This window comes from Misgurnus anguillicaudatus, chromosome 3 (assembly GCF_027580225.2).
Source record: "Misgurnus anguillicaudatus chromosome 3, ASM2758022v2, whole genome shotgun sequence".
In the NCBI taxonomy this organism is placed as follows: Eukaryota; Metazoa; Chordata; class Actinopteri; order Cypriniformes; family Cobitidae; genus Misgurnus; species Misgurnus anguillicaudatus.
The window spans coordinates 24,053,063-24,197,241 of NC_073339.2; the positions used below are offsets into that span (position 1 = coordinate 24,053,063).

The following is a 144,179-nucleotide window of genomic DNA, read 5'->3' on the forward strand; positions in this document are numbered from 1 at the left end:
GACCACCGATGGAGAGCCACGATAACAGAAATCGCAACGATAGTTTCACGATGGCAATCTTTCGTCTGGGACAGCCAATTATCGTGCAGTGTATCCCGGGCTTTACTGGTAAAAAGACGGAACGTCACTGCATGTGTGAACAGCACATTTTTGTATTTACTGGTAAATTCATTCTGGTAAATTCATGGTAATTTACCAGAATTACTGTGTGAAAGAGGCTAGTGTGGAATAGGCTAGAAAGACAGCATCCCCCAGCACTGTAAAGAATCAAAGCTAAGCTGCTGTTGAATCACAACACACTAAGAAAACTACACAATCGGAACTCATTATGTATTTCTGTGGACTTCATATGTAGAACAAAGAAGTATAAGCCGTATTTAGGACAGTGAAAACAGCGGTATAGAGATATGTAAATTGTGTCAAAAATACTTTGTATTTTCACACAGGAAACATAAACAGATGTTATATTGTACACCTTAAATGCAATGATAGCTTCAAAAACACAAGAAAAACTGGACCTTTAATCTTTGTACACCACGTCGTGAATGTGTTAGCATGTAGCCCATTTATTCAATTTATTCAGCTCCTGTCGCCTTATCATCATCATCATCTTTGTTTCATCTCATCTCCTGCTCTTCCATCTGTTTTTGTGTCATCTCTCATATACAATATAATAACTTCTGTGTCAAACTATAAGCTTTATGTTGGCTTTTTTTGTAAAACAGACACACAACAATAAATCAGCCAGTGACGTTTTGTATAACGGGTACAGTATACAAGGATAAGGTTTGCAACATTCATATAACAGTTAAATTAATCTCCAAAACACCAGAAAGCATGGCAAAGACTACTACAGTTTTACTATAATAAAACCATGGTTACTTTTTTAAAGGGCTGACTAAAACACTGCACAGAGATAACAATATAACACAAACAAAATAAACAAGCACGAAAGACGCTTATGCACTAATTTGAAGAAAAAGTATGTGAACCCTTAGGAACGAACTGGTTTTCTACAGTGATTTGCCATGAAATGGGATCTGATCCTCATCTAGGTCACAACAAACACAATGTGCATAAGCTGAAAACGCACAAATAATTCTACAACCCCAAATCAGAAAAAGTTGGGACACTGTAGAAATTGTGAGTAAAAAAGTAATGGAATAATTTACAAATCTCATAAACTTATATTTTATTCACAATAGAATATAGATAACATATCAAATGTTGAAAGTGAAAAATTTTGAAATGTCATGCCAAATATTGGCTTATTTTGGATTTCATGAGAGCTACACATTCCAAAAAAAGTTGGGACAGGTAGCAATAAGAGGCCAGAAAAGTTAAATGTACATATAAGGAACAGCTGGAGGAGGACCAATGTTTAGAAATAGGAATGTTGTCCTATTCTTGTCTAACACAGACTTCTAGTTGCTCAACTGTCTTAGGTCTTCTTTGTCGCATCTTCCTCTTTATGATGCACCAAATGTTTTCTATGGGTGAAAGATCTGGACTGCAGGCTGGCCATTTCTTCTTCTACACAGCCATGATGTTGTAATTGATGCAGTATGTGGTCTGGCATTGTCATGTTGGAAAATGCAAGGTCTTCCCTGAAAGAGACGACGTCTGAATGGGATCATATGTATCTAGAACTTGGATAAACCTTTCAGCATTGATGGTGCCTTTCCAGATGTGTAAGCTGCCCATGCCACACGCACTCATGCAACCTCATACCATCAGAGATGCAGGTTTCTGAACTGAGCGCTAACAACAACTTGGGTTTTCATTGACCTCTTTAGTCCGGATGAAATGGCGTCCCAGTTTTCCAAAAAGAACTTCAAATTTTGATACGTCTGACCACAGAACAGTTTTCCACTTTGCCAAAGTCCATTTTAAATGAGCCTTGCCCAGAGAAAACGCCTGTGCTTCTGGATCATGTTTAGATATGGCTTCTTTTTTGACCTATAGAGTGGATTGTGGCACGGTGGATTGTGTTCACTGACAATGTTTTCTGGAAGTATTCCTGAGCCCATGTTGTGATTTCCATTACAGTAGCATTCCTGTATGCGATGCAGTGCCGTCTAAGAGCCCGAAAATCACGGGCATCCAGTATGGTTTGACCCTTACACACAGAGATTGTTCCAGATTCTCTAAACCTTTGAATGATATTATGCACTTTATATGATGATAACTTCAATCTCTTTGCAATTTTTCACTGAGAAACTTAGAAAACTATTTTTCGCTGCAGCATTGGGGGAATCGGCGATTCTCTGCCCATCTTGACCTCTGAGAGACACTGCCACTCTGACAGGCTCTTTTTATACCCAATCATGTTGCCAATTGACCTAATAAGTTGCAAATTGGTCTTTCAACTGTTCCTTATATGTGCATTTAAATTTTCTGGCCTCTTATTTCTACCTGTCCCAACTGTTTTTGGAATGTGTAGCTCTCATGAAATCCAAAATGAGCCAAGATTTGGCATGACATTTCAAAATATCTCAATATGTTATCTATAGTCTACTTTGAATAAAATATAAGTTTATGAGATTTGTAAATTATTCCATTACTTTTTTACTCACAATTTCTACAGTGTCCCAACTTTTTCTGATTTGGGGTTGTAGTTTCTTATGTCTTTTTTGAAAACACTCATTAAACATTCACAGTGCTGGAGGAAAGTGTGGAAGGTGCTCTTTTGCAAACTTTAGGCTCAAAACAATGTTTGTGTGTTGTCACCCTGCTGAAAAAAACAATAAAACAATAAAACCATTAACCATTAAAAATTCTAATGGTTTTATTGGGAATTTTATTGGTTCTAATGGAATATGGCCCTAAACACACTACAGTGTATTGGTTTTTGTTGGTCTCTAATGGTATGTATTGGTTCTAATTAGGGGTCAAGCCCAGAATGGGCGAGACACCTATTGGGATTGTTAGTTTTCTTATTATTATTATTATTCTGCTTCTTCCGCCATTGCGTCTATGGCAGCCCATAGAACCGGCAAACTTGAGTTTAAAATTATGGATTTGAGGCTATATCTTCGCAAAAGTTTTGCACATTAATGTGTTTATTGCCTGTGGTTTAGTGGTTAGTGTAGGATGTCTACAAATCGGAAGGTTGGTGGTTCAAACCCCATCGCCACCTGACCAAGTGTTGAGGTGTCCATGCGCGAGACATCTTACCCCACTTGTTATATGTCATAACAGTCATGAACTGAGCGTGCATGGAACAGTTTGTCACGAGATTTGAAAATTGAGTCTCATGAAAGTTTTATTGTTAGATTCCTTGAGGTATGCCGAGTCAAACAATACCAAAACGTTTTCGGTCGGCCATTGGCTTGGATTTGCTACACACAATCTAGACTCTAGACAAAAAGTTATAAAAAGATTTTGCTAGACCAATCAGTTTATTTTACAGCGCATCAACCATCACTGGTTAGTGTAGGTTGTCTACAAATCGGAAGGATGGTGGTTCAAACCTCAGCTCCATCTGACCAAGTGTTAAGGTGTCCATGAGCGAGACATCTACACCCCAACTGCTTTGATGAGCTGGATGGCTCTTGCATTGGTGACACTGAATATCAGTGTAGGTGAATGTTTCACAACTTGTTAATGGCATGAACTGAGGGTGCATGGAATGTTTTGTTACAGCGCCACCAAGTTCATCAGCAACATTTTTTGAAAGCCCTTGTAAACTTTTCAGTGCCCCCTAGTGCTTAAGAGTTTTGAGGCTTTATCTGCAGATCGCTTTTTCGTATGTACACCAAATTTGTCATCACAAACATGACCTGAGGCAAAATCCATTGTTTCTGCACAGCGCCACCTAGTGGTGTCAAGATTTTTTTTGCCTTAATCTACTGAAAATTTCAATCTAAAATCATGACAGTCATCACCGCTACTTCATTCTGTGCCCTTTTTGGCTTGACCCCGGCAACGCTGCTTTGCAGCTATATTGGAATATGTATTGGTTCTAATGGAATATGGTCCAAAACACACTACAGTGTAGTGGTTTTAATGGTAAAAGCTAATGGTTCCTATTGGTATTTTAATGGAAACCATTAGAATTTTCTGTAATGGTTTTATAGTTTTTTTTCAGCAGGGCAGCTTATTCACATTGTGTTTGTCTATTGTGACCTGAAGGCTATTTCATAAAACTCGCTTGGAAAAGCGAGGATTAAAGTTACAATCCCGACTTGAATTAACCTAACAAAAAAGGCGAGGCTAAAGCGGTTTCAAAAAAGCTAAATGAAGTTTACGCAATCCAAATAATTTGATCCAGATTTCCCTAGTCAAGATAATTGGGTGTGCACGCTGTTCTTGAGCAGCCCCAGAGGTTGAGCGTAGATAAAATCGAAGTTAAAGAGAGAGTGGTGATTTGTGATAAAAATGTATAAAGAATTTAGTACAGAATGAAAATTATAATACTGCTGCAATAAACAAACCCGTAAAATTGCTGGAAAGTCCTTATGGATTAAAAAACAATATGTAATAAATATTTAGCAGATTAATTATTTTATTACATTTAACTTTAAATGTAACTTAAATTTAAAGTTTTTTATTTGGGGGTTCATTTCAAAAGCAGAAACTTGAATGGACAAGAACGTAACAGGTGAAAATAAAACATAAATATATTGTTCATAAGAAGTGTAGTTGATTTAAGCATTTAAGCATAATCATATGCAAGAAGTGTCTAATCTCATAATGTTAGCTGCCAAAGGTGTTGACTGACAGTGAGGAGAGTACTGGCATCTATCAGCAGCACATCTTTACTCCTGCAGATGAACTGTTCTTAAAAGAAAAAAATTGGATCACTGAGAGCATGGTGGGTGGACAGCATCTGCATTTCTGAATTTACAGTAGTACAAGGAATGATTGTATAAAATGATATATTATATGTTACACATATTCTTGACCAATAATTATTACATGACATGTTACTCAAAACATTTTTGGTGGCAAAAATTATGTGTGTGTTATAGAGCCACCAGTCATCATGTTAAACCCTGGGAGTATGAGAAATTTTAAACTACTGGTTTATTATCACACTGTTAAAAAAATAGCTGTAGTTATGCAGCTGTTTGCCAATAACTTGTGTAGATTTAAATGTTATTTACTGGGAACAGTTTGTTCAAAGTTAAAGTAACATTAAACATTAACAAGTCTTTGTTTTTACAGAATAAAACTATGCAAACCTCATGCAAAGCATTTTGGGATCCAGAAATCCTCATCAACCTTTTTCTGTTGTTTCCTTCATATTTTGGTATTTCCTTCATATTTCACGGGCAAAAAAGTGCATGAGTTTTAACTCATTACAACAAAATGCCAAGAGCATACCATCACATAATTATATTGTGTTCCTTCAGACATGCAGACACCATGAAGAATTTTGTCATCAAAACACTGCAATTATATGGATTTAGATACATCTTAATTTAAGATACAAATTTTACTGCTGTGGCTATTGTTCTTAAATTTGGGTAGTGAAGATTATCATTTATATTCAACATTTGATAGACCTATAAACACATGTCTATATTGTATTCATTATTATTATTATTACAAAAGTTATCAAATTTAATATATAAGTTGATTTTCTTAAATTGTTAGATTGATAGTGATTAATAAAGTCAAATAAAATGTCAAAGAGTCAGCTGTAATATCATTGCATTTACAGTTCAGTGTTAGTGTAGAAAACCAGTTCATTCCTAGGGGTTCAAATACTTCTTGCCACTGTAAATGTTATGCAGCACAGATAGCAAACAAGTTAACTCACTGACTGTATACCATCGTGATCTGAGTGATCTCTCGTGTTGGGTTGCATAAAGGGACATACAACACACAATCTATCATTTCTCAGCACTGTTGCACTTTAACACTTTGTACTGTGCCCGCAATGTTTTAAACTTCACCCGAACCTCCTTAGCATGGGGAGTAATTTCCTTCTCACGTGACATGCTTGCTTAATTGTTTTGCCCCACACTTGTACACAATTTTAAGGTATCATAAATGCAATATTTTTTCAGGAAACAAACCAGCGCTTTCTCAGTCAATTTTAGAAAATTAGCTATGAATAAAAGGCAAAATGGGACAATATTAAATGCTTTGTTACATTTTTAAAATACAATGTTATACAAAATAATTTACTTTTTTTCAATTTAGATGAACAATCGAGTTAATTTTTGTTGTGTCAAAATCAGCGTTAAATATTTGTATCTGAATTTCAAAGGATGGGTGGTTCCTTTTTGTAGTTTAAGGGATGCATAATTTCCGGAACACATGGCAACACAGACCATCGCGCAAACCAGGCTGCAGCCATAGCAGCCAGATTCAGCTGGGTAAACAAAGCGTAGTGCTAGCGAGCTACCCAGTAACGTTAGCCAAATAGCGATTCTGCAAAATGGGATTAATATAGAGAACAGCACCGTACATTATACGTTTTGAAATAGTTATATATAGTTTTCTTTATCCATTTCTAGTTATGATGACAATACGTGATTGAATAGTTTGTGGGTCGTATGTAGTAACGTTAGCTAAACCGTTAGCTAGTTAGATTTTAGTGAAGCTGCATTGATTCGCATAGGGAGCTAAATTGATCTTTAAGGGACGTTTAAAGTTTTAAATGACACATCAGTAATTAATTGCAATGCTTTTAATCTTTAGTTTGTTTCCCTCATTGGCTCTTAGCAAAACCTAAAACAATGTCTGTACTCAAATGTTTACACGTTGTACAGATAGGCAGATAACCTTTTGATTAAAAAGCCAAAACGGCTGTCATGAAATTATAACCCCACTTTTAATAATTTGGGGTGAAATGTTCAATCTGATGGCGAACTGCTGCAACTGGTTGAAACGATGGAGAGAACCTGCAAGGTGAGTGACTCCAACTTTCATATTGACTGTCTGTGGGCTTATCATTATAGAATTGTTTTTGTTTTATGTAATATATTATCTTACGTATGAAAGTGACCCCCAGAAGTATTTAGAAACGTTAGTCACACTTGAAATGCATTATTAAATCATTCGCTACCAGCCATTTATTGAAAAGTTGCCTGACAGCATTTTTTGTGATTTTCACAAAATGCTTTCCAGGAAAAAATATTCTAAAAATATATACAAAATAAACATACAAATATATAAAATATAAGAGCAGACCCCATGCTTTCAAACAAACAATAAACAAACAAACAAAACGGGAAAAAAACTTTCATCCTTTCTTTATTTTTTCCCTCTGCTTATAAACTGCTTATATGGATATTGTCTTTATTTTTTTAGCAAAAAGTTGAAAATTGTATTTTTGAGAAGGAACTTTGTAAGAGATCAGGGGGGTATTGCACAAAAGTAGAATTAAGAAAGTCAGGATAACAGAAAAGACCTTAGCTTGACCTAGTTTAATCAGCCCATCCTGGCTTAGTCCGTTGCACGATTGCTGGGCCAGGATGAGAACGTGTAGCTATGTCAAGCTAGGTGTAGCTAGCTAGGATAAATGCTCGTTCACAGCATTCTAAAACAGACCACGCGATCAATCACAGAATCACTGATGCAAAAATAGATAAAACTCATAAAAATTTGTCCTGAAACTGCAAACACTTAACTGCTACTATGTGCATCTACATTTTATCTATTTAGTTTATTTCATCTGTATCTACTTCATCTATGCACTCTTATCTACACTGTGTTCCAAATTATTATGCATGTCACTACATTATTATATCAGTAACATTTCAGTAAAAAAAACATTCAGGTTTTAAAGAACTACAATTTCCCATATCTTACCAGCTAACTGTATCAATTTCAGACAGGTTGATTCATTAGTGTGCAGGGTAATCTTAATTAAAGGGAAACCTACTTGAAAAATTAAGCAAGTTGTAGTTCTTATACAATATAGGTATGAAAAAACAGATCTTAAGACAAAAAAGTGTGCATTAATCTTAAAAAAGCTATTTATTTCCTATAACAATTTATATTTGGTAGAACTAAACAGAAATAATTGATTTATTTTTATATTAAGTAAGGAAAATATTAGGAAAAGGCAACAATAAAAATGCCACTACTAAGAACATGCTGGTGTCTCAAGAACTCACTATGAGATCCTTCAGTTCATAAAGCTATATTTCAACCCCGCCCCAAACTAAAGTTTCCAAAAATACAACATTAGCTGTTAGCTACTTGAAGTTACAAACAGTTTTATTTATTGACATTCCGTAAAACAATGAGTAGTATACAGGGAGTGCAGAATTATTAGCCAAGTTGTATTTTTGAGGATTACTTTTGTTATTGTACAACTACAGTGCTCTTGGTCAATTCAAAATGTAAACAAACCCTCAAACCTGAACATTTAAGTAGTAAAAGTAAAAAGTTGGCTTTCTTAAGAGAATATTTCTATGTACACCATTATTAGGCAACTATTAGTGTGCAGAATTATTAGGCAACTAAATGAAAAACAAAGATTTTACCATCTCACTTGGTTTTTTTTCATCTGTTAAAGTGAGAATAATAAACAAACTCTAAATTTACAAAAAATAAAAAAATATATAAACTCAGTGACCAATATAGCCACCCTTCTTTTCGATAACAGTCACAAGTTTTCCATTCACGGATTCAGTCAGTTTCTTGATCTGATCTGAACCAACATTTTGTGCAGACGCAACCACAGCCTCCCAGCCTTCACTGTAAATGTCCTTAAGAAGGGATCAAAAGGTCTCAATAGGGTTTAAGTCAGGTGAAGAAGGGGGCCATGTCATTAGTTTTTCATCTCTAAGGCCTTTACTGGCCAGCCATGCAGTGGAGTACTTTGATGTATGTGATGGAGCGTAAGTCAAGATTAAGAACATTTTGCACGCTGGTGACTTGATTGCAGAAAAAAACCTACACATTAGGTAATGTCTGCTGACATATTTTATTGTCTTTACTGATTTTTTAACATTTAAAAAGTCTAATTTATCTGGCACGGGGTGGGTGCAATCCACTCCATCTAATGACAATAGAGTAAGCTGTAACACAAAATGACTGTTCTATTGTGACTGCGCTAATGTAATACTTTATGTAGTAATCTGTTCGTGTTACTTGCAGTCTTGTGGAAATCCTCCTTAATTAATCTTCTGTGGCCATTGAATGTGATAATTATGTCAGCAAGTGATTTCAGTGCTAGACTGACATTTCTTACATCACCTGAGAATCTGTACCTCTCAAGTCAGATATTTCTCATGCCTTAATGCTCGTCTTTATATTGACCTTGTTACGTACCTAATTGAAACCAATTCACTATTGAAGTAAATTACCCTTTTTTATATTGATTATATTGTATATAGTTTATTAATTTTTAAATAATTGATGGGCATATATTTATATTTTTATTTCTTTTTTATTTCTTTTTTATAATTGTAACACGAAAGCTATTAATAAAGGGATAAAGTTAAAAATAAAGTTAAAATAAATTAATAAAGTTCTTTGAATTGAATTAATAATAACTAGAATTCATCTTAGCCTGGTTGTTAGCCTGCTCTGGAGCAGGCTAGCTGCAAAGAGTAAATCTCCATAGTAACTTAAAGGTGCAGTGTGTAATTTTAAGAAGGATCTCTTGACAGAAATGCAAAATAATATATAAAACTAAATTATCAGGGGTGTATAAAGACCTTTCATAATGAACCGTTATGTGTTTATTGCCTTGGAATGAGACGTTTTATCTACATACACAGAGGGTCCCCTTACATGGAAGCCGCCATTTTGTGCAGCCATGCTTCTACAGAAGCCCTTAACAAACAAACTTTTTTACTAAGTTCTCTCTAACGATGACATGTTTGTCCAGTGGCGGCTACCGTAGCTTCTCCATGTGTTTCAAAAGCAAGACGTGAGCAGTGGACTGAGCTGATGGTTGTAATTCACAACCTCACCACTAGATGCCGCTAAAATTTACACACTGCACCTTTAAATTTCCAAAACAGCAAATTTCCAAAGTGGAGGAAGTGGAGGATAGGATGCTATTCTTAAGGATCTGTAAGGAATTGATTTTTTGCAGCCACTACAGATATATGATCCAGTACTAATATAACCTTTAGGATTGGCTACTTTTTAAGGCGTGTTTTGGTATAGTCAGTTTATATTGATAGCATTTTTATTTTTTTATTTTGTTTATTTGATCATTTAAATTAAATTCTTATGAAGAATTAAATTTAAATGATCACAACAATGTGTGAAAATGATTTTATGAACAAACAAACAAATATGTATGAGAATTAAATTCATACATATATATATATATGTATGTATGTATGTATGTATGTATGGTAATTTGATTTACACCGATCGGATCGCGCAGTTCGGCATGAAGTAAAACACACCAAATGAATGGCCGCATACTGTATGAGGTTCAACCCGCCAAAGTAGCAAGTGTAGCATGGTTATGGTCAGTGCTTCACATCTAAATGTATGAATGAATGTGTGAAATGTGTCACAAAACGAAACTGCTTCCGCTTCTCCGACATCTCATTGCTTTAGGAGCTTTCAGTTGTCATGCCAATCATTTTTCAGATAGTTGTTGTGCGTGTCATGCTAAGCGTGTATGTGCGACTTGCGTCTTAAAGAACAAGTACTTTCATAATGTTATAAAAGATTTTTTATTGCTGGGTTCAGTTGGTGCCCCTAAGACCTTGGTGCCCCTGGGCACACGCCCAGTTTGCCCATATGGTTAATCCGCCCCTGCCTGCAGCACTCATGTAAGCCCACAGAACAACACTGCCACCACCATGCTTTACTGTTGGTACCATGCATTTTTCATTGTACTCCTCACCCTTGCCACATCATACAGTTTGGAACAACTCAGAACCACAAAGATTAATCTTTATCTTATTACTCCAAAGTATAGAGAGTTAGACACCCAATAGTCTTTAACTTTCTCAATATGAGCTCTAGCAAAAGGATTTTTGTGCATTGTCTTTACCAGTGGCTTCCCCTTTGTATGACAGCCATGCATGCCTCTCCTTTGCACTGTACGTACATCGTATGGTGCCACGGGAAACACCCCAGCTTAACTTAACTTTCTAATGTGCCAACTGTGCTGAACTTGCATGATGATTTTTTAAACATCTCTCATCACAAAACGCTCTTGACGAGGTGTTAACTTCTGTGGATGCCCTGGACATCACAGAGAGCTTCCCACAAGTCCATCCTTTTTTAATTTTTGGATTCCTTTCGTGACAGTATTCAAACTAATAAGCATGGCTTAACTAATTATCTTGAAACCTTGGCCATTTTTTGCAAATAAATTATTTTATTTCTCATGTCTTGAGACATTTCTTTACCATGTGGTGCTATAATGTTACCATTACATGGGAGTGGATTTTCTCTCTTAAATAGCACTCTCAATTACCAGTTATCCTGTGGCCACCTGTGTGATGATTAGTTATATTTATCATTAGGGCCCAAGCACTGAGGAGCAGGCCAGAATGGCCTGCTCTGAAAGGTGCGCAGCCCTATTGTTTTTGCTCTAATTTATTATTAGGGCCCGAGCACCGGGGAGCAGGCAAGAATGGCCTGCACCGAATGGTGCGAAGCCCTATTCTTTTTGCTCTATGGTGGGAACGTAGAACTTCTTGACAGTTGATGTACGCCACCGTTGCCATGTTGTAAGAACGAACTTACACATGCCTGTCCTGAACTAGAGGAAGGAACCTTCTCAAGGCAATTAACACTGCAAATAGGTTGAGGCAGTTAATGTGCCATCGTCGAAATTGCCTGCCCGTTGCACACAGCACCCCAGCTCATGTTCGAAGTGTCGATGGTCACCACAACGCGTCGGCAGACCTGGCCCAAGGGCACCCCGGCCCTTAGGAAGCTGAGGTCTGACCATGGACTGAAAAGGTGGTGACACACTGGAGGAACAGGAGCCATGGTGCCATGCTCACTGTGGGACTCGGTCGCAAAGCCAATGCTGAAATGGTCTCACATGCAACAGCCCAACAACTGCGGTCGAGGATGCCATATGACCCAGGAGCCTCTGAAAGAGTTTCAGCTGAGCTGACAACTGGCCCTCAAAAAGACAAAGACAGCTGTGCATGGCTTGGACATGCATGCCGTCATAGCGACGAATCCAATTCCATCCAGAGAAAAGAAATGCTATGCACTGGGGAGAGCTTGCTCTTCTCTCGGTTGACCCAAAACCCTAGCGGTGATTGTGCTGAAGCACCAAGTCCCTGTGTGAGCTAGAATTAGCCAGTCGTTGAGAGAGTTGAGAATCCGAGTGCAGCTCTCCATTAAAGGGGAGAGGGCGGCCTCGGCCACCTTTGTGAACACACGAGGTGACAGACCAAAGGGGAGGACCTTGTACTGGTAAGCCCATCCCTCAAAAGCAAACCGCAGGGAAGGTCTTTGTCGAGGAAGAATGGATACATGGAAATACGCCGTTTTCAGGTCTATTTCCACAAACCAATTCTGAGACTGAACACATGTGAGCATGTGTTTCTGTGTCAGCATCCTGAATGCAAGTCTGTGAAGAGCTTGATTCAGAACACACAAGTTGAGGATCGGTGACAAACCCCCTCTCTTCTTGGGAACAATGAAGTATGGGCTGTAAAATCCACTCTTCATTTTGGTCGCGGGCACAGACTCGATCGCACCCTTCCAAAGAAGGACGTTGATCTCCGCACGAAGCACCACTGCCCGTACGACGAAACTTTGTGTGTCTGAACACTGAAAGAATGGTCAAGAGAAAAAGGAAACTGCTCTTTTATTGACATTTTGGTAGCCCGTATCGAAGTGCAGGCCAGATGTAGTGCCCTCACCCTGCCCTGGGTCAAGGAGGCCAACAATGGCAGTCTAGTCTCCTCTGGGTCCATCTCCCTAGGGCCACTTGGAAGCCCATGGGGGGTTCTTAGTGGCCTGGCGGGGCGTTCTCCTGCAAGACAACCTCCGCTGTGGCTCTGGTTTAGGAGGAGCCGGTGCAGCAGGGGCAGGTGAAGTCTCCGCAGGGTGTGCAGTTTGGTGGGGAGCAGGCTGAGAATGTTTTTCAAGATGGGGCCCCGGTGGAGGGGAGCGGAGAATGCCTGCCTAGCAGCAGTATAAGATTTCAACACCAAAGATGCCGAAAACCTACACACCTTAGAGGGAAGCTTAGGTTAATGTCCCTAGGAGACAGCACCCTGCGGGCATAAATGCACAGCAATAGTACGCTCGACTGAAGGGATCTGAACATAGCCCTTGACTGGTGAGGATGGACAAGCTGACAAAATTGGTTCGCGCTGTAACAAGCGACTTCCAAGATTTTGTCAGCTCATCGTGCACTTCCAGAAAGAAAGGCACTGCTGGCTGGCATGCCTGAATGTCAAAACCCGACCCCAGAAACCAATCATTGAGCCTCGAGCGTTCTGGGGAGGGCGGAGGGTTCCACTCCAGCCAAATGCTCTTAGCTGCCCATGAAAGCAGGGCCACCATCTCTGTGTCCTCAGACAGTGCCGACCCACCAGTTGGGGGAGGGGCTGCAGAGTCATCAGCTTCAGAAGGCAAAAACACATCCTCTGATGCTGCGATCAATAACTTATCCTCCTCACAAGCTCTCTCTTAAATACCACTCTCAATTACCAGTTATCCTGTGGCCACCTGTGTGATGATTAGTTATATTTATCATTAGGGCCCAAGCACCGGGGAGCAGGCAAGAATGACCTGCACCGAATGGTGCGAAGCCCTATTCTTTTTGCTCTACAATGGGAACGTAGAACTCCTTGACAGTTGATGTACGCCACCGTAGCCATGTTGTAAGAACGAACTTAAACATGCCTGTCCTGAACTAGAGGAAAGGAACCTTCTCAAGGCAATTAACACTGCAAATAGGTTGAGGCAGTTAATGTGCCATCGTCGACGGGGGGGCCAACCAGGACCCCGAAATTGCCTGCCCGTTGCACACAGCACCCCAGCTCATGTTCAAAGCGTCGGTGGTCACCACAATGCATCGGCAGACCTGGCCCAAGGGCACCCTGGCCCTTAGAAAGCTGAGGTCTGACCATGGACTGAAAAGGTGGTGACACACTGGAGGAACAGGAGCCATGGTGCCATGCTCACTGTGGGACTCGGTCGCAAAGCCAACGCTGAAATGGTCTCACATGCACAGGCTCCAAAGTTAACAGAAATGTCACCATCACTTCTGGAAACTCAACAGGCTGCAACGAGCGTGCTGAGCAATGAGCGTCCTGTGGGATTTTATCCGATAGGAAACACTTACTGTAGATCTCAAATCACCCTCATTGCCTACAACAACATCCCTATGTGCTGAAGCAGCAAAGGGCACAGTTGAGGAGGTAGCAGAGCAAGTCTTGCACTGCTTGTAGAAGAATGAGACACGCGATCGCAACGTTGCCATGGACATGTCCTCAGAAAGAGAACACAAGCCCTCTACAAACGCCGCTTTGGAGTGGCCAAGACCCAAACAGCAAAGACAGCGATTGTGCCTGTCAGAGGGAGGGGCCAGTCCCACCAAAAGTGTTTATGGCAGTTGCAGGTGCCTTTTTTGAATTATATTCTATGGGCAGGGCGCGTTTGCGCACTGTTTATGCGCGCCGAGCGCCTTGCGGTTTTTTGCCGCCTGCCACGCATGCGTTTTTGAAGGAGCGCTGAGAGCGGAGATGCGCCCGACGTCATTCGCGTCTTTCCGTTGTCCAATCGAATGAGGGGAAAGGCGGGCCTTACGGTGTGGTGAGGGAAGTTTACAGTTGCTTTGAAGAACCAGACTCCACTCGCTCACTCTCTCCTGCGTGTTTGTGCACCTCTCACCCTCAAACAAGGTCAGAGCAAGTGTTCTCTTTTTAAAGTTTCTGCTAATATGACAGTTAACAGCAAAAGACCACTCACGCTTCAATATTTGATTGACAAGACAGCTGACTCGGTGGTTGCTTAGCAATATGAAAAGCCGCGTCGCACTGCTCTTTTTTTTAAAAAGGCAGTGCGTCGCGCCTTGCGTTTGCAAGCGTTTAAAGGACAAGTTCGGTATTTTACACTTATAGCCCTGTTTTCAGATTGTTTATGGTGAAGTAGAACGGTTTTGACTGAAATTTCGACATATGTGGCTGCCCTGAGAATTTTCGGATGTTTGTGTTTCACCTCACATCTCTACAATGGGTTTAATAGTGCACTAGAACAATCCTTCCTAAAATGCATTAAACTTTCGTTTACAAAGACTTGAAACTCACCGAGTGGTCAGGGGTGTTCACTGATATGCTCACACAAAAATCGCTGCAAAAGATGCTTTCCAACAGCTGTTTTAGCATTCGTTGTCAACTTGTGGACCTATTTTTCCAAACGCCTCAGACCCGTACATTCTTCCGCTTAGAGCTTGAATAATAGACACTCCAGCACAGGTGGTGGTGCTAATCCAATTGCAAGAATAGAAACAAAGTTCCCGGCGTGGAGTAATACCGTACCTCACAGCACATCTAATGCAAGTCAATGGAGTTGACAAAAACTACGATAAAACCTGTTGGAATGAATATCTTGACTAGATTTTTGCGCGAGCACACCAGTGAACACCCCCGACCAATCGGTGAGTTTCACGTCTTTGTAAACGAAAGTTTAATGCATTTTAGGAAGGATTGTTCCAGTGCACCTTTAAACCCATTGTAAAGGTGGGAGCTGAAACACAAACACCCAAAAATTCTCGGGGCAGCCGCATATGTCCAAATTTCAGTCAAAACCGTTCTATTTCATCATAAACAATCTGAAAACAGGGCTTTAAGTGTAAAATACCAAACTTGTCCTTTAAAGCGCTTTTGGTGTGACTGGCCCCGGAGAGAGGTTTCAACCGCACCCAGTAGAACATACACAAAAAGCATTGCAGCCATATCACCCTGTAGCCCAAAACAGCTTGCCCACTGAAGCTAAGCAGGGCTGAGCCTGGTCAGTACTTGGATGGGAGACCACCTGAGAAAAACAGGGGTAAAAAGAGGTGTTAGTGAGACCAGCAGGGGGTGTTCACCCTGTGGTCTGTGTGGGTCCTAACACCCCAGTATAGTGAAGGGGGACACTATACTGTCAAAAAGCACCGTCCTTCGGATGAGACGTTTAGGGCTGCACGATATATCGAAAATGTATCGCCATCGCGATAACTGTGTATGCGATATGCATATCGCAGGGAGCTGCGGTAAAATGCATTTATTTTACGTGTCTATTATTTGTGTGTTGCATGCTTAGATCATCCAAATTACACCGATCAGAAGGTGGTTCCCCCACACTTACTTTACTTGGGCGGCTCTCTCAAGTATATTAACAACTGCCCACGTATATTTAGCATAAAATATTGTCATTTTTTGTCCGTGATAATGACATTATGCGTGCGAGCACGTCGTGTCTTTTCTGATGAGTTCGCTGTGCGTTCGCGTGCTTTCTGTTTCTCGATGAATTAGGTGCAACGCAAAGCTCAGTGTCACATTGTATCCTTCCATGTTTTTGAACTTGATCGTGTTGTATCCATTAGAGGTCTTCATGGAAGGACACGAGTCTATATTTTGAAAGGTCAGTCGGGTCCGAGTCGGTCCCATTTTAATTACTTCAGGTTCCGGGTCTGTTTAAACCCAAGTCGATCAGAGAACAGCCGTGAAGAGTCAGTTAGCGCTAACGCGCTACAGCGCATGTGCAGTCTCAAGCGTGCCTCCGGTTTCTATGGCGATGAAAACTGACTCTTGTTTATATAAAGTCAAGGCCACGCGCTGCACTTTCTTTCTCCCATGTTTATAGTATTATTATCAATGAACCGTCTTTTTATATCTAAAATGTTTGCTACAAAGATGGTAGCAAATAACCAATGTTAATGCCAAGCCCATTGTACTGAACGAGCAGCTCAAACTGTCAAACAGTCATTATGTAAGCTGAATCTATATACTTTATATAGGGTATACTTTTGAATCTAAAATAATGACGGATTAAGCTCTTTTAATCTGCAACAGAGGAATAGAAAGAGAGGCACTTTTACTGCTTCTACACAAACCTATCAACTTTTTAATCTTTAGACCTATTTATAATCCATAGACCTGCATTGTTTATCATTAATATACTATACATTTTATTGTATAAAGTTAGTCTTTCTACACCTCTCACAATGTTAATAAATCCCTTAAAAGGGGGTCATATTCACAAGTTCATTCAGCTTTGTTCATGTCAAAGAGAAAGGAAAGAGAGTTGTTTGGAGTGGTTGAATTTATGAAATTAATACAAATATTCAATAAATAAAAGTACTGCGTTATGGTCACACATTACTAGTTTTTTGTCACATGTATAGCATAGTTTAATTACATCTTTAGAATATGCATTACCTCTTTATTTCATTACATATCTAAATGCTAAAATAAAAGCAAATAAAAATATAATTTCTCTAAGTAAGACATATCGCAAGGCATATCGCCATCGCACCCACCAACAGAACTATCGCATATTTTCTCATTATCGTGCAGCCCTAAAGACGTTAATCCGAGGTCCTGACTCACTGTGGTCATTAAAAATCCCAGGATGTCTTTCGAAAAAGAGTAGGGGTGTGCCCCGGCATCCTGGCTAAACTTGCCCGTTGGTCAACTAATCAACCCCTCATACTAATTGGCTATATCACTCTGTCTCCTCTCCACTAATAAGCTGGTGTGTGGTGGGCGTTCTGGCGCAATATGGCTGCCGTCGCATATTCCAGGTGGATGCTGGTGGTGGTTGAGGAGAATCCCCCTTTCATATGTAAAGCGCTTTGAGTGCTGCAGAAAAGTGCTATAAATGTAACAAATTATAATTTAAATTATTGTGAATGTTAGGAAATTCACTTATTTAGACTTGTTGAAAGGCCAAGGGGACTCTTCAAATGCACGTAAGCAGAAGAGAACAGACTGTTTTATGCGTTTCCTGTGAGCTGAGGCAAACTATCCCTTTTATTAAAAATATTACTCGCTGCATCTTGGCGCATCTTGGCGCATCTCTCGTGCACGTGCAGAGAGCTGTGCTCTGTCCGAAGTCAGAGCACTAGATAGTGATCCTGCTTATGATATGCATTTCAAGGAGTTGTAACAATACATCCCTTGTGTTTAAAATATAAATCTCTGAGAGTTTTTTTCCCCCGCTTTGTCAACCGGACGTGACATGGGGGCGTGGCAGCATCGACGATCCCATTTTTAAATTCGAAGTTCAAGGTTGTGACATAATTTCGATCGCTTTCAATTTAAAATCTAAATCGTGACACCCTTAGAAATACGCAACAAGTTCTGATTGTTAGTTTGTTTAGTGTGTTGTTATTGGACAGCAGGTTAGCTTAGCCTTAGTTGTTTTAGCTGACTGACGTATTCCTGTGGGCAGAGTTTAGTCAAACACTCTTGCTTTGACGTCATTTAACCGGGAAGTAGAGGGCTGTGGTCCAACCCGGCCTTTTGCTGTAGGCTTTGAAAGGGGAATTCTGTTAAAGAAAATATATTGCCTGGCAGTGAACTTTAAACTTTTTCATTTTGCAAGTATTATTTATGCCATTACAGCAACATTACACACTAACTAAAGTTTGAAAAATGGGATAAGGAAGAAAATGACCTTTAACCAAACAAGCACAGATATTTAGGTGGAAGTTGCACACAATATTGAGTTGTAATTTATATAAATAATATGCTATTATCCACATTAAAATGTCAGGACAACTCTTATGTTTGCCACTTCAAAAGTTTAAGTAAATCATTGCAATCAAATTTTTAACTTGCATCGAGGCATTAAATTAAGTAGTGGTAACAGATCACATGAATTATTTTATAGAGTGAAGAACACCATTCATTAATGAACTGATTTCAACCTCAGTGCAAATACTTGACACTTTTAAGGTTTTACAGTAAGCCACCATTTTTCATTAGAATAATCATCTTGACCTACAGGACGGCTGTGGGTGACAGATAATGAACGTAATTTGGGTCTGTGTTTTTCCAGGAAGGTGACACTTGTTATGGTCGGACTGGACAATGTCGGAAAAACAGCTACAGTCAGAGGTATCCAGGGAGGTATGGCTTTCATCTACTTATGTGTAATATTGCTATGTTTTTTAATATTAGTAATCATTCAGGATCATTCATACAGTGTATATATTTCTGCAATAGAAAGCCCTTTAGATGTAGCACCTACAGTGGGCTTCTCAAAGGTGGATCTGAAGCAAGGAAAGTTTGAGGTCACAATCTTTGACCTAGGTGGTGGGAAGCGTATTCGTGGGATTTGGAAAAACTACTACTCGGAGTCTTATGGAGTGGTGTTTGTTGTGGACTCCAGCGATGTTCAGAGGATCCAAGAGACCAGAGACACAATAGCAGAGGTCCTTCGTCACCCTCGTATTGCAGGAAAACCTGTATTAGTGTAAGTTTCCTAAGCTTGAATTTTCCTTTTGTTGAACTTAAATGTGCCGTGAGTAATATAGCACAGTGATAACTGATGCTATGGTAAAGATTCAGTATCACCAGAATGCAAGAATATCAATCCACAGAGACCCGTAAATGTACAAGACTGAACCGACCCGGGCCCGTCTGTTATTTTGAAAGCTGGACCCGGAACTGACACGGACCAGTTTATTGTTTAAAAGCTGGACCCGACCAGCAAATATTCTTTAGCTAAATGTTATTAATAAGTCAATAAACAAGTAGCAAAAATTAAACTTTTTTGTCTTACCCATAGAAGTTAGCATTCTCCCTCGTATCCTGACTGTGATGCCAAGAAAGTTCCATCCATGTTATTCCTTTCTTGACGATTGAAATGTTTAATGCTTATTCCAGCTTTAAAAGTCCACTTTACAGTCGGTGATGAATAACGCAGTTTTACATGTGTTGTTTATTGGGTCAACTTGCATAATAATTTAGACTGTTTGCCCATTTGGATTATAATAACGATTGCTCGTTCGGTGTCATGGCTGCTTTCGTTAGCTTTACTTTGCTATCATCTCTGTGTTTTTTGAGCAGAGTCTGCACGAAAACCTTAGATATAATAGCAAGACGGTCAATTTATAATATTATTATAAAAATTAGAGAAGTCAGTGCAAAACACGCGGTATGGCGGAACAAGTCCCGCCTTTTAAATAAAAGAGCCAATTGTCAAAGGTAAAGTTATGCGTCTCATTGCAGAAGCTCCTGACTGGTAGCCAGAGAAACATTACAAGAGCACATGTGCGTTAGCTGCCTGGAGCAACCAAATATAAACTTTTTAACGCAGTTTGAGCGTCAAAATGCATGCGAGAGTTCATCTAAGTTTTTGTTGCTGATTTTGAAATATTTTATTTAAATGTGTGTTTGTTCTCCGAGTCCGATCGACTCGGGTATTACTCACAACGTGAAACAGATCCGGGACCCGAAGTAATAGATTGAGACCCGACCCGGACCCGGCTGATCATTTAAAATATAGACCTGAATCCGTACGGGTCTCGGGTCTTCCGTGAAGTCCTCTACTATAGACAATAAGCCTGGCCAAACCACAATTACTAAAAGCAGGAGCTATTCGGGACACTTTTTTGCTAAATTAAATAAATAGGACACAACCAAATGGTTGACCTTTTTCAAAGTTTCAACTGTGTTTATCTTGGCATGCTGTTAAAAATACTGCAGAAAGAATGAGACATCCTGTGTGAACGGCCCCTAATTTAACCTGAAACAGATGAACAAGCCTGTAGGCCAGTGGATAGCCTTAAGTTGAATGACATGGCTTTGTAATGTCTGTTTACTCATTTTTCTGTAACCAACAATTTTATTTCTAAAATAAACCCCTACCTTAAGTTGCTTTTACTTTACAAATATTTACAACACCATTACATACTTTTCAATTATAAAGTTAAAAAGGAAATGTGTGCAAATGTGTTGTTAAGCATTCATTGGTAAAACATGGTTAGTTTCTCATGTCACAGTTTAAGATCTGTGTACACCAGGACAACATGAAATTAGTATTTTTGTTAAAGTAACTGCACTGCAAAAAATGATGTGTTCATTTTTTACACATTGTGTGTCATGCCATTTAATGCGTTATTTCATGTTAAAATAAATGAAAGGGACAACACAAGTTGTGTTAAAAACAGTGATGGGAATAACGCGTTACAATTAATTCTGTTACTGTAATTCCACTACTTTTAGCAGTAATAAACATGTAACGAAATATTTTTTTTAAAATCAAGTAATGCAGTTACAATTAGTGAAATTTAAATAAATAATAACACAGAAGGTGTGTTAGTATAGGGACGACACATTTAATATGTTGTCCCTGAACTAACATAATAACACAGAAGGTGTGTTAGTATAGGGACGACACGTTTAATGTGTTGTCCCTGAACTAACACACCTTCTGTGTTATTATTTATTGTGCCGCCCACCACGGTCCTACGATGTTAGATCAGAAATGTCTTGTCTGCAAGTGTTCATTTATCACAAAATAGAGTAACGTGAGTAACCAACTCATTTAAATTTCAGTACCGTAATTGTAACTGCGTTACTTGATTAAAAAAAAATACTTTGTTGCATGCTCGTTACCGCTAAAGGTAGTGGAATTACAGTAACTGAATTAATTGTAACGCGTTACTCCCCACTGTTTTTAACACAACTTGTGTTGTCCCTTTAATTTATTGTAACATGAAATAACGCCTTAAATGGCATGACACACACAATGTGTAAAAAATTAACACATAATTTTTTGCAGTGTGGGGTTTTAAAAAAAAAAAAAAAAAATAAATAAATAAAAAAGCTTACCACATCACTCTGCCCATGTCTTCGCAATTTTGTGATGCAGCTCCCCTACCAGGCAATAATATTACTAGACAGAATGATTTCAATGGTACACCTGTAAAAAGATCTTAGCACCTGGGAGCCCATTCTCATTTTCCCCTGATGCCTGAGACAATGAAGGTATTTCCATGGCTGCCTAAACAAGCTGTCAGTTTGTGCAGTTCAGGTAAAGTCTATAATAGGCTCCTAGTTCATACTGGTATGCGATAAGAGAGAACAATCACTGTCTGCAAACCTTATGAAGCAGTTGGAGCTGTGTTAAACTGCATGTATGCTTTTGTAAAAGAGAGTGTAGTAAGAAGTTGACTCAGAACACAGCCTTGGGAAGCCCCTATTTTGAGAATGGCAGTTGGTAATCTTCTACACTTTTACATTCACTGCTAGCATTTTGGATTCAAGACCCTGAACTTGCCAATACGTCTAAAGGTTTAATGAATGTCAGGCTGTAATCAGCTAAAAGCTTCCGCACGTATATCCTATGCCTCTAGTGGAATGGAGCAGAATGCCATACATGTACAATGTATCATCTGTATATCTGTTGGTGTTTTAGACAAGCTGCTAGGTTTTTACTAGGGGACTGAGGAGCAGATGAGGTCCTTGACTACATTTAGCTTATTAAGTGTGGTAAAAGTCTACCTGAAGATCATTAGATAATTTTTTGTGACAGCTTACTCAGTAGCCTGAGCTTTTGACCAACCTCTCTTTCTTCTGATTGGCGTTCAGACTGGCTAATAAACAGGACCAAGACGGTGCATTGGCTGAAGCAGATATCATCGAGAGCCTATCATTGGAGAAGCTTGTCAACGAGAATAAATGCCTCTGTCAGATTGTGAGTTAATAATGTACAGGTTATATTAACAAGAAATTATAACAAATGCAGTTTTCATCTGGATTCCGTAATTAAAGAGTAAGAAGATATGTGAAATTTTCTTTATTTTGACAAGCAAATTTATTTTTACTCACCAAAAAAAACAAAATATCTGAAAAAGTCGATTTTAGAAAAGGTTTTTTTTAAATCATATAATAAAAAATAAATATTGTATTCTCTACCTGCAGGAGCCATGTTCCGCAGTGCTGGGTTACGGTAAGAAGGTGGACAAATCCATCAAAAATGGCCTTAACTGGCTCCTGAACAATATTGCCAAGGACTATGAGGCAATTTCAGAGCGAGTGCAAAAAGATACAGCAGATCAGAAGGCTCAGGAAGAACAGGACAAGAAGGAAAGAGCAGAGAGAGTTCGAAAGATCAGAGAGGAGAGGTCAGTGAGCTAGGGGACTCTCCCTGTCACTGGTATAATGGTGTCAGACAGCTTCCTTTCACAAATATGTAATGAAGTCATCAGTAACACTGGCACTGAGAAGAGATACAGTATTGATACAGTTAAATTCTGGAAAATAGCAAGAGTGCTATTTCACCTTCGGCGAAAGTAACTACGGTTACGCCCACTGAGTGGCAAAAGACAGAGCGGCAGAATTTGTGTACAGTGTGAAAATCAGCGTAAACACAGGGAAAACACATCTAAATGGTAAAAAAGCTGTTGTGCGATAAACTGTACTAACATATTTAACAAAAATTCAGAGCTATCGTTTTACAGACTGCCAAAAAACACCAAAACAAGTAAATTGATTGTTTTTACTCTATTACATTTCATAAATACAAGTTTTTGTTTTACATTTAATATTTAAAGGAACAGTATGTAGGATTGTGGCCAAAACTGGTATTGCAATCACAAAACGTGTGGCTAAAACTGGTACTGCAATCACACAGCTGGTGGCCAATATACCAAACGACAACATAAACATCAGTTGAGGGCTGCAACTCCACTCTTTAAATGACAATATCCTGGCCGGACTGCTGTTGTCAGTGATATAAGTATTTGAAATTAAAATGATTTCTTAATGTCTAGTGACATTTCAGGGCCATTTAATGATTAATTGATATAAATTTCTTACATACTGTTCCTTTAAGTACATTAACATACTTTTACTCAAATAAAAGTACACAACTTTTAATGTAATTATGTATTAAATACATTTTAATATGAAATATTAAAAATACACAGTTTGATTCTATGCTTTAGTTTAGAATGTAGTGAAGTAAACATTTTCCCAAGACAAAAACCTTATAAAGCACAGATGCTTGGAAAATGTAACTAATGTAACTAAGTATTGTCCACCTCTGCTATCAAGTCCAACTAAATTCAATTTCAAAGCTGATAATAGTTTTACTGGCATTTTTTGCAGCAACCGATATGAAAGGCAGCCATTTTGTTGAAGGTTTGCCACTTAACAGGGCGTGCTCCGGCGTGGTCATGTGGAAAAGTGACATCAATGCATACCTTTTATACAGACTAGGGATGTGCATCTCCATAACCGAGTCCGATGCGATACGTATCTTGATGCATAGCCTACAATGCAATACATTAAAGATACATATGAAGCACTTGATTTCAATCAATGAGTTGATTAAACAAAAAATTAAGGCAGCAAAGAATTTTTACAGTGTAATGATATTGGACCCACTCACCTTTTCTCTAATTTAGTGCATTTGTCTGTTCACTTTTCAGTGTGCCGTCATTCAAATCCATTTCACGAGAAAAATGCCCTAATAAATTAAACTCCATTCCGCATTTTAGCTATAGCCTTGATTTTCCCGCTGCTGCTTGCCTGCTTCTCAAATCCATGTAATTGAATCTCCATTTCTTGTTTTCACTACCTTTTTTCGAAAAGAAAATGTCATCTACTACCAGGACCCACCCACCTTTTTATTTGCTTCCGACGCCCATGGATTTGTAACACTTAGTGGAGGATAGCTCCGTGTTACCTTGGTTTCCGTGGTGTTGTGATATGACAACAGGAGATAAATAATCTTAAAATATTTGTCACGTAATAATAAAAGTATAGAGCATCTACTAATAAATATACATAAAAAATCCGAAAACTTAAATTTTTACCGATGCAAAATATGTTAGAAAAGATGCATCGCGATGCAAATATTTATCCGATGCACAGGTTTTAAACTGATGCATCGCATCGTTAACCTTTTATGCCGATGCACCGAGCGAATTGGGGAATCTTCCCATCACTAATACAGACAGAATACAGAAGTACAGTGGCAGGGAGGGGGTGTGTGGGCCCCTGGGAATGAACTGGTTTTCTGCGGTGATTTGCCATGGAGTCTTATCTGATCCTCATCTAGGTCACAACAATAAAAAAACACGATGTGCATAAGCTCACAAGACATAAATAATTCCAGTTTCTTGTGTCTTTTTTGGAAACACCCATTAAACATTCACAGTGCTGGAGAAAAATGTAAGTGAGCCCATGGACTAATTACTTTATTGAAAGCTTTTTTGTCAGAAGCTGGCAAACTGGAGTCCAATTAATAAAATGAGTTTAAATGTGTGGTTTAGTGCAACTTTGATTGATATAAAGACACACATTTTAAGATTGCTGTCCTTAAGAAGCATCAGCTCTTCTGAACTATGCTCTTATAAAGATATCTGATCAAGAGATGTTGCACTCCATAAGGCTGAAAAGGGATACAAAACAATATCAAAATGTTTAGACCTCCATCAGTCTACACTTAGACAAATTGTCTATAAATGGAGACAGTTAAATACTGTAGCTACCTTTCCTAGAAGTGGGCGCACAGTCAAGATGACTCCTAAAACACCATGCAGAATACTCAATGAAGTAAAGAAGAACCCACGAATAACAGCTAAAGGCTTGAAGACATCATTGGAACGGGCACACAGCTCTGTTCCTGAGTCTACCATACGCAAGTCTTTGGACAGGCACGGTGTCTATGACAGTACACCACGGAGGAAGCCGCTGCTCTCCCGAAAAACATTGCTGTGAGCCTGAAGTTTGCAAAAGAGCACCTTGGCAAACCCCAGTGCTAATGGGAAAATATTTTATGGATTGATGAAACAAAAGTTGAATTTTTTGGGAAAAATGTTATGGCGCAAAATGGGCACAGCTTACCAACATCAAAACAACATCCCAACAGTGAAGTATGGTGGAGGGAACATCATGATTTGGGCTTGCTTTGCTGCCTCATGGCCTGGACCACTTGCCATCATCGAGGGTAAAATGAATAATTAAGTTAAAAAAAATCCTAAAAGATAATGTCAGGGTGGCTGTCCACCAGTTGAAGCTCAGTAGAAGTTAGTTGATGCAACAGGACAATGACCTTAAGCATTGTAGTAAATCCACTACAGACTGGCTTGGAGGACAAGTTCGGTATTTTGCACTTGGAGCCCTGTTTTCGGATTGTTTGTGATGAGGTAGAGCGGTTTTGACTGAAATTTCGACATGTGCGGCTGCCCTGAGAATTTTTGGGTGTTTGTGTTTCAGCTCCTACCTTTACAGTGGGTTTAGTGGTGCACTGGAGCAATCCTTCCTGAAGTGCATTGAACTTTCGTTTGCAGGGACGTGGGGCTCGGCGAGTGGTCAGGGGTGTTCACTGGTATGCTCACACAAAAATCGCTGCAAAATACGCATTCCAACAGGTTTTATCGTAGTTTTTGCCAACTCCATTGACTTGTATTAGTTGTGCTGTGAGGTAGTGTTGTCACGATACCAAAATTATTGGTTCGATACCGATACTATGTCAATGGTTTCGATTCCGATACTTTTTCGATACTTTTTCTGAAAAGGGAGAAACACTCTCAAATCTCATTGCTGTGCTTTATATTAAAAACAGGACAACATTCTAATCATATAACACACTAATAAATTAACATATATGAACAGCAGATATATTAAACATTTAAGCAAAATATTAAAATAAATTAGAGCAATGGCATTCAAGGTAAAAAAAAGAATAATTTTAGCAGCATTATCTGAGTTTTTCTCTAGTGAGCATTAGCATAGTAAAAAAGATAAACAAGTACTTAAACAAATGCATTGCTTTTTGTTTGTTAATGTTAATACATTAACATTTATATGATAAACAGATTATAGTGTAAATATGAAAATATACCTCACTGAACGACATGAGGGTTAATAAATTACGTGTTTTTGTGAACTTAAAGCACAACAGTATCTGGGTTCATTTACTTTTTACCACAGTAAAAGTATTTTCTTGTCAGCTAAAATGCTGTCTAATTTCCTAAGTCTGATAACTGTGAGGCGATTGTATTAACTTGGATCATTAAAGGCAAAACGTGACCACACGCATATCAACAACAATTTGGAAAGTCTAGAATTAATAGTTTGGGATGATTATCAATCTCTCGTCGGCGTGTCGGTCCTTCAGTGCTTTGCTAGCGCCGTTAGCATGCGGCTCTGTAGCAACGCATATTTGGCTTACTTCACTTGTGTCCTTCGGGTTCGCATGTTTATTTGACTCACATCCGAAAAAACCTCCACACAGCAACACTGCTTGGCTTTCTTGTACTACTGTTAAACCAGAGCGAACGAGACGAGGAGAGGAGGCGGAGCACTGTATTCACGTGCACTGTGTGTGCGGCGCCGTTTTAAAGAAAGAGAGAGAGAGCGAGAGCGTGCAGCTGGTGTTTGCAGAGTTACATAAAAAACAACTCGCAGCTCGTCTCGGAGTATCGATTCCGCGGGACACAAGTATTGGAATCGTTTTATAATTTCAGTATCGATATCTATCGAAATATCGATAATTTTGACAACACTACTGTGAGGTACGGTATTACTCCGCGCCGGGAACTTTGTTTCTATTCTTGCAATTGGCAATGGCGGATTAGCGCCACCAACTGGGCTGGAGTGTCTATTATTCAAGCTCTAAGCGGAAGAATGTACGGGTGTGGGGCGTTTGGAAAAATAGGTCCACAAGTTAACAACGAATGCTACAACAGCTGTTGGAAGGCGTCTTTTGACACGATTTTTGTGTGGGCATATCATTGAGCACCCCTGGCCAATCGATAAGTTTCACGTCTTTGTAAACGAAAGTTTAATGCATTTTAGAAAGGATTGTTCCAGTGCACCATTAAACCCATTGTAAAGGTAGGAGCTGAAACACAAACACCCAAAAATTCTCGGGGCAGCCGCAAATGTCGAAATTTCAGTCAAAACCGTTCTATTTCATCATAAACAATCTGAAAACAGGGCTTTAAGTGTAAAATACCGAACTTGTCCTTTAAGAAAAACAAAATGTGCCATTTGGAGTGGCCTTGTCAAGCCCAGACCTTAACCTGTGGAATGACCTCAAGAGAGCGGTTCACACCAGACATCCTACAAATGTATCTGAGTTAAAGCAGTTTTGTAAAGGAGAATGAGCAAAAATTGCTTCTGAACGATGCGCAGGTCTGATTCAGAACTACTGAAAGCGCTTGCTTGAAGTATTTGCTGCCAAATGAGGCTCAAGAAGCTGTTAAATCCAAGGGTTCACTTACATTTTCCTCCAGCACTATGAATGTTTAATGGGGGTTCTCAAAAAAGACACAAGAAACTAGAATAATTTGTGTTTTGCACCTTATGCACATTGGGCCCTATTTTAACGATCTGAAACGCAAGTGCGAAGCGCATAGCGCAAGTGACTTTGTGGGCGGATCTTGGGCGCTGTTGCTATTTTCCCGGGGGGGAGAAATAACTCTTGCGCTGGGCGCAAATCAATAAGGGGTTGGTCTGACGTAGGTTCATTATTCATAGGTGTGGTTTGAGCGTAACGTCAAATAAACCAATCAGAACGTCATCCAACATTCCCTTTAAACGCAAGGGCGCAAGTTCCATGGCGGGTTGCTATTATTATGACGGATTTACCAGGCTCACGCCAGGAGCGGTTAACAGCTGAGGAGACCAACGTTCTTGTAAGAGCAGTCAAAGACAGAGAAGTTGTTTTGTATGGGGATGGGAGAAACCCGCCCAAATCAGCGTCGGTTAAACAGGCGTAAGAGGAAATAGCCACAATTGTCTCATCAGCTGCGCCAAGCACTTCAATAATGTCAGGAGACGGGGGGATCCCAAGCTTGCCAGCATAAATCGGGCATGCCGGGCACACAGGAGGACATCGCTGCGTCCACCCACACCGCTGAAATCGGACCCAAGAAACGCAAGCAAGGTCCAACCCCAAAGTACACTTACAAATCAAGTTCATATACATTAAGGTTTCTTATGAAAACAATTTAATTATTATTTAGATAAAATAAACGTAATACAGCCACACAACAAACGTATGAAAATATTTTAATTGTTATTTGCATGATAATTGTTTAACGCTGCCACACAAAATAAATAAAAACTATCACCACAATGCTCACCACAATGATTTCCCCCTATCTCATGTATTAATATTTTATTGTAACAATTTATGATTTGCAAAAATAACTGTTGCATCTGTGTAGATTAGATAAACAATGCGCGTTGTGCACACTATACATTATGGTCAAGCATGCGCCCTTAAAATAGCATAATGAACTACGCGCAACGCGCCACTGACTTTAGACTAGTTTTTTTTGTTAGTAGCGCAATTGTTTTTTGAAACTGCAAAATAGCATAAGAGATGGTTTGCGCCAGAACATCATTTTTTGCGCTGAACCGCCCAGGGAGCGCAAGTTCATTCCCTAGTTTGCCGACGTGCGTCTGTGGAGGGAAAACCCCGCTGTGCGCCGGTGCAAAATACAAAATGATACATGCGTCACTGACAAAGTCAATTGCACAGGGTGCAAGATAGGGCCCATAGTGTTTTTCTATTGTTGTGACCTAGATGAGGATCAGATCACATTTTATGGCAAATTACAGTAGAAAACCAGTTTATTTCTAGGGGTTCACATACTTTTTCTTGCCACTGTAATTTGTGTAATTTAGTTTTTTTTTTTTCTTAAAACAATAAGAAAAAAGAGATGTATTGCTCTCTCTCAGAGACAGGCAGGAACGAGAGGAGGTGGAGCAAGAAGGAATTGTGTTGAAAGACGAGGTGCTAGATGATATTAATATGACCAACCCATTCCAGCCAATAAACAATGTTGTCACAGAGGTTGGTCATTTCTTCTATTCCTAATTTAGACTGAATTATTAAGATGTGTTAAGATGATGCCCAATATGCATGAAATACCACAGGATGACAGCAGACTGAAAAAGAAAAAAGACATGCAGAGACAGAAAGACGTGAGCCACCAGGGCAACTCTCAAGATCAGACAGTCCTTCAAGATGAAGCGGAAGAGCAGGAAGAGGAAGAGAGTGAGAGGCAGACCCCAGAGAGCACTGAATCAGGTAAAAACAGCCTATAATGAAATGTTTGTCTACGCCAAACTGAAAATAACTTGGTTAGTTTCTGATATAAGCTTTCACTATTAAGCACATGGGAGCATCATGAACAACCTGTGGGATACAGGCACACAAATCTATATTGTTTTATAGTAGCTTTTCAGAAAATATTTTTCTTAAATTTGACTAGCAAGGATAAAACCTATTTGATGCAGATATTTAAAATATTATGAAGTTATCATGTATAAAGAAACTCATGTGATTTGTTTGTTCCTAAATAAAATATCATAATAGAGTTTAAAGGGCCGTTCACACTTTAACGATAACTATAGCGATAACTATATTAGCAGCGGATGATAACTATAATTCAGTAATGTATGCGGTATTCACGCAAATCAATTAAGTGCACAAGTAATATTCCTGTAATAAAAACTTTTTCAATTGTTTACATGTCAATGAATGTGTAAATATGCTGTTATTGCAGATACAACCAGCAGATGTCCTCAACACGCTGTGTTTTGCGTAACTCTAAACAGTGAATCTAGTGATTTTGTGTAATCTAATGTCTTATCTTTTGGCATAGTCGTAGTTTGGCAAAGTCAAATGCAGTAGAATTAAAAGCATTTCGTACTTAATTTCACACCAACTGCGCTGGATACCTGAGGTAATTAATGTTATAGGCCTCGTCAATAAACTTCTCTCCACAGTGTCATCTGTCATTTCAAATGCACCTGCCCTTAAAGTTCAAATAGATTTTATTGGCTGTCAATGGTTTATTGTTCATCAATTTGGAAAAAGGCTCAGAAAGTAATCCTAACAGTATCGTTACTTGTCTTTATCGTTATAGTTGTGGTGTGAACTCTGCTATTCTCTTTAATATAAAACTATATATTTTTTATAGTTATCGTTATCATAAAAATGTGAACGCCCCTTTAGTCTCGTGTAATATCAGATTTTTCCAGGTCAGGGTGATTCATGATTTTGCATTAAAGGGACAATATGTCATTTTTTAAAGTATTTTATTTGTCAAAATCAATGTCTTTATTTATAAATATGTCCTCATTGGTGTCAAATGACCTCTGGCAATGATCTGACTTTTTTGGTAAGCTTAGAATTTCTTCTTTTTACTTGCATTGAATGGGTAAGTCCATGTTGTTCCACCATATTAAAAAACTATAATAGCAGAGATGAACAAAAGGCGTAACTCGTTTCCACAACGCGTTTTCGTTCAGAACACGTGAACCATCTGAAACGGACAATGAGATCAGTGAGTACATAACGGCTACCGTAGTTGCAACATGCATTTGGAAAAGCGAGGCGCTAGAGAGCACTATTCGTTTGAATGCAAAATACAATTTCACCACTAGATTGGGGAAAATCCTACTTACTGTCCCTTTAATATGTCGTTTTATAGTTTTGGATCTATTCTTTGACCGAGGCAGTCTATTCTGTGGTCAGTAAAGAGTCTGGATGGTGTGTCTAAAGTTAATTAGATTTATTTTACCTTTAATCAGGAGCAGTGGATCAGGCCAAGAAGAAAACTAAGAAATTACGACTGAAACGCAAGCACAGGGTTGACCCACTTAGAGTGGAGGATGCAGCACCTATAAGCCCTACCCCTCCTCCCCTACCAGGTGATAATATTTCTTCTTTAGATCAGTTGGATAGGATTAAGCATATGTAATTAAAATGCAGCATATATGATACAAGTCTTAGGGGCGGTTTCCCGGACAGGGATTAGACTAGTCCTAGACTAAAATAAATGTATGAGCTGTCCAAACTGACAAGAACTTGGACTGATTGATCTTAAAATACATCAGTGCCTTTTTTGCCTCAAAATGCACACAAGTAATGTTTTAGTAAGGATTTTTTGTTAAAACTAGTTCCTAATTAAACTAAGGTCTAGTCGTGGCTTAAGCTAATCACTGTCTGGGAAACCACCCCATAATGTTTTATGTTCATGTTCATATAACAATTCATTAAAAAAACTCTATAACAGAAGAGGTTTAAAGGACAGAATGTCCCTGCAGAACACTATATCTTTTACCTTTTGTTTTTCTTTACTATCATTTTACTTCGATTATTTAGACTGTTTGCTTTCAAACTGAGAACAGTGAAGAAGCCTGAATCCCAGTGCAGGCCAAAATATTTTACTCTGGTGCAGCAGTTGTTTTCTAGCTTTAATGTAATGTTGTGAACATAATTTGTCTCATTTTAACCACCCATTGATCATGGTTCTCCCTGTTGCTTTAAAAAACAACTTTAACAGTTAATCCTTATACATTTTTTGTTTTAGTTGGATGGGCAACCCCTAAAGTTTCTAGGCTCCCCAAACTTGGGCCTCTTGGAGATGCAAGGCATTCTGGTAATTGTTGGTTTATAGTGTCCGTTTCTCGTCCGGCATGTTGACCAGCATGCACAACACTAACATTCCTTTTTCCCATTCTGTTTTCTGATTCTGACCATATAAAACTTCTCCATCATTTTGAGACAAAAGATTTGTTTTCTCTTCATCCACATAGCAACCCTAAACCACATCTGCAAACCTGCCAACCTTTACGCATTTTGCGTAACAGATACGCATTTAGACACCAAACTATGCTGCTACGATTTGTCACTTCAAAATACGCAAAAAGCCATTGATGGCTTTGAGTTCAACTGTCAGTGCATTCGCGCACTAGGCAACTTGTCTATTGCCGTAAACGCATTAGGCAGCAACCTGTTGGGAAAAGACGACATCGACCAATCATAGCGCTAGTTTTAAACTCTTCAAAGCTTAGCGGAGAGCAGGGAGCCGTCAAAATGAATAAAGAAAATAACGAACTTTTTTATCTCGGTCCATCTTTATACTGTCACTTGTTTTACAAGGGAGGATGGTACTAAACACCGTTTTAAAGGTAAATGGGCAGGGTATGGGAATTGTGAATTGCATTGATTTTAATAAGCCTGCCAACCAGGGGCGTCTAGACCCCTTTTACTGTTGCACGTGCTTCAGTGTAAATCTGATGTACCCAGTGTCCTATGTTGTGCTCCAAGTTTAAGTTTTTACTTTATTTGCCAGCATATTAATTTACATTGCTAATCGCGGCAAAAAAACTGAGCTATATGAAAAGTAATTCACGCTTGTAAACGCAATGCAGTCCCACATTAACGGAAAAGACAAACTGGCGTGAGGACACGGAAATTGATGTATGCGAGCGGTGCGCCTGCTTTTACTTTTTGTAGCACTCAGTCGTCGCTCACTCAGAAGAGCATGTGATGGCACGCCAGAAAACATAACAAAACAAAAGTAAGTTTCTAAATAATATAAATCTTATTATTACTAGATTGTTACTGGCTCTTGTCGATTTACATCAGATTTTTTTGTGCAGAGCAGGGAAATAGAAGCAGAAAGTATAGATTATGATGGAGGTAAAACAAACTATATGCTCAACCATTCAAAACCAAGTATTGAGAGTGAGGAGCTGTCGTCATGGTACAGAGCCCCTCCCCCTTTCCGCAATGTTGGCAGGATTCCGGCGGCGGACGTGATTGTTTACGTGTGTTCTTAGCTCGGTAGTAGAGTAGTTTTTCGCAATTCTACACTGTTTTACAATGCCTCGCATTTACTGCTGTGTTAAAAACTGCTCCAGTAACTCAACACGATACATATGGAAAACATACGAACAATGGAATACAGTTTTTTTTGGTTACAAAAGTGGAGACACCATTATGCATAACAAAGACATCTCAAACAATGGCATATTTGCATTAAAAATGTCATAATTGAACGAATGACACTTACAATTGTCATAAACATGCATAAAACCTCCTTTATATTCATGACATGTGTCATGTCATAAATAATTATTGAGGTTTTATGTCAGTCTTATGCACACCCCTTCAAGTAAAGTGTTACCCACACTGTTAATGGCTTTAATCTTTAATCATTTACATCTTGCAATCACAGATTTAACTACCATAGCCAACCCAGAACTGGTTTGTCCACTTTGCAGCCCCCAACACAAAAACCTGGTACAACAGTGTTATTGGGCTAAAATCAAATTACAACTAAGTTAAATAACGTTACTTAAATATTCTACATCAAAACATGTTGGAAACGTTTTTGTACATTGAACATCTCGTTACAATCTAGTGTTTAGAAACCGTCGCAGTTAATTACTTTGTCATTTTGGTAGGGGTGTAACAGTACGCGTATTTGTACCGGACCGTTTCGGTACAGGGCTTTCGGCACATGTGCACCGAATGGCCGAATGCAATCTTTTGTGTGCGGAACATAGGTGGAACATAATATGTTGTGTGTGTTTCCACACGGACATATTAAGTGGCGGAAGTCTCCACGTTCAGCATAACATAATTCGGCTCGCAGAAAGATTTTTATTTACTTAGTTGTATATTCTTTTGATTATTGATGTAAACGTTTACGGGGCCGCTTATGTGTCGCGCCTAAAAGCGCGTGTTAAACGCGTGTCAACGCGCTGTTTTGTTCTTTCAAAAGTGCGTGAGAGGTTGCGCGTCTTCCGTTGCTACGCAATCATGAGACGCGCTTGCTGTGACAGCGAGAATAAGGAATGCGTGATCAGATTTTCCATCTGCACCTCACGTCAATTATATCATTGTCACAATGCGATCAGTTAATCTGGTCGGGACAGAGAAGAGCTGTAACCCGGGTTTACTCAGCTGTTACTCAGTTCGTTAGTTTAAGTCACAGTTTACATTGACGACATAAGCAAAGATTAGGAGATATGTGCAAAAGATAAAAGATGGCTATGTATGAAACTTAATCATCTCAATATGAGTGTATAATAAGTATATCATCATGTTGCTTGCTATGCAGTTACACATAGAGCAGTAATATTATTTTTATGCAGAGATGGTATATAACCAATTCAATACTGTGACTTAAAAAAATCCTAAATAAATCAAAACAGAAACATTTTTGGTGACAAAAATCTAGGCTAATAGTTCATAAATGTATTCAGAAATTGAATTTGTTAGTTTTAGTACAAAAAGTTTAAGAGAAGGTTAAGAAAAGAGTTACCTACTCTTATAAAATAATGTAAAAAAGTATGTTATTTAGTGGAGAACTTTGCAGTAGTATTTTATTTATTCTTTTTTTATTTGATATATATTTTATATATTATATTTTAATTAAGTGTTTAAAAAAGTGTAAACAAATTGTAAAAAAAGTTTATAGTAATAAACAACCTGCAGTTTAATGTTTGAATTTTTTCCTTTCTTATACCGAAAATGAACCGAACCGTGGCTTCAAAACCGAGGTTCGCACCGAACCGTGATTTTTGCGTACCGTTACACCCCTACATTTTGGTCAAGAAGTGTCTGCTAAATGCAATGTAATTACAATACACAAAAACGCATGTGAAGAAACTGAAGTTACCTTTGCCAGTACAACGCTGTTTGTGAGCATGTTCCTGTAAGGTCCCTTTCTTTTCGCCTATCTTTTTGCATTGCTTTATTCCTTTTCTTTATCGTATTTGTAGATCGTCTCTGTCCTGCCGAAATAATAAATTAAAGAGCTCTGGAAGTCGCGCCTCTGTGAAGTTGCCCCTGGCAACCGATAGTGTCTCCTACCGACCGGCTCAGACCCCGCCCAAATTGGCACGTGACTCCTCACTCTCAATAGAGGTTTGCATTATTGCTGAGAAAATCAACACATGTTTGTGTACTGTTCTGTATTGTCAGATATGAAATTACTGTTTAGTTCACTAGATCTACTTTAGGACACTACATAAATAGTTGGCATCACTGCTGAAAAAAACACTATACCAGCAAACCAGCATATGTTTGTTTTGGTGCTGGTTTGCTGGTGACCATCAGCATAGACCAGCTTAATTCTCATGCTGGTTTGTTGCTGGTTTAGCTGGTGTTCATCAGCATACCAGCACCAGCAAGACCAGCATATGTTGTGTTTTGGTGCTGTATGCTGGTGACCACCAGCTAAACCAGCATGGGAATTATGCTGGTTGTATTGAAGACTGTGTTATGCACTGATTACTATTACGGATCTAAATCACCTTAGAGGATTATTTACCCAATTAATGTCCAGGGACTAGGAGAGGAGTAACGACACCAGAGTCAGGGATCAGATTTTCTGAATGTATTGATTGTTCAAATGATAAAATAAACAACTTATTCACAATGTTAATAAAACAGGAATACTTCTCAAATAAAACAGCGTAGGCCTACGCAAAATAAACAATCAGTATAACAATAAACTTTGATTCAAAATATACAATTATGTGATTGCAAATCAGGCAATGAGGTGGTGAAAATGAGAGTACTCAGTCTTTGCAAGTCTGAAGTCCACTTAACGCAAGGAGGGTACCGATTTGGTCAAATGTTAATCCTCATACGCGATGTCATCACATTGAAACTCAAACAGGTGGTTACATCCTCAGTCTGCATCCTTATTTGGTCCTGAGAGGCTTAATGTGAGGTGATATTAACAATGATGAATGTATTATCGTGTGCTGCGGTGTTCCATAGGCGTGATGGGTGTGTGTAATATACACACTCAGCTGGATAAACGTGGATGAACGTGGTTCTGCAAATATACAAATTAACTCAATAAGTTTTCCAGCACGATTTGTACAATAAAGTGCTGTACCATTATCGTTTCACTTGAGTGAACACGCGAGTCATTACAAATGTGATAAATGAAAATATAGCAACTAATCTTTACAACTGAACAGTTATCTTGTTAATGTATTTAACAACATGTCAAGACAATGATTATTAAACTAAATAAAGTAAAACAAACACTTACAATCTGCAATGACGCACGTGATGGTATTCACCATACAAATCCACATATCTCTGGAGCGATCACACAACATCGGCCGCCCATCACATCTGAGAATGCCAAACTGCACACGATATGAATGCTCTATGGTTGTTCTATAACCGGATGGCTATAATTCACATTGAATCATGAATTTACAATAACAACACACACCGCATTTCTTCCTTCTCCTCCATTGCTGCGTATCTGATCTCGCTCTATTATCTGTCGAACTCGCGAGACTTAGGATTAAACTCCGCCTACTCAGCAGACGCAATACTCGAACAGAGCACTGTACAACTATTATAATAATACGAACATAACTTGAACATAGTCTTTTGCACAGCCGCCCCCAAATTTGGTATGCAAATTTGTCCTTAGTAAGGTCTATGATGAACTGTCTGTGTCTGGGGGTAAAGCTGGCAACTCAATAAGCTTAACTACTGGTCTTGTGTATGTTTGATCTTTAACCTTGACAACCGCTGTTCTGATTCTACCATCTGAGCTGGGAATGACAGAAGAAACAGTGCCAACTTTCCATTGTGCTCTCGGAAGCTGTTCATCAACAATGAGTACTACAGTACCAACTGCAATGTTCTGTCTCTCACGGTGCCATTTCTGCCGTGATTGCAAAGTGGGCAGGAAGTCATGGACGAAATGCTTCCAAAAATGGTCACTAAGAACTTGACTATGTCTCCACCTTTTCTTGCTGAGTAATTCAGAATCTGAATAAACAACCTGAGGCAGAGAGGAGTCAGGCCGCCCCATCAGCAGGGAATTTGGCGTTACTGGATCGGGATCTGCTACGTCGCTAGAGACATAACCCAGAGGTCTGGAATTGAGAATATTTTCGACCTCAACCAAGACTGTTCTCAATACCTCCTCAGTAACGGTCTGAGCACCTAGGGTGGTTCTTAAGGCCGTCTTCACCGACCTCACCTCTCTTTCCCAAGATCCACCAAAATGAGGTGCACTGGGAGGATTGAACTGGAATCTGATTTGCTCCTTTGCTAGCTGATCTCTGAGGCTTGGCTGGATCTGGTGAAAGGTTTGCTCTAGCTCCTTAGCTCCACCCTTGAAATTGGTTCCCTGATTGGAGAGGAGCTCGTATGGCTTTCCCCTTCGAGCAACAAAATGTCTGAGAGACATCAAGAATGAATCGCCATCCATGTGATACAGCAAATGGTAAATGGTAAATGGACTGCATTTATATAGCGCTTTTAACAGACCTATGGCCATCCAAAGCGCTTTACAATTTAGCCTCACATTCACCCATTCACGCGCACATTCATACACCGACGGCGGTGTCAGCCATGCAAGGCGCCAGCCAGCTCGTCGGGAGCAACTGGGGTTAAGTGTCTTGCTCAAGGACACTTCGACACTTGGTCCGGTGGAGCCGGGGATTGAACCACCAACCTTCCGGTTTGTAGACAACCTACATGAACCACTGAGCCACTGCCACCCCACAGCAGATCAAGATGTACAGCTCGAGTTGTGAGGCATTTGTATACAATTCCCCATCTCTTCTCCGTGCGACGGCCTACCTTTACCATCAGTGGCCCAAAACAGTCCATCCCTGTTGAATAAAAGGGGGGTTTGAATAATCTCAAACTTGACGAAGGTAGGTCTGCCATTCTCGGAACCATCGGCTTGCCTCTCCACTTTTTACAATCAAGACAACTGTGTTGATGCCTTTTGATCGCCTCTCTTCCTCGCAGTATCCAAAACTTGCGCCAGCGAATACTCGTTCAGCTCCTGGGTGGTGCAGTTGTGCATCATAGTGCTTGATTAGGAGCTTCACTACAGGATGGTTTGGAGACAGAACTATAGGGTGTAAGATTTCTTCACTCAAGCCATGACACCTACGGAGTCGTCCTCCTACTCTAATCAAATCCAACTCTTTGTCATATTCAGGAGCAAGCTTAATTAGTCGGCTAAGTGCAGGAATGGCCTTTCCATCTTTGAGCAGAGCAAATTCCTCTGGGAAATCGTGCATTTGGCATTGTCTCAGGATAGAAAACTCTGCTTTCTGAAACTCGTCTGCACTCAGTGAAACAGCCGCCCTGTGAAGGGATCGAGCTGTAGCCTCCAAAAATTCAGAATAGCTACTGAACTCCTGGACGTCAGGCTCAGATTGCGATTCAGCCTCCTTCAATGATCCACAAAACACAGATTTCTTGAGTTCCTGATTTTCTTCAGGGACCTGACCTTCTGGTACCTTTGGCCAACAGCTACTAGGCTTTGTCAAAAAATCTGGATCTCGTTTCCATCGTGTTTCTTCGGCTAGCTGAACCAGAGACAACCCACGTGTGATATCATCCGCAGGATTGGATGCTGAATCAACATAGCGCCAAGCTCCCAGGTCGGACAACTCCTGAATTTCGGTGACTCTAACTCCAACGAAGACTCTGTATCTGCACGAATCAGACTGTAGCCAGGTAAGAACCGTAGTCGAATCAGACCAGTATACATATTGGTGGATATCTTGAGTCAGCTCTTTCTTTAAGACATCTCCCAGCTGTGCCACGGTCAATGCAGCGCAAAGCTCCAAACGAGTGATGGAGATCTGTTTCCTTGGAGCGACTCCTGACCTTGCAGCCAGGAAGGAAACCTGCATGTTATCGTGTTTGTCTTCAGAGCACAAGTATGCCACAGAGCCATACGCTTTTTCAGAAGCATCACAAAACACATGGACACTGCGGCTCTTAACTGGATGCTGAAGGCTGGCACTGTAATCTTGGTAGGTGAATTTCCGGCAAATGTGGTAGCTCGCTCTCCCACTGATGCCAAATGTCTAGTAGACTCATCGGTAAATTAGGGTCATCCCATTCGCGTCGTTTGTCCCACAACAACTGCACGACACTCTTGTGGTATACGGAATGAGATGCCCAAGGGGGTCATAAAGCTTGGCTAGGGTGCGATAGATGTTCCGCATGGTAGTTTCACCCTTTTCCTTTTGGTAAGGTTTGTATACCAGTGTGTCAGATCTGCACTGCCATATCAATCCAAGGGCATTCTCTTGAGGGTTGGTCATTTCTTGACGGAGCCAGATATCACTACTACTTGACTTTAACTCAGCAGGAAGGTGACCAATAACCTCAGGGATGTTACTGGCCCATTGCCTCAGTTCAAATCCACCCTCATTAAGATGACACTGCAATCGGTTTACCATCTGTACAGCTTGAGCTTCAGTTGTTACACTCTTGAGACAATTGTCAACATAGAAGTTGCGCTCCACAGTTTGACGAACTTCATCAGTAGCCTCAAGATCCACCTTTGCATGAGACTGAAGTGAATAAGTAGCACAACAAGGGCTACACGCAGTTCCGAATGGCAGGACTTGCCACTGATACACCACGGCAGGTTCTGATGTCCTCCCATGCCGCCACAGTAATCGAAGGAATGGTTTATCCTCATCAAGTAGGCGGACTTGATGGAACATGCCCTTCACATCACTGGAGATGGCCACGGGATGTTCCCGAAAGCGGAGGAGTACCCACAACAAGCTAGAACTTAACGTAGGACCGGGCAAAAGATGGTCATTCAGAGATTTACCCTGGTATTCGAAAGAACAATTGAAAACAATACAGTTCTTTGCATTGTGCTGAACCATATGATGTGGTATGTACCACGACTTGTAGCTCAGATCGTACTCTGCAGATGTCAATGGGGTGACGTAACCCGCGACCAGCAATTTCTGAATCTCCGATTCATAAGCCTCAGCCATACTAGGATCTCTAGCTAGTTTCCTCTCTGTACTGCGTAACAGGGCCATGACTGCTTCCTTAGGTGAGTTCAAAGGAGGCGGCGACTCTTTCCAGAGTAGAGGTGTGGCGTACCTTTTGACACCATCCACATCAATCCTGATGGTTTTCTCCTCTAGGAGGTGAATAGCTTCTGCATCCTGTCGAGATCGACTAACCACTTTCTCAGATCGATATGGAAGAGTGTCTAACTTCCAAAGATTTTCAACCTGACGGAAAAGCTCATCCTTAGGAGAAAGACAGGAAATGAACAAACATTCTTGAGAATGCAAAGAAGGATTAAGGAGACTTGATGGGCCCTGTAAAGTCCAGCCAAGCTTTGTATGAACCGCTGCAGGGCCTCCAGGGGGACCAAGTCTCACGGGCTCCACAGGGGTTATCAAGTGAGGATAATCTGAACCAATAAGCAGCAAAGGCTGTGCTTCATGGATGTCATTCAAAGGTAAATCACGGAGATGACGATATCTACTTTGCAAATCAGCAATGGGGTAAGTATGTTGAACCAGAGCAAGCTCTTTTGCTGTGAATGCACCTTTGATAGAGTAAGATCTGTCAGGATTTGAGACAGGCGATATAGAGAAGGATACAGCTCTTCCATGAATAGTATGAACTTCCTGTCTCACCGTGCGCAGAGCCGAGTTCTCGACTTCACCGTGGAGGCCTAGACGTTGAGCAGCTTCATACAACAAGATAGTTCGCTCAGATCCGTCGTCTAGCACAGCGTAAGTTTCAAGCGATTTATCACCATTTTGAAGGATCACTCGGCTTAACTTAAGCAACACCTGCTTACTACTTGCAGGTCGATCTAAGTACAAGGTCTGAATAGAAGGCTCCATTGAATTTGCATCTTTCTGAGACGTCTTGATACTGCTTTTCTCATTGCTTCTGAGCTGGAATTGACATCATGAAGGACATCAAGATGCCTTCAGTCACATCGCTTGCACTTTGCCTTCAGTGTACATTTGGCTGACAAATGGCCTCGACCGCAGCGCCAACACCTATTGCCTGTTCTAATCCAACTTTCGATCTGCTTATTAGAGAGAAGTTTGAAATTAGAGCACTGGTTCATGTAGTGCTGAACTGTGTCACAGAATGGACAATACTTCTTAGGCTTGTCCTGTAGCCTGTCTGGATCTGTGGCCGTGGTCTTTGGATTCTCTACTGGTGCTACTTTCTGCTCTCCTCCATGTAGAACAGTAGTCATCTTACGGGGCACAAAGCTAGTTCGCTTGTCTTTACGAGAGCTGTGTTTCTCCTGATCAGGATAGGTCCCATATTGAGTTCCCTCTACCTGGACACGTACTTCGTATTCTAACCAGTCAGCGAAGTCGAGTAGCGTTGGAACCGATGTCTGTAGTGGGTTAATGAATCTCTTAAAGTTAGCTCTTAGGTCGTACGGCAACCTAGCTAAGAGACGAGAAACGTGTGATCCACATTTCAGTTCAGTGCAACCTGTGCTACCTAACTGGTTCAACATCCCAACCAGTGCACGGACACGAAGGGCGAATGCCTTGAAAGACTTCACATCACCGCTCCTGATACTGGGCCCGTCCATTAGATTATCAATCCTTTGCAAAGCCAACTGATGCGGCTGGCCATACATATCAGTGAGCGCTCTCATTGTGTCGCTGAAGGGCATACGGCTGTGACTATATGAGTCAGCGACAAGCAAAGCATCTTCCAACTTCAGATGGTCCATAAGTATTTGGAATTTAAAAGACTCAGAAGCATCGTCAGGTAGGATGTTGGTTAATGCCAACTTAAGACGCGTGAACTCCCGGGGATCATCCCGACAGAAATCAGGGATTTTAGGAGTGGGTCCCCGATATTGCATGGATGAAGGACATAAGGCAGATGGAAGACCAGACCGTCCCTGTGAATAGTAAGTATGGTTAGGTGGCAACGGTCTACTTTCTCGAATGCACTCTTGCCTCCAATCAAACGGAGAATGATCAAAATGATCCCTCTGAGTATAGTCTGGTAAGTGTCTTTCACTCGAACAGCGATGGTAAGGATCACTTGCCGTCCGATGAACATCACGAGTTGACATGCGAGACTGTACAAAAGGAGAATCATCTGTATGACGATTATAATGATCAGACAGACTATGTTGCCTCAACGGAACGTTAGCATCATTCCCGTATCGTGGTGAATCACTTTTGCTGTTAAGAGGGTCATTATAAGAAGGAGTCGACATACCTGAACCAGACTGACTATCATTAAACCGACCAACTTTCTTCAAACTTTCTGTCAGCTCTTCAATGAGATCTCGGCCACCACGGTCATGACCTGTGTGGAGCGATTCATCTCTAGATGGCACCAAAGGAGTGTGTTCAGGTTGGTTAGGATTACTGGTAGACTTTGGTGTGGATGACAACCCAACATCATCATTCAAAGGTCGCTGCACAGACAATGAACCCTGGGAAGCTAACACAGGAGAATTAGCAATCAGTTCCGATATGCGTTTCACATCTTGTCTCAAGCGCATATTTTCCTCCCTCATTTCACGCATACAAGATAGCATTTCAGACTGCTCATCTGCAAACGCTAAACGGTTTTGAGAATAACTGACATCATAATCACATAGATACGATGGTGGTCTAGTTATTCTACGTGGACGTACAACCTCTGGCTCTAAAGGCTCTTCCCTAGGCCTGGACATCATTGCTAAAGTGGTTATAGGTATCCGGCTCGAAGGACCATCAAATGTATTGAAGACTGTGTTATGCACTGATTCAAAATATACAATTATGTGATTGCAAATCAGGCAATGAGGTGGTGAAAATGAGAGTACTCAGTCTTTGCAAGTCTGAAGTGTTCAAAAAAATCCACTTAACGCAAGGAGGGTACCGATTCAAATGTTAATCCTCATACGCGATGTCATCACATTGAAACTCAAACAGGTGGTTACATCCTCAGTCTGCATCCTTATTTGGTCCTGAGAGGCTTAATGTGAGGTGATATTAACAATGATGAATGTATTATCGTGTGCTGCGGTGTTCCATAGGCGTGATGGGTGTGTGTAATATACACACTCAGCTGGATAAACGTGGATGAATGTGGTTCTGCAAATATACAAATTAACTCAATAAGTTTTCCAGCACGATTTGTACAATAAAGTGCTGTACCATTATCGTTTCACTTGAGTGAACACGCGAGTCATTACAAATGTGATAAATGAATAATATAGCAACTAATCTTTACAACTGAACAGTTATCTTGTTAATGTATTTAACAACATGTCAAGACAATGATTATTAAACTAAATAAAGTAAAACAAACACTTACAATCTGCAATGACGCACGTGATGGTATTCACCATACAAATCCACATATCTCTGGAGCGATCACACAACATCGGCCGCCCATCACATCTGAGAATGCCAAACTGCACACGATATGAATGCTCTATGGTTGTACTATAACCGGATGGCTATAATTCACGTTGAATCATGAATTTACAATAACAACACACACCGCATTTCTTTCTTCTCCTCCATTGCTGCGTATCTGATCTCGCTCTATTATCTGTCGAACTCGCGAGACTTAGGATTAAACTCCGCCTACTTAGCAGACGCAATACTCAAACAGAGCACTGTACAACTATTATAATAATATGAACGTAACTTGAACATAGTCTTTTGCACACTGGTCTATGCGTTTTTTTTTCAGCAGGTTTAGACACTATGCAGATAATATACACAAACGATCATGCACACATATCCTCTTTATTGTAGTAGCAGCTAAGAATGTTATTGTACATTTTTGTAAAGACTCATTATCATCAGTACTGTAGAATGCAAATCTGCTAACATGGCATTTATGCCTTAAAACATATTAATAGTGTTCATGTATGTTAAAGAAAAAGTAGTGGGAGGCCTGTGCAGTGGCGGAACTAGAATTTTTTTAATGGGGTGGCCAGGGGGTGGCCAAAGCTACTTTAGGGGGTCCATAGTCCATAAAAGAAAATGACATGTAACCATGTATCAAGAAAGCATAAATGAATGTTTTGATCGCATTAGATGTAAACATAATATGGGTGAATTTTAAATCTTTCTACTGTATTTCTTACATCTGATTTACTGTCTGTTAAAGGGATTCACCCATAAATGAAAGTTCTGTCATCATTTACTCACCCTTATGTTGTTCTAAACCTGTATTTTATTTTAATAAACACAAAAGAAGATATTTTGATAAATGATGGTAAGCACACAATTAATGGTATATCCATTGAATTCCATTATGTTGTTTTTATTCCTACTATGGAAGTCAATGGTTAACAGCTGTGTGCATACCATCATTTATCAAAATATCCTACTTTGTGTTCACAAGAAAAAAGAAATTCGTACAGGTTTAAAACAACATAAGGATGTAAAAATGATGACAGAACCCCCATTTTGTGAACTATCCCTTTAATGAAGCAAAAGATCAGGAAATCTAAACTCCATGATAAACCTTAAACTTACTTCAAATAGCAGAGCTCAACACAAAGGATGTTTCGATTAATCTTTATTAACGAAGATACAGAAGATGCAAAAGTTTTCTTTTTTCTTTTGATATTTAATTAACATTAATGACAGAGAGACTTCAACAGGTTAGGCTAAGACCGAATGCAATAAAATGTTTATTTGTTTAAGACGTACAGTAACCAAATGTTTAGTATGAAAATCACCAAGACAGCTATTTTGACATATGAGCATTTGTCCGTTTAAGCCAAAAAGACGAGAATATGAAGTTGTTTAAGCTCTGGCTGTGCACGCGTCGCGCTTTCAAGTTCAATGTGGCAATCCAGTCGAATTAACAATCATACAGAAGCCTATAAAGATCACGTCAAGAATGAAAACATGGTGCTGGGTTTTGTTGTAAAAAGAATTGGCAATCTTAGACTTTATTCAGTCCACAAGACAATTACCACACTTCCAGCATATACGGTGAAAATAAATCATGTAGTATTAGCAAAATGTACGACTTCACTTACATCATTTTAAAGATTCCAATCATTATGTAGACATGACATTTATCTTTTGATGGTATGACAAGTATTCGTTAAGTTACAGTAATTTTTCTGACGCGTTTTTGAAAAGACGTCACTGATGGAGAGATAACAGAACGCGCATAATGTATATTTTCTTAATTTTGTGAAAAGCACAACATTCAGTTTTATAGACACACAAAAAATGACACTTGAACGTTTTAAATGATGTATAAATCATATCTGTATGTCCAAAATCAGCAGAGTAATCCAAGTCTCTTTGCGCAGTGATTGAAAAATAAAGAGTTTGCACCGCGACCGCAGGGAGGGTTAATATTCATAATGTTTGTTTTTAACAATGTACTGTGCTGCCGCACGTCGAAAATAAACATAGCTTAGATTAAGTGAAAGTAGCGCATTAAATTTGGGGTGGCACACGGGGTGGCCACCCTGGACACCCCTCGGGCTCCGCCACTGGGCCTGTGCCAGTAGAGCTTCATGTCAACAGGCCTGCTGGAAAATAAAGCAAGGATATAGCATGCTCTTTGTTGATTCTTTGTTTTTTTATAATGTCCCATGTATTTAAGACATATGCCATAGGCCAGAACAATTTTCAATTATGTTTAAGTTTTGTTTAAGAGGCATATTTTTTGGGATTGAGGCATGTTTTTGGGCACAGAGGTGAGCTCGAGCGCGCCGGACAGCTGAACATGCGACAGATCAACTAAAGCTGGGTACACACCACAAGATATTCAGGCTGAATTTGGGCTGATTTTCCTTGTTAAATGGGTCATTCTACAAAAAAGGTGGAATTCGGGTGATGGAAATCTGCTTAAATGAAGTTTTTCAACATACCCAAAACTCCTATAATAGCATTAATTAATTTGTCAAATCTATGAATCCGTAAAATGGGGAGCTTAATCTACACTGTAAAAAAAATTTGCCTCCCTAACTCAAAATTTTCTAGTGACTGGTAACATTGACATTTTTAACTTGGGCCAATAGATTTTCTGTGAATGGAATTTTATCAATTGTGGCAACGATCTTTAAACATTAGCTCAATGGAAAAATAACAGGTTGAGCCAATTGAAAATAAGAAACCATGTTTTTTGCCCAATTAACTTTTTAAAATTGTGGTAGCATTCTTTTTTTAATTTACCCAATCTGAAAATGTATTTTGGTAAAATTATATTGGTAAGGAACCATGCTGAATTGTTTATTTCCGTTGTCCTAATAGAAAAAAAAACACTCAAACAATTTTGTAACATTTTATTCATTTTTTATTTATTTGTAATACCTTAAAATTGTAAACATACAGAAATGGTCTGCATACAATTGCACAGTAGACATTAGAAAATAATTATTTTTAATAAAAAGTTTAGAAAATATATTTTATCTCCAAAAACACCAATATAAAAGCGGGGAGAGTTCCCAATGTTAATCACAATTTCACTTGAATTTAACATTCTCACACGAAGTAAGAGCTTATGAAACTACTTTAAACACTTAAACATTTAAACAATGCCTCATAATGATTTAAACACCTAAAGCATTCTACAAATTCAAGGCATAAAGTCTCACAAATTGTCCAGCACAACCGGCTCACTGGAAATTAATCTTGACATGGATCAGCAACTGCTCAGTGTTTCACGAATTCCCATTTTCATGTCACGTGTGTAAATCACCAAAGCCTTGGTATGCTGTAAGAAGTAAAAAAGTCTCACTGAGTGTACATGTACCAAATGAAGCCAATGTAATAAATAAAACCAGATCAATATGGAATATCCTCAAAGTTTACACTTCTGAACATAGAAAAACGTCTGCTGTTAGCTATATTGCTGTTCAACATTATGAAAATAAAACAGTTTTAATATAGAAGTACAGCTATTTTGGTATTGGAAATTTTTCATTACTATAGTTTCAGTTAAAATATCCTTAATTGAGACTATGGTAAATGTGTGGTTATATGGTTATCCAACACAAACGATAGTAAAACTATGGTTAATTTTTTAAGGGCGAATTGTTCAAGCAAACCTATACTAATGTTAAGTGCTACTTTGTGTTGGTTTTATATTCGATTACTTACAGTACAGTTAACGCGCTGATTATTTAAACATCTCGTCTGTTTTGGGCGGTGTTCGTGCACTTATTTGAGACTTGCGCGTTAAGTATAAACAGCAGCTTTACAACACCAGCTGAGATAGAGCCTCCTTTTCATATCTACCCCTCGTGGATTTCCTGATGCAAGATGACGACGGCAGCATGCACGGGGCGCAGATCGATTGGCACATGAGATCAATGTAACGCGAGATATAAGCTTTTGAATGGCTCTCGCGGAACTTTGATGTCATAGGTTGGTTTGTCTGCCCGTTTGGTGAAGTCCAGGCCAAATACAGAAGCCCCCACACTCGTAATAAATTAATTTATTTAAAAAACACGACAATTTCTCTCTAGAAAGGCGCAGTTTGCAAGCAGCCTTTCATGTCTATGTGTGCACGTGCGTGGGCGCGGCGCAGCGGCTCTTAATAAAAAAAAACGTACCTAAATCTCGAAAAAGCTAACAGTTTGCATACAAATATGTTATATAAGAAATACAAATATAATATTTAAGTACTTACCATAACTTTATTGTAGAAAATGTCGATCATCAACTCCACACTCCACACTGAAGCCAATTAAATTCAGGTGCATTCCCATACGCTTTTCTGGCTGAACTATGTTCAGTCAACTTAGATTTTTCATTTGACACGATAAATTGGCTGAGCAGAGTTTAATATGTTCTGTGAATATACATTTTTGTTTTAAGCCAATTCTTTATGTTTTAATTACCACAATGCATATTTTTGTTTGGGGAGAATTTTTTTAAAGCAATATGTTGAGTCAATACTTAACTTTCAGTTTCCACAATTTTTTAAAATATTTTTTTACAGTGTATGTTTAACTTTTTTAATACATTTTAATAAAAAAATCCCTGACGTTGTATCTTCAAAACCTGACAAAATGAGAATATAATAATAGATAACGAATATGATAAAATTATAAACTTAAACATTTTTCCATCTTGTTTTTTTATGCTTTTATGTTGGTCAGTTAAAGGAATAGTGCTTTGGAAGTACTCGTTAGAGAAGTAACACCAATGATGGTAGGGATGGCTGACGCGAAACAGTCGTTTCGAAGCTTTGCGAGATCCCGAAGTGCAAATGTGTCGAAACACTGATCCGAAGCGTGATTCAAACACCCATGTCACGTGACTATGACCAAACGAAGCCTCGAAGTGTTTCACTAAGTGTTTCATCAGGTGTGGTCTGCCGAATCAGTGTTTGATTGGCACGGTCGGGAACGGACAACACAATCGCACATCTGTATAAAAGTGAAGTAAACGCATATTGACCTTGTGGGTTTTGTGAGAGGGGTTTTTCAAAGGCTGGAGAAATTATCTGTAAAAAAAGAAGTAGGCTAAGTCCTTCCACATACAGCAGATATTTATATGTGACATGGTGGCTTGATATATTTTATTAATTTCTTATTGTTTATGTGGTATTTATCTCTATTCAATTTATTTATTAAATAGACCAGCTTATAGTTATTGACAATGATGAGCCTAAAAGCTCATGTAGTTGTCAAACAGATGTTAAAACAACAACAAAAAAAATTTAACTTCATTGTGACGACGGTAATAGTAATGCGTTTCCCGGGGTTCGATCCAAAGGGTTATTGTATGAGAGTCGACGACACTATCCACTCTCCCATCCGATCACTTGTGTCAATCAATCAACATGTGGAATACAATTTGTCAGTGATCGTCTAAAACCTTGTCAAGGCTGCACTATGGCTAAACGTGCAAATGACCACTAGGTGTCACTGTGGAGGCGGTTTCGAACTATGTTTCAAAGCCTTGACACAATTGATTCAATGTTTCACGAACCCTTGCTCTGCCCATCACCAAATGATGGTAACACCAATGAAAGTAACACCAATGACGATAACACCAATAACAATTTACGGAAAAAACGAACATTTTAACAAAATGGCTGCCATTAGCCATGTGCTATTTCATCAGAGATGTAACAATCACAAGTATACTTATTCAGTATAATGTATTTTTATGTAAAGATCTTAACACTCCCAGCTATAAAAAAGAGTAACACTAATGACATCCAAAAAAATCTCTCAAAATTCTTAGATATATCATGATATTTTAGACAAATAAGGTAAGAGATCTCACAAACCTTTTGCCTTCCTCCACTGCACTTCTTCCATTGACCTCTTGCCCCAATAAAAACTTCAAAGAGCTAATGCATTGGTTTCAAAATAAAGATGCTTTGGGTAGGGTAACACCAATGACATAAAATTGAGGGACAAATAATTATTTGATATTATTCATATTAATAGTGTATTTTTTCCCATTTCAGTGTTGTAGTAAATTCATACAGGGTTAAAGGTAAATGTAAATTAGATTTGTTTTATAAAAAACATGGTTTTAAATAAGAAGTACACAGTTCAACTTCCATGTATGATCAAAGGGACATGGCAATTTTCAGGACCAGACATTTTAAAAAAAGTTTTAAAAAAGGAAAATTAAATTAATAAACTCTCTCATCATTTTAAGGACAGTCTATATTTGTTAAAAATATATAATTATGGGATTATTGGGTCAAATTAAACGATTAAGGGGTCAGCAAAAGCAAGGGACAAGCATTTCCACCTTTTTTGTAGAATGACCCAAATGCTAAATATTTACGAGCAGAAATCTTGTTGTGTGGTGGAAGCCTGAGGACAAACACATACACACGCTGTAGATTGTAAAACGAAACGATTAGAAAGCGAGCAAATGAAAGATAAAACCACAATAACTTAATGGTGCAGCATGCACAGTCCAAAAAAAGCAGTCCATTGTATTAATGACATTTATTTATGCCCGTTGTTTGCCATGTTTGTGTACTGTGATGTTTGGAAGTCATGTTTGGACACGAGAAATATCGTGAGATCTTCTCAGGATTTCCTGTGTTCTCAGCTGAGACTCGCATTGTTTGTGAAGTTAATCTGATGGTGTGCTGTCATGACCACATAGCGGCAGTCTACACACTAGGAACAAACATGTTAAATTGACGATTTTTTCATCATGTTTGTGGTCTCTCACATAGTATAGGGAGTGTTTGTATTTGGAAGCGACGTCACTCACAGTCAACCACACTTCAGCTGCTAAACGGCCACAAGGGGGAGCACAAGAAAAGCTAAAATGATAATGCAGAAAAAACTTTATGTATATTAAATGATTATTTCAATTTTTGATTATTGCAGAATTTCAGCAATTATTAACCAAATAAGCTAAAGCACTGTTTCAAAAGTATGAGTTTTGTGAATTAAGGGAACGTGCCTTTATCAATTGATTATTGATATTCAATTGATTTTGACAGTAATAATATGGCAACAATTTGACATCTTTTCATGTCAAACTATATAAGTGTATTATTAGAAGTGTATCATTTGAGTCACCAGAGGAAGTGACAGTGTTTCCTCTAGGATTTTTTCCAGCTGTGGCGGCAAGGGGCGCCCATGATGATTATAAATGTACATTATTTTTTATGTAGAATATAGGCTACAGTAAACTAACATGTATTTTTTATCATTTTCATGCTGTCATTTACGTTTCCTTATATTTATAGCATACTGCTTTTCTATGTTTGATCTAAACTGTATTTTCTTAAAAAATACGTACGTTTTATAGCGTCATACGGATCTTTCATTGTAGTTTTAATGTAGTGTGCAAGTTCGTGCTCATGTTTAGCGTTACAGAGCTGTTGCAAAGTCACGCATAGTCCTATTTGATAATCCGCACCGCTGTGATTGACAGAACACCTGACCCGACATCAGCAGCAATTTATTCCAGCATTCCACACCCGGCCTGTTTGACATAAAGAGCCCGACCCGGTCACACCGCAAATCGCGCAGCTAAATATAAACCTTTAACGTTCTTCAGACAGAGCTTAAACACAAATAAGCCATTTAAAAACTGCTACCTATCGGAATCGAGTCGAATTTTGGGCTTGGGTTTTAGACCTGCAGTTTAGCCTACTCTTGCTTATTGAGTCCCGACCTGCATCTACAACGCATATGACACGTTAATATTATTACACCCGTTACATCAAAAATTATGCGGTTGACCCGCGGGTACCCTGATCCCGCTGTCTGAAAACATATAAACCGTCTCACCGTCTGCCTCAAGTTTTTATTACCAACGTCCGTCTCTTCCACGGGAATAATGTAAGTTTCCTTCCAAACAGATTCGACTATTAATGTCTTGCAGTCGCATTTAAGTAGTATTCAGTGCTTAGCCTTTTGTTTTTGAACAAACATCTTATCATTTAATGTGAAACTTTGTGAGGGTCGATCTAAAGCACAGAAGACGCGCTGCGTTTATAGCAGGCCCGGCTGCAGGATGAAATGACTGAGGGGGCATGTGAAATTGTTGAGGGGGCTTAACTTTATACCATCAATGATACACTGAGATCTCGCTTTGAAAAGACATTTTTAAATGCAGCGGTCCATAAAACACTCCATATGCAACTGCACAGGTAACCACATGGCCGCAGCACCCCCTGTTGGCGAGAAAGGGAGATTTTTTAAGTAAAAATATTTTGCACAATTTATATATTACTTATGAATATTTTGGGAAATTATTTTTTACACAAGTAGGTTATTAAGTGTATTTTGGATTTTAATTTCATTACTGTCTGTGCCTACCCATCTCCGTGGCCTCATCCGAGCGCACTTTCTCCACCTTGCGTCTTTTGAAGACATGGGTACGCAGCACCATGACCCAGAAAAGACTCACACACCTTTGGCTGATGCATGCCCACACAGAAATTCTGAACTCCCTGGGCATTCGTCCCCTAGCTCATGAGAGACTTTGGACTTTATTATACAACCGGGGCAATGCGCGACGCGAGTGTCTTTTGCTAGAGTAAAAAGCGCGTTGATAATATGCGCAGTATTAACGGGATGACAACGCGGGTTTGCATACATGGATGCGAAGCAGCACAAAAACGCGTTTTAATATGAAAAATTAAAGGATTAAAATGTAAAAGATTATTATTGAGTCTCTTGGACATAATTGATGACCGATTATGAGACGTTAGAAGGCGCAAAGAGCTGCTTCATCTGTAGCTAAGTAAAATAAATGCTTTGCTTTAAACAAATGCATCTATTTTTAAATGTTTTTTTTTTAAATGCAACCCCACGAATTTATTGTATATAATGACTCTGTACCTGTGGATATGGTGAGATGAGAACGTTTGTAAGTTCTTTATCTCTTGTTTGTAACAAATAAAGTATTTTTAGAGTACAAACGTTATATAAAGCCTAATATATTATAAAAATGTAATTATACACCATATTTCTTTATACAATATCAGAACTAAACCCATTGTTGTTTATGTTCAATTTATGAATTATTTATAAGTTTAAAAAAAGATGGTAATAGTACTATTTAGTAAAAAAAGAGCTATATAAAAATATACAGGTATGTTACTGTGAGAATATTTTACCACTGTTAATCGACGTGTGATCCTAACTTAAAAACCAAAGTAAAATATGTTCGTCCGCATGGACATTGAAAATACGTTGTTATAATATTATATGTTGTATGTATATCTGAAGTTGTAATGAAAGTAATTTCCCCTGGGATTTTTAAAAGTATTTCTGCTTCTGATTAATAGCGCATACATTCATCTGAGAACTGTCTGTGTGTTTCAGACCCTGCTGTGTGCACTGACTGAAGTGTATATGACAATTAAGTAGTGAAACTCAATGCATTTATTTAAAAAAAAAACTATTTTCAAAGGAACTGTATTCTGACAGTTATTCAAAGATGCACACATTATTCCGCTAATTATTTGAATATTAAACGAGAGAATGTATATACGGCAATGGACGTCTCATATGGCAATAAATATCCACATAGGCTATAACTTAACATAACAGCATAATGAAATGAATAAACAAACAAGGAAGCAGGATTGATGTGTAAATTGTATCATTATTACCGGAAAAACAGCAATATTACTGAAATAAACTCTGAGGTAGGCTAAATGCGCAAACACGCTGTTAACCGCAAGTTAATAAGCAATAAAAGTGGATAAAACATTATCTCTTGACAAAATGATTTTAAAGGAAATGTATTCTTACAGTTATTCAAAGATGCACAAATTATTCCATATATTATTTCCTGTTTAAGAGCGCGTTCGTCTTGGTCTCGCTCTGTTATAATAGCTGATTGACAGATGCACATCTCCGTCTTTCAAACAAGTATCATTATAACCTTTATAACAGTAGAGTAAACTTTATAGTTGCTTCCACTGTGTTTGTCTGATATGAATAACACACGTCGGCAAATTATTATTATTTGAAAATAATTTGTATGTATTATTTGCAAATTATTATCTTATTTTAATAGATTTGTATTGCGGCTCTGGCTAAATGAGATAAAAATACATCCTACAATCCTGTGAAATTTTGTGTTTAGAGTTGGGTTTGGGTGAAGGATTAGGATAAAACAGTGCTCATCAGGCGAGATTTCGTTTGCTGTATCCCTTCCATACACAACCGCAGGCGTGGCGGGGATGTTTTAGGCGTGGTGGCCCGCCACGGTTGAATGTATATAGCGGAAACACTGAGTGAAATAGCAAAAGACTAATTGCAATTGAGATTGAAATACGGCAGGGTGATAACTCGAAAGGCATAGGAAATTCATTTGCAAATTAACTATTTGAAAATTTGGCATATATTGTATGTTTGCGTAAACGGAAATGCAAAAGGTTTGCATTTGCGTTTGAATTAAAGGGATAATCAATTTAATTCAATTTTATTTATAAAGCCCTTTTCACAACTGTTTAATTGTTTCAAAGCAGCTTTACATTAATATATGCAGGAAAAAAATACGGATAAATCATAAAAACATAAACAGCAGAATACAGCGGTTAAGATTAACCATACTAGCCAGCGTAGTAAAAATATTACCTATGTAAGAGGGTGCTACGTTAAGCCAATTTCAGCAGACTCCCCAGGGGTTGAAAAAACCTCCTAGGAGAAAAAACCTGTGGGTAAAAAGTCCTAGGAGGGAAAAAAAAACCTTGGGAGACAGCCAGACATAGCTCATTCTTAAGAGGATATTAAGAGTTTGGTTCCAAAACGCAATAAATCCATTTTGACAAATTTCGGTAAAAACGTGTTTTCTATACCAATAAAGTGACAAGATGAAAACCACTATTTTCTGTTAAAAACTTTCACATAATATCTTTAGGTTATAAAAGCATAAAAAAATTCAAATCCATGAATTGATTTTCAAAGATTTATTATAAAAACGAATTAATTTTTCCACAAAATACAATAAATCCAATAAGTTTTATACAAAAATACAATAAGTTTTTTTTATCAAAATGCTATAAATCTATTCAATCAGTGTATAAATGTGCATTCATCTTTGCCATTTTATATTCTTTTAGTTGACTTGTGGTATACACTGATTAAAAAAATAAACATTAATGGCAATAATCAAAACACTTACTTTGTCATATTAAGATCACTGTCATTGCTGCGGTTATACTTGACGTCGTTGCTTAACATTTTTCACAACGATCAGCTGTAAAATGTTTTGGTCCTGCTCGATTTTCATTGACCTTGTGTAAAATAATGTAAAGTTTTTCATAAGATCCCCTGGGGTCAATGTGTTAGCATCACAGAAACTTGATGCTGTCAGGAAAACAAGCACCCGTCTCCCGAGTGCCTCTCGCGTAAATTATATGTTGACGGCTTACATTTCTTTCCAGTCACAGAAAACCATCACAGGTTTATCAATGCCATTTAAGTATTATTTTGCTTTTGTTTGTTTGTTGATCACGAAGTACAAAGTTAGATGAGGAAAACTAGAATTATGTGTACTCAACGCGCCGCCATTGTTTGTTTACATTGCGTGGAATGGTGCGCTGTAATTTGTGGAGCGGATTTATTGCATTCTGTAGAAAAGGAGGAGTGGGGTTTATAGCGTTTTGGGAAAAAAGGGAGAAAAGATGACAGAGTAACACAGCGGATATTGGATTTTGCGTAAAATTAAGAATTTACTTTTAAATATTGACCTGATACAATACTGATTTTGGCAGTAACTCATTTTTTTTTCAAAAATGGCGTTTATCGTGTTTTGGAACCAAACTCTTCATATATTATATAATATGTACGATTTTATATAACATATAAGTAGATTAGAGGAGGGCAGCTGGTGGTCGTTGGTCTGACATCAGCTGGGCATCATGTTGAAGGAAGGCCAGTAGATCAGTGGCGTGATAACCTCCATGGCAGCCGGAGCTGGGTCTGTTAGTCCCATTGTCCTCGGGAATGAGGACGAGACAGGGAAAGGGAAACAAAATCCTATTAACGTAGGGGCCGTTCACATGTAATGCAAGTGTCACACAGTATTGTGGTTTAATATCCGCTCAGTTCCAGACAGGCTAACTATAGCGGCATAAATATATTACCCAGACGAGTTATGTGAATGCTTTTTTCTGGACACGCTAACTATTGCAGGATAGGTAAATTTACTAGACAAATTATGTGAATGCTTTGTTTAAGAGAAATGTCTTTAGTTTAGACTTAAATTGATTGACTGTGTCAGATTCTCAAATTTTTTTTGGCAAATCATTCCAGAGCTTAAGGGCTAAGTAGGAAAAGGATTGACCACCTTTATTAGATACTTTTGAAACTATAGGGATAATTAAGTAACCAGAATTTTGCAACCGCAGTGTACGTGATGGATTGTATTCTGATAGTAATTCTGTAAGATTACGAGGGTTTTAGGCCCTTTAAGGCTTTATAGGTATTATAAAGATACATAGATTAGCAATATTTTAAAATCTATGCGATATTTAACTGGTAACCAATGTAAAGATGACAAAATTGGGCTTATGTGGTCATACTTCTTAGATCAAGTGAGCACTTTTGCGACAGCGTTTTGAACCAGCTGAAACTTATTTATTTGATTTGCGTGATAATCGAAGGATAGGTTGCTGTTAAACATCACAACTAGGTTCTTGACTGTGGAAGATGGCACCACACTGCAGCCATCTATGGGCAACTTGTAATTGGACATATTTTGTTTGGGGCGATTTGGTTCAATAATAATAATCTCTGTCTTATTAGAGTTTAGCATAAGGAAATCTCGCTAATACAGTCAGTTAGCTTAGAAAACTGGTTTTGCTAGAATGTGAGGAGATGTAAAGCTGGGTATCATCTACATAGCAGTGAAAACTTATGTTGTGTTTCCTGATGATGTCTTCTAGATATAACATGCATAACGAGAATAGGATAAGACCTAAAACTGATCTCTGCGGTTGATAGTGATAGCGGTTTGTTAGAAATAGTTTTGTTTTTGGCAGCCTGTTTAAATTTTAGTTTTAGTCTAGTCTTTGTGTCAAGCTGTCATTTTAATTTTATTAGTTTTAGAGTTCATACTCTTTTTAGTCTAGTCAAGTTTTAGTCGACTAAAAGTTTGGGCATTTTAGTCTTATTTTAGTCAGACTTATCAAGACTATTTTTGACTAGTTTTAGTCGACGAAAACTGATGACATTTTACTCTAGTTTTAGTCAGTGAAATTGTATTTTAGTCTCTTAAGTAATGCAATTCTATTTAACCCACATAGTATAATGACCTAGTAGTAGTATAGACAAAACAATATTTTCTTTTAGCTAAACCAATTTCAAACAAAAGTTATCTTGTAATATTATTGTTACCTTATTGTTATAGACTCAAGAATACATCCATTCCAGACATGGAAGATGCTGAAATTTGAATTTACAAGATATTTATTTTACTCTGAGTGAGTGACTTGAATGTTCGTAAGAGTCTACATAAATTCTACATCAGGGGTTTTCGGGCGTGTCCTGGAGGACCGCTAGTGCTGCACAGTTTGCATGTCTCCCTCATTAGACACACCTGGTTTAAATCTTCAGCTCATTAGTAGAGACTGCAAGACCTGAGTCGTTCCTCAATACCAAGTACGCCAAACTCGGACTTGTGTCCTTCGTAGTTCGAACTTGCAAGTTCAGACTCGGAAGAACGAACTCCTGATGCGAAATGCATTCTGGGAACCTTCGCTGTCATATATCCACACAAGTCTCCTCTGATGCATCCTCAAGAACACATCCGGGGATTTTATGTGAACTTGGGCTTGATGCGAACTTTGATTTGGAAAAATACTTGGTCCGCGATGATAACGTTTCACAAGTCCACAAGAACACAAGTACAGACAAGAACACATATTGAGAAACGGCCCTGAACTGGGTGTGTAAGGTAACTGAATGAGGTGTGTCACAAAAGGGAGACATGCAAGATGTGCAGTGCTGGTGGTCCTCCAGGACAGGTTTGAAAACCCCTGGTCTACATAATCAAAACAGAAGTAGCCTACGCCAAAACCACACACAGCCAGTGGTGGATTTAGCAAATTGGGGGCCTAAGGCGAAGGTATGTATGGGGCCCACCATCCAGTTTATAAAAGAGAACAAAAACATTTTTTTACTCCAAAATGAAGATGGAAAGCAGAGAACACACAAAGTGTAGCACTACACAATCCAATAGAGAATAAGTAAATGGGGGAAAACAGCCACGAACAGTCAATGAGGGAGAAACAATTTTAATCTGATGCTGCACAAAAACTAGCAATGCATCAAAGCCAATGTTGTTACTAAGGTAAAAAAATCCAGTTTACAGTCACCTTTTATATTAAAGCAACACTATGTAGTTTTTTTACCTTTAAATAATGTCTTTAAAATTATTTCAGTGATAGGACAACCTTTAACTGGACAAATTGTACTGTTGCTGCCACCTGAGCAGCCTCCTAGCTGCTACAAGCACACTCTGAAAGTGGCGGTGGAGGGTAGGAAACACAGCCCCGTCCCTCCCCCTGCCTGCAGAAGAGTGTCTGATACAAGGCACTGTTGCGCTTTTCAACCATATGGGGGAGCTAAAAGTCATTTTTACATGGAAACTACATAGTGTTGCTTTAAAAATATGTTTTCTTGGACGTTTTCTTCATGAACATAGCGAAAGGGTTGTGAATTTGACCACAGTGTATTGTTGAGTTTTTGAAAAAAATTCAAAGCATTTTCCCAAAATATGTGTCAAAATAAGATTTGTCACCAAAAATCATTCCATTTGCTGAAACAGAGAGAAAGTTGTGGCCATATTAAGACTCAACAGCACCCCATAGTGGACGAAAACATCCCCAACATCTCCAGACTAACATTTGAGAGAGGTTGCACTGGCGCCATCAAGTTGTACAGCTGGTGGTGCTGGCCCTCAATTTTGTGGCACCAGTTACTGGGTGGTGTAAAAACAAAAAAATAAACACTAAAACAAAAAAGTCCAAACATGTTTAATGCATTAATAAATTAATACCAAATACAAATAATTTTATTCTTTATATACATAAATAATGTTTTTTAGCTTTACCATACTCTTATCATATATTTGCCTTACTGTAAACCATTAAACTTACAATCAACTTTTTATTACTTTGTCGTAAAAGCTTTAGGCTACTTTAACACAGACTTGAGTAAAGAAAATCTACTGCGTAAATATGCAGTGTACAGCAATATCTTTAGGCTTTCATTGATAAAACTAAAGCGGCTGATCTCCGCGTCTTTTATTATTTTCATTTTGCAAGCGTGTGGAAGTTGCGTGAGATTATTTCATCAACTGCGCTAAAATATCAGAGAAAGCTCTTACATAGACATATAAAAAACACTGTGCAGCATGTTTACTGACAATACAAGCTGCGGACTTTGACATAATATTAGTTTGCATCATTTTAAACCCGTCATTTCTCCCGCTCGCGTTTAAACGAAACCACCCCTCAAGGTAGTCAGGGCAGAAGCGGTCGAAAGTGGACAAGAGATAAGGATTTAGAGAGGTAATATGCACCTGAGATATGATAGAAAGGCGGGGGAGGGCCAGCAACAGGAAGAGTGACTGGATGCTTGTAGACGTAATCGCCTGCACATTATATTAATTTAATTATTTAAATTTGACCTTTAATAAAAAATAATCGCACAGAACTAGGCAGTTGACTCACCAAAGCCCCATTTTCCCCCATTATATTTGTCTTGATTCGTCTCTGTTCATGTACTTTTGAAGTGTTCATGATGATAAGGGTTTTATTATTTTTTTATTAGGTTGGTTGAGGGCCCCCTAATATGACCGCTGGTATGGGGCCCCAAGCAGCTGCCTACATATGCCTCTATGTTGAGACACCCTCCGCATACGGCCGCTGCTGGTCAAATGGGTCACACACAACTATAGTATGTGTGAGAATAGAAATATGCTATTGTTATCATTTATAATTGTACTTTGACAGCAGCACAAACTACAATCATACAAATATGCAATTATATATTATAGTTTATATTTCTGCATCTGTACCTGTGTAGTTAATGGACTTTGGCTTGAGGGGCAGGTTCGGTGTTTTGCACTTGAAGCCCTGTTTTCGGATTGTTTATGGTGAAATAGAACGGTTTTGACTGGAGTTTCGACATGTGTGGCTGCCCTGAGGGTTTTCGGGTGTTTGTGTTTCGCCTCCCACCTCTGCGGTGGGTTTATAGGTGCACTGGAACAATCCTTTCCAAAATGCACCAAACCTCCGTTTACAAAGACGTGAAACTCACAGAGTGGTCGGGGGTGTTCACTGGTGTGCTCACACGGAAATCGCTGCAGAAGATGCTTTCCAACAGGTGTTTTACATTCGTTGTTAACTTGTGGACCTATTTTTCCAAACGCCTCACACCCGTACATTCTTCCGCTGAGAGCTTGAATAATAGACACTTCAGCCCAGGTGGTGGCGCTAATCCGCCATTGCCAATTGCAAGAATCGAAACAAAGTTCCTGTTGGGAGTAATACCGTACCTCACAGCACATCTAACACAAGTCAATGGAGTTGGCAAAAACTACGATAAAACCTGTTGGAGTGCGTATTTTGCAGCGATTTTTGTGTGGGCGTGCCGGTGGGCGCCCCTGACCACTCGGTGGGTTTCGCGTCTTTGTAAACGAAAGTTTAATGCATTTTAGGAAGGATTGTTCCAGTGCACCTATACACCCATTGTAGAGGTGGGAGGTGAAACACAAACACCCGAAAATTCTCGGGGCAGCCGCATATGTCGAAATTTCAGTCAAAAACCTTATGATTTCATCATAAACAATCTAAAAACAGGGCTTTGAGTGTAGAATACTGAACTTGTCCTTTAATCTAATGTGACAAAGCTAATCTTACATGTCAGTATAAATCTAAGCAATTCTGGAGAATTACTAAATGTCTTTCTTAAATTTAAAGTTGGTATGTATGGTTATGTTCTCAATGAGGTCTTTAATTGATTTAACTAAGTAGGTTTTGTTAATTTAAATAATAAATAAGTGTAGTTATTAGCATATACAAAACAACTAATTTATTAAGCATAGATATCTTTACCATGTTTCAAAACGCAACGCAGCACAATGTCATTTAAACAACTGGTACATGAAATGAATGTAAACATTGTTATACTATTTAAATCACGCAGATGATTTGGTGGTGTCAGCAATCAAAGCTATACATTTTAACAGAATTGTGAACTGACCTGGAAGTGATGCACCGGCTTTATTTTGGACTTTTCCATTTGGAGAGAGAATGCTGCGTCTTCCCGGTCGTAGCAGTCCATCAATTGTGAATGGCCGTTTCAAGCGGCAAGCGATCCCATGTGCATTACCCTTACCACTAGGCGCATCCAAAACGGTGTTTGTAACATTAACATTAGCAGTCTTACTGTCCTCAACTAGCGTTCGGATGCGCTTCTAGTTTTGCAACCTTCTCTGTCAGCCTTCCTCCTACTTTGTTACACTTAGCGCATGTAAGGCCCTCTTTAAGCTAAACTCAACTTTTTTTGAAAATATGCTCATTTTCCAGCTCCCCTATAAGTTAAATTCAATTCAATTTCAATTCAATTTTATTTATATAGCGCTTTTCACAATAGTTAATTGTTTCAAAGCAGCTTTACATTAATAGAAGCAGTGAAAAGCACAGAAAAACGACAGATAGCACAACATAATACACGATAGCATAAGAAGTTAAATTTGCTGCGGCTATGACCAGGGGCGCCGTAAAGGGGGGAAAAGTTAGGACGATTCTAAGGGCCCATGAACTTTTGAGGGCCCCAGCCAAGGACTGTGCCGCAAACGCAACCCCATTAAGCTGAGCCCTCTTAGCTCCGCCCCCGTCTTTACTCTGCGTGTTAGCGCCGTCTTCAATCCACGGTCTCACAGTGCGCGTGAACTTCACAAGAGAGCAAGGTGTGTGTATTTACTGCTATATAAAACTGAAATGCAACTAAGGCTAAACTAGTCCAGTTATGTTTATTAAAGCTTCTCACCTTGCAACAGGTTTAAGAAATCAATGGAAATCTATGTTGTAATCTGCTATAGTTGTCATTCGTTTCATTTTAGAGTCCCGTTGATTAAAAAACAGTCTGAAGAATCATTTAATAACAGTATAGCTGTTTTCTCAAGTTCACAGTTTCAATGATCTGTCGTTATTTTTGCTTTACTGAAGCTGCTGGTGTGTGAAACTTGTTCTTTACCTTATAAATAATGCTAATAATTATAATACAGGCTTTGGTCAAGCATTGTTGACACAGTCTTATTTGAGGCATAAGGTATAAAAAAGATGCATTGTTGTTGTTCGCCATTTTTAAATGTTACAATGTTGTGTGTGTAACAGCTAAAGTATTTCATTGACACTGCATGTGAAAATCAGACTAAAGTCTTAAATCTTATTGTGAAATAAAAAGCATCACAGTTTAATTTCAAGCATTAATTTCACTATGATTTCAATCGCTGACATGACATTACAGATATCAAGTTTATACTTTCACAAAATGTTCTTTACATTATACAGGATGAGTTTATGTGGAAAACAGAAAATCACAAATAAATACTTCAGCTGGGTTTTCACAGGCATGGTCACATTTATCTTTAATCTTTAAGAACGTTGCATTTTCTCTGAATATTTGGTTTAATGTACTGTATTTTTCAATTAAATTTACATTGCACAATAAATTATCTTAGCTGCAGACATTGTAGGTGTCTATAAATACTGATAATTGTGGTCATAACAATAGCAAAATAAATAGTTCTGTATTATTAAATTACAGACAAAGATTTTGAATAGCTACAGTAGGTTGGATTGTATGTTTGGTGAAAAATGGGTATGGTGGGGGCCTGACCCCCTATTCTTTCATAGGGCCCAAAATTGCTAGCGGCGCCCCTGGCTATGACTCAACATTATAAGTGAGCGTATTACTAATGTAACGTGTAGAAGAGGAAGCTAAGTTAAGCCCAAGCTTAAACATTTGACTTGGATTCCAAAACGTACCGTTTGGAATCCATTCAGCTGATCTCCGGCGGTCTGTTCTTCGTACTTCGCTTAATACATCCGAGATAAAATGAGACATCCGAGATGTTTACATCTCGCTAATTATGATCTCGCTTATTTGGTTCTTTGAACACCACTGCTGTTGATGATTAGTATGGCAGGATTGAATTATCTGAGATCACTGCGCGTTCGTGCACTGCAAGAAAAGGCAAAACATATCGATAGTAGAAACACGGATCAACAACGCTGTGATTGGCCAGTTGTTACAATGGCCAAGAACACGCCCATTTTAACCCATGCAGTCTGAGAGCTATTGATGAAAGTTTGTGAACTTTTTATAAAACTGAATTTAAAAACCCAGTTAAAGGTGCAGTGTGTAATTTTTAGAAGGATTTCTTGACAGAAGTGCAAAATAATATACAAAACTATATTAGACCTGTTTATAATGAACCGTTATGTTTTTATTACCTTAGAATGAGACGTTTTTATCTACATACACAGAGGGTCCCCTTACGTGGAAGTCGCCATTTTGTGACGCCATGTTTCTACAGAAGCCCTTAACGGACAAACTTTTTTACTAAGTTGTCTCCGACGATGACATGTTTTTCCAGTGGCGGCTACTGTAGCTTCTCTATGTATTTCAAAAGCAAGGGATGAGCAGTGGACTGAGCTGTTGGTTGCAATTCGCAACCTCACCACTAGATGCTGCTAAAATTTACACACTGCACCTTTAAAGCTACTTTTGTACATAAATCACCATAAATCACCATAAATAATGTAACCACTAATCGTTTGCAGAATACAAGTTTTTGTTTACATAATATATGTGGGTGTACTGTGTATAATAATTATGTATAAACACACACACACACACGCGCGCGGAAACATTTGCATGTGTATATGAAGAGTTTGGTTCCAAAACGCAATAAATCCATTTTGACGAATTACGGTAAAAACGTGTTTTCTATACCAAGAAAGTGATAAAATGAAATCACAATTTTCTGTTACAAACTTTTACAAAGCATCTTTAGGTTATAAAAAACATAAAAAATTCAAATCCATAACTTGAGTTTCAAAGATTTATTATGAAAACAAATTATTTTTTCCACAAAATGCAATAAATCCATAACATGTTTTTTTTTCAAAATGCTATAAATCTATTTAATCATGTATAAATGTTCATCTTTGCCATTTTATATTCAGTTAGTTGGCTAGTGGTATACATTGATTAAAAAATAAACATTAATGGCATTAATCAAAACACGTACTTTGTCATATTAAGAACACTGTCATTGCTGTGGTTATACTTGACGTTGTCACTTAACATTTTTCACAGCGATCAGCAGTAAAATGTTTTGGTCCTGCTTGATTTTGGTTGACTTTGAGTGTGTATCTATTAGGTTTAACAGTAATTTTAAGGTATGGATGCAGTGATTTTGTTTTTGAAACTTCAAAAATGTCTAAAAAATTGACTTTGGCTCTGTCATTTTTTTGTCGGATTAAATCATACATCGTTTTGATTTTTTTTTTTTTTAAGATTTGCGAGCAGGGGTCACATATATAAACTGTGGGCCAAATTACGCTTCAAAGGCGAAAATAATAAAATAACTTTTAATACTACATGTTTGAACTCACCTTTACATCCCCTGGGGTACTGGTTAAAGATCATAACAAATTACTTTATCTTTGTTTTTTTTCCTAAGTCTAAACTACGAAACTGCATAAAAAAGTGGAAACTTTATATATTTAACAAAATTATGATTTGATAGAAGTATGTCATATGACATTTATTTGTAGAGTTATTATTTATTGTTGTTGTTGAATTACTTGAAAATGGCTTTTTGGTTGGGTGGGCCACAAATCAAAGTCCGGCCACCCGTAACTACGCCTCTGAATACACTCTTGCGTTACATAGAGTTGGGGGCTCGTTATAGTTGTGCGTAGGTCCTACGATGTAGCTCTGACGGCGTAGGTTACATGTCGGTTTTCATTTATACTTTTGCGTTGTCGTCGCGTCAACATGCAAACACACATGCAGACCGCTGGTAGGCAGTATCCACGTGTGTAACCACAGTAGCAGCGCGACCGTCAATGAAGAAGCAGTTTGGCAAGTTTAAACCACAAGCAAAGAAGTAACAGCAGCTTGTTGTGTATGTTTTGCGATCAGTAGTGATGGAAGTAAATAAACAGAGACTTTTGGTGCAGTTTCAGCTAAATCACTCATCAACTTGGCCCATCTTTGTTCGCACCGTCGGGAGATTTTTTACCTGACGGAAGGGGTTCTAGTGGACCAATCACAGCGCTTGCGGTCTGTGTAGAACTGACACGCTAAAAATGTGGTGAGGTCAGCTACGCAGAGGCTACAAATAACGTACGGCATAGACCTTACGCACGAATATAAATTGGAATTTACAACTGCAGAACGCGTGTGCGCTCATTCCGCCTCATAGGGAGAGAGAAAGCTTACACACAAGCACACAGAGATCCGGTGTGTGTGGGAAAACACTGCTAACCTTTCGTTAAGTCATGATAAGCTTGATTAGCCGTCTTCTCTGTCAGAAACGTTTGTTGACATTTATGTGAAAAGGCAAGTACACAAAAAACGCACAATGAAAACACTGGCAACTTTTAATTCATGTGAGAGAGGCGCTGTCGAGGTGCTGTACGCAGCAAGAGAGGGAGAGTGACAGCGCGTGCGCATGAGAGAGGCGCGCCACAGATAAATCAATGTATGGGAAACACTGGATCATCAATGATGCACACTGAAGGACTCGTTGTAGGTGTGCGTGGGTCCTGCGGCGTAGCTGCGACGGCGTAGGTTATACGTCGGTTTTCATTTATACTTTTGCGTCGCTCAGATAACCTATGGCGTAGATACGGCGTAGACCTTACACATGACTATAAATTGAACTTAAAGAAGCATTTCACCTGTTGAAACATTAATCTTTATTGAAATTGTGTCATATTTGTAGTCGAAATGTAACATACATTTCGAATTTGGTGCCTATTTGACCGAGAAAAAGGGTGTTTGTAGTCTAACCCCCTCAACAAAGATACTGTACTTCCTGCTTTCAATGATGCAAAATGATGATTTTTGCATCATTGAAAGAAGGAAGTGCAACACTGAAATCTGAATTTCTCCTGTTTCAGCGGCAACTGAGGAAATGATGCATGACCATTCAAAAACATGGGGTTCTAACTATACAAAGCTTTATGCAAATGGGTGAAGTGTCCCTTTAATGAGGACCGACACGTATTCTGTGCCGTCGCAGCTGCGGTTGTGGGACCTACGCACAACTATAACAAGCCCTTAATAATGATCACGTTAAAATATCAAACAAATGACTGGTTATAACACCCATCCGCTGCCATTCGGTAGAGCATCACAGAATCTGCCACTTTATGGGAAGGTTAAATGTGTTGCATAGATTTCTGTTGGATTAATACGCTTCGTTTCTATATAAGTTACGGAGACAGTGTCAATACGGCAAACTTTGCGGTCTGCCATTGCAAGTTGAAGCCACTTCTCCTGCTGCTATTGTGCAATCTAAGTTTAAACCATGCCCGACTCAATGCTAGACTGACCTCAGTACAGACTTTGCAATAAAGAAGGATAACTAAACAGTCTTTTTAAACTTTTAAAACTATGTTTTATTTATTTTTACAGTTCTTACAGGTTAGACATTTTGAACGCTCCATGTGTTTTGTGTCCATTTCTGATTTTCAAAGCAATGCCACTTTGAGTAGTTGAGCCATACAGTCATAATGGACATTTGTTTATCCTTGTTTATTGTTGCAGATTCATATTTGGACATTGCTAACTTAAATTTCTTTTCCCTTGACTCTCTAATTGGCAGATTTCTATGGCAAACCTCTCCCACCGGTAGCAATTAGACAGAGGCCGAACAGCGATACTCATGATGTAATTTCCTAACACTCCCTCTGCTTTCCCCTCACTGGTTTACAATTCTTAAGGGTCTCAACCAATCAAAGTCTTGTTTTGTTCTTATCTTCAAGCACGGGCAATGTAGCACTCTGCACAGATGTAATTGCCCGTAAGTGAGGAACTGGCACCCAATCAGCATTGCCCAAATGGATTACTTGACTTTTGCAACCAATGACTTATGGTCAGCAGAAACTGTTTCCTGGCCAGTGTTTAAGACCATGAGATGGACCACAGCTATGGAGCAGTGATTGATTTGTAGGGAACATGGAACATACAATTACTGTATAAAAATAATATTCACTAATTTGGATTAGACTTCCTTAGCAGTCTGTAGAGCTTTTTGTCTCTTTGTCAAAATAATGCTTAATATCAATATTAACAAACATTTGAAAGTTTAGATTTTTTAAAAAAATACATTACAGACCTATTTTTAAGAGCATTGTGAAAAATATGTAAATACATAAGAATTTTTTTATATATATTTTGGGCCATTTTGCCTTTATTTGATAGACAGTAACTGAGAGACAACAGGAAAGTACAAGGTGGAGAGAGGTATGGGATCGGCAAAGGACCTTAAGCCGGGATTCAAACTCGGGTCGCCAGAAGTGCGTCTGCACCATATGTCGGAGCACTGTCCACTACACCATCGGCTCTGACACATATAAGAATTTTTAAATTGTGTATTCGTTAGTGCTTATTTGTGCCCAAGCTTATGCATTTGTGCATATTGTGTGGCTGATTGTGACACAGTTTGCCTTGAAAATTATCAGATGGTCTTTTTATTGGCAGCATCTATAGATGTTTTCCTGTCTCACTTTTTTGAGAATGACATTCATACTCTCAAATAGCACCAGCAACAGATGAACATATATTCACAGTGCGGTCTGAAATGTATCTGAACTGTTGCATGATATGAAATGTTTTTTTTTTTAATTGTACATGCATTTTATTAAGCAGCAAAGTTTAAAACAGCATTTTATTTTCTCAAATTTGTGCTTTATCAGGAAGGAACATAATATTTGTTACAATAAGACCTATGATGAGTGGGTAATTTATTGTCTTTGGACTTATAAAGATTATTTCCACTGTTAGTATACAATAATACGCTATTTTCATATGTATTTTATTTAATGATGTGATATACTGTAAACACTTCATATTTGTTTTACGTACGAAGCTATGGTGGATTTTTTTTATACTTTACATTTTGTTTACATGTGATATTTTGCATTTAACTCCCATTTATTTGGCAACACAAATTTTTATTGCTGCTAAAGATTGCATGCCCACTCTTCTTTTATTACTTGCACCTTTTGTACCCAGTTTATGTTTAATATGTATGTCAAATATAAACAATGTTATAAATCACTTTGGTGTCAGATGAGTAATTAGCCTAATATTAATGTTAACATTAATACTATGGGTTAAATGTTTAGCTGGCCCAACATCACAGTTGTTTACATACTGTATATCAATTTTTATTTTTGGCAACGGTTCTCAAACTAGGGGTGCGAGATGGTGCCAGGGTTAAAGCAACACCTAAGAGTTTTTTTACCTTAAAATAATGTTTCCAAAAAAGTTTCACTCAAAACAGGGTGAACAGAACTTTCACATTCGCTTTGCAGCCCTCTATCGGCCAAAACCGCACTAAAGAAGTTTCCAACCGTCGGGTCGCAGTCCTGTAGTTCGAGTGAAAACGACAAAAACTTGCTTTACGGCAGACCTACAATCCAATCAGAGCCAGCTATGCTGCAGTATTTACGACATTGGGTAATGGGCAATTATGCTTCTAACCTGTAGGGGGAGCAAAGAGCAAAAACTCTTTAGTGTTGCTTTAAGACATTTTATCTTTACAATTGACTATAAATTCAGTGTAATTAAACATCAGAAAATATAGCTACCAACCAACAGCACTACATTGTATAATTTAATATTTTCTGTTTAATTCAAATGTTAAGTTTGAGATGAATTTTCTTTGGGAGACACGAAGGAATGTCCCAGGCTTGTGCAACTTCATGCGGCGCCGCAAGAACTGACAGTCGGATGATGTCAGAGTACCGCAAGAACGATTAGTGAAATCATACAAAGTCATCCGGGTGTCGGTTCTTGCGGCGCCACATGAAGTTGAACAAGCCTATTGTCCATGTGTGATCAGCTGTTGTTTACATGTGGACATGTGATCACTGATGTGATCATATGTGAAAAAACATAAAATGTGTGTGATTTTTTTTCTGATGGAAATTTGTTAATAGGATGCAAAAATGAAACCCAAGTAGACAAAGAAAAGAAAATGATGAGCTTTGGAAAAATTTAAGAAATTATGACATATTGAAAATATGTGTAAGGGGAAAAGGAAATGTGCTAGATGTGGGGGGTCATGAGTATGGAAAAGTGAGGAGGGAGTGACACTAAAATGCTTTAATTGTGTAGGTAATCGCAGTGTCGCATACTGGGGATGTGAAGTGTATAAAAGAGAAGTGGTAGTAGCTGCGTATGTTGATGTAGTTAGAATGGTAGAGCAGGAAAATAAAAGTAAGGAAGGAACCACTAAAGAGAAGGTGGTAGAAGATGGTCAAGAGAAGAGAAAGGCATGGATAGAGAAGAGGAAAATGGTGACATTCATAGCAGGGGTAATAAATGTGACACACATTAAATTAAATCAAAAACAGAACGGATTGAGATTATTGTTAAAGCAGCTGAACATCATCTGAACATGACTGGACTGAAATGGGAGGAGATAAATAATGAGTTGAGAATGCAGGCCAGTCAAGAAATAGCAGGCCAGTCAGTAAAATAGTAGGAAAGGCCATATGATGCATGTATTCAGGAAATGTGGTTAAAACCAAGATTCGATTTTATATACTGTAAACTCGACAAGTTCAGAGTACTCTACATAGTAAACTGATTACATCAACATTTTTAAGTAAACCAACTTAAAAAAAAAGTCAGTTAACACAAACTTAAAAGTTTATGCTTTATTTTATTTAATATTTAAATACACTATACATAAAACTACTATTTATTATAAGGACTGTTTACCACATATTTCTTTGTATGCTTTACTTAAAACTTCTTTTAACCATTTAATTTTTGTTCACAAGTCACAGAAACAGATTATGTGACTCATGAAAATGTAAGACCAGTGAAAGTGTGATGAGCTCAGTGCTGACTTTCACACAGTCATAGTTTATATGATAAAGCAACGCATATCTGACCTACAGCCTAAGCACAGGCAGTACACTTCTAAACAATAGTAAGCACAAAACTAAAAAAAATTAGCAAACTCTTCTAAATCTCCGAAATAAATAAATGTTTACTGAAAACCACATCAAATATAACTTACTTTTAAAACCTGCTATCGTAAAGGGGGCTCATGCAAAGCATGCTGGGAACTGGAACCTATGGTAGTTTTTGTTTGATGGGTTTCATTGGTTTTATTGTGGATTATGCATTTATTATTTCCACAAATAAATATTCTGTCTTATTATATACTCTTATTACTGATTATGACTATATTCTGTCTTATTATTGATAAGGTAGTTATTATGCATTGTTTACACAAATGTATTATGTCTCACAACAAGCACTGCAGGAAGGCCAAAGCCAATTAAAGCAATAAACAGAGTACGTCATTTTAGATTTGAGAAGTCATCCAGGTGTACTTAATAAGTAACTTAATAAAAATAAGTTAGTTGTCCTAGGGAAGGCAAAAGCCAAGAGAACCAATAAGCAGAGTATGTCATTTTAGATATGAGAAAGAGTTCAGCTGCACTTTTGCTATAACAAATAAGTTAATTGTGGTAGGACGAGACCAAGGAGAAGAGTGTACGTCATCTCAGATAAGAAGTGTTTGATCTTACTGTAAAAAATGGAGTCAGATGTTGGGAGGGCAGATGATCTTTGAGCACCTCTTCGAGTTTTTTTTATTGTTTCACTTTGTTGGCTTGAGCGAATAAAGTAATCTTTGTTTGGCAACTGGAACCTTTGCCTCTAAGTTTTTCTTGAAGGTTCAAGCTAAGACTTTTTGCCACTACAAACCTCAACCAGTCGTGTTTATTTAACTTTAAACTGAAGTAAATTTGCAGTGCCAAACTCTTTCTTAGCTTACCTGGCAAATTGAACTCATCACAAAACCCAAAAGTTTGTAATTATTTGTAGTGTTTGTTACAAATAAGGCTATTGAAATGACTCTGTTTGAAGATGTGTTGTATAGGACTTGATGTTAATTTCCCTAATGCATACTTGAGGCACCGATGAGACTCTGTGGGATGGTCAATTAAGTGACCCTCTGCCAAACTATTTCTCAGCTCTTCCATCTCCTGAGGTTGCTCCTTTCTGATAACTCAGTGCATAAACCCTTGACATGACCCAGGTGATAAAGTAGTACACTTCGTGTACTTGAAGTGCTTTGTTTTCGCACACTGATTTTGCGCTTAATATACTGGAAATGCATCTTTGGTACTTCTTGGGATGTGCTTAGGATCATCTGGGTGTGCTTCACTGTGCTATCTTGAGACACCATAAATATGAACTAAAATGTGATAAAAATGTATTCAAAAAATGAATTTAGGTACCACTTGTAGTAAACTTTGTAGGAAAGTTGAGTTCAAGTTTAATACAAGTGTTAACTAAATACATTTTTTAATACAGAGATAGTATGTTAGTGCATTTTAGTTCATTTTCATGGTGTCTCAAAATAGCACAGTGAAGTACACTAAGATAAACTTATATTAAGTACAAAATTATTGTGCGAAAATAAAGCACCTTTAAGTACACTATGGAAGTGTACTACTTTTTCACCTGGGGACCTAACCTCAATCTCTAACGGCACAATTTCACCACAACCCGACCATACACGCCACAGTGTTTAACTAAGGCCAGAAGCCCCACTATCGTTGGCATACTATTTCCGCAATACACAAGACCACAAGAAAACGCCAAAATCTCACCGCAACCTGACCATGCACACCAACCTGTTTGACAAAGGCCAGAGGCCTCATCGTTAATGCAAGTTCAGTGGCAAACGGTGGCAAACTAATTTTACCGCAATTACCCAACAACACCGGTCTATTGTATAGGACTTGATGTTGATATCCCTTAATACTTACCTGAGGCATCGCTGAGACTCCATGGGGTGGTCAACTGAGTGATGGCACCATTTGGGTTGTCAAGTGGGCATCTCCTTCCTGGGTGTTTTGCTAATAGGCCCACGACATCTCCAAAGGGTTCAGCAGTAAATCCTAGCGTCCCAGGTTCACAAGTGCCATCAACTCACTTGAAGACCCCGGCGGGTCTTTTCTCTTCATCCACAGCCACTGGTTTTCTGCAGCCACGGAGAGGCTCTGCTCGCACTCCCATCTCCCTGAGTAGCTTGGATGTTGAGGTGGCTACGAACCCTCTGCAACCTACTTTCACTGGGCGTACCTTCACATTCCAGCCTTGTTGTTGCGCATCGGTTGCAAGTTCAGCGTACCTCAGCCTTTGCCGTTCATAGGGCTCCTCCACTGCACTCTCCCAGAGCATGGTGAGCTCGATGATGTAGACAAGCTTGAGCGAGGCTGACCACAGAACAAGGTCTGGTCTCAGCTTGATGGCTGCAATTTCAGCTGGAAAGCTTCTTGTAATAAATATTAAATAACATCTTTGAGTTCTTTGTCTCATTTTATTTGAGTTTGTGAAACTTAAAATGGTGAACTCATTGAAAACACATAAAATTATAAGTTTAATAAAGCAATAAACCCCAAGAAGCAGTGGGTTACCAGTGAAGCGACGCGAAGCGGAGTGCCTAAAACCCCCTTAGCTGTTATAAAATGCACTGTAACCCCACTGCTTCGAGGGGTTTATTGCGTTTATAAAATGGTTACTTCATATGCATAACGTTAGCGGGATTTTATAAAATAAAACACATAAGTTGTAATTATATTAGTACAAATATTACTCTTCCGCCAAACAAAGTAGTTCCTCAGAATCAAGTGAGACTGAAACAGAGCGCAGTTCTCAACCAACACAGATGCAGCAAAGACACAATGAAAATATGATTTAAGACTGTTGTGTTTATTTTATAAATCACCATTCATCTAATTTATACATTAACATTTATATTGTGCAACTGTTGATGATCAAATATGCTTGGAAGCATGTTGAACTCTTTCCCCGTCAGCGTTTTTTTTAGTTGCCACCCAGTTTTAGTTTAATGCCTTGCAGAAAAATTATCTTCTTTAAATAAACATAAAATATCAAATGAAAGAACAGACCATCTGCTTTAAAAAAAAAACGTTTCATCCTACTTTCGTTTGTTTTCTTATCACCGAGCAAATTTTTTAGCTAAAAGCGGAGATAATTCAATTTTTGTGAAGAACTTATGTAAGAGATCAGATTTAAATCTCAAACGCTGCGTTTTCAGTGTTGAGTGAATGCGTCAGTGTTTAAGTTGTGTAAGATCGCCACCCAGTGGATAATAGCAGACATATGAACTTGAGTTATAAACTCCTCAGACAACGTTTTCTCTTTATCGACGAGATGACTCAACAATATTTATTGACATTTATCTGGATATCGCCATTAATTGTGCAATTGTAGACAAATTAAAAATATGATTGAAGACTGTTTATTTTCATAAATCAGTATGCAGCAACAGTGGCGCAGTGATAATTATGTAATGTGGTCTGAACCGTGGGGTTACCGGTGTATTTTATCACGACTTAGAACGCGTTTCAACCAATCAGAATGAAGAACCAGAACTGCCTGTTTTATAATAAACTTTTTCACAGGTTTGAGTTCGGTTCACTTATTTTAAATGATTACACTGTACTGTTTGGGTTTACTATATGGATTCTATATTGCAGTAAGGAAAGATGGAAGGGAAGGTGGGGGAGGAAGATGTGCTACATTTATAAAACTGGGAATACCATATGGATTAATACATGAAAGGAATAAACAGGAATGTATGACTGTGAAGATATGGGCAAGAAATAAATTATAGTAATTATTTTAATTCATGCCAAAGATTAGAACTTAAAAAACCAAAGGAAATAGAAAGTCATAATAATGGTAATATTGAATGGTGTGGTGATTTTAATGGACATTATTCATTGGGGTAATGAAAGAACAGATAGTAATTGACAAATTATAGAAAAGTTAGCAGATGAGATGAATTTAGTATGCTTAAGTGATGATGGGGCACAAGAATAGATCTCAGACAGGAAAAAAGTCAATTCTTGATCTAACACTGGTATCAAGTATAGCAGCAAAATGTAATTGGACAGTGTATGAAGAAGGAACAATAGGAAGTGATCATTGCCCAATATGGTGTAAATAAAGAAATCCAGTTGGACACAGGAAATATAAGTGGAAAGTGGAAATTTGATAAGGCGGAAGGGGAGAAATTTCATTAAATTAGTAATATGTATTTTAATTAGATTAATGAAGAGAATGTAAGAAGATAATCAAATTAAGCAGGGAATTAAAATGGCAGCAGTAGAGACCATCCACTAGAATTAATGGAATGGGAAAAAGAGAATAATGCCCTGGTGGGATGACAAGTGGAAGGAAGGAGTAAGGAAGAGAAATAAAGCATTCAAACAAATTAAGAGATCCCATAATTTTAAACAACACCTGATCCAATATAAACAAGCACAGGAAATAGTGAGGGCCAAAAAAAAAGAAATACAGGGAAAGATATTGTAACACAATTGGATATGAAACTTTGATATGAGAAGTATGGAAGATGATAAAGAGGATGGGAGGGGATATTGGGTTGGACAGGAAGAACTGAGCTATCCTGTGTTGAGGGAAAGTGAAGAGAGAGTGGTAACAAACAAAGAGAAAGTGTAGATGATGGCAAATACAGTTGCAAGAATAAATAGCTCTAGTGACCTGTCTGAAAAAGGAAGACAAAAGAGGAATATAAGCATGCATTTGGTAGAAAAGATAATAATAATGAAATGATGAATGCTCCCTTTTACATGGGAGAGTTAAAGAGAGCCCTGATGAAAGCTAGAAACACAGCCCCTGGTAAGGATGAAATATGCTTTATTATTATTTATCAATGATTTATTGTTTTTTTCTTGTGAACATGAGTACCAGCGTTTACAATAACAGTTTTGTAGATTTTGTCCAAAGTAAATACTGGGACTAATAATGATACAAAATGTATAGAAGACCGTAAGAAATACAATAAAATAGAAATGAAAGAAAAAAAGGTATAAAAAAATATATTTTTAGGATAACATGCACATACATAACATACAGTATTGTTCAAAATAATAGCAGTACAATGTGACTAACCAGAATAATCAAGGTTTTTAGTATATTTTTTATTGCTACGTGGCAAACAAGTTACCAGTAGGTTCAGTAGATTCTCAGAAAACAAACAAGACCCAGCATTCATGATATGCACGCTCTTAAGGCTGTGCAATTGGGCAATTAGTTGAAAGGGGTGTGTTCAAAAAAATAGCAGTGTCTACCTTTGTCTGTACAAACTCAAAACTATTTTGTACAAACATTTTTTTTTCTGGGATTTAGCAATCCTGTGAATCACTAAACTAATATTTAGTTGTATGACCACAGTTTTTTTAAAACTGCTTGACATCTGTGTGGCATGGAGTCAACCAACTTGTGGCACCTCTCAGCTGTTATTCCACTCCATGATTCTTTAACAACATTCCACAATTCATTCACATTTCTTGGTTTTGCTTCAGAAACAGCATTTTTGATATCACCCCACAAGTTCTCAATTGGATTAAGGTCTGGAGATTAGGCTGGCCACTCCATAACATTAATTTTGTTGGTTTGGAACCAAGACTTTGCCCGTTTACTAGTGTGTTTTGGGTCATTGTCTTGTTGAAACAACCATTTCAAGGGCATGTCCTCTTCAGCATAGGGCAACATGACCTCTTCAAGTATTTTAACATATGCAAACTGATTCATGATCCCTAATATGTGATAAATAGGCCCAACACCATAGTAGGAGAAACATGCCCATATCATGATGCTTGCACCTCCATGCTTCACTGTCTTCACTGTGTACTGTGGCTCAACCAGTATCACGCTAAAGCGTGTAATAGACACGCTGGTCCACTAGAGGATGCGTGTCAATGTCACGCTTTGCCTCCTCTAGGCGTGAAAATGACACGCATTTATGAGGATGATAACCAATAGGGGGCGATAATTTCTTATTGCCAACAACTTCAACAAGAGAAGCGACGCAGTGATATTGCGTTCTCTGGAGCTCCATGGGTAAGGCTTTCTTGGAAATTTGGTGATTGTTACTAAAATTGAGTAAATCCTGTGTTTATGTTAAGTCTTTGTTGCAACGTCAGCAATATAATATCACCGCAAAGGCAACAGACAAGTCAGTGCACGCGTTTGGTCAGAATCCAATTCGCTCATATTTAGGACATAATTGTTTGTTCAGGTGCGGTCATTTAAGAAATCCTAAAGTTGGTGCAGCATAACATTTAATTTGCGTGTGTGGACTATGGAGTTATCTATAATGGTTTTTACGTTACTAAGGTCAGAAACATTATTGGATGACTGTTTGATAATCAGCTAATGTATTAATCACAGAAAGCTGCAGTGACTGCATTATATTATGTTGCTAAACAGTTGTTCTGGCGTTTTTAAACCAGTAGTTTTATTAATTTCGCGCGGAATACAGTTCATGAAATAAGCTCTAAATGAAAAAATAACCGATTTAAGTAAATAATTGTGTTCATTGTAAATCTGCTCATCTAAACATACAAGGCGGAACCAATCGATCACAGAGAGCGATCGCTGCTGACACCGTCAGCAGCACTTACATTCAGATTACAATAATATTTCACATTATTACATTCAGATTACAATAATATTTCACATTATAAGTGTCTCTGAAGTCAGATCAACTGTTCATTTATGCAGTTTATGCTTTATTTATAGGTAGCATAACTGTTACCTTTTTTTTTTACAGTTCTGCATATATAATATGACAAACCTAGGAGACTTTGCTGTAAGAGAATTAATCATGTTTTTGTTTTCTTTTCTCAGGTCCGGTCAGTACCCACCACCCTTCCCTGTTCACCCACAGTTTATACTTTTTCTTAGAAAACCAACGGCTCTTTTAAGAGCCACTTCAATAATCAACTCACTCACTCACTCTCCTCAAGTAAGTATTGCTTTTTAATTTTTTTAATCTTGCCCTGCTTTGTACTTCTCAAAGTCTCTTTCACTCTCTCCCGTTTACTCTTATCTTTATTAGAAATGCCAGGCCAGGGGTCAACAACTAGAAAGTGTGTAGTCTGCCATACACAACTAAATGTAGCTTGCAAAACCTGCAACACATGCAAGGTAGAGCAGCCACATAAGCTTCGGGTAAAAAATAACTGAAGAAATGTGATCAGAAGCGGGAGAGCTGGGTGCATGATGAAGATATGCTGGTATGAAATTGCGATTATTGTTTTATATACATACATACATACAACATATATATGTTATTTTGCGTGTTTGTTATGTTTTGTATTTGTCAAGGCCTGGAAGAAAACCAAATGCTTGGGGGTCTGAGGTTCTGACACCCCGTTGTCACTTGACTGAGACATCCATTACATGCTTGGAAAGATTAAAGAACCTATTCAAGGTAAGATTATTTTTTTATGTATTAAAAATTACAGGTAAAAATGTGGCGCCTTCTCTCAACTAATGTAGTACTCAGCTTGTGATTGATGCTTTTAGTTTACAACTGACTTTTGACAAATGTGTCACACACACACCACGTGTTGAATGCATGCTCGAAAGTGACCCATGCAATTTAAAGGGATAGTTCACCCAAATAATTAACATTGTCATTATTTTCTCATTCTGACATTGTTCTAAACCAGCATGAATTCCCTTTGTCTATTGAATACAAAAGATATTTTGATAATGTATGATGATGTTGCTCATTGACTTCCATAGTATTTAAAACAAATACTATGAAAGTCACTGAGTACTGTCAACTGCATCCTTGCTCATCAAATTATCATCTTTAGCATTCAAAGGACTAAAGATACTCATATAGGTTTAAAATAATGAGTGAGTAAATGATGACAGTGTGAATTATTCTTTTAACCCATCTTAGTGAGTAGTAAACACACACACACACACAGAACAGTGGGCAGCTATCACTGCAGCTACAACTGCTCTCAAGTGTTGGGAGAGGTTAAAAGCTAGCTAGCTTTATGTAGCTGATCATGTTTAAGTATCAATAAAATAACATTAATAACTCCATCTGCTTGGTTGTCAGTTTAATCTAAAATAAAATTAAATGCACACACCAAATGATCCAGTCCAGACACAGGACGACAGACGATATTAAACTAAGCTTGAACTAAGCTTGAACTCTAATGTGGATTAAAGGGTTGACATTTTATTCTACAAATGCTTGCAAATAGGGCTGCAGGATAAATTGCATGAAATTGTCCTGCACATCTCATCAGTGAAGTCAGTTTTTTGATTAGTAGTAAATCACCATCACCTGTTTTCAGATGGAGCAGCATTTACTACACAAAGCTGTGTTTCTCTGAAAAGCTAGGCAATATCCAGTTCATTGTCACAGGCAATTTGTCAACGATGATAAATGCAATATTGCGTAGCTTGTCAGTGTACTTCGCTTTGTGTGGTAAATGTTGCTCCATCTGAAAGCAGGTGATGGTGATTTACTACTAATCAAGGAACCAGTGTCTGCATCTAGAGACCAAACATTGGCACTGATGTATGTTAAGATATGTCAGTACAAGGTGTTTTTCTAATTAAAACGCTCAAACATGCATTTTACTTTGGGACTAGTATCAACTCTGACCAGGAAACCACCCCTAAAGGTGATAACACTGGTCCTATCAGAGTAACTTTACAATTGCATATATTTTATCATTTGTTTATAACATTAACTATCACATTAAATTGGTAGACACTGTAAATAGTAAATATGAATATTGTAGTTATACAATTTCAGTATACCAGTAGAACAAGTGGCACAATTGGTCAACATCCAGACTATCAAACATCCATCACATTTCTATTTTAAATTATTACTGTTTGGTAGAACAATAAGCACTTTTTACATTTGTAAGGTCTACATCTCTTGTTACTACTGTGGCTGCAATTTATTATGATTATTTTAATTGTCGTTTTTCTCTTAAAATAATTGTTTAGGTGTTTGGTCTATAAAATTGTTAAAACGGTTGATCAGTGTTTTCTAAATAATTCTGTATTTCGAAAATGTAGGCGGGACCTCACAAGGTGTTGCAGAACAAGTCAATAAAACCTCATCAGCCCGAGTTGAATCCAAATGGACCAACCTGATCTCCAGGTACCAGTGGCCCTGCCTCATACCAGAGCAGCTCCAACTGGACCACCAGCAGCCCTTATTGCACCACCAAAGTCCCCAATTTGACAGCCAGTATCCCTTTTAGGACCCTCAGGACACCATGCAACCCCACTGCAACAATCTGGGAAAAGAAACCCATTACCCAGATGGACCCCCAAGAGCCTCCCCAGTTTCTCTTGGAAAAGGTAAGCAAAAAAGGAGCTTTATGAAGTGCATTGAAAATAAATTCTAAGCTTTATAAAAAAAACATACTCTTACTGTGTGTAATGTGAAACTGTAATCAAATTAAGAGTCCTGGGATCCCTGCATTCAAAGCATTTGGAATAGGAGTTGCAGAAATTGATATTTATATACAGTGGTGGTCAAAATTATTCTAACACCTGACAGATCTGAAATATTGTTTTTTTTTGTTTCCAAAACATGATTACTTTTTATAACAATAGTTGCTTTGAGCACAACAAATATCAGATGAGGTGAGTCGTACTGTTTTTATCCACTTTTACTTTATTATTTGGTATATTCACCTTTTGCAGCAATTACAGCAGCACATCTCTCTGGCATAGTGTCAATATATTTCCTCAGAACTTTATCGGTAATGTTATCTCATAGCCCATGTGGGTTTAATAATCTGTCAGGTGTTCTAATCATTTTGGCCCCACTTTAAGTAATGAAAACAGCATTTCATGAATTTTGACGAGAGGTACCATCAATCAAATAACAGTTTTGTGTGTGTTTGGCAAATTCCATGAAATGCTGTTGTCATAACTTAAATCATGCCTGTGTTTGCCTATATCTAAGACATCGTTTTGGTGGGCTCCAATTAGGGGTGCAATATATATTGACTCTGTACCTTTATCACAATATTTCATTGCATAATATCATAAAGAAAAACTGCTTACTTTCTGTTGACTGTGTGGCTTAGTTGCGTTAGATTTAGAGCCCACTTGGAACTGCTAATGATCATGTTTCATTGGCCAGTTGCCCAGTCACGTGCAAGTGTCCATGCAAGTATAAACTGTCTATTTGAGATTATAAAGCTGTGGAATAATAGGCTATTTTTTGTTGTGATTACTTTACTGTGATGGCGTTATTTCTTACTGACTGTACAAGACCTTTTGCGTCCAGTGCTCACCGTGTGCAGCCTTTATGAAAATAAGTTTTTATTATAAACTGGACTAATTTTCATAATAATTTCTACATTTTAAATGTTTCTCTGTTGTTAACAGATGGTGTGAAAGAAGGCTTTCCAGCTCTGACTACAGTGCGGCCAGATCAAAGGAAAGGTGTGTTGACAACGGACAGTTAAATGACTTTTAAGCTAAATTTGAATTGGTTGATGGGGAAAAAGATCACAATCTAACTAGATGAATCAGCAATGGCCTTTAAATTCAGGAGGGGATATTTATGTAGTAGGATGAATCGCGTGCGATTATTAATGCAATATTTCCCCTCTTGTCAGTGAACTACGGCTCTGTGTAGTAAATGCGCTCCATCTGAAAGCAGCTGATGGCCATTTACTACTAAACAAGGACGAGATTTACTGACGAGATGTGCATTACAATCACATGCGATTAATTGTGCAGCACTAGTATGTAGTGTATTACAGTCTGTTATCTGTACTTATCTGCAGTGTGGAAACTGTTGTACATGGTGGTTCTTGCACTCTATGGGAAAGTACGGATTTGATTTAAGGAGTGTATATAAAAAAATGTCAGACTATTACTCCCATTCCATTTTCTAAAATGTATTATTCAGAAATTCTGAATGCCCACACAATGTGACAGGGAGACAGGATTTTTACCCTGTGAAGAAGGTTGCCAAATCCAGAGTTATTAAGGTTAAATGTAATACAACTCAAACAATACACAGGTTATATAATGTTCTAGTTGAAAAGGGATGATATAGTTTTTTTTTGTTTTGTTATTGATGTAATGGTCTTAAAATTATTGGTAAACACAATAAATATTTGAAACTAAAAAAGTCCCACTATTTTTAGGGCCAGAAATGGAAGCAGGTGGAGTGGGAGCCGTGCAAACTTTGGTATGTACAACGTCTCAGTCATGCCAATGAGAAGTGGCATGTTCACTGTTAATTTTAATCCGTTGTCAGTATATCTAATTGCCACTAACACCTACTGTCCACAATTAACATGCAAAACAATTTAGGCAAATAATGAAATTAAGGTAGTATGCCCAAACTAAATGGCCTGCGTGAAGTCATAGTTCTGAGGATTTGTCAACCCATTAAACTCCTTGTAGAAGATAAGGTCGAGACAAAATTTAAGATTTTGGCATCATTGCAAAATGAGCTTTCCTTGTCTCTAGGTATTTATATAGATTTACCTTGCTCATGTGCTTTTCTTTAAAGTCTCATTCTAGTCAAGAATTGTATCAGTTAAAATGCATCTTTGAACATCATAATAAAAAAATAATATAATATAATATAAAAAAAGTTTTGCTTGTCACATTGTATGCGAAGATCTATGATTATGCTAATCGACTCAGTTGCACAGCTAAAACATCTGTATGTAGCATCTACTTACATGTATATGGTCTAAGACCAGTGGTCACCAATCCTGGTCCTGAAGGGACGGTGTCTCTGCAGATTTTAGCTCCAACCCTAATCAAACACACCTGAAGGACCAGGATTGGTAACCACTGTCTAGACGCATAACTGCTGAGCTTAGACTATATATACACATACATACATGCATACATACATACATACATACATACACACATACATACATACTACTGATGCACGCGTTCAACTGTGTTGATGTGATTGGTTATATTATGTTTGTGACGTTGGAAACGCAGGTGATTTTAAACTACGGGGAATTAGACTGCGGAATATTTTCTCCATATAATTAAAGACAAAGTTGTTGAATAATGAATTTGCACATGGCTTGTCTTTAATTGTTAAAAACACCAAATTGAGACATAAACAATGTTAACATTGTGATTCATTTATCACATATGTTGTCTTAAAGTTAAATGTGAACTTCACATTCCTCTCTTTGGAGTTACCAGAACAAAATGCAATAAGTCAAGTAATGCTTTAACACAAAATTGATGTAAAAGAACAATGAAGGCTTTCTTTTGCATTGTTGACTTGCATATCCTACTGTGATTTAATAAAACCCCACCAAAACACAGCTTTAGGAAAACAGCTGAAGTTTTAATGTGTGTCTTAAAGGAAAACACCACCATTTTCAATATTTACTATGTAACTTAGACAAATGAATACATATCTTTTTTCAATGCGTGCACTTAATCTTTGTACAGTGCTTCTTGAATGCTTTAGCATTTAGCCTAGCGCCATTAATTCCTTAGGATCCAAACAGGGATGAATTTAGAAGCCACCAAACACTTCCATGTTTTCCATATTTAAAGACTCTTACATGAGTAGTTACACGAGTAAGTATGGTGGCACAAAACAAAACATGGAAAGTGTGGAAACCATGGAAGTGTTTGGTGGCTCCTAAATTGAACCCTGTTTGGATCCTAAGGAATGAATGGGGCGAGGCTAAATGCTAACACATTCAAGAAGCGTTGTACAAAGATTAAGTGCACGCGTTGAAAAAAGATATGTATGTATTCATCTAAGTTGAGGTAAGAACATAGTAAATATTGAAAAACTGTGGTGTTCTCCTTTAATGTGTCTACAGTTTATTTGCCCAACCAAACATGTAATTGCATTTTTTCTTTTTGTGTTACAGATAAAAGAAGTGGCCATTGGAGTGGGTGGCGGATGGGGACACTTGTTAGTGCTTCGGCATCTTCTTGGGGACCTAATACAATAAGAAGCACTATTATTTTCTCTGTGTAACTTGTTTTGCTTTTATGTTTTAAACAAACCATTGTTTCCTGGACCCTTTTATTGCTCCTCCTTTCACTTGCTTTTTTGCTCTTTTATGGATATTAATACTGAATATTGTTAAAACTGTTTTGCAACCAAATTATTGTCAATTTAACTGTTTTAATTGATGTTATATCCTACTGTGATGTAATGATGTTAAGTACAGTGAGTCGATTTACTTTACTTTTTTCAATAAACATTGAGGAATTCATTGGTTTCTTTATTTTCACACACACACTATTTATTAAAAAGTCTACTTGGTGAACATTCAAGACAACATAAAATGTATTTGCTCAGAGAATAAAAAACATCCATAGCTGCTGATCCTTGTATTATTTATAGGAAAACTATTTAGTTTCTAGAAACAAGATATTTTGTTCTGCCTGTCTTGTGTTGTTAAAAACAAATCAATCATCCATTCTAATTGATCACATATTTTACCTACACATTTTATCTATCAAGCAATGGAAATGATGTGGTTTAGAGCACCTCAATTTTTAATGTTGATAGACAACTCTATACAAAGCTTTTTTTACTTGAAGATTGATGGTGGGAAATAAGTAATTGTTTATACATTTAATAATTTTGCAGATGCTTTTGTCCAAAGCGACTTACAAATGAGGTAGCATTAAGAGCAACACAAGAACAACAATACATAAGTGCACCAGAAATAGTCTCAGTATATAAACCAACAATACATAAGGTGTTGAGTAATCACACCATCATTTAAATGTTGCCAAATGCATTGTGAACTTCTGAGCAATAGAAAAGTTTTAAAACATCAGTGTGTCATATAATAGCTCTTTAAATTAGATGATGATTCTGAAAATAACCACTTACCCATATGTGCACAGCCCAAACAGACAGACATAAAATTAAGAGGATGGACCCTGGAGTTCTGCAGTACATTACTTGAAGCTAATTGGGATGTGATCAGCCCCCCTCAACAGTTGCTACTTTGAGGGCCATCTATAATGACACTGTTATGAGGCCCACAGTAGTGTTTGATTCAAATAAGAAAAAAATTCATTAAGGAATTGAATACTATGTCTGACAAATGCACTGGACCATTTCATGTCTTTGAAATGTGTGATACAAGGGCTGAGTGGGCAGAGTGAAATTGTCATAGGACTAAACCAAATATACAGTTGCTTTGCTTTGATATATTGACCTCTGAACTATAAAAATGATGCATATATGTGAGTCTCATCATTCAGAAAAGGAAAGGGACTACAATGATGAGACCAACTGTTTTACAAAGCCCTTGAACCCTTCCATCATGAAGAGTACTGTTTGGTGTGATCACTAATAGATAGCATCACAAAACGTGATACAAATTAAATTTCACTTTGCTGTCATGTATAATTATTAATTCTGACAACACTACTGTGCTTCACTTCTGCATAACCCTAAATGGATACTCATGCTGGTATGCTGTTTTTTCCAGCAGGGAAATGATGTGTTTTGGTGCTGGTTTGCTGATGACCAGCATAATTCCCATGCTGGGTTGGTGCTGGTGGTCATCGCATACCAGCACCAATCCCATGCAGGTCATACCAGCAAGAACAGCATGCTATATGTTGTGTTTTGGTGCTGGTATGCTGATGACCAGCTAAACAAGTGTGGCATGACACACCGAGGGCTGAAAGAATATATATAGCGACTACGCCACCCTGGCACTTGGCCAGAGATAATAACTTGCACTTAGGCAACACAGGTTCCTGTACTAAAGAATTGGTAGAAGACGTGGGTAAAATAAGTATGAAATTTTATTAAATATTAAAAAAAAAGAGAGTATTATGCACACAATGAAATCACAACACAATCAATTTAATAGGATGTACTACGGGTGACCTCCATCCTCGAATACGTCTATGGGTGTAAAAGCAGGAGCCGAGGCGTGACAGCAGGGATTAAGGGCACTAAGAGGCCTCCACAGCACCGCACAATTTTGGCTACACCTGTGTGGAAACACTCACACACACACACCACTGCACGCAGCACAGCACTCGTGAAGCAATACCACCAAATTCCACCCCGCCTTCGGCACTCAGCTCCTGTAACAATAAGATAGTATATTACACTTAAGAATGGTCACAAAGTCACTGGTAGGATCACAACACACTATGTGTCAACACAGAGGATGAGGGGGGCACCTTTAACTTCTCACTGTGCCCTTTACACATAAGCACATCAATTAAATCAAAATAAACCAAAAACAAAAAGGAAAAGAGGGATATTAATATCCCTCTTCTACAAACAAAATAAGTCAATACATTAGAGTTTAAGAAAATACAAAAATAAATCAAAGAATATTAAACAAAAAGAAACAAAAACCTTTAGCACTCGAATCTAACAGTAAAGGAAAAAGCAACAAAAACTTAAAGAAACACAATCACATTCAATAAGCTTCAACCACACACACACGCACACACACACACACTAAATTACAGGCAAAGCAACAGCGCCTCTGGACGATACTTCCCACGAAGCCCTGACTGTACGAATATTAATCGCCCATAGACGCAACAAGTCTGTAATGAAGTTAAAAATAGTAACACATTAAACAGTGTACATGCAAAATGTGTATTACGCTTTAAAAACACGTACCGGTTGAATGAGCGATCCGGAAGCACAGATAAATTCAAGGATAAGGCTGAAAGCTGCAGGCTCGTTCTGTCAATCTGGGATTCATGTGTACAGGGAAACAGGAGCCGCTGATACGAGACAACACGATCTATAATAGAATTAACAGTATCATACAACCTGCCATTTGGAACTATAGCATGGTTAAACTCTAAAACCACGTACCGTATGTGTGCGATCTCCCCACAAATCACATACACAGCACTCTGTGCACCCGTGGGCTCACTTAAATAAAGAGATCTCACAGCACACAACGGCACCGGGTAACATCTGGCAACGGTCGGCACTGTTAAAGTCTCCCGCAGACTCACTTCAAACTATACACAAACAGACGCATTCTAATTACACATACAGTCTTTACACGAAAACGCATTATAGCGGTTTCACTTACCTGTCGAGAGGGAACACGTCAACCAAGCTCCAGTCGCAAGGTGTGTCCAAATAACAACTCTAGGCAAGGAAAATACTAATAAGACACAGCACACTACCAACCCTCAACCAACATAACCAACACATACCTGACCGGCAACTCGAGATGACGCAGAAAGGGAGCGTAACGCATAACACCATACTGCTTCGCAGTCAAATTTATACATCCCCCTGCCCAGTGATAGGCTGATCAATGAACACAACGACCAACCAATCCAAGAGCAGGACGGGCTTTGCCAATCCTGTCACACAAGCACCAAACCAGCATGGGAATTATGCTGGTCGATGCTGTTTTTTCCATTAGGGTTTAATATTCCAGACATGAAAAACACTATACAAATAATTTCCCTGTTGCAGTGTAATATAGACTGTTAAATATGTAGTTCTTAGGTTTGCAAACTATTTCAAAAGATGTAAACAGTGGTCCAGAAGCACTTCCTGTTTCAGTTTTTTAACACTAGATAAATGTTGGGATAAATTACAACCAACAGAACATATAGAACTGAGTCAAAAAGTTAAACAAACATCTTAAAGATAATGATATAGCCTATGTGTGAAATAACAGTCACAAAATGAAACAGGAAGTGCCTCTGGACCAGTAGCCTATATTGTTTACATCTTTTCAAAAGAACTATAGTATAAAGTGACTTTCTAACAGACATGCTATTGCCAAACAATAAAACATATTGTAAGAATTCAAACGAGTTCATGCTAGTTGCTAAGCTAACAGCCTGACCACAGACACGTATTGGGGGGAAAATATACTGATATTGCTAAGAAATCATTTAAAATGTCATTATTTATAATTGTGTTTCAGATTGAAATTTAGGCACTAAATGTTAGGGGCTGGCTATTTATTTCTATCCAACCATTGCTTATCTGTTTGGTTGGGCTACGCGGTGTATGCTACACCCTCAAGTCGGATTGGTCACCATCACTGATTTACTAATAGAAACAACACTCCAGAGAAATTTTAGGGTCTTCAATTATCCTATTGTATTCATTTTCTTTGGGTTAAGTTTAGTATGTCTAACTTTTAGGTTTTAATACAGAAAACACAGCAAATAATAAAAATAACTTTATTTACAAAGCATTTTCCCGTGCTGACAAGCATTTAATCAAAGACCAAAAGCATTCACACATACTATATGTAAATATATGTATTGATAGTATACATAACTTAAAAGTTAATCATCTTTGAACTGTCTAATGTTAATACCCTACTATTATCTAGAGCAAAGTTATGCAGCAGTGTAATGAAAAACTTGTATTAATTATAACAACTATGCCATAAATAATACAAAACAACTGTATATACTAACTAATTAACAAGTTTTTATTATTTACCCTGTATTAAACTATCATATATTTTTAAGGCATAAATAAATAAAGCAGTTTTACATCTCATTTTCAAAAAAGGGAAAAGTAAACAATTTTGCAGGTACATATATGAAACAGTTTAATAGTTACCTCAAGAAAATGGCATTGTAAAACATTTCCTTTCATTGAAAAGGTAACAACAGTATTAACTCATGCATCAAATATGGGTAGGCTATTGATCAGTCATTTATGTAAAGTATTTCATCTAATGACATACAGTTAGTTCACTCCAAAAGTTTCCACAATCACTGTGAAAAAAACTTGATACAGTATAAAACTATATAACAATAATAGTAACATATGTAACACAGGCAAAATAGATTTGCACATTTTTCTACAGTAAATGTCATTATGTTGACAAGATGATCTGGGCACAGTTTGGTGAAGTAACCACTGCAAGAGAATTGTGGCATTTGCAAGTTGTAGCAACACAGTTGACTGTAGGAGTAGTCTGTGAAACATCGGAGGTGGAGGGGAAACCTAATAGCTAACCTGCTGCTTGTAAACGGAGATATGGATTATCATACAAAAACTTATTTAACAGTAGTTTCCCATCAATCTATGAGGCTAATGTTGCTTACACACTGCAGGAAACGGTTGTCTAAAATAAAAGCACTGTATCAGACATCCATTACATTTCCAAATAGTTTTATGTTTTCCATGAAACACACCTGCAGTTCAGTGTGACACACAGTCTAAATGCATACACCAGTTCAGAGTTCCAAATCCAAAATGTCATCTGAACTCTCATAATCCAGCTCTTCGTGGTCCTCCAGTATCTCCTCAGGCTCATCCTCCAGCAGAGAAACAGCATTTGGTCCTAAAGCAGTGTTCTTCACTCTCCATCCTGGAGAGCCGGTGTCCCGCGGAGCCCAGCTCCAACCTTAATCAAACACGCATACCTGTGATTTTCTAGAGATCATGAAGACATTGATTAGCTTTCAGATGTGTTCGATTAAGGTTAAAGCCAAAGTCCGCAGGACACCGGCTCTCCAGGGCTGGGAGTGAAGAACACCGTCCCAAAGCCTGGCTGTAACTTGAGCAAACTTAGAACTTCTTCTCTACATGTGCAAGCCTTTTCTGAAGACGACACAGTAGCCAGCGATGACACTCTTCACTTAAACTGCCTAAAAGGAAAAATTGAAGGGATGCATGAAAATACTTAAAGGTTTTACTTGAGGCTTATTTTGTACATTACTGTATGTTAATACTGCTTTCATTATGAAGGTCCAATTATATTCCTAAAGATTTCACAGTAGTATTACTAATTACATTAAACTATTAGGAAATAAATTTAAATACCTCCATGTACTCCTTTCTAAACTATATACAACAATTGCCATGCTTTCATTGTGTCTTGATTTTCTTTGTTTCTATTCTATGTAAAGAACTACAGATCATTAAGATCCAACCACAAGAAAACTATAACGTAACACTTCAGGATCTAAAAATGAGTGGGGTTTTATTGTCGTATTTGCTATTCAGTGTGTCTAATCATCTAGATTATCTGTGATTTTTATCACCAATTGACAAAGGAACTTGATTTCAGAATGTGAAACTAACATGTATCTTGAGACTGTTGTAACCCTTATTTATAGAAACCAATGGCATGCATCATTGCAAGATGGTAATAAAAGTTAGCCTCTTACCACTGTTTTTGCCTGAAGACATTTCTGAAATCATTTTCCTGATGTTCCTAGCCAGGCTTCTGAGATAGGTGCGGTGCAGTGGTGTCTCATCTCCCTCATCACAATGATCTTTGCTTCTTGAAGGCACACTTTTGACATGTATACATCAAAAAAATCTTCTTGGTGAGGGTGTTGCTGGATTCTGAAGTCACACAAATAACAACATCTTAAACACAATTTTGACTGGTATATTCTGAAAAGCAAGCAAAACACAATTTTGACTGGTATATTCTGAAAAGCAAGCAAAACAAAAGCAGTGCATGTACAGCCCATAATCTGGTGCAGGGCGCAAAATATTTGATTCAGAAATTTGGCTATGAGAGGTTAAAAAGAAACACTCACACAGTAAAGATTGTCTCCCATTATCTTTATATCTATATAAGAACAACTTCTTTGCTGCTTATGAGCCTTTAAATAATTCTCCTTATATCACATGTGGTGTAAGCCTGCTGAAGACCTAGTTTCAACATCACCCTAATGAAAAATAATGGCAATCTTCAAAGTAGCAGTAAAATTAAAATGAATACTGTAATTGTGTCATTCAATAATTTAAAAGTACAGACAAAAAATATTATGTTTGTTCTTTATCTGTTGTTTCTCTCAAAAGCACTTTTGGTGCAAAAGCACATTTGGTGCAATGAGGCACGACGCCAACAGGATGCCCCGTGGGTGTGCATTATTTTCAAATAATTCAAAGGACTGGAGTCAATTATTCCTCTTATACCACAGTTACCACATACATTGCTCTGGTGCCTATTTTTAAGACATTTGACAAGTTAGGTGTGCAGTTATCAGAAATTAATGCATACCCACAGAACATTTCTCAGCCAATCAGAATACAGCATTCAACATACCCCTGGTATAAATGCAATCAACAAAAATGACTATGGGGCGGTTTCCCGGACAGAGATTAGACTAGTCCTAGACTTAAACACTTTTAAGAGCTCTCCAAACTGAAAACAACTTTCACTTACAGATCTTAAAATACATCAGGGCGCTTTGTTTTACTTCAAGATGCACACAGGTAATGTTTTTAGTAAGGCATGTTGTTTTAAAACTAGTTATATTTCCTAATTAAACTAAGGCCTAGTCCTGGATTAAGCTAATCCTGGTCCGGGAAACCGCCCCTAAATGTTTTAGATGAGTTATCAACATACCAGTGTGATTATAAAGGCTGGCTTTTCGATGAAGACTAAGAAACATTTGTTCAATTCATTTCTGAAGGTTGTGTAGGTCATCACATCTGTGCCCGGTTGCATGAAAGTCCTTAAGCTAAGAAATCCCTTAAATATAAGGTTAAGGGTGCCCTTAATAAAAAATGGGTTGCAAGAAAAACCCTTAAGTGAACCTTAAGGCTGTCAATAAGTATTTACCCTTAAATGCTAAAGTATTACCTTAAGTTCTGCTATGCGTTGCAACAAAGTCCTTAAGTCCAATTTTCCCTTAAAAACTTAAGGGACTATAACAGGTCCCTTAACGTCACACGCGATGGCTGATTTTATGGTTATTTAAGAAAATGAAGTACCAACGCGCATTTCTGACGATCGAAATAATCCCTAGAGAAAAGTGATGCGTATTTATTAGGAGAATAGCGGTTTGATCGTCCGTCAATCTAAAGTGTTTCCAGTTTGAATTACTTTGAGGTTTTATACATGCGGCACTTTACAGTCTGTTATTTGCGATGTTTCATTGTACACAAATCCGCCGTCTGTTGAGCTGCGTGCGTTGATTTGTTACTGCTGTGAGATTTTGTAACTACAGCAACCGCGTCTCTGCTGCCGTGTTTTGGCATAGACTGCCGTAAAATACTTAGTATAAACACTTAGGTAAGGGTGACAGTTAAGACCTTTGTTGCAACGCTCTTAAATAAATCCCTTACCTCAGGGATTTTTTCTCCCTCAGGGAAACCCTCACTTAAGGAGTTTCATGCAAGCGGGCACTGGTACCTACCAAATCCTAAAGCAAAAAAAATAATACAAGTAAATGATTATGATGTCTTTTAGGCTGTACATGTCCCAAATCAAATTAATGTCTCAAAGGAGTTTACAAGGACACAAGTTTATTGCGATTTAAACAGGACATACCTTTACTTAAATACTTATACATGGCAAAGATTCTCAGTTACAAAATTGATTATCACACTGCAATATTGTAAACCAATTTCAATAATGTCCATAAAATACATTACCATCAGTAGCCTTTTGTCTGACATCTTGTACCCACTGATTCACAATGTTCTCAGAACATCCCAGTTCACTGCTAAAATCTTCCCGTCTCTGAGACTCAGCCTTTCTGAAAGAATGCCATAAAAATATGTTTGTCCTTGCAATCTTTAAAAGTGAGAAAAATCTTTGTGTCTATATAACTCAGTCATAATATAAGACCTTGATGTATCGGCTGGATAATGATGAAGGCCTTCTTGCTTCCGTTGGTTCCACCCAATAGCATGGACAGTTAGCATGTCATTCCTGGCTATTAACAAGACATGTATGTAATGAAGGAAGAAAGGTCCCATTAATGCTTGTGTTATTTCAATTAATCCAGAAACTGACAATTGAGTTTAAAATTTAAGAGAGAACTACATGCCAATTTTTTATGTACTTTGAACAGTTACAGCTTACTCTTATGCAATCTCAAAGTACTAGACAGAAAGAATAAAAAAGTGAAAAAATAAAGACAGGTTTCCTAAAATATTATAAATAGGCATCAATTAGATACTTGGTTGTGAGGCCACAACGAGACAGATAGCTGTTGACCATTTTGACCCCCTCAACTGCAGTTGTACCAGCACCTTCCTGATTTTTGCCAGATTATCTAACAAATGTGTGACACCTATATTACAACCATAAACAGTTACAGTGTATTAATAAGTAATACAAATACAGTTTCAAATGGTACGATAAAGAATATGCATTACCTGACACTTGGTTGAATGAGCCTTGGCATGCATGACAGAAAGGAAAGGTCTCATCTGCAGTAAAGGTCTGAGTTCCAACATGGAGACTGACGCCTTCTCAAGGTATGGCGCATACTTGCAAGCAATATCTGTTCAAAAGAACTCTCCGTTTGTGGCTGCTTGAAGCTCCTTCTGCAGGTATAGGTGGATAAGAAAATATTACTTCCCCGGCACATTAAGAGCTTTGAGTAGCACTCCGTGTATGCAAACAACCACCTCAAGGCCCTCTTCATCAAGTTTGCTTACTTTTCTGTTAGTTTCAAATTACATCACACCAACAGGCATCTTTATAATGATTGTAGACAATAAAGGTTTACTTTTAAACTAAAGGTTTTTCAAGATTCATGGAGCATTAAAAAGTTAATCTTCTGCTTTCTCTACTCCAGGTACACAAACTAGTTGAAAGTCAGGGTGACAAATTGATATGTAATAATGAATGACCAAGCTATTAAACTAGCCACTTTGGGTGCCAGCACACATTCCCATATCCAAATGATTATTTTTGTAAAACGCACACCTAACCTGTCAAATGTCTTAAAATACCCAAAGCAATGTTTGTGGTAACTGTGGTATAAGCAGAATAATTGACTCCAGCCCTTGTGAAAAAAAAGTGTGCTTAAGTGTACTTTTATAAAGTGTACTTATTACATAAATAATACACTGTAAGTATATACACTTAAGTGTGAATTAAATGCAATCTTTTCGGCGCACTGAATGCACATTAAATGCAATTAATTTCAAATACATGATATATTAAGTTGAAATAAAATTTAATAAGTTGCCATTAAGAGTGATTTTTTGGAACAACTTAATTGGTACTTTATTACAACTTTATATCTACTTTCATAATTGCTTCTAGTGTTTTTACAATATACTTAAAGTGCACTACACAATATAATAACATGCAATTAATGTGATTTAAAATGCACTTTAATGTCTGTTAACAATACTCTTAAGTGTGAATTAAATGCAATCTTTTCGGCGCACTGAATGCACATTAAGTGTAATTAATTTCACATATATCATATATTAAGTTGAAATAAAATGTAATAAGTTGCCATTAAGAGTGATTTTTTGGAACAACTTAATTGGTACTTTATTACAACTTTATATCTACTTTCATAATTACTTCTAGTGTTTTTATAAAATACTTAAAGTGCACTGTTCAATCTACTGTCAAGCAATTAATGTGAAATTAAAAATAAGTTAATGTATATTAACAGTACATTTAATTACTCATTAAATGTAATGTTTCAAATACAAGTTTGCCAAATAAATTCAAATATACAAAATTAAATTCAATCAGTTGAACTGTGATTTCAGTGCAGTGAAGTGATTTCAATGCATCTCTCTACAGTATGTACTTTAACTACTTCTATTGTATGTGAAATATGGTTATGTACTTCTCAAAATACTGAAAAACAAATCAAAACATAAAGTTAATTAAATATGTATTCATTTCAGTTTAATGCATTGCAAACAAACAAAAACCACAATGCTTACACTGACAATAAAACAGTTTGGTAGTCAGATTTTTTGTTTTGCAAAAGTACATTTAATAAATTAATTATGAGTTGTATATGTCCAAACAAAAAAAAACTCATTTTAATATTGTTAAATTGGAATCAAACAACTATCAATATTGAATAATTACATCCCTTAGAAAAAAATAAACTCAAAGTTATTCTTTTTTAACATTTTAACAGACAACTAAAAAAGAACTGCATGAACTTAAATTAACAAGTCTTTGGTAGGTCACATTAGTCTAATGATCATTTATTAAATGCGTTTAGAAATATTGCCATGAAAGTGTACTTTCTTTATGTAGCGGGTATTAACTCACTTACTTATGGACCAGGCATAATAATAAGATCAGAAGGGTGCACGGTACGAAGGAGGAGGTAGCAGTGATAGTGAGCAACAAGCAGAGACAGAAGGTAAGTTGATTAATAAATTATTTTACTTTGAGTATTGAGAAACCTTTCTTTTTCTTTCCTTAATCACAAAAAAATAGTAAACAACAATGAAAATACAATTAACTATATATACCAGGGTTCCTCAAATCTTACCCTGGAGGTCCAGAGCACCACAGAGCTTAGCTCCAACCCTAATCAAACCCACCCACCTGTGATTTCCTAGTGATCATGAAGACCTTGATTAGCTTGCTCAGGTGTGTTTGATCAGGGCTGGAGCCAATGCTGCGCTCCAGAGCCCACCCAAACCAGCGGGACGCGGGACCCACCCTTCTTGAAGTGTCCTAGCTCCTACTTCAAAGCGTTCCAGACATTTGAAGTGGAACGTAAACAGAAAACATGGACGACCGACCGGTCTTCTTAAGGCTCGTACAGACTACATAACTTTTAAACGTCGGCCCGAACTGTGCAGTTCACACTACAGTAAAACAACAAGTTAATCATCTTTACAAAGTGTTCTGGAGCCATTATATAAAAGCGCTGCATGTCGCTAAGTAACTTGGTATATTTTTACCGTATTTTCATGATAACAGATAATAACGACATAATTTCACGCCATAATATAAAAAAACAAGTTGTGTTAAAATTGACAGTGTCTAAAACAACCATACAAGCAGAGAAGTACAATTTGTAGTCTATTCCTTGAAGATTTCCTCTCACGACGACGCGATCTATGGGCGCCGCCATTGTCCTCCGACTTATTTTTCTGAAGTCGGGGTAGGTCGAACTCCCCCAAGTTCGCTGGTAGGAGGTTCCACTTCGACAGGCATTCCAGTGCACTTTTCCTAGTTGGAGGTAGGATAAGTCCCACATCCCACCGGCCCGGATGGGCTCCGGAACGCAGCACTAACTCTGCAGCGCTCCGGACCCCCAGGGCAAGACCCAAAGAAGGGGGATATATACTATGGGTGCACCCTCTAAATTACTTCTCATTTACAGAAATCACAGTCACAATCAATGTACAAAGATGGTACAAATTATATATGTAACACACTGAAATCCGTATTCAAGTTCAAAGTTCTTATCAATTGGAGTATTGATCAGTCTTAAATTATCAGATTTGTGCTTCTGAAATGTTTCAGTTCAATGAAGTAAACAAACAAAATAAGGAAACAGTTTCTGAAATGTATCCTCTTACTTGTCTGAAGAAAAATATTTAAAATAGAAATTTGTCCTTTCCTCTAGATTCGTGATCCAATCAGGTCGAAATGGGAGGCTCGCCATCAATTAGGAAAATCCAGCTCAAGGAATGTTCATACGAAAGGAAAAAACATTCAATATTGTGTATCAATAATGATGAACAATTGTACACAATACAGGAAACAAATAAAATACATACATAAGTGCCATCATCATAATAAATGACAATTTAGACAAATACCTGTCCATTCACGTGTTTCTCTCTCTTTTTGTCTTTCACAGGCACGTGCAACCAAAATGGCGTCAGCGACGGCAGCGAACACAACGCACCATGTGGTTTTACATAATCACACTGCAATGAACAATCCAACCCATATAACATCACAATATAACACCATTTTGTCTCGTATGGATTAAACAAATAAAATGATATGACATTTAAAGTGTTGACATTCGTTTTTATGGCTAATTATAACATTGGTAATTATAAATAACTCACCAGGTCAAAATGAAAGCTCAAAAAGTGCTCAATCCACACAATCACGCTGTATCATTGAATATATGCAAGTTAAATTCTGATTTCTTCAGTTTATATGAACTTAGGAGTCATATTTAATCAAATTAAACACTCTCGCGTTAGATAGAGTGTCTCTGTCGCTCTGCATCTCTCCTCTGAACTGAGACGCGATCCGAAAGCAAAAAAGGGGCGGAGCTTACAATTAAACTCTCCGATTGGTTTACTCATTTCAGATTTATAATTCAGATTGAATTATTCACATGTATTTCCTCATTTATAAAATAAATGTAAATGTATGAATAGTCTCTATTATTTTTAAGCACACTTTTAAAATAATAATATTTAATTATTTAACCAGGGTTACATTTAAAGCGTAACTAAACCCCTGGTCAGAGCCTGACTCCACCCACTGGCAATATTTGAAAAATGCAAGAAAAGTGGGCAGATCCCAACGGAGATAGAGGGGACGAACTAAGCTCGTACCAAGTGTGTGGTGAGATCGTAACAAGGGCGTGGGGAGCTTGAACCTGCTTACGTCAAGAGTTACTTTTTGGACCCAACATCCAATAGGAAAATTCAACTGCAGTAGCCACCGTTCAACCTGAAGAGGGCAGCACTCAGACGTTTACACCATATATTGTAGTATTGAAACACTTAATATCCAAATGTCAAAAAACTGGCTAAAATCAATCCACAGCACTAATAAAGCATCATTCTTACAGATCATTAACTAAAAAAAGTTGGTTAAGGGTTTAGTTACTCTTTAAGTAAAACTAAATTAGACAAAGTGCATTTTTAAAAAGTGTACTTAAGTATGTTAAGAAATATTGTGATGAAAGTGTACTTTCTTTAAGTTAAGCTTAATTAGACATTAATACAAAGTGCATTTTTAAAAGTGCACTTAAGTGTGTTTATAAATATTATGATGAAAGTGTACTTACTATAATTTAAAATTATTTAGATATTATTACAAAGTGCATTTTTAAAAAGTGTCCTTAAGTGTGTTAGTGAAATATTGTGATGAAAGTGTACTTACTATAAGTTCAAATTAATTAGATATTATTACAAAGTGCATTTTTAAAAAGTGTCCTTAAGTGTGTTAGTGAAATATTATGATGAAAGTGTACTTACTGTAAGTTCAAATTAATTAGATATTATTAAAAAGTGCATTTTAAAAGTGCACTTAATTGTGTTTATAAATATTATAATGAAAGTGTACTTACTATAAGTTCAAATTAATTAGATATTATTAAAAAGTGCATTTTTAAAAAGTGTCCTTAAGTGTGTTAGTGAAATATTATGATGAAAGTGTACTTACTATAAGTTCAAATTAATTAGATATTATTATAAAGTGCATTTTTAAAAATGCACTTAAGTGTGATTATAAATATTATGATGAAAGTGTACTTACTATAAGTTAAAATTAAATAAATATTATTACAAAGTGCAGTTGTAAAAAGTGCACTTAAGTGTGTTAATAAATAGTGTAATTAAAGTGTATTCCATTTAAGTACGCTTAAGTGGTCTTTAATTTGTATTATATTATATTATCAGCAAGTGCACTTTTCGAAAATTATACTTTTATTATTTTAAGCACACAAAAAGTATGCTTTCAATACACTTAAGTACGCTAATTTTTCACAAGGGAGTCCTTTAAATTATTTGAAAATAATGCACACCTGCTGCGTAGCAGCCCACTGTCAAATATTCCTTACGTATTATATAAGCTCACAACAGCTGGGATACATTAACTACTTAATAAAGCAAAAATTACACATTTCAAATGATGGATTTAAATCAAAAAGTTTCTTTTTCCTTAAAACTACAAGAGTAAAAGAACTAACTCTTTTGACAGACGGAATCTGTAGGTTTTTCTGTTGCCATCTGCACAAAGAGCGAGCATTGTTGGGTGTACATGCCGGGCAGGTGAAGTGCTCTACACTGGATGTTTGCATGATCACAAGTGCAGAAATGTGGAGGTCTCAATGTAGGCAATAAACAGACTGAAAACAGAAGTTCAATAATTTGTTAGAAAGCATTAACAATGGGCACAGTAATATAGCTTAGAAAAAATGAGGCTGACAAATCACAAATAATCTGGTAGAACATGGATACCTGTAGCTGAAGCTTTGTATCTCTTCACTTCTGCTTCTTTTTAGTAGTGGACCTCCTTCAGCATTTTCTCCACCTATCTGACATTAAATGTACTCCCTTTAATGGCTGTTGCTTTGCCCTTGGGTTCCTCTGCCTTGCATAAAAGAAAGTGTGCCTTGTATGGTAATACTGAAATACAGCCAACTCTTGAGCAGATCACACAATTATTGCACTCTAAATCACACACTTTAGAATTATCACAATACTGCAAGAACACAATCTCAACAAATATACTCACCTTGATTTGAGCAAGAAGCATGTCTGCTATGAAAATAACACCCTCTGCTCTCCCTCTGTCTTGCTCAGCAGCCATTTCAACAATACCTCATTGGTCAGACAAAGAGGCATAGGCTAAGTGTTTTGGACAGTGAGAGAGAGAGTAAAATGAATAAAATTACAATACTTACTTGAAAACAGAGAAGCTTGCGAAAGAGTGAGTGAGTGACCCTTTTACTGTTTGTACACAATGATGACGTGGCAACGTATGCGCATGCAGTTTGGCAACGGAAGCATGGCAAGAATCAGCAGTGAAGCAACACAGACAGAGAAAGTTAGTTTAAAAAGTTGACTTATCTTCTACACAGTTACCAGATCCGTGTACTATAGTGGAGTGGATAGAAGACGTTAGAAGATGGCCAAATACTAAACGTATATTATATTAGTGCAACCAAATGCTACAACCAGACGTTTTGATGTGGGGAAATCGTTTTAATAAACTTTCTGATTTGCTTACACGTTAGAACCACTGGGAGATAACATCACTTCCGTTGCCAAAATGCGCACCCAGGCTATTTGATCACATGGGCTGTAAAAGGGTCTATTGAAGTGGCTCTTAAAAGAGCCGTTGTTTATCTAAGAAAAAGTATAAACTGTGGGTGATGTTAACAAGGAAGGGTGGTGGGTACTGACCGGACCTGAGAAAAGAAAACAAAAACATGATTAATTCTCTTACAGCAAAGTCTCCTAGGTTTGTCATATTATATATGCAGAACTGTAAAAAAAAGGTAACAGTTATGCTACCTATAAATAAAGCATAAACTGCATAAATGAACAGTTGATCTGACTTCAGAGAAATAAATGAAATAATTATCTTGGTAGCCTACTTGAAGCTTGGTTAGATATGGTTACTGTAGTCAAACTTTTACACACTTTCTTCTGAAAGATTTATTAACAACAATTACAGAACATAACACAATCAATTTTAATCCCTTCTAACGCTCAATTGACATAGATGTAACTGCACAAACTAGCCTTATTATATAAATAATATTAAAGAATTAAATAAATCTATTCTGCTCACCCAGGCTGCATTTATTTGATATAAAAACACTTATAATGTGAAATATTATGGTAATCTGAATGTAATAATGTGAAATATTATTGTAATCTGAATGTAAGTGCTGCTGACGGTGTCAGCAGCGATCGCTCTCTGTGATCGATTGGTTCCGCCTTGTATGTTTAGATGAGCAGATTTACAATGAACACAATTATTTACTTAAATCGGTTATTTTTTCATTTAGAGCTTATTTCACGAACTGCATTCCGCGCGAAATTAATAAAACTACTGGTTTAAAAACGCTAGAACAACTGTTTAGCAACATAATATAATGCAGTCACTGCTGCTTTCTGTGATTAATACATTAACGTTAGCTGATTATCAAACAGTCATCCAATAATGTTTCTGACCTTAGTAACGTAAAAACCACTATAGATAACTCCATAGTTCACACACGCAAATTAAATGTTATGCTGCACCAACTAGGATTTCTTAAATGACCGCACCTGAACAAACAATTATGTCCTAAATATGAGCCAATTGGATTCTGACCAAACGCGTGCACTGACTTGTCTGTTGCCTTAGCGGTGATATTATATTGCTAACGTTGCAACAAAGACTTAACATAAACACAGGATTTACTCAATTTTAGTAACATTAATCACCAAATTTCCAAGAAAGCCTTACCCATGGAGCTCCAGAGAACGCATATCACTGCGTCGCTTCTCTTGTTGAAGTTTTTGGCAATAAGAAATTATAGCCCCCTATTGGTTATCATCCTCATACATGGATAAATGCGTGTCATTTTCACGCCTAGAGGAGGCAAAGCGTGACATTGACACGCATCCTCTAGTGGACCAGCGTGTCTATTCATACCTGTCAAGTTTTAAATTTGAAAATAAGGGAAATTTTCCAACGTCCACCGCGAGCAGTCCCCCCAACCCAAACAAGCTTCAATATCCCTTACATTTGAAGGCTGGTGCTATAGCCTAAATGACAACACAAAATGATATATATCAGGGGTGTCAAACTCATTTTAGGCTGAGGGCCGGATGGTAAATAACGCCACAATGTGAGGGCCGGATCATATTTTTTAAACCTTAGTGTGCTGAAATTGTGTTAAAATTAACTAAACAAACTAATTTAATAGCAAGAAAACTAGTTGTGGCATGACGAGGGGGTGAAAGTTTAGCTTCGTGACGAAAGCAAAGATTTTACATAAAATTCCGACTACGCCACCCCGGGACTTACACCCAGGGAGATATTCCTTACACCCAAAAGGGTGATAAGGCACACAAGTTCGTTCCTCTTTAAAAGAAGAGTGCAAAAGACATGGGTATAGTACAAAAATAGATTTTATTTAGACAGAATCCCTTAAAATGAGCCCTCCCAAAACATACAAAATCACTCCACTTCAATGCACAATCACCACAATCAAATCTCAAAATGAGAAATAGAAACAAAACAAAACAAAACAAAACAAAACAAAACATACAAACCAGCAGGGCTGAGGTTCCCAACAGGAGAAATTACTTTATCACGACTCGTGTTTACAAAAGGCACACACACACACCCCACTGTGCACTCAGACTACACAACCACACACGTCAAGTGTTACACAGCACGCCCTGAGGAGGAAGCACCACCACCGGAAAAGCTCCATCACCCGTGGGACCCCAGCTCCTGCAACAAACCAAAATGATATAAATAATTTATTCACACAAAACAAAATGGTGACGATCAGCCTTATTTCACAAGGCCGACGACCACCACAGACAGTAGAAGAAAGAAAATAAACAAATAATTTGATAATTAGTTAAATTATACCAGTCCAAACCACCTGTATGTAACAGGAAGCAAGTATATAATATAAACATGTACCATTAACAAGGAGTCAGTTATAGGCAGAACACAGTTCTCAGGAACCAACTACATGAACAATCCTATATACTAGCATCATTGGGTCATCTGAGCGAATATTCACAGACACAGGGGTTGTTCGTCACCAATAAGGGAAAATAAACAAAAAGAAACACAATGATGATGATGCATTAAAAACAGCCACTGGAGAGGTACTCGTTCTCACACAGAGCACACCACGGCTCTGTGATGGTCACATTAAAAGTGGAGCGTTAGTTCTAGCCGCTCAGCAGAACCAGACAAGGTACAGTTCCGCGTGTAGCAGTGCAGCTAATGACGTTGTTAGCAACGGTGCAACACCGTTGTGCGCGAAGCAAAGACACACCGCAAGGGGAGACACGGCATAGAACGAAAGGGAGACTCCTACAGTAAACAAATATAATATTAAAACTACACACAACTCAAACATTAAGACTTCGTGCTAGACACTTACCGAAAAGTGGCATCACCCCAGACTATTTACTGTTTTGAGGCACAGGTTAACCAACAGCAGGAAAACCATAAGCCAACTGAGGGTACACCATCACGTACACCACGGACAGCACAAGGGCACCAGCACGACAGACAACACACTAAAACCAACACAACATTACTTTTAAATGACAAACGGATTAAAACTGCTAACCATAGCATGTTAGCAAGAACTCACCTGCCGCTAACGTTGCAAACTCCCAGGGGGGAAGTCGGACATGACGCATTCAGAGCAGCAGCCAATCACCGCTTAAAAGGGGACTGCCACTCTCTGATAGGCGATACCAGCTGTCAGTCACAGCTCACCTAATCCTGCTACAATCCACCCCAAGTTTCTGCAACGTCGCCCCGACGGTGAACTAAACAGAACCCCACTTCAGGGTGCTCAGCCCCGAGGTCGGAAAAAGGCACATTTTACGATCCACTCTGCAGACACAACCACTGTGCCCGCCATTTACAAGAAGTGGTATCAGTTGGAGTACTGACCTGACATACTCTCTAATGACACATGACTAAAACAAGAGCTTCCCAGTGCAATAAAATCTTAGATGGTTTCACCCCAGACTCTGAGGGACCCCATCTGAAAATGACTAACCTGGGGGGAAGGTACATCTCCTACCAAAACATCATCGGATGGTTCCACCCCAAACTCTGAGGGACCCCATCCGACAACCAATGACATGGGACCGATTTGTACCTACCCACCCTTACATAAAATTAACTAACACTGGGATATATCTCCTGCACGATAAAATTCGTCAGATGGTTTCACCCCAAACTCTGAGGGACCCCATCCGACAACCAATGACATGGGACCGATTTGTACCTACCCACCCTTCCATAAAATAACTAACACTGGGATATATCTCCTGCACGATAAAATTCGTCAGATGGTTTCACCCCAAGTGCTGAGGGACCCCATCTGAATGACTGACCTGGGGGGGGGGGGGGGGTACGTCTCCTACCAATAAACCTCATCCGATGGTTCCACCCCAGACTCTGAGGGACCCCATTTGACAACGGATTACATGGGCCCGAATAGTACCAACCCATACTTCAAAAAAATTAAGTCACACGCCTAATACTACCACAGTAAAACCCCAACAACACACAAAACTGTACAGATAAAACAGAATGAATGACGACAACCAATTTAATGGTGCCTTTAATGATACGCCATGTCCAACATCACAAAACTTTTACAACCCTGCCCATATAAAACCAGCTGGCCCTCTACGTGACAAAACACTCAGATTCTCCCTTTCGTTCTTAAACCAATAACAAGTTCAACCTCCCATAGAGCTACTAAATTTCTTAACCCAGATAATTTGTCCTCCATCGTAAGTACCCAGGACTGCTTACCACAAACGATCGGACAGCACAAACCCAGCAACAAATTGTGCTGGGGTCGCGACACGGAAACTGCCTCCGTCTGGTTCCTGCAAGAGATAAAAAACAAACCCACATACACACAAAACAAAAAAACACAATACCCACGTCTCTGCACTCTAAATCAGAGGATCCTGCCGACTACGCCAGAATGTGGCATGACGAGGGGGTGCAAGGTTAGCTTCGTGACGAAAGCAAAGATTTTACATAAAATTCCGACTACGCCACCCCGGGACTTACACCCAGGGAGATATTCCTTACACCCAAAAGGGTGATAAGGCACACAAGTTCGTTCCTCTTTAAAAGAAGAGTGCAAAAGACATGGGTATAGTACAAAAATAGATTTTATTTAGACAGAATCCCTTAAAATGAGCCCTCCCAAAACATACAAAATCACTCCACTTCAATGCACAATCACCACAATCAAATCTCAAAATGAGAAATAGAAACAAAACAAAACAAAACAAAACAAAACATACAAACCAGCAGGGCTGAGGTTCCCAACAGGAGAAATTACTTTATCACGACTCGTGTTTTACAAAAGGCACACACACACACCCCACTGTGCACTCAGACTACACAACCACACACGTCAAGTGTTACACAGCACGCCCTGAGGAGGAAGCACCACCACCGGAAAAGCTCCATCACCCGTGGGACCCCAGCTCCTGCAACAAACCAAAATGATATAAATAATTTATTCACACAAAACAAAATGGTGACGATCAGCCTTATTTCACAAGGCCGACGACCACCACAGACAGTAGAAGAAAGAAAATAAACAAATAATTTGATAATTAGTTAAATTATACCAGTCCAAACCACCTGTATGTAACAGGAAGCAAGTATATAATATAAACATGTACCATTAACAAGGAGTCAGTTATAGGCAGAACACAGTTCTCAGGAACCAACTACATGAACAATCCTATATACTAGCATCATTGGGTCATCTGAGCGAATATTCACAGACACAGGGGTTGTTCGTCACCAATAAGGGAAAATAAACAAAAAGAAACACAATGATGATGATGCATTAAAAACAGCCAATGGAGAGGTACTCGTTCTCACACAGAGCACACCACGGCTCTGTGATGGTCACATTAAAAGTGGAGCGTTAGTTCTAGCCGCTCAGCAGAACCAGACAAGGTACAGTTCCGCGTGTAGCAGTGCAGCTAATGACGTTGTTAGCAACGGTGCAACACCGTAGTGCGAGAAGCAAAGACACACCGCAAGGGGAGACACGGCATAGAACGAAAGGGAGACTCCTACAGTAAACAAATATAATATTAAAACTACACACAACTCAAACATTAAGACTTCGTGCTAGACACTTACCGAAAAGTGGCATCACCCCAGACAATTTACTGTTTTGAGGCACAGGTTAACCAACAGCAGGAAAACCCTAAGCCAACTGAGGGTACACCATCACGTACACAACGGACAGCACAAGGGCACCAGCACGACAGACAACACACTAAAACCAACACAACATTACTTTTAAATGACAAACGGATTAAAACTGCTAACCATAGCATGTTAGCAAGAACTCACCTGCCGCTAACGTTGCAAACTCCCAGGGGGGAAGTCGGACATGACGCATTCAGAGCAGCAGCCAATCACCGCTTAAAAGGGGACTGCCACTCTCTGATAGGCGATACCAGCTGTCAGTCACAGCTCACCTAATCCTGCTACAATCCACCCCAAGTTTCTGCAACGTCGCCCCGACGGTGAACTAAACAGAACCCCACCTCAGGGTGCTCAGCCCCGAGGTCGGAAAAAGGCACATTTTACGATCCACTCTGCAGACACAACCACTGTGCCCGCCATTTACAAGAAGTGGTATCAGTTGGAGTACTGACCTGACATACTCTCTAATGACACATGACTAAAACAAGAGCTTCCCAGTGCAATAAAATCTTAGATGGTTTCACCCCAGACTCTGAGGGACCCCATCTGAAAATGACTAACCTGGGGGGAAGGTACATCTCCTACCAAAACATCATCGGATGGTTCCACCCCAAACTCTGAGGGACCCCATCCGACAACCAATGACATGGGACCGATTTGTACCTACCCACCCTTCCATAAAATTAACTAACACTGGGATATATCTCCTGCACGATAAAATTCGTCAGATGGTTTCACCCCAAACTCTGAGGGACCCCATCCGACAACCAATGACATGGGACCGATTTGTACCTACCCACCCTTCCATAAAATTAACTAACACTGGGATATATCTCCTGCACGATAAAATTCGTCAGATGGTTTCACCCCAAGTGCTGAGGGACCCCATCTGAATGACTGACCTGGGGGGGTACGTCTCCTACCAATAAACCTCATCCGATGGTTCCACCCCAGACTCTGAGGGACCCCATTTGACAACGGATGACATGGGACCGATTAGTACCTACCCTTCCTTCATAAAATTTAAATCACAGGCATAATACTACCTCAGTAATACCCCAACTTTAGACAAAACTGTACAGATAATACAGAATGAATGACGACAACCAATTTAATGGTGCCTTTAATGATACGCCATGTCCAACATCACAAAACTTTTACAACCCTGCCCATATAAAACCAGCTGGCCCTCTACGTGACAAAACACTCAGATTCTCCCTTTCGTTCTTAAACCAATAACAAGTTCAACCTCCCATAGAGCTACTAAATTTCTTAACCCAGATAATTTGTCCTCCATCGTAAGTACCCAGGACTGCTTACCACAAACGATCGGACAGCACAAACCCAGCAACAAATTGTGCTGGGGTCGCGACACGGAAACTGCCTCCGTCTGGTTCCTGCAAGAGATAAAAAACAAACCCACATACACACAAAACAAAAAAACACAATACCCACGTCTCTGCACTCTAAATCATAGGATCCTGCCGACTACGCCAGAATGTGGCATGACGAGGGGGTGCAAGGTTAGCTTCGTGACGAAAGCAAAGATTTTACATAAAATTCCGACTACGCCACCCCGGGACTTACACCCAGGGAGATATTCCTTACACCCAAAAGGGTGATAAGGCACACAAGTTCGTTCCTCTTTAAAAGAAGAGTGCAAAAGACATGGGTATAGTACAAAAATAGATTTTATTTAGACAGAATCCCTTAAAATGAGCCCTCCCAAAACATACAAAATCACTCCACTTCAATGCACAATCACCACAATCAAATCTCAAAATGAGAAATAGAAACAAAACAAAACAAAACAAAACAAAACATACAAACCAGCAGGGCTGAGGTTCCCAACAGGAGAAATTACTTTATCACGACTCGTGTTTACAAAAGGCACACACACACACCCCACTGTGCACTCAGACTACACAACCACACACGTCAAGTGTTACACAGCACGCCCTGAGGAGGAAGCACCACCACCGGAAAAGCTCCATCACCCGTGGGACCCCAGCTCCTGCAACAAACCAAAATGATATAAATAATTTATTCACACAAAACAAAATGGTGACGATCAGCCTTATTTCACAAGGCCGACGACCACCACAGACAGTAGAAGAAAGAAAATAAACAAATAATTTGATAATTAGTTAAATTATACCAGTCCAAACCACCTGTATGTAACAGGAAGCAAGTATATAATATAAACATGTACCATTAACAAGGAGTCAGTTATAGGCAGAACACAGTTCTCAGGAACCAACTACATGAACAATCCTATATACTAGCATCATTGGGTCATCTGAGCGAATATTCACAGACACATGGGTTGTTCGTCACCAATAAGGGAAAATAAACAAAAAGAAACACAATGATGATGATGCATTAAAAACAGCCACTGGAGAGGTACTCGTTCTCACACAGAGCACACCACGGCTCTGTGATGGTCACATTAAAAGTGGAGCGTTAGTTCTAGCCGCTCAGCAGAACCAGACAAGGTACAGTTCCGCGTGTAGCAGTGCAGCTAATGACGTTGTTAGCAACGGTGCAACACCGTTGTGCGCGAAGCAAAGACACACCGCAAGGGGAGACACGGCATAGAACGAAAGGGAGACTCCTACAGTAAACAAATATAATATTAAAACTACACACAACTCAAACATTAAGACTTCGTGCTAGACACTTACCGAAAAGTGGCATCACCCCAGACAATTTACTGTTTTGAGGCACAGGTTAACCAACAGCAGGAAAACCATAAGCCAACTGAGGGTACACCATCACGTACACCACGGACAGCACAAGGGCACCAGCACGACAGACAACACACTAAAACCAACACAACATTACTTTTAAATGACAAACAGATTAAAACTGCTAACCATAGCATGTTAGCAAGAACTCACCTGCCGCTAACGTTGCAAACCCCCAGGGGGGGAAGTCGGACATGACGCATTCAGAGCAGCAGCCAATCGTCATTTAAAAAGGGGACTGCCACTCTCTGATAGGTGATATCAGCTGTCAGTCACAGCTCACCTAATCCTGCTACATAGTGAAACACACAGCTCTGTGAAAACTACATTTCATAAGTCACACTCATACTGTACATGCTATACACACAAATGTGCATCTGTACAAAACTCCTTAGGTTACTGGCCTTAGGTTGAAAAGCCTTAATTTAACTTATTTTGCATTATACCTTCATGCCAAAATTATTTATAAACCATTCACTTTTCTTTGTAATGATAACAGTCATTTAGAAAATTAAAATGCTAGATGGGGCCCAAACCAATGCTAGTGGCCCAAATCAAAAAGGGCACTACGGGGGTGATACTATTAGTATGGTTCTAATAAAGTATTATAAATATGATGTGTTATATTACTAGCATCAACTTGATTAACGTGATTATAATGGGAAATATAAAGTGTGACAATAAATATTCAATATGATTTACCTGCTGGCTTGAAAGCTTTGAATCCATCATGTTTGCAATGTTGAACTGCCTTTAGAAGCAGCCTCCCTTTCCGTTCTCTGTCTTTATTTTGTGAAGGCATTGGTGTTTTTTGTATTTTTTTGCCTACAAAGTGTACCAACAACAGCAAATGTAGTGTTTATATTAACTTAGATCTGATCGGGAACATTAAATCCATTAGACAAGCGATAATAGTAAGAATGTGGATATTTTGTTGTAGTTTGCTTGCTAAGCAAATCATTACCGGAAGAAATACATAAACAAACTTCCAAATGAGTAATTCTGCGGTTTAACAACTGATATAATGTAATAAATCTACCTGTTAATGCAACGAACTTCAGAAACTGTCGTCTTTGCTCTCCAGGCAGAGAGTGCACACACACAGAGATGCTGCGGAGCGGGCGGGAAAACACGAAGTGGATTGGCGGAATCAGTGGATCTTTAGGATCTTTTTTATAGATCACAACCTTTGCGTGCGAAATTACGGAGGTTAAAATACGGGAGATTTACGGGAAAATACTAATACGGGAGGACGCCGGGAAAGAAGGGTAAAATACGGGACTTTCCCGGCCAAAACAGGATACTTGACAGGTATGGTCTATTACACGCTTTAGCGTGATACTGGGTTGTGTGGCTTGAATTCAGAGTTTGGGGGTCGTCTCACAAACTGCCTGTGGCCCTTGGACCCAAAAAGAACAATTTTACTCTCATCAGTTCACAAAATGTTCCTCCATTTCTCTTTAGGCCAGTTAATGTGTTCTTTGGCAAATTGTAACCTCTTCTGCACATGCCTTTTTTTTAACAGAGGGACTTTGCGGGGGATTCTTGAAAATAGATTAGCTTCACACAGACGTCTTCTAACTGTCACAGTACTTACAGGTAACTCCAGACTGTCTTTGATCATCCTGGAGGTGATCATTGGCTGAGCCTTTGCCATTCTGGTTATTCTTCTATCCATTTTGATGGTTGTTTCCGTTTTCTTCCACGTCTCTCTGGTTTTGCTCTCCATTTTAAGGCATTAGAGATCATTTTAGCTGAACAGCCTATCATTTTTTGCACCTCTTTATAGGTTTTCCCCTCTCCAATCAACTTTTTAATCGAAGTACGCTGTTCTTCTGAACAATGTCTTGAACGACCCATTTTCCTTAGCTTTCAAATGCATGTTCAACAAGTGTTTGTCACGGTAGGATAAGTCCACCGTGACTTTCTGTGTTGTGTCTGTCTGTATGATTGAAGTGTGTGTGTGCGCGTGTCTGATCGCTAATGATCTGAGTGAGTGCAGGTGTGCGTGATTGCTTTGCTCCAGCTGGTGGTAGTTACCCATACGGCATATATACTCACTCATTCTCTCCTCTCACTGCCAGATGATTATACTACGTTGTCTACCCGTGTTATCTAGTGATGGGCAGTCCGGCTCTTTCCATTGATTCGGCTCTTTCGGCTCAAGCGCTGGCTCTACATTAATAGTGATGGCAGTCCGGCTCTTTTCATAGATTCCGCTCTTCTGGCTCGGCTCCCTTAGAAGAGCCGGCTCCCCTGCATGCGTCTGAAGATTCGGCTCTGCTCGATCGCTACAAAGAATCAGCTCTTAGAGCCGCTCGTTCGCGAACGACCCATCACTAGTGTTATCGTGTCGTGTGTTCCTGTGGTCTCGTCTTCGCTGTGGAGTTCTGCCTGTCTGTGTATCCGGTTTCATCCGTCAGTCTGATTTCACTCACGAGCACTTGGATCCGTCACCGCAGCCTTTGTCTGTCCAACTTACCATCATACCATCTGTGTCATCTGTCATATCATCTGAGTCATCTGTTTAATAAACCTGTTTTCATTTATCTTGCATTTGCTTCCTGATTTTCCAAACCAGTCATCACAGTGTTGGCTTCATCCTTAAATAGGGGCCACCTGATTCACACCTGTTTCTTCACAAAATTGATGACCTCAGTGATTGAATGCCACACTGCTATTTTTTTTAACACACCCCTTTCAACTAATTCAACTAATTGCCCAATTGCACAGCCTTAAGAGCGTGCATATCATGAATGCTGGGTCTCATTTGTTTTCTGAGAATCTACTGAACCTACTGGTAACTTGTTTGCCACGTAGCAATAAAAAATATACTAAAAACCTTGATTATTCTGGTTAGTCACATTGTACTGCTATTATTTTGAACAATACTGTACATGCATAAACATACATAAAGTAAGAACTATATACAAGTTGTCAGAGATGAGTGATATATAGGAAGACAGTGTCTATGCAGTGAGACATATGAAAAAAACAGAAAAACAACAACAACAAACCAACAAGGCAAGTTGGGTCTTTGTAAGATTCTTCTGTCCAATACCTTAGCATCAGTCGGGTTCTAATAATATAAGTGAGGCTATCATGGGTTTGGCTCCAGTGCTCAATAGTTGAGATTTTTGCATTATTTATTATAGCTGTGGATCCCTCCAGACGAACAATATCTGCGAAATAAGACAACCATTTTTCTTTTGTCAGAGAGTTAGGAGGAAACCAGGAACTAATGATTGTTTTCTTTGCAGCTGTTAGTCCTGAGAAAAGAGTGCGTTTTTGGTTCAGAATCAATGTTACTGAGTCGTCCTTATCAAGAAGAAAAAAAGAAGGTTCAGGGTCCAAAGTTATTAACAAAAGTTGTGATAAAACAGTTGAGACATTTACCCAGAAGTTATAGGCCGGGGGGCATTCCCAGAAGATATGTAAAAAACTTCCCACACCATCAAGATTACAGTTGTTACACACAGGGGAAGAAATAAGTTCATCCTAAAGCATTTTAGGGGTGTATAATAGGTTCTGTTAACTACATTGTAGTTTATCAGCTGGTGGGGAGGATTTTAAGAAGAAGCTGATATGTTTTGCCATATTATTTCCCAGTTAAGGTTGTGATCTTGAATTACAATCTCTCTGTCCCAACCTCGAGTAATACCCAGATTACCACACTTCTTCATAGCGAGGTTGCCATAGATAGAGGAGACATTGCTGGTTGCAAACCAACGAGTCATGGAGTGAGATGTTAAGGGTCTGTCCCAAGGGACCCCATAAGCCTTAAGTGAAGACCTCAGTTGTAAATACAAAAACCATGAAAACCCCGCCAAATTATAATTTGACCGTAGATCCTGAAATGTCCTTAACCCAGTCTCATTGTAAATATTCTCTAAAGTGTTGATACCTCTATCAGACCAGAGTGGGTAAGTGTAAGTAATCTCTTAGTACAATCTTGTAGTAATTGTTCCAGATTTGGGATTGTTTATGGAATTTTGATGAGTAATTAATATCGTTTTCTACTAGACGCCATGTGGATATTGAGTAAGCTATTATTGAACCAAATTCTTTAAAAGTTTTTTTAAGTTTTATTTCTGAGAAGAGCACATCTTGTAGTCTATGAGGGGTGACCAATGAGTCTTCAATTAACTTCCATTGGGGAAACAGGGGAGATTGCGAATCCAACCAAGAGTACAGAGATTTTAGTTAAAACGACCAGTAATACAATTTAAAATTAGGTAATGATAAACCACCCACAGATTTAGGACGCTTCAAGGTTTGCAATTTGATACAGGGTTTTTTATTGTTCCAAATAAACTTAGAGGTCATCTTTTCAAGGTCTGTGAAGTAACCTTTAGGAGGAGGAAATGGTAACATAGAAAATAGAAAATTTAAACGTCCAAGTACATTCATTTTTATTAATGCAATTCTCCCTTGCAACGTCAAATGTAAAGATGACCATCGACTGTATTTTATTCTTAAGTGTCACATAATTTTCAGAGCTAACATTTGAAAAACAGTGAGGGATACATAGACCAAGGTATGTAAATTTTGATGTATGCCACTGAAGAGGTAAACTACTAGGAAGAGGAGTCTTTTTCGCTATGCCATTTAAGGGAACTAAAAGGGACTTTCCCCAGTTTATTTTATATCCCGAAAAAAGAACTAAATCTGGAAAAAGGTTCATAATCCGAGAGAGTGAATTATTGATGTCAGAAAAATAAAGGATTATGTCATCAGCATTAAGTGAGATTTTGTGACTTGTATCTTTGATCTTTAGAGGGGCAATCATTGGGTCTTCTCTTATGGCCTGAGCTAGCGGTTCTAGAGAAAGAACAAATAAGATGGGTGATAAAGGACAGCCTTGACGTGAACCTCTATTAAGAGAGAAAGGATTAGAAATAACCTGCCCTGTTTGAACCACTGCCTGGGAGCAGTTGTATAATGTTTTTATCATTTGTATTAGGTTAGAATCAAAGCCAAACACGTCTAAAACAGCCCATAAATACCTCCATTCAAGCCTGTCAAAGGCTTTTTCAGCATCCAGGCTGAAAAGTGCTGCCGGTTCATTAGATATTTCATGGATGCTGAGAATATGAAAAAGGCGTCTAACATTATCCGAGGCCTGTCTGCCTTTGATAAAGCCTGTCTGGTCCACATGTATCAATTTACCAATCAGTGGTTCCATTCGGTGTACAAGCACCTTTGCAAAAAGTTTCAGCTCTGAAGATATCAAAGATATAGGCCTGTAGCTTTTGGGGCAATATGGGGGTTTATCTTTTTTTAAGAGTAATGTAATTAAAGATGTATTTTGGTCTCTATGAAATCTCCCATGATCAATGGCATAATTTATGGAAGCTAGAATCAGTCACCTGATCCCATACCTTTAGGAGGAGTTCAGGAGGGAGCCCATCTAAACCAGGGGACTTACCCATTTTCATAGAGTTTAGAGCCCTAGTTAGCTCCTCTAATGTGATAGCGGCACCCACAGCTAGAGCTTCATCTGGGGATAAAGAGGGAAGATTTAGGTCTGTTAAAAATTCCATCATTGTACTGTCATTTGGATCTGCCTCTGACGTGTATAAAGTGGAGTAGAATTCTCGGAAAGTAACATTTATTTCTTGTTGGTTATGAGTTATCAGCCCCTGAGGTGTTTGGAGGCTGCTGATAAACGAATAAGACTCGCCTTCTTTCATTTTTAATGCCAGAAGTCTGCTAGATCTTTCATTATAGTAATAATAATTGACTCTGGTTTTATGAATTATAAATTCTGCAATATATTGCGCAGTCAAATTATATTCTTTTTTAAGTGCTATCAGATGTTTCTCTCTGGACTCAGAGAATGCTGATTTTTGTTTATTTTCAATTAAAGAGATCTGAGTTTGCAAATCAGATATTGTCTTGTTCCTGGCGGAGTGGAGATGCGTTGAAAAGGAAATAGCATTGCCTCGTAGAAAACATTTAGTTACTTCCCATAGGGATTGTGAATTAGAAGCGGATTCCTTATTAAGAAGAATAAAATCAGCGAGGTTGGAATTGAGCTGTGAAATATAGTCACTGTTTTTCAAAAGAGCATTATTAAATCTCCATCTTAGAATCTTAAATCTTAGAATTCACTTTGTCGTGTAAACGTATATAGTATCGCACCATGGTTAGAAATAAGGATGGGCAAGATCTGCGTGGATACAATGCAGCCATTAACTTGGGGTGAAACAAAAATATAATCAATTCGAGAATATGTTTTATGGGGGGACGAGTAAAATGAGTAATCCCTATTAGCTATATTCCTTGAGCGCCAAGGATCAATTACATTGAGCTCTTCCATGAATACACTTAGGTCATTGGGAGGGTGAGCCCCACTTATTGCTGGGCCTGATTTATCAAGGATTGGATTACACACTTGGTTGAAATCGCCTCCAATTATTAAATAATGTTCTTTAAAATCTAGTAGCGTTTTCGTCAGAGATGATAAGAAATTGCAATTTTGACCATTTGGAGCGTAAATACATGCTATACAAAACTTATTGTTATTGATAACCACACAAATATAAGCCAGTCGACCAACATTATCAGACCCAACTTGTTCTATATGAACTCTGAGTTTCCTACTGAATAAAATAATTGCTCCCTTTGTTTTATTGTTTGCAGAGGAATATGCAACATATCTGTAATATCTGTTTTGAAAAAGGTGAACATCCTTTTGTCTTAGATGCGTTTCTTGTATTAAGGCTATGGTTACCTTGTTCTGCTTAAGATAATGCAAACACTTTGCCCTTTTATCTTTAGAGTTCAGACCTCGGACATTCCATGACATCAGAACTAAGTCTTGCGGCAGTCTGCTAATTCTTGTTGGTAAATAAGCGGATACATTTGGACATGAACATAACTAACCATGAGAGAAAACCAAAATGACACTTTCAAATCAAGATTCATAAAACTAAAGTTTAACTCTGACAAGAACATGAACTCCCAACCGGGAACGTTTTGAAACTTATAAATAAAATAAACAAAATGAACATTGTCAACCGTTATCAACTGAGAAGGCATAACTTGCCTGTCTATTGGTTAAACTCACGCAAATACAAATTCTTCGGGGAGCTCCTTGACAGCGATACGATCGTCTCAAGCCCATTTATCTCCGATCGTTATATCAACTGCATATATTAAAGGGCAATCCACAAATGTTTCAAGTATTGACTCAGATAAAACCATTGTTCGAAATGTAGGTTTTACCGAGCATGATCGCTCTCTGTATCGGTGAGAGCATTAAAGCTGTTGTTGCGTTCCGGGGTTTCCATGTCAGCATTCTGTGCACCGGCGAGAAAGATTTCGGCATCCGACGGCGAGTGAAACTCATGAGTGTCACCACCGACTTCCCTCACTTTCAAAATGGCAGGATAATCCAGGAAAGGATGGTAGCCTTTTGCGTAAAGCTGTTTCTTTACCATGTCAAATGTCTTTCGTCGGGAGGTCATCTCCGGGCTGTAGTCGGCAAAGAAGTACAGGTTCGATTTGGCGTGAGCCGGTGGAAATTTCAGAACTCCGGCTTCCCGGAGAATTTTTATGCGATCCCCATATCTCAATAGGCAGAAAATCAACGTGCGCGGACGTCCACTCAAGCGGGATCCATAAATCCGATGTGCCCTTTGGATTTTAATTTTCCGACCCATAAGTGCAGGAAACCACAGGCAAAGATTTTCTTGCAAAAACCCAATGGGGTCAGATTTACGAGGCGTAAGTTAAGGCGTCTCGCTCTATCCTCTTGATTTATCAATCATTCCCGTAATCGATTTACTTCACTGCCGCAATCAGCCAATGTCTCTTTCACCGTGTTAAGCGAGGCTGCTGTGGCCTTCTGCTGCTGCTTTAAAGTGTCAGAAACTCCGGCTTGCGCTTTCACGTCTTTCGTGAGATCTTCAACGGCTGAGACAGACATCTCGATCATCTCCTTCATTTGCTTGAATTCACCTGATAAAACCTCCTGTACTCTTTCTTTTACCACTTGCTTCATCATTTCGCGCATTGATGTCTCTTGTTGCTTAAGCGCCATTAAAGGGAAATTCCGCCCTAAAACGGAATTTAGGGTTTTTTTTCGTTGTTAACGAGTCAAACTTTCATTTAAAAGCATATTTATGACTGAAGAGCAACATTTAAGATATTTAAGATGTTCGTTTTCTGGTAAACTGGCCTTTGAATGGGAGTGAATAGGGCACGTCGCATGAGCGCACAAAATCTCTATTTTTACAACACTAAGGGCTCAGTCACACCAAAAGCGCTTTAAACGCTTGCAAACGCAAGGCGCGACGCACTGCCTTTTTTAAAAAGAGAGCAGTGCAGCGCGGCTTTTCATATTGCTAAGCAACCACCGAGTCAGCTGTCTTGTCAATCAAATATTGAAGCGTGAGCGCTCTTTTGCTGTTAACTGTCATATTAGCAGAAACTTTAAAAAGAGGGCGCTTGCTCTGACCTTGTTTGAGGATAAGAGGAGCACAAACACGCAGGAGAGAGTGAGCGAGTGGAGTCCGGTTCTTCAAAGCAACTGTAAACTTCCCTCGCCACAACGTAAGGCCCGCCTCTCCCCTCATTCGATTGGACAATGGAAGACGCGAATGACGTCAGGCGCTCCTCCGCTCTCAGCGCTCCTTCAAAAACGCGTGTGCGGCAGGCGGCAAAAAAAACGCAAGGCGCTCGGCGCGCATAAACAGCGCGCAAACGCGCCCTACCCATAGAATATCATTCAAAAAAGGCGCCTGCAACTGCCATAAACGCTTTTGGTGTGACTGAGCCCTAAGAAGGCTCGACACAACGTGATACTTTACTCGAAGTATCACGTGGGTCTCTACACATGAACGCGAGCATTGAGAACATTGTTTGTGTACACAGATTTTAGTAAAAGCGAAAAGTTTGGAACAACTTACCGTGCTGTTAAACTGCGTCCCGCCGCCATATTGCCAGTCATGAGCAATCGATCTCAGAATGCGACATAAGGAGGAAGGAGAGTAAAGATGGATAGCTCCTAAAGCATAGTTCCATATAAATGCACGGATAATTTGTTGTTTTGTCTCAAGTGAAAAACAATATTGACCCTGTAGTTGAAAAAGTAGCGTCCTATGGAGTCCATTCAATCGCATTCTGAAATCGATTGCTCATGACTGGCAATATGGCGGCGGGACGCAGTTTAACAGCACGGTAAGTTGTTCCAAACTTTTCGCTTTTACTAAAATCTGTGTACACAAACAATGTTCTCAATGCTCGCGTTCATGTGTAGAGACCCACGTGATACTTCGAGTAAAGTATCACGTTGTGTCGAGCCTTCTTAGTGTTGTAAAAATAGAGATTTTGTGCACTCATGCGACATGCCCTATTCACTCCCATTCAAAGGCCAGTTTACCAGAAAACGAACATCTTAAATATCTTAAATGTTGCTCTTCAGTCATAAATATGCTTTTAAATGAAAGTTTGACTCGTTAACAACGAAAAAACACCCTAAATTCCGTTTTAGGGCGGAATTTCCCTTTAACACGGCCCGGTCGATTTGCTCATCAGACGGGTCTTTGGCCGGAGTTTGAATTTTGAGTCTAGTGGCGTAGGATTTTAGGTTAATTTGTGTGCCCACAGTTATCTTCTTATTCTCGGATGCCATCGTCGTTTGAATTAAGCAGTAAAATAGTTCGGATTAATGCAATAAACAAGACCTGAGATGGAGCTCCCGACTACAAGTGTGTCTCGGCCATAGGGCTACCCGGGTCTCTAAATATGCTTTATTATGATAAAACATCTAAGTGAAGAGGGTTTTGAAAAATGATTGATGATTTATAATAAAGTATGCGAGGAAGGCAGCATGCCAGAAATCTGGAAAGAAGCGATAATTACAACAATCAAAAACAATAAGGATAACAGCAAACCAGAAAATTATAGGCCTTTAGCACTGACATCACACATTAAGATAGTGGAACATATGATAAATGAAATATTAATACACATCTGGAAGCTAAAAGCTTAATAGCTACGTATGAAAGTGGTTTTAGGACAGGAAGAGGCACAATGGATGCAATAGTATGCTTTGAGGATGAAGTGATAAAAGCCCAAATAAACAAAGAAGTAGTGGTGGCAGCATTATTGTGGAGAGAGGGCCTCTTAATCAAACAAATTTATTTGGTATTGGAGGAAAAATGTTTAAAGGTGCAATTTGTAAGATATTTGCAGTAAAATATCCAAAAACCACTAGGCCAGTGTTATATATTTTGTCCAGCTGATTACTATCAATATCTGTAATGTTTTCAACTACTTGTAAATCGTGAGAAAATTGCCATTCAAAACATTGACACGGGGCAGTGCCGTCTCCTGTCAATTACGTTAATATCCATGTGACCCTTTGTCACTGCCTTTACTGACGTAAAAACCACATGACAACAGTGGTCGAGTTCGAAAAAATAAAATGGCTCAAGTCACTGCCTTGAGTTTTCGGACGCAGCCAGTGTCGTGGACAAATGCAGAACTATGCGTTAGCGCCTGTCGGGCTACGCGCTTGCTTATGGACTTATGGATTACTCTTTACCGTCTGCCGCTGGTTGTGTCAGCAAAGACAGCTCCCGTAAGTGTACGGGCCAACCAAACGACCCAAGAAGAGTTTGGAACAAAACGAGAGAAAGAATGAGGATCAATTTGGTGTTGCATTATCTGGATGGAGAGAGCTTCGCAACAGCATTTAGACAAAGATTCTGATCCTGCTTGTGTTTTACGCGATGGGTGAGTTGTTTTGATTCGTAACCCTTCAAAAAACGTATGCTATTATATTGATCACAACATTAGTGTGTAGACTGTAATCAGCGCGTCTTCCCGATATGCACATCAAAAGGTATTGTACAGCAATATAAATGGTCATTTTAAGACACTTCACAATAAGATTTGTACTGTCAATACATTATGTGAAAAATCATTGTAGATTCCCTTGTGAAAAAAAAGTGTGCTTAAGTGTACTTTTATAAAGTGTACTTATTACATAAATAATACACTTTAAGTATATACACTTAAGTGTGAATTAAATGCCATCTTTTCGGCGCACTGAATGCACATTAAGTGTAATTAATTTCACATATATCATATATTAAGTTGAAATAAAATGTAATAAGTTGCCATTAAGAGTGATTTTTTGGAACAACTTAATTGGTACTTTATTACAACTTTATATCTACTTTCATAATTGCTTCTAGTGTTTTTAAAATATACTTAAAGTGCACTACACAATATAATAACATGCAATTAATATGATTTAAAATGCACTTTAATGTCTCTTTACAATACTCTTAAGTGTGAATTAAATGCAATCTTTTCAGCGCACTGAATGCATATTAAATGCAATTAATTTCAAATACATGATATATTAAGTTGAAATAAAATGTAATAAGTTGCCATTAAGAGTGATTTTTTGGAACAACTTAATTGGTACTTTATTACAACTTTATATCTACTTTCATAATTGCTTCTAGTGTTTTTACAATATACTTAAAGTGCACTACACAATATAATAACATGCAATTAATGTTATTTAAAATGCACTTTAATGTCTGTTAACAATACTCTTAAGTGTGAATTAAATGCAATCTTTTGGGCGCACTGAATGCACATTAAGTGTAATTAATTTCACATATATCATATATTAAGTTGAAATAAAATGTAATAAGTTGCCATTAAGAGTGATTTTTTGGAACAACTTAATTGATACTTTATTACAACTTTATATCTACTTTCATAATTACTTCTAGTGTTTTTATAATATACTTAAAGTGCACTGTTCAATCTACTGTCAAGCAATTAATGTGAAATTAAAAATAAGTTAATGTATATTAACAGTACATTTAATTACTCATTAAATGTAATGTTTCAAATACAAGTTTGCCAAATAAATTCAAATATACAAAATTAAATTCAATCAGTTGAACTGTGATTTCAGTGCAGTGAAGTGATTTCAATGCATCTCTCTACAGTATGTACTTTAACTACTTCTATTGTATGTGAAATATGGTTATGTACTTCTCAAAATACTGAAAAACAAATCAAAACAAAAAGTTAATTAAATATATATTCATTTCACTTTAATGCATTGCAAACAAACAAAAACCACAATGCTTACACTGACAATAAAACAGTTTGGAAGTCAGATTTTTTGTTTTGCAAAAGTACATTTAATAAATTAATTATGAGTTGTATATGTCCAAACAAAAAAAACTCATTTTAATATTATTAAATTGGAATCAAACAACTATCAATATTGAATAATTACATCCCTTAGAAAAAAATAAACTCAAAGTTATTATTTTTTAACATTTTAACAGACAACTAAAAAAGAACTGCATGAACTTTAAATTAACAAGTCTTTGGTAGGTCACATCAGTCTAATGATCATTTATTAAATGCGTTTAGAAATATTGCCATGAAAGTGTACTTTCTTTATGTAGCGGGTATTAACTCACTTACTTATAAGATCAGAAGGGTGCACGGTACGAAGGAGGAGGTAGCAGGGATAGTGAGCAACAAGCAGAGACAGAAGGTAAGTTGATTAATAAATTATTTTACTTTGAGTTTTGAGAAACCTTTCTTTTTCTTTCCTTAATCACAAAAAAATAGTAAACAACAATGAAAATACAATTAACTATATATACCAGGGTTCCTCAAATCTTACCCTGGAGGTCCAGAGCACCACAGATTTTAGCTCCAACCCTAATCAAACTTACCCACCTGTGATTTCCTAGTGATCATGAAGAACTGGATTAGCTTGCTCAGGTGTGTTTGATCAGGGTTGGAGCTAAACTCTGTAGTGCTCCGGACCTCCAAGGTAAGATTTGAAGAAGGGGGATATATACTATGGGTGCACCCTCTAAATTACTTCTCATTTACAGAAATCACAGTCACAATCAATGTACAAAGATGGTATATATGTAACACACTGAAATCCGTATTCAAGTTCAAAGTTCTTATCAATTGGAGTATTGATCAGTCTTAAATTATCAGATTTGTGCTTCTGAAATGTTTCAGTTCAATGAAGTAAACAAACAAAATAAGGAAACAGTTTCTGAAATGTATCCTCTTACTTGTCTGAAGAAAAATATTTAAAATAGAAATTTGTCCTTTCCTCTAGATTCGTGATCCAATCAGGTCGAAATGGGAGGCTCGCCATCAATTAGGAAAATCCAGCTCAAGGAATGTTCATACGAAAGGAAAAAACATTCAATATTGTGTATCAATAATGATGAACAATTGTACACAATACAGGAAACAAATAAAATACATACATAAGTGCCATCATCATAATAAATGACAATTTAGACAAATACCTGTCAATTCACGTGTTTCTCTCTCTTTTTGTCTTTCACAGGCACGTGCAACCAAAATGGCGTCAGCGAACAGCAGCGAACACAACACACCATGTGGTTTTACATATTCACACTGCAATGAACAATCCAACCCATATAACATCACAATATAACACCATTTTGTCTCGTATGGATTAAACAAATAAAATGATATGACATTTAAAGTGTTGACATTCGTTTTTATGGCTAATTATAACATTGGTAATTATAAATAACTCACCAGGTCAAAATGAAAGCTCAAAAAGTGCTCAATCCACACAATCACGCTGTATCATTGAATATATGCAAGTTAAATTCTGATTTCTTCAGTTTATATGAACTTAGGAGTCATATTTAATCAAATTAAACACTCTCGCGTTAGATAGAGTGTCTCTGTCGCTCTGCATCTCTCCTCTGAACTGAGACGCGATCCGAAAGCAAAAAAGGGGCGGAGCTTACAATTAAACACTCCGATTGGTTTACTCATTTCAGATTTATAATTCAGATTGAATTATTCACATGTATTTCCTCATTTATAAAATAAATGTAGATGTATGAATAGTCTCTATTATTTTTAAGCACACTTTTAAAATAATAATATTTAATTATTTAACCAGGGTTACATTTAAGTAAAACTAAATTAGACAAAGTGCATTTTTAAAAAGTGTACTTAAGTATGTTAAGAAATATTGTGATGAAAGTGTACTTACTATAAGTTAAGCTTAATTAGACAGTATTAAAACGTGCATTTTTAAAAGTGCACTTAAGTGTGTTTATAAATATTATGTTGAAAGTGTACTTTCTTTAAGTTAAGCTTAATTAGACATTAATACAAAGTGCATTTTTAAAAGTGCACTTAAGTGTGTTTATAAATATTATGATGAAAGTGTACTTACTATAATTTAAAATTATTTAGATATTATTACAAAGTGCATTTTTAAAAAGTGTCCTTAAGTGTGTTAGTGAAATATTGTGATGAAAGTGTACTTACTATAAGTTCAAATTAATTAGATATTATTACAAAGTGCATTTTTAAAAAGTGTCCTTAAGTGTGTTAGTGAAATATTATGATGAAAGTGTACTTACTGTAAGTTCAAATTAATTAGATATTATTACAAAGTGCATTTTAAAAGTGCACTTAATTGTGTTTATAAATATTATAATGAAAGTGTACTTACTATAAGTTCAAATTAATTAGATATTATTAAAAAGTGCATTTTTAAAAAGTGTCCTTAAGTGTGTTAGTGAAATATTATGATGCAAGTGTACTTACTATAAGTTCAAATGAATTAGATATTATTAAAAAGTGCATTTTTAAAAAGTGCACTTAAGTGTGTTAGTGAAATATTATGATGCAAGTGTACTTACTATAAGTTCAAATTAATTAGATATTATTATAAAGTGCATTTTTAAAAGTGCACTTAAGTGTGATTATAAATATTATGATGAAAGTGTACTTACTATAAGTTAAAATTAAATACATATTATTACAAAGTGCAGTTGTAAAAAGTGCACTTAAGTGTGTTAATAAATAGTGTAATTAAAGTGTATTCCATTTAAGTACGCTTAAGTGGTCTTTAATTTGTATTATATTATATTATCAGCAAGTGCACTTTTCGAAAATTATACTTTTATTATTTTAAGCACACAAAAAGTATGCTTTCAATACACTTAAGTACGCTAATTTTTCACAAGGGTTGTACAGTATTTTTCAGACTATAAGTCGCTCCGGATTATAAGTCGCATTAGTCAAAAAATGCATCATGAAGAGGAAAAAACACATAAGTCGCACTGGACTATAAGTCGCATTTATTTAGAATTTTTTTATTTTCGGCTGCATTTTTTAATAATTGCAGTTTGTAATCTGCAGAATAGGATTTTCTTTTTGGGGTCATTTTGTTAAGTCTTTCTCAGTTGTCTTTAAGTTTACAGTTTCAATTGTTTTCAGTTAATTTTTTTCAGGAGTGAGCTAGAAGAGGAGCATAAAACGCCCTCTGGTGGCTATAGACATTAATGTTTTATATTGGTTCATGTTAATTTTGGCATATAAGTCGCACTTGACTATAAGTCGCAGGACTAGCCAAACTATGAAAAAAAAGTGTGACTTATAGTCCGGAAAATACGGTAAGTTAAAAACTTAATTCTGTGCTGTGTTAACCATCGAATTTGGACATATACTGTAACATCTATGATTAACAATTTCGTTTTGAACATCACATATAAACTTACATAATGAAATAAACAATGTCATTAAACGAAACATTTATAAGACTTGATTACCTTATCCGTCAACGTGATTTCTCGTTTGCGTCTGATTGATGACCATCAGCGGTTGAGTTAAAGACTACAAATCCCATAATTCCACACTGCTTCAGAGCGTCATTAAACAACGTCATTTGATGTTATTGTTTTTTGCCGGCATCTAGTGGAAAAAATTCTACGTATTCCACCCTTAATTGGATAAAGAACTTTTTAGATGGAAAAATAAGGTAACACTTTATTTTACGACCCGCAAAGTACCGCGTAATTAAACCGAATTTACAGCGTACCTATTTGTAACAACAGAGTACCTCTACAGTACGTACTTGCAGTTATAAGGGAACAATATTTTAAGTTTGGGGTAATAAGGGGGTAAGAATATATGGACAATTATTTTTTAAGTATTTCATAACTACAGGGTACCTATTATAATATTACGTGGTATGTATGACTTACGTCTATGGGTAATATGGTCTATGTGTAATATGTTTTTTTTTTCATATATGCTACTTACCTGATGAAGTGTATTGTATAGCCTACAGTTGATGTCTACAAGCCACGTCGGCAAATAAATTATAACACACAATAAAAAATAATAGCAACTTGTACCTCTTTGATCTGTATATGTATACATGAGTTACCAGGTAACTCTTATATTTGCGGGCTGTAAATTAAAGTGGGGCTTATTCCCCGATTGTTCTGTGTATGTACCAGGTAACTCTCATATTTGTGGGGTGTAAACTAAAGTGGTGCTTTGTTCACCTCTTGTTATAAATGTTATAGGGTAAATACCATAAACATACAGAATATTGTTATTTTTATTTTAAAACAACTTATTTCAAAACATATTTAAAACACTATAATTAAGTCAACACTTAATGTTTATTATCACATAACTTTTATTTCAAATAAAGTCATGACAATTTTTCGTTGTTTTTGCGGCTGGCTTCCTCTGTTGGTGTTGCTGTCCACTCGGATGATGAGTTGATGTTGTCTCATAAATGCTGTTCTGCATTAGACCTACATATAAAAAACATAAATGAAAGCCTTCAGTAAATGTTTCTTCACTGTCCCTTGACAGAAACAGAGTTTTCTGAGCCAGTTAATAACTTTAGGCTAATTTATGTGCTAGCTAACCTGCTGCTACCGTTAGCTGGCAACTTTCATGAAAAAACATTGTTTGAAATGCGTGAGTCATGTATTAACAAAACCAGTCACCTTATCCAGCATGCGGATCCTGCTCACATCACTCGCAGCCATACTCCACAGTGTAGAACGTTTTTAAAACCTCTTAAAGAAATTTCACCTCAGGATCGCGTTCCAGCAAACCTCCTGCAGACGGCCGCGCGCTCTACACCTGCAGCCTATGCATGTAGTCGTCTTTTGCTTTAGCGGAAGCTGATATCTGCCGTTGTTTCATTCTGGTTTGTCATTGCATACATTATATTTGGCTAAAATACTTGTGTTTATACATGTTGCAAAGTTTTATTTCTACCAATGATAACACCTATTAAAAATAACAAATAGCGTGCTGCTTTGTGGTCATTATTGTGTCATTTGAAATAAAAATAAATAAATTGCAAAGCACCACTTCAAATATGTCCGCAAATGTAAGAGTTTCCTGGTAAATAGGAAATAAGTTGCTATTTTTATTGTACTTACCTAAAAAAAGATAACCACATTAAATCAGCTGGACTTTTGTTATTAAAAGCAAGTAATATAGGCTACTAAAATAAAAGTGATTGCAGATGTGGCTCGTAGACATCGACTGTATACATTCAGTAGTCAATATGAAAAATTCACAATAAAATAAAATAAAAAATAAAACATAATTTCCCCATAGACTTGACTAAGTCATACATACCACGTAATATTACAATAGGTACCCTGTAGTTATAAAATACTTAGAGTATAAATAATTTATAATTCTTTATATTCTTACCCCCTTATTACCCCAAACTTAAAATATTATTCCCTTATACCTACAAGTACGTACTGTAGAGGTACCCTGTTGTTACAAATAGGTACGCTGTAAATTCGGTTTAATTACGCGGTACTTTGCGGGTCGTAAAATAAAGTGTTACCAAAAATAATTCAAGTGAGAATAGGAACAGAGATATCCAAGCAGTAGAATGGAACACCCCAAGGAAGCTTATTAAGCCCAATGCTATTCTCCATTATGATAAATGATGTATTTGCAAATATACCAATAGATATGGGTAGGTCATTGTTTGCTGATGGTGGAGCATTATGGTAAAGAAAAATAAATGTTGAATGTAGTTAGGTAACTGCAAGATGGAATGGGTCCCCTACTGAAAAATCCAGCTAAGACCAGCATAAGCTGGTGAGCTGGTTTTAGCTGGTCTCCAGCTTGGTTTTAGCTAGTTTTGCTGGTGAAGGAAGCTGGTTTAGCTGGTGTAGCAATCTGGTCTAGCTGTGTTTTGGTCACATTTTAAGCTGGTCTAGCTGTATTTAGCTGGTCAGGCTGGAATACCAGCTGGCCCACCAGCATGACCAGCTTTGTCAGGCTGGGAGGACCAGCATAAACCACCTTAAACCAGCTACCAGCTTATGCTGGTTTTAGCTGGATTTTTCAGTAGGGTCAAGTGGGAAAATGAGGTGACAAATGGGGCTTTAAATTCTTAATTGAAAAGACTAAGGTTGTGTTTTTCACAAGGAAAAAGGTAGGAGACAACATATAGGACAACGTATACCTGAGTGTCTGATCGTTGAACAGCTCGTGCATCGGAGCTCCGTCGAGTTCATCACCTAAATCCTTTTTTTACTATCTTATTCCTATTTATATAATATAACTTATTAGTTTATCCTAGGAATACTTTACCGTGACGATTATTGAGCAGTACTACCACGTGAAACTATTTATCACTAATAAACACCCAGTGTTAGCATATAGCCCACTAGCATCAACAAACCGTGCCGGCTGAAGCTAGCATTTTCCGATCTAATGGCGGATTCATCTGATATATGCTTTTCTGACCGGTCCTCATCTGAGCGGGAAGCTGTGGAGAAGTTGATACCCGGTTTTAGCAGATCCAACACGAGGTACAGCGCCCACTTCACCCTGACTCCGGACGTCCACAAGCGACCGAGGCATGCAACAAACGAGCGCCCCACGTGATGCAGCTTCACGGACCGTGAACGGGTGAACGGAGACGCCATCGTCCAGCATGAAAGTGATCGGGAAGCTGTGGAGGAGCCGCTGCCCGGCCTTCACAGATTCAGCATGCCCCACCCCTTATGCAACAAAAATATATTTCTCAATATATTACATGACAATATATTTAATGTGTCTCCATATATTGTGAAATTTACATAGTAATATATATCATGATATATTATATAAAAATATATTATACATATGTAAGTGATATATTGCAATATATTATACAATACTGCAATTATTGCCGTTTTCATATATTGATTAAATACATCTCATTATACTATTTAATATATCCCATAATATATTAGAAATATATGAAGTAATATATTGATGCATATATTCTAAATGTATGTAATATATTGAAGTATATATTGGCAATATAGTGTCTGCCTTGAAGTCTTGTTATATTTGTATTTTGTCATGGTATTTTGTCATGGTGGCAGAGTTCTGGCAGTCCCTGGCCTTGTGTGGAGGTTCATGCCTTGTTTTTGTGTTTGGCATGTGCCTCCGGTGTCTTGTCCTGTGACCCCGCCCCCTCGTTCTCCTGCTTATTAGTAATCATTGGTTTTCTCCCATCACCTGTTCCCGCTTGTTATCTTGTTTGCTTTCTTCTATTTAATGTCAGTGTATCTTTAGTTCTTTGCAGGTTCATTGTCTTCTGTTACTGGTGTTCGTGTCTAGTTATTCAAGTCAGAGTCAAAGTTTAGTGTTATCTGCCAGTGTTTCATGGTTTGTACCCCATCGTGGGTTTTTGTTTTGTCCAAATAAAGTGTTTTGTGTTTTTTCCCCGACATCGTTTGCATCCGGGTTTATTCGTACACAAATCCTGACATATAGTAATATGTTGATACATATATTTTAAATGTATGTAATATATTGATACATATATTTTAAATGTATGTAATATATTGCAGTATATATTGGCAATATATGGAGTAATATGTTGATACATATATTTTTTATGTATGTAATATATTGCAGCATATATTGGCAATATATGGAGAAATATGTTGATACATATATTTTAAATGTATGTAATATATTGCAGTATATATTGGCAATATATGGAGTAATATGTTGATAAATATAATCTTAATGTATGTAATATATTGCAGTATATATTGGCAATATATGGAGTAATATATTTTTGATAGTTTGATAAAGCTTTTATATCTGGTTGAGGTACTCTGTCTTTTCTTTTATCTTGTTTTATATTTTATATATTTTATTTTACATATTTTATTATTCGTTTAATTATTTTTTTATTGGTAGATGTGTTTTACTTTATTTTGAGTATTTAATCTCTTATTGTGCGAGTGTTTGGTGTTTCTGTTGTAAAGCACATTGGTCAACCTGTGTTGTAGAAATGGTGCTATATAAATAAATTTGACATTGACATTGACATTAATATGTTGATGCATATATTATTTATGTATGTAATATATTGCAGTATATATTGGCAATATATGGAGTAATATGTTGATGCATATGTTCTTTATGCATGTAATATATTGCAGTATATATTGGCAATATATGGAGTAATATGTTGATGCATATATTCTTTATGTATGCAATATATTGCAGTATATTGTAAAATACATGAGTAATATGTTGATACATATATTCTATATATATGTAATTTATTGCAGTATATTGATAAATATAAATAATTGACGCTTTTAATATATTGCACGTGAATATAATATATGTGTTTATATATCTCAAAATATATGCAATATTATATTTATAAATATCCGCCATATTGTATTCCGATTGATATGCAAAAATGTATTAACAATATATGTACAGATATAGTGTCACATGTATGTTTACTATATGGTAGAATATATTTTAAATAGTATGTAAAATTATATAGAAATATATACATAAAAATATGTACACACATTTATACCACATATTAACACAGACTAATGGATAATCTATCAAAAGCCACCTTTATTTTCTTTTAATCAGGCACACATACTAAAACTAATTTGAGGTAGAGAGCTAAACAGACCTATTACAACCACAAGAGGTTTTGCACATGGTCAGACAATGTGGTTTGCTTTACATTACATAAATGTCTTGCAATACATTAACATAAATTACATTTTAAAAGAGTGACATAAAACAGAAAATATACAAAATATAAATTAAAGCAATTTAAATTACCAAGGTCTATTTATTTCAAACTTTCAGCAGTGCGGTTATAAAGTTAAAAATACAATATAAACAAAATGCACAGACAATAATAGATAAATAAATAATAAACAAACTTTCAAGGAGCTTTGGCAACGTGGAAAAGCAAATAAATAAATTGCCAAAAGAAGAGGCCTTTATCCTGGTTAGGAGTCCATCTTGGCTCTTCACTGATTTAAATGACTTATATACCCATGCTTTTGCACTTCACCTTGTGTCTTAGCTCGCATATTCTACTGTTGATGGATTTTCTAACATCAGCTTCGGCCGTGGAAACTGGTTTAAAACAGCATCTGTGGAACAAAACAACAACGATTACTCTCTCCTTTCTCACTCCTTCCCATCTGGTTCACAAAAATCTCTCCTGGAAGAGATGCGATCAAAACTGGAAAGCACAACCTCTGAAAACTATGTACCTTGTAAAGCTTGCCGTGTCTCAATCAGCTCCCTTGTTCAGTAGTCAGGGCACTGATCAGGGAGTCCGCCATTTTAAGGGCTGTCTCAATCGCAAAATCCGTTCAGTGCACTGGAACGTTCGTTCCCTAAAAATTCCCACAATGCACCGCAAAAACCAGTGAGCATCAATGGTCCCTATGTTCCCTAACCGGAAATCACGTGACCTTTTCTGAAGCTCGCCAACCGAATAACACGTGATCCAACTCAATAAACTGTATGAAATGTTACAGAACTTTTATAAAAGACAAACATTTGTTTTAGTTGTAAATATAAACACACATTGCTACACAGTAAGGAACCACAATCTACTCAATATTTAAAATAATAATATTTATTTAAAATTGTAAATATATTTATTACATTTAAAATGTAATTATATGCCTCCATTTTATGCACAGATATGTAAGAGAATAATGACAGCATTTTTCACAATGCACTGTTTTTAAAATTAAGTCAGAGAGATGTTGGTTTTGCCGGTTGTTGATGAGTAACAGCTGTGAGTGATTACAACACGCTTATAGCCACGTGACAGAAAAATAAGTGAACATTGTCCCAATGTGAAGTGAGCTAGGGTCCTTACCAGTGCCCGAACCTGTGTACACGATATACTGATTCACGACCTCGGGAGCTAGGGAACGAATTGAGACACACGGTTGAAGTTTCCCTGGGTTGAGAGCATGCCAACGATCTCCTTCTCGAGTTTTACTGGTGGTTAGCAAACAACTTTTAGGTGCATTACCGCCACCTACTGATTAGGAGTATGAGTTAGGACTATAGGTCAGGACCTATCAGCCTCCTTGTTGCTAGTCTCTCTTATGTGTCCTGTCCTCTCCTCACGCCTGAATCTCAGCTTCCTACTCAAGCATTATGCTCCATCGCCTTTGGCACGCATTCTGGTTGAAGCAGTCGGTGCTGAGTAGAGTACTGACAAACGTAGAACATTAAAGAAAGGTCTCTGCTGTTTCAATAAAACTGTTATTTGTGTAATGCAGATTTTTGTCTTCAATATTTTCTTTAGGCTATATGCTGTAGTTGTTTATTTGGAAAGTAAAAATTGTTAAATCATATATACATACATACATACATACACACATAGCACATGCATATATTCATGGGCATTGCTAGATATAAAGCTCTACTGGGGCACAGGCCCCCCATTTTTTGCTGACTTTTTTTGAAAGCCTGCTGTGTGGAAGAAGTGTGCAACACTTCTATACAATGTCCTTTGCTTAACCCACTATTCTACAGCTCAACAGTTACTGCAAAAGATACATATATACAAGTATAATCTTCATTATACCTAACATTATTACACATTTCTTGAAACTATGCCTCATATTCTCAAAACAGTAAAGACAATTCCATAAAGTCTCACACAATACTCCAAACATCATATTTTAGGTCAAAATGAAGCTCTACACTCAAAACCATTCACTCTTACTGAAATACCAAACTTTTCCTTCAGATAACACACACAAGCTTTCAAACACACACACACTACAACATAGTATTACACACTGGTGCAATCAATTCAAAACAATATATCCAAAACTGGTAAGTTGCTTGTGGTTCTCCCCCTCAAAAACCTTTTCACATGACCAAAAAGACACAATCAATGTATGCATTAGCACATTTTTATTCATTCATGTGCTATACACAGCACAACTGTAATTTTTTATTATTTTGCCTCAACATCCTGTCTTAGTTCTGGGTCAGGCCAGAGAATCTCATCCACATCACAGGCTATATTGGTCCTAGCCAAACAGCGAGGGTAAAATCCTCTTGCCTGATCCACCCCTTGCATTCATCTGCTGATATGTCTATCTGTATGGAAGGCAATTTGATGCATTTCTTTATTCCAGTAGCATAGTCCAACAGTCTATGCACACTAAAGTTACTGTATAGAGCAGTCCTACTGTAAGTACACCTATCTGTTTTTTCTCCCTTAAGGCTCTGAAGATGGAGGCATAAGTGAAGCGACTCAAATTAGGCTTTACTCGTTGCTCAGCCTCCCTCATAGTCATACCATGGACCAGGACATGGTCAACTAGAGTGGCTTGAATTTCACCTTGAAATTGCTTGTCACCTTGCCCTTCATCTCCTTCCTCCTCTTTCACCACGTCCTCCTCCTCTTCCTCCTCCTTCACCATGTCCTCTTCTCCTCCTTCACCACGTCCTCCTCCTTTCCCTCCTCCTATTCCTCTCCCTCCTCCTCCTCGACCTATTTCTTCATCATGTCCCCTCCCTTCTCCTTTACCATGTCCTCTTCCTCCTCCTTCACCACGTCCTCCTTCTTTCCCTACTCTTCTGCCTCTTCCTCTCCCTCCTCCTCTTCCTACTCCTCCTCCTCGACCTATTTCTTCATCGTGTCCTCTCCCTCCTCCTTCACCACGTCCTCCTTCTTTCCCTTCTCTTCTGCCCCCTCCTCTCCCTCCCCCTCTTCCTACTCCTCCTCCTCGACCTATTTCTTCATCATGTCCTCTCCCTCCTCCTTCACCATGTCCTCTTTCTCCTCCTTCACCACGTCCTCCTTCTTTCCCTCCTCCTCTTCCTCCTCCTTCTCCTCGACCTTTTCCTTCATTTCTCTGTGGATCAATTGTTTCAAAGCTCAATGAACAGATTCAGGCCCTTTTATGTATCTATTGAAGGATCTGATTGCTTTGTGTTCAATTTTGACTTTTAGTGTTTCCAGCTAGGTAATTGTTTGCTAAGCTGTGCTGACTTGAGTGAACAGTATTGAATGCTAGTGCTTTCCATATGACCAGATGGTGTAAGCACTGAGAAATGTAAGGATTTGTGTGTAGAGTTTTGAAGTAACAGTTCACCAAAACTGACTCATGTGTTAACCCAGGTGAAAAAGTAGTACACTTCCATACTGTATTTAAAGTGCTTTATTTTCGCACACTAATTTTGTACTTAATATACAAAAAAATCATCTTTAGTACTTCTTAAGATGTTCTTAAGATCATCTAAGTGTACTTTACTGTGCTATTTTGAGACACCATAAATATGAACTAAAATGTGCTAAAAATTTATTTAAAAAATGTATTTATGTACCACTTGTAGTAAACTTGAACCCATCTTTGTATAAAAGTTGTGTTCAAGTTTAATACAAGTGTTAACTAAATACGTTTTTTTTATACAGAGATAGTATGTTAAAAGTGCATGTTAGTTCATATTCATGGTGCCTCAAAATAGCACAGTGAAGTACACTTAGATAATCTTAAGAACATCTTACATCTGTCTCAGCAACAATTCAATTCTACAGACTTGACAAGGTTTTCCTGAGATTTTTCCTCTAATGTTTCAGACCTGATCGGGTGAGGATGTAGTTTGTCTTACCTCCTTAAAACTCATCATCTCTCTTGTCTGCTTCGCTTTCCCTGCTTTGCACAAAACATGTTCATCTAAAGAAGCCAATAATGATCGAGTCAAAATAAGATTATTATTATTATTTAGAAACGTACTTTAGTCTAGTCATGTTTTCATAAGCTAACTCGCTTGGCATCACCTTTTGAATGCGGTTGTGTGCAGATGAACGCAAAGACGTGCATGGACATGGATAAGTGTGTGCACGAGTCAATGCGACTGCTTCGTCACTTTTACAAGCGTAAATTGGGTAACTACATTGCATATAGATCCGTTTTTGCCGCGATTATCTTTGTATAGGAATACAGTTAACTGCTAAAATTTAAACTTGAGATTTACACCGGGACACAAAAGATTTACACTGGGGCATGTGCCCCAGTAAAAGGGATCTAGTGTAAGGGGAACAAATATGAGAGTCAATAAAACAGAGCAAATTAGAATGAATGCAAACGTAACAATTTATTAACCAGGTAGGTAGCACATAATTCAGAAGCCAATTTACATTCCAATTCAAATACGAAACAAGCGAAAAACCGTTGCATACCTGGTAAGGAGATGAAGATCTGGTTACAGATTCCTCAGAATAAAATAAAAAGAAACATGATGCTGAATCAAAGATACAGCATCATGGGGGTGCATTTCTAGATATCGAAAGTCCCGCCCGAGTCTTCTACACATCTCCTTAAATAACCAGAGAACAAAGCATATAGGAGTTTGGTACTGATTGGTTGTTGTAAAATCAGGGGTGTAGCCTAATATACATACAGTGGGTGATTGGTCAACATGTCAAAGTTAGGATTGTTGTCTCCCAACATTAGGTTAAGTTTACTTATTTATTGTCACAGATTAACATTGAATCCTGTTGTCATATTAATAAACCCAAATGTACCACTTGCATTAAAACACTTCATATAACACCAAACAAAACCAGTTTCACATTCTTTATACATGTAGAATGTATTGCTTTTAGAACATGAGGAGAGGGGGACAAGAAAGTGTGGTCGGGTGTGACTCTGTCCCACACCATGGGGTAACTGTCTTGGGGGGTAGATGTGAATTCTTTGAGGAAGGTTTCAGATGATAATTCAACAGGAATTAGGAAGCGGTTTCCTGTGGATTCAGCCATTTGCTGCTGGCTTCAGGAAATACCTTCTGTCAGGGTTTGTCACCACCTTACAGCTCTTACACTAGCGACGCCCCTGCATATATTGCAGTATATTAAATCATATAAAGACAAACTATTACATGGAAAAACATAGTGCCCTTTTTGGTCTTGGTTACAATATATTTTGTGATGATATTTTCTATGCATATATTACAATATATTGGGAAATATAAATATTAAATCCGATATATGGGAATATATTGCCTAATATATTACATGATATTTTCCAATATACTGCAGTATATTTTTGTTGCATAAGGGACATCACCCTGGCCCCAGACGTTCGCAGGCGACCGAGGCATGCAACAAGCGAGCACCCCACGCGATGCAGCTCCGCGGACCGCGTTCGGGTAAACGAAGACGCCATCGCCCAGCATGAAAGCGGTAAGACTCCGCTTGTTATTGTAAAATGTACTACTTGCCACCTTAAATGGGAAATTAACTCGGATCATATCCACATATCCAGCAAAGACTTTTTCATCTCCGACAGCTCAAGAAGTTCAAAGAAAGGTCACATCTCCTGCTCCGCTTCTACACAGCCATCGTTGAAAGTATTCTCACTACATCCATTACAGTCTGGTTTGGCAGTCTTGACACTTTTTTCCGGAAGAAATTGCAGCGCATCATTAACAGAGCATCTAAAGTCATTGGTTCACCTCTACCATCCCTTGAATCACTCTACCACAAACGGACATTACGCAGGGCCTATAAAATAATCTCAGATAATACTCACCCTGCACACAACGCTTTTCAGCTAATGCCCTCAGGAAGGCGCTATAGAGTCACAGCATCCAGAACAACTCGATTTAAAAACAGTTTCATCCCAACAGCAATAAACATTCTTAACTCTGTACGCTGAGGACTGGATTAAGTGCGACTTCTTAAACACTCTGTGTTGTATATGAATGTATTAATGTGTTTTTCGTTATGTATGTTACTTTATATGTTTTATGTTTTTTGTTTAACGTAATGCTGGAACCTGTACCAAAGAAAGATCTGTACTGTAAAACAAATTCCACCAGCCTGGCTGTGTGGTCATTAAAATTAAATTGAAAATTGAATTGGATGTATAGTTTAGCTTCTGCCGTTAGCATAGAGGGGTTTACATGCACTAAGTGTATTGAAGTAGTAAGGCTGACTGAGAAGGTTGCTGAACTAGAATCGCGCATCCGAACGCTAGTTGAGGATAGCAAAACCGCTAATGTTACTGTTGCAAATACTGTATCGAGCGAAAAGACTAATGGCTCGGTTCCGACATCAGATGCTAATGTAAATATTACAAATACTGTATCGAGCGCGCATAGTGTTTATCAAAATACACATGGCTCGGTTCCGACATCAGAGTCAAGTCGGCAGACTAACTGGGTGACTGTCAGGCGGCATAGTCATATACGGCTTCCTTCTAAGACCCATAACGTTACGATAATTTCTAACAAATTCGATCCCCTAAGGAGTACACTGTTGTGTCCGCACGAAAAGTCGTTGGTTTAGGAAAAGCTTTACCAAATAAATGAACACGGCACGGAAACTTAGAACAGCAGAAAAAGTGATTTCTTTATTATTTTATTGGCAGCTCAACACACGTGCTCCAGCACCACAGCACTGCACACTGCTCGACCGCAGGGGGCGGCAATTAGACAACCATAGTCCAATCACAACACTTCTCTCATTTGAACCAGTTCAAAACTATGTCTCTATGGCAACAAGTAAGATTTTACTTTAAGTTATTTTGACGGTAAGAACATTACCATATTCTTAATTACAACATTATTTTGGTGTACAACACCACAGCTCCTCCCTTGTAAGCTTATTTCTCACTTAACTCCGAAAAACACATTTTTCAAACTCTTTGTTACCAAACAATCTCTGAACATTTCCATACTCTTTTATACATCCTACACAATCACTATGTAGACTTTTTTTTTTTTTTACAAATTCAACCTTTGTGGATCACGCTTGTTTCTAACAGGACGGTTGTTTTCTGACAACCTTTCAGTTTCTGCCACAGTAGCTGACAACTCTATTGCCTTATCAGCTACCAATTCAGTCTCAGTTTCTGGATTGACAGTTTCATTGTCCTTATAAATGTCCATGTCAATTTCATCAGGGTCCCAGTTCCTTCCTGTATAAGGAAGCTGTCCTGGATCCCCAGCATTTTTGTTACACACAATTTTACAACTTAACATTTGGTTAACATGCCTCTTTACACAGTTTCCATTAACATCAACCATGTAAGTTACTGGGCCCAACACTTTTGAAATTGTACCCTTTAACCATTTCTCTCCTCCCCTGTAATTCTTTACCAAAACCTTTTGACCAGTAGTGAAGGTCCTGACCTTACAAGGCTTCTCATTTTTTTCAGATTGCTCACACCTGAAAGCCTGTGAGAACTGTGGTTTTATAAGAGATAATCTGGTTCGAACAGCTCTCTTGAGGAATAGTTCAGCAGGTGTCTTGTGAGTAGTACTATGAGGTGTATTGCGGTAGCTATACAAAAAATTAGCTACACAGTGTTGAAGTGTCATACCACCACCTGCTCTGTTTTTTGCAAGTGCTTTTTTAGGTTCTGAACTAACCTTTCAGCTAGCCCATTAGAGGCAGGGTGATAGGCAGGTGATTTTGTGTGCTTTACCCCATTTAGCAGCAAGAATTCGTCAAATTCCCTGGATGTAAATTGGGGTCCATTGTCAGTGACCACTTCCTGCGGAAGGCCATAAGATGCAAACAGATTTCTTAGCACTTCAATTGTTTTTGCTGAAGTAGTTGACTGCATAGGAAAAATCTCAGGCCATCTTGCATGAGCGTCCATCACCACTAATAACATCTGCTGATGATCTTCAGCAAAATCTAAGTGGATTCTCTCCCAGGGTCCTGTTGACCATTTCCATGTATGTACTGGGACAGGGGTAGGCATGCTGCGTTGCTGCTGACATACACTGCATTGACTCACAATCTCTTCAATGTTCATGTCAAGTGTAGGCCACCAAAAATAACTTCGGGCCAATGATTTCATCTTCACCATACCCCAGTGACTATCATGAAGTTCGGCTAAGAGTCTATCACGTAATGTTTCAGGTATTACCACACGATATCCCCACAGAAGACAATCATGTTCAACAGAAAGTTCAAATTTCTTTGCAAAATATGGTTTTATCTTCTCTTCCACAATGTGTTTTGGCCAACCACTCATTACATAGTCCTTGACTTTTTTAAGCACAGGGTCGGTCTCTGTTGTTTGTGCAATATCAACTGTTGTAACTGGCAATTCATCAAGATACGACAGTCTATACACTGGATTTGATCTGACATCTTCGTTTTTTAAAGGAAGTCTCGATAATGCATCCGCATTACCGTGATGTTCTGATCTCTTGTACTGAATTTCATACTTGTATGCAGACAAGATGAGGGACCATCTTTGCATCCTAGCTGCGGCTAGTGTGGGCACCCCTGTTTTAGGTCCCAGAATCTTTAGCAGTGGCTTATGGTCTGTTACTAGTATAAATTGTCTTCCAAACAAATACTCATGAAATTTCATTACCCCGAATACAAGTCCTAAAGCCTCTTTTTTAATCTGCAAATAATTTCGCTCGGTTTTTGTCAACATTCTGGAAGCAAAAGCTATTGGTCTTTCACTACCATCACTCATTCGGTGTGAGATTACTGCACCCACTCCTACAGGAGATGCGTCGCATGCTAAGATCAATGGCAGATCAGGATCAAAATGAATCAGAACTTGGTTTGACATTAAGTGTCTATTTGCATCTTCAAAAGCTGCCTGACAATTTTCAGACCACGACCAGGCAATGTCTTTATGTAACAACTCTGTCATGGGCTTTATGATGGTTGACAAGTTTGGAATAAATTTGCCATAGTAATTTAGCAATGCTAAGAAAGATCTGAGTTCTGTCACATTTTCTGGAATGGCAGCTTTTTTTATAGCATCCGTTTTTTCTTTCATTGGATGGATGCCGTCAGAGTCAATCACGTGTCCTAAGTACGAGACACTGCTTTGAAAAAACAAACACTTTTCTCTTCTAACTCGGAGGTTAGAGGCTTGCAACCTTTTTAGCACTTCTTCCAGATTTTCCATGTGCTGTTTTGTGTCCTTGCCTGTAATAAGGATATCATCAAGGTAGCATATGACACCCTCCATACCCTGTAGTATTTGATCCATTATTTTCTGGAAAATGGCAGGTGCACTAGCCACCCCATAAGGTAGACGGTTATAAATGTAAAGTCCTTTTTGTGTATTGACAGTAAGGTATCGCTTGGAGCTTTCCTCTAGTGGCACCTGTTGGTAAGCTTGGGACAAATCCAGCTTTGTGAATTTTTGACCTCCTGACAATTTTGTAAAAAGGTCCTGGGTTCTGGGTAGGGGATACTGATCCACCTCCAACCACGGGTTAATGGTTACTTTGTAATCTCCACATATCCTTACACTATCATCTTTTTTTGGAATACACACAATGGGGGCTGCCCATTCACTATAACTGACAGGAGAAATTACACCCTCTTTTTCTAGTTTACATAACTCCTTTTCAACACTCTGTTTCAAAGCATAAGGTACCGTGCGCGGTTTACAAAACTTTGGTACTGCATCTTTCACCACGTGAAGTTTTGCACTGATCCCCTTAAGCATACCCAAATCTGGCTGAAAGACAGAGGCATATCTGTCACACAGTTGGTCTACCGTTTCACTAGACACAGACAGCTTATTTAACTGGGACCAGTTTAAGTTTAACCGACTGCTCCAGTCTCTACCCATTAGGGAGGGCCCATCACCTTTTACAATCATCAATTCGAGCATGGTTGTTTGCTCGTTACACTTTACTTGTACAGTGATTTTACCCTTTAGCTCAAGAGACTCTTTGCTATACGTTTTTAAAATACAGTTAGCAGGAGACAATTTCACCTTATGAAATCTTCGACGGTACAATTTTTCGGAGATCACAGAAACAGCCGCTCCCGTGTCTATCTCCATTTTTACACGCCGGTTATTGATTCGAACATACACATAATACGGCTTGTTTACCTTGTCCCCCTTAGTCTCTATAGCAAACAAATCCGTCCCTTGCATATCAGCTCCTCTGTGCACACCACTAGCTCTTGGCTCCATGGTGACGTCGAATCGGTCGTTTCGCAGCTCGGGTGCGTTGCAATTTCTCTCGCGCTCGTGTGCGTTGCAATTTCTCTCGCGCTCGTGTGCGTTGCAATTTCTCTCGCGCTCGTGTGCGTTGCAATTTCTCTCGCGCTCGTGTGCGTTGCAATTTGCGGCATACAGATCGTTGCTCATCACGTCCTGTGACAATGCTGCGCTGTCCGGTGAAACAGTCGCGTCCAGGTGCTTGGTCCACTTGGCCGGCTTGAAGTCAGGTTTCCCTTCCTTCCGCGCTCGACATGCTCGCGCGATATGTCCCCTTTTCCCACAATCGCGGCAGTCAACATCTTTGAAACGGCAAGAGTCCGGCTGGTGTCCTTTTCCGTTGCACCGGTAACACGGTTTTCCCACAACCTCTTTTGGCTTGGCGGAAAACTTTCTTTCCACTACGTGTGCCTTAAAAGTCTTTGGCGCAAACTGTTGCGAGCTTTTCAACGTGACTTCATAGGCCAGACCCATTTCTATTGCAAGCGCAAGGGTCAAATCTTTAGAGTGAGCAGCATTTAACAGTCGATCTCTTAACTCAGCACTTTTTACCCCACACATGAATCTATCGCGTAGAGCTTCATCCAAAAACCGTCCAAATTTACATGTTCCCGACAGTTTTCTCAATTTCGCAACGTACTCACTTATCGATTCGCCGTCCAGTTGATTTCTGGCGTGGAACTTGCATCTTTCTGCAATGAAATTCGTCCTTGGCACATAGTGGTTCTTCAACAGCTCAATCAGCTCGTTGAAAGTCTTTTGCGACGGTTTCTCTGGTCTGCATAAGTCCATAAGTAAACTGTGAGTTCTTTTTCCCACGATCGTCAAGAATACCGCTTTCGTTTTTTCGTCGGTATCCTTCAATCCATTTGCCGTAAAATACTGTTCGAGCCTTTCCAAATAGGTATCGAAATGTTCCTCACTTTCATCAAAGTGGAAATCCTCAGGCTTCCCAAAAGCCATTTTTGACTAACGCGGTTTAGTCATCCACTTTTTTCGTTGCTGTGTTTCAGGCCTCAACCGAGTTACTCACAACTCTGTCCATTTTAGTAAAACATCCCATCCTCGTCGCCAAAACTGTTGTGTCCGCACGAAAAGTCGTCGGTTTAGGAAAAGCTTTACCAAATAAATGAACACGGCACGGAAACTTAGAACAACAGAAAAAGTGATTTCTTTATTATTTTATCGGCAGCTCAACACACGTGCTCCAGCACCACAGCACTGCACACTGCTCGACCACAGGGGGCGGCAATTAGACAACCATAGTCCAATCACAACACTTCTCTCATTTGAACCAGTTCAAAACTATGTCTCTATGGCAACAAGTAAGATTTTACTTTAAGTTATTTTGACGGTAAGAACATTACCATATTCTTAATTACAACATTATTTTGGTGTACAACACCACATACACCAGCTGAAACGCCTGTCAAAAGTGTCCTGGTCATTGGAGATTCTATACTCAGAAACACTAACATTGAGGCACCAAACATCATAGTCGACTGTATACCGGGAGCCAGAACGTCTGACATTAGATCCAAACTTAAAGTGCTGGCTAATGCTAAGCGGAAGTTTTCTAAGATTGTTATTCACGCTGGCACGAATGACACCAGGCTCCGCCAGTCGGAAATCACCAAAGATACTATTGAGTAGATGTGTGAAATTGCAAAAACAATGTCAGACAATGTAATATGCTCTGGTCCCCTCCCTGCCTACCGGGGAGATGAAACGCATAGTAGATTAGTGTCTCTCAATGGCTGGATGTCAAAGTGGTGCCCTCAGCATAATGTAGGGTTTATAGACAATTGCAGTGTTAATTTTGGCAGCAAATTCTGATTTAGTCTTAGTCTTTTGAATAACACATCATTTAGTTTTAGTCTTATATTAGTCATCTGAAATCTTTTAGTCTTAGTCTAGTTTTAGTCAACGAAATATCATAAGAGTTTTAGTTTTAGCCTAGTCTTATGTTTTTTAGTCTGTTATGGAATGGTATTAAGGTTTGAATATGCAATACAGACACAGATTTAATGGTTGTTATAGAAAACACGTATTATTATTTTATTCTTAACGACAAAAACTGACCGTGGCTTTTTCACAAAAGATAATATCACATAAAACAAGCATAAGGCCCGCTCTACCTAAAAAATATACATGGTCCCTGAAAAAGATATGCATTCTCCCTAAATGACATGCACACAAAGACACACACGCACACAGACAGAGAGACACACGCACTTACGCACGCACTTTGTCCAGTCATGTAAAACCACAACATCTACTATAATAGCAACGTTACACATTTCATTCAATTTGAGGACATTGAATATTTATACTCAGTATTAATTCAAACAATCCAATACAATCAATACAGTTCAGAGGTGTGTTCCTTTAGTTTCTATGTTATTCCAAGTTAAGCGAAAACACAGTGGTTTATCTGAAAGCGTGTATGCTTACCTTCGCATGCATTTCTGGATGAGTCGTCTTTACAGGCTGTCGTCTTGTCATATTTGAAGTGTGACCAGATTAGACGCTAGCTCTGACATTTGTGTTGTTAATGAGACATGTCTTCGGACCGGGTGCACCGCAAAACGTTAGCGTGTTGCCAATGAGCGAAGTCAACTAAAATCAGCCAAAGCTGGGTAACTTAGACTGTAGCTACAACTAAATATAATGTAAACAACCTGTTGTGAAAACGAACTTTGCCGCAGGTTTTTTAAATGGCTCTGCCGACTGCTGCCTGTGTAGATCAACCTACCCTCAAAGATTTACTCTGATTGGATTTCTTCCCAACTCGTCCCACAAAATGAGTAGCTCTGATTGGATCTCTTGTTCATTCGTCCCTCCCTAACATTTTCGTCTTATTTTTATTCGTTGACTAAAGTGTCAGTTATATTTCGTTATAGTCTTTGTCATCATATCTGACTTTGACGTAGTTTTTATTTAGTTTTCGTCCATGAAAAAAGGTTCGCTGACGAATATTTTTCGTCATCGTCTTCGTTAACGAAATTAACACTGGACAATTGGAAGCATTTCTGGGGGAGATCATTCCTCCTAACCCGAGATGGCCTTCACCCGTCATCGGAAGGAAGTGCTATACTCACTAGAAATCTGATCAATAGTCTTAATTCTGATATTGTTTGACTATCCAGGGCCCAGGTCAGGAAACAGACGGATCGGCTTAACCGTCCGTCTGTTAGCTGCCGTGATATGTCAACATCACTTATATCCCAGCACTTCGAGTCGATCTTTCCAGAATATCAACACATTTCAACTGTATCTGTTCCTCGAACAAATAAATACAGAGCACCGCTTGCCACATCTGGTACAAATCTGATTAATATAAAATTAGAAAACACTACATTAACAGATGAAGCTCGATCAATAAAGAACCTATTGTCAATGAAATAATTAATGACCAAAACTTAGATGCACTCTGTTTAACAGAAACCTGGATTAAAGCAGACTACTACATTAGTTTAAATGAATCCACCCCACAAGACTATTATTATAAACACAAACCTTGATTAAAGGGGAGAGGGGGTGTAGCTACAATATACAACAAAACTTTTAAAGTAAACCAAAAATCTGAACTAAAATTTAAATCATTTGAACTAATGTTGTTAAATATGGAAATAACTGATCGTATACACAAACAGCTTTCTTTTGCCTTAGCTACAATCTATAGACCTCCAGGCCACCATGCAGATTTCCTTAAAGAAATAGCAGATTTCCTGTCTGAGCTTGTAGTCACTGTAGATAAAGCTCTTATCGTTGGTGATTTTAATATCCATGTGGATAACCCAAAAGATGCATTAGGACGTGCGTTTATGGATGTTCTGAATTCTCTCAATATTAGACAAAATGTGACATGGCCAACGCATACTCGTAAGCACACATTAGACTTAATTCTGTCACTCGGACTCAATATTAATGACATCGAAATATCACCTCAGAGTGATGCAGTTTCTGACCATTACGTTGTGTCATACACTGTACTTCTAGATAGGATCACTCAATCCACAACATGCTACCGACTAGCCAGAACAATAATTTCCACCACTAAAGATAGCTTTATTAGCACTCTTCCAGACCTGTCCCAAATGAAACATGTAGCAGATAACTGTGACGATCTAGATATTGTAATAGAAAACCTGAACAATGTCTGTTTTAACACATTGGATGCCGTTGCTCCCATTCGAAAAAAGAGAATCAAAGAAAAACCGCCAGCTCCAGGGTATGACCATCATACCGCAGCCCTTAAAAAGGCAGCTAGAAAAATGGAAAGAAATTGTAGAAGCACAAAGTTAGAGGTATGGCGTGCAACATGGAAAGAGAGTGTTAAACACTACAGACAGGCTATTAAAACTGCCAGATCTACCTATCTCAGCAAGCTTATTAATGAGAATCATAATAATCCTCGTTTCCTCTTTAGCACAGTTGCGAAACTGACTAGAAACAAAGAACAAACAGAAACCAATAGTAAACTTCAACACAATAGTAACGATTTCATGAACTTCTTTTCTAACAAAATTACGTCTATTAGGGAAAACATCGTAGCTACCCAAGCAGCCACCACTCTACCCATTAGTTCACTTAACACCATATGAGCATCTTAATTCATTTAAACCTACTACAATAGATGAGCTCTATAAACTAGTCACATCATCCAAATCATCGTCCTGTATATTAGACCCCGTTCCCACAAAACTACTTAAAGAGGTATTCCCTGTAGTGTCAACCCCGGTACTAAATATCTTTAACTCATCGCAAGAAATAGGATACGTTCCAACCGCTTTCAAACTAGCAGTTATTAAACCGCTGATTAAAAAACCACAGCTTGATCAGGTAGAGCTTAATAACTTTAGACCAATCTCAAATCTCCCTTTTCTTTCAAAAATATTAGAAAAGGTAGTGGCAAGCCAGTTACGCACATTATTGACAAATAATAGTACATATGAAAAGTTCCAATCAGAATTCAGGCCCCACCATAGCACAGAGACAGCGCTGCTTAGAGTTACAAATGACCTCCTATTAACATCCGATCGTGGTGAAATCTCAATCCTTATATTACTAGACCTTAGTGCAGCCTTTGACACAATAGATCACACAATCTTACTCAATAGACTAGAAAACTATGTTGGTATCAGTGGTCAGGCGTTAGCCTGGTTTAGGTTGTATCTAACCAATCGCTATCACTTTGTTTATGTAAATGAAGAAGAGTCATATCAATTGATTGAAATAACGGCTTTATAAGTAATCAGGGTTACTAACGGAGTTATTTTTTCAGTATCGAGTAATCAAATAAATTACTGTTTCCCCCAGTATAACGCCGTTATCGTTACTGACATTAAAATGCTGCGTGTTACTAAAACTTATCTCACTGAAGTGATTTTCACCCATGTAGGCTCGCTCTCTCAGCCAGACACTGTTTTTCTCTTGTGTGTGTGTTGGGAGAAACATAACTGATGATGATTGGTGTGTGCGTGTTAGAGGGGGTGGGACAACCATATAGCTGATGATGATTGGCTTAACTTCCATTGTTAGCCAACCAGGGGCAGAGTTCACGCACAAGCATGCACAGTCCGACTCCGAGCAGTGTAAAAAATCTGAGCAACTTGGTCACTTAGTCGCTAGATTTAGCAACTTTCTATCACTTTAGCGACTTAATTTCAAAAAAGCAACAAGGACAAATCTAGCGATCTTTTCTGGCGTGGATGGAGACTATTGTAGACTGACATGAAAACACGCATCGTTCTCTCTTCTGAACGAGCAGTGGCTGCTGCTGCTGTAGTACCCCATCTCAAATGAAGCACTGACAGGCAGCCCAGTCATCGCGCAGCAATCACTCAGAACACACCGGTGACAGGGCGATGACAAGTACAACGAGCATAAAGGTAGCGGTCGCAAACACAAAGTATAATAAGCACTA

General features: G+C 38.1%; 2 protein-coding genes and 3 long non-coding RNA genes across 44 annotated transcripts; 1 reads left to right on the forward strand and 4 right to left on the reverse strand.

Annotated features, from left to right (window-relative positions):
- The first annotated feature begins 6,213 nt into the window (after nt 1–6,213).
- On the forward strand, nt 6,214–68,200 carry arl13b (ADP-ribosylation factor-like 13b). Of its 14 annotated transcripts, XR_008644473.2 has the most exons (12): nt 6,251–6,864; nt 18,907–18,977; nt 19,074–19,323; nt 22,446–22,551; nt 22,779–22,981; nt 29,559–29,673; nt 29,757–29,910; nt 31,419–31,538; nt 32,201–32,269; nt 66,744–66,808; nt 66,904–67,087; nt 67,343–67,462. XR_008644473.2 is itself a non-coding variant. In XM_055205217.2 (11 exons), the coding sequence occupies exons 1-11, from the start codon at nt 6,806–6,808 to the stop codon at nt 66,943–66,945; spliced, it is 1,254 nt and encodes a 417-aa protein (XP_055061192.1). In that variant the 5' UTR covers nt 6,251–6,805; the 3' UTR covers nt 66,946–67,484. The 14 variants fall into 14 exon arrangements, 13 of the variants coding, with proteins under 13 accessions (XP_055061198.1, XP_055061193.1, XP_055061201.1 ...); XM_055205217.2 differs by having other exon boundaries at nt 66,904–67,484; XM_055205223.2 differs by lacking the exon at nt 31,419–31,538 and having other exon boundaries at nt 6,214–6,864; nt 66,904–67,484.
- On the reverse strand, nt 39,510–46,010 carry LOC141361689 (uncharacterized). 3 transcript variants are annotated; one of them, XM_073863346.1, is made up of 2 exons: nt 43,759–46,010; nt 39,510–42,897 (listed from the first exon to the last, which is right to left on the reverse strand). In XM_073863346.1, the coding sequence occupies exon 2, from the start codon at nt 41,304–41,306 to the stop codon at nt 39,510–39,512; it is 1,797 nt and encodes a 598-aa protein (XP_073719447.1). In that variant the 5' UTR covers nt 41,307–42,897; nt 43,759–46,010. The 3 variants fall into 3 exon arrangements, with proteins under 3 accessions (XP_073719447.1, XP_073719442.1, XP_073719450.1); XM_073863341.1 differs by having other exon boundaries at nt 39,510–43,535; XM_073863349.1 differs by having other exon boundaries at nt 40,001–42,897.
- A 15,212-nt stretch (nt 68,201–83,412) lies between the features above and the next one.
- Nucleotides 83,413–86,412, reverse strand: LOC141361768 (uncharacterized). 3 transcript variants are annotated; one of them, XR_012367953.1, is made up of 3 exons: nt 85,845–86,388; nt 85,644–85,770; nt 83,413–85,090 (listed from the first exon to the last, which is right to left on the reverse strand). It is a non-coding gene; the product is annotated as an uncharacterized lncRNA (long non-coding RNA). The 3 variants fall into 3 exon arrangements; XR_012367955.1 differs by having other exon boundaries at nt 83,416–85,567; nt 85,845–86,412; XR_012367952.1 differs by having other exon boundaries at nt 83,425–85,770; nt 85,845–85,996; nt 86,071–86,379.
- Nucleotides 86,413–87,173: 761 nt separating this feature from the next.
- Nucleotides 87,174–109,695, reverse strand: LOC129444510 (uncharacterized). 20 transcript variants are annotated; one of them, XR_012367875.1, is made up of 12 exons: nt 107,426–109,695; nt 98,155–100,350; nt 97,878–98,010; nt 95,745–97,765; nt 92,379–95,597; nt 92,094–92,264; nt 91,895–91,990; nt 91,561–91,648; nt 91,365–91,468; nt 90,334–91,132; nt 89,138–89,318; nt 87,174–88,615 (listed from the first exon to the last, which is right to left on the reverse strand). It is a non-coding gene; the product is annotated as an uncharacterized lncRNA (long non-coding RNA). The 20 variants fall into 20 exon arrangements; XR_012367871.1 differs by having other exon boundaries at nt 91,895–92,008; XR_012367880.1 differs by lacking the exon at nt 91,895–91,990 and having other exon boundaries at nt 91,365–91,464.
- LOC129441717 (uncharacterized) lies at nt 100,666–107,344 on the reverse strand. Of its 4 annotated transcripts, XR_012367886.1 has the most exons (4): nt 107,067–107,344; nt 104,311–106,396; nt 102,946–103,640; nt 100,666–100,875 (listed from the first exon to the last, which is right to left on the reverse strand). It is a non-coding gene; the product is annotated as an uncharacterized lncRNA (long non-coding RNA). The 4 variants fall into 4 exon arrangements; XR_012367885.1 differs by lacking the exons at nt 100,666–100,875; nt 102,946–103,640 and having other exon boundaries at nt 104,202–104,449; nt 104,527–106,396; XR_012367884.1 differs by lacking the exons at nt 100,666–100,875; nt 102,946–103,640 and having other exon boundaries at nt 104,202–106,396; nt 107,067–107,205; nt 107,283–107,336.
- Nucleotides 109,696–144,179: the final 34,484 nt, after the last annotated feature.

Excerpts from the sequence above, each read along its gene's own strand:
- LOC141361689 (XM_073863346.1), bottom strand. The coding sequence starts at position 41,306 with ATGGAGCCTTCTATTCAGACCTTGTACTTAGATCGACCTGCAAGTAGT.
- arl13b (XM_055205216.1), top strand. The coding sequence starts at position 6,806 with ATGTTCAATCTGATGGCGAACTGCTGCAACTGGTTGAAACGATGGAGA. Across the intron at positions 29,674-29,756 it reads TAAACAATGTTGTCACAGAG|GATGACAGCAGACTGAAAAA; the intron begins GTTGGTCATTTC and ends GAAATACCACAG. Across the intron at positions 31,539-32,200 it reads TACCCCTCCTCCCCTACCAG|TTGGATGGGCAACCCCTAAA; the intron begins GTGATAATATTT and ends TTTTTGTTTTAG.